The sequence below is a fragment of the Trachurus japonicus genome, chromosome 13 (genome assembly GCF_045865225.1).
Source record: "Trachurus japonicus isolate A0001 chromosome 13, Traja_1.0".
In the NCBI taxonomy this organism is placed as follows: domain Eukaryota; kingdom Metazoa; phylum Chordata; class Actinopteri; order Carangiformes; family Carangidae; genus Trachurus; species Trachurus japonicus.
Window position 1 is genome coordinate 20,870,495 of NC_140919.1, and position 105,590 is coordinate 20,976,084.

The 105,590-nt window shown below is 41.6% G+C and overlaps 1 protein-coding gene across 1 annotated transcript; it reads right to left on the minus strand.

The window, feature by feature from the left end:
- Positions 1 to 12,646: 12,646 nt before the first annotated feature.
- si (sucrase-isomaltase) lies at positions 12,647 to 88,579 on the minus strand. Its single transcript, XM_085795328.1, has 48 exons — positions 88,478 to 88,579; positions 86,857 to 86,980; positions 82,921 to 82,997; positions 82,600 to 82,720; positions 81,239 to 81,348; positions 80,799 to 80,950; positions 76,362 to 76,533; positions 75,000 to 75,099; positions 74,468 to 74,580; positions 74,196 to 74,321; positions 71,344 to 71,475; positions 70,850 to 70,969; positions 67,418 to 67,531; positions 66,849 to 66,933; positions 64,687 to 64,804; positions 61,814 to 61,985; positions 59,887 to 60,003; positions 58,125 to 58,279; positions 54,554 to 54,638; positions 50,871 to 50,927; positions 47,668 to 47,792; positions 47,493 to 47,581; positions 47,167 to 47,216; positions 46,476 to 46,667; positions 44,507 to 44,656; positions 44,199 to 44,405; positions 43,869 to 44,023; positions 43,192 to 43,360; positions 40,535 to 40,631; positions 39,793 to 39,905; positions 39,349 to 39,474; positions 37,666 to 37,794; positions 37,376 to 37,492; positions 37,153 to 37,215; positions 36,195 to 36,311; positions 36,000 to 36,090; positions 35,728 to 35,866; positions 34,772 to 34,905; positions 34,558 to 34,592; positions 33,818 to 33,934; positions 23,073 to 23,221; positions 22,206 to 22,290; positions 21,995 to 22,051; positions 21,034 to 21,158; positions 20,471 to 20,559; positions 18,968 to 19,017; positions 16,402 to 16,572; positions 12,647 to 13,064 (listed from the first exon to the last, which is right to left on the minus strand). The coding sequence occupies exons 2-48, from the start codon at positions 86,978 to 86,980 to the stop codon at positions 12,987 to 12,989; spliced, it is 5,469 nt and encodes a 1,822-aa protein (XP_085651454.1). The 5' UTR covers positions 88,478 to 88,579; the 3' UTR covers positions 12,647 to 12,986.
- Between the last annotated feature and the right edge of the window lie 17,011 nt (positions 88,580 to 105,590).

The following is a 105,590-nucleotide window of genomic DNA, read 5'->3' on the forward strand; positions in this document are numbered from 1 at the left end:
CCTGACATTACTGAACTCCTAAATTACATTTAGGAAGGATTTGGTTACCATATCAAGGTTACCGTGGCCAATATACAGTACATGCATCAGGATCTGACATAGAGAGGGTTTGTGTAATGATGATATTATTAGACTGCCTGTTGGAAGAATATAGAGGTGTAGGACAGCAGATCCTGCAAGGGTTCAATGCCAAGAATAGCAGTGACGGCAAAGCTGTCTTATGTAATGTACACACACAGGCAATAAAGAGAGGAAGGGCCACTACTGGCTAGTGTTGATGATTGGTGTGATGTGAGAGTCCTTGTCGTTGCTAACTCTGCTGTTGGTAAGAGCAATAAAGAGCCATGTAGAGCCTCCATGACTCACATCATGTCACTGTCCTCTAGTCATCCAGAAATGAGCATAACCATGGCTGTTAATGCATATGAGGTTTGGGTCCACCTTTCAGTATTTTCCAGCCTATAGGCTTTATGCACAGCTCCACTACTTACTGAAATAAGCCAGCTCCTTTATTACCTGTCTTACATTATAGGACCATTATTGGACCAACGGATTAATCCAGGTGTGCCTGACCATTGTTGTGAGGTCAGACACACCTGGATTAATCAGTTGGTCCAATAATGTAAGACAGGAAATAAAGGAGCTGGCTTATTTCAGGAAGTAGTGGAGCTGTGCATAAAGCCCATTATCTGTGGTTGAGGGACCTTTATACTTAAGCAGCCATTTTCACCTCCTTTGCTGTCACTGGGTTTTCCCCCTTAAGACTTTCATCCACATTATACCAAAGGAAGCTTTGATTCTAAACTTTCTGTGGTTAAGATGAATGGTAACCTTCCAACACAAAGCTTCAGTCTGTCCTCCTTTATTGACCAAATTGGATATTTTACCTTTGCTTTTTTGGCTTGGATCATATCAAAGAAATTCTTGTTCACTTTAAACACTGAAAAATTGCTCCATTTGGACTTCTTCAGAACACTTTAGACAGCCAAGACAGAATATGTCTCGAAAAATGGAAATTAGTCATGAGTTTGTAATTACTCAATGTTCTTTAAATGCAAATAAATGATCTTTTCAGGTGCTGGGTGTAGCCATGAATGACAGAGCGGAAACTGAGTTCTCAGAGCCCAGAGCTGGAGTTTGTGTTCCAGGACTTTTTAGAACATTATGTTCTCACTCATGTTTTAAACCTGCTCTATTAACACAAATGTTTCCCTGCACATTCTCAAATTATTCGTGAACAACTGCGTGTTTGTGTTTATATATATCTGTGTGTGTGTGTGTGTGTGTGTGTGTGTTTTCTGCTCTTTTATGTTGTCATACATCAGATTGAGCATATGCACTGCTCTTTTCATTCACTATATGTGGCCTTCTGTTAAAGCCCTGTGTGCAATTGTGAATCAAAGCTAGGCAGGTGTCACTATGCTGCAGACAGACGGGGGACCTCGTACAAAAACCAAAATTCTATCTTCTCATCTATTTCCCCCTCCCTGTCTCTGATCTCTCTCTTTCTCCATTTTTATCCTTGCTCCAGTATAGGCTGCCTTTTCACTCTGGGGGCTTTTTCTCCGAGACCAAAGGGGTTTCCCTAAACTTCAAATTCCAAAAAATATAGTATTATAGAATTCATGTATTTTTTCTGAACCAGAAAGCAATCCACAACTGTCCACTTGAATGAAGGAGTACAAGATTTGTTGCAGTTGTACAGCAGTTTATGTGCAATAAGAATACAATCTGCACTTACTGTAAACTTAACAATAACTAAACATCCCTATCCCATGGCCTTAAATTACATATTATCTCAATCATAGTGATGAAATAATAACAAGACCACACAACTACTTTTTGTAGATTCAGCAGCAATGAAGCAATTACACAGGTACATAAAGGATTATTTGAAGTCATGTATGGCTTCCTTGTGTAAACAGATGGATACTTTATTGTCATTGCCACACAACAATGAAATGGTTGCATTATGTGCTGTATAAAGGTTAAAGAAGCAATATGTGCATCCACCATCATTTTAGTTCTGCTTTGGTCTCGAAAATCTACTGAGGAAAATACAGTTTCTGTCTCTTTTATGTTTACCAGCTAGTTGCTAACTGTATCTGTCTGCAATATGGCTTTATCAGAGTTGTTTTGCTGAAAACAGCTGTCTGCTGTAGCTGCAAACAAGGCTGATGAATGTGGTGAAAGTAAACAAAACCAGTAAAGGTGCAGGCATAAAACTCTGAACAACATTACAGAGAAGAAAACTGCAGAGATGGGTGATAATTCTCTATTGGTTTGACACCCCCACTGCTTCCTGCCCTGCAGTAACCCTGGCTTTCCCACTTTGCAGCCACCTGAATCTTTCCCTCCCACCTACTCACCTGTTCCCCACTCCCTTAACACCTCCTAATATGGATACTGGCCCATCTCCACTCATTGCCTGCCAGTGTTTGCCGCCAAGCTTTTCGCTTTCCATCTCTGTACTCCTGCCAGCCTGTCCCCAACCCTCGGACTGAATTGTGGTTTTTGGATTCCCTTCACCTGCCCCTTATCTGATGTGTTTGTGTTCTAGATTGACTACTTGGTTTGACCACTTGCCTGTAATATTTTTGTCTGTCCGTTGTGGTGCGTCCAGATTCAGGTCTGCCTACAGACGTCACAGCACAGCCTGGCTGGTGTATGTGAAGCCATCCGACTCGAACCCTCTCCGGCAGGAGAGGTTGATTTGCTCAGGCTGACACCATTCATCATCACGAACAAAGACTTAGCTCCACAGGGGGTCTGCAGGAGATCTCTGTCAGATCACTTTGAGCACAACCTGCAGTCAATCTGTGAAATAGCTATAGAGGATCAGCAGCTCCAAGCCTGCTGTTTCCACTCCTGCTCCTGCCAGTCACTTATCTCCAGCTACCATGATTGCTGCCCCCAGAACATTATTTGGGATCTAGGAGCCTGCCACCCTCCCCTGGTCCAGTGTTCTCTCATGTTCCAACTCTAGTGGTCTTCTTTTCCCACACAGCAGCGTCACAAGTTGCATATAGATCACTTCAGAGAGAGACAATGCCTTTCCTGTTCCAAGGTTCTCCATCAAGCTTTTTGACCACCACTTGTGTCATTCTGGATTGCATCAAAGGGATTCTACATTTTGCTACTAATGCATAGCCAAAGCTTCACCCATCACTGCATTGACAAGGGGGTAGAATAGGCCCTGTGAGCAGCACTGCTTCCACAGGGCAGCCTGGGTACTGGAACTGAAAGTGATGGAAATGGATGCAAAACAGGAGGGTTGCTTTTCATCACTGGAAACAGCTTTTGACAAGTAAAGTAATGAATCTGATGTTAAACCTGCAACATTTCTTCTGGACTGGTAAATATACAGCTGTTAAAGCTCTAAATGACTGACAAGTAGTGGTGTCCTGAATTTTTACAAGCAAATCTGATTTGTCAAATTTTGCCTGTAGCCGACTTATCGCCGAATCATGTTGTTTTTTCCCCGATTGATTCATGATATCATTTACATCTTTTTCTGCGCAGAGAAAATAAACAAATCTAATTGTTCAGTTGGCTTAAGATAAAAATAACAGGACATTCTCCACCCACCCTTTACCTTATCTCACTCATTAGGCTTGCATGCACAACATGCATCACTGTCTCTCTTTTGGGGACGATGGAGCATTGAGTATATGAATTTGTGGTGTAAATTAATCAGTGTGTATGGCGAATGAGAACCAAACCATGGTCCCATCATTGTGTGGCCATGATATGCACATCAATTCTTGTATAGCTGGGTTTTGTGTGTGTAGTGGGTGTGTGAGCGTATATAGGTGCTGCACGATCGATAGACAGAGAATGCATCACTCAGTTTAATCTTGTAAATAAAATTTTCAGCCTGAATTCAATTTTCCCTCCACTGAAGGGAAACGACATGAGCGACATGAAGGGAGGAGAGAGAGAGCGGCGTCTCCTTCCCGACCTAGGACCTTCTCTCTCCCTCTGGCCCTCTCAGTGTTCCCGGGACCTCCTCGGAAGCTCTAGTCTAGTGTCTCCTTTTGCAAAGATGAGCATTTCTGTGAATGGCAGGAGAAGCTCGCTCCCGTTGGCAAGCCTCACCAATCCACTCAGTTACCACCCTCCTCTGGATCCGGCCTCTAACATCCTTCGAAGGCCCCAGAGTCTCTGCTGCCATGTGGGCAGGCCCCTCAGCTGCATCATGTCAAGAGCTGCCTGCAGGTCAACTGTTGATTCTACTGTGGAGACAGCAGCCATTTTTTTTTGCCCAGTAAAAGCCATTCCTCACCGGCAATCTGTGAACTCCGACATGCCCTTTTCCACCTCTACTCTGTGTGCAGCTAGTCTGCATTAGAACAACCTGATAGAGAGTAGACTCAGCTCACTGACCAGCTTTGGCCTCCACTGGGTACCTCTGAATAAACCCATCAACACCAGCACCCCTGATGGTTGACTCCTTTGCAGGGTTACTCACCAGACGGCTCCTCTTTGCTTCAGTGTGTATCATGGAGCCTTATCATTTTCTGAAACTATTACCTTAAGAGACAATCCTTGTGTAGACTGATCTTACAGTGGAGTAAAAACTGTCATGCTGTTTGCCTTAGATCTGTTTAGATATTCCTCCCCCACATCTAACGTCACTGTATGAAGCTCTAAATAAACTATTGTTACCAGAACTTGATTGTGTTTGTTTCTGTGCTTGTGGTTTCGTGCCAATCTCCAGGCATTACAATCTACAAAGTAATCACAGCTGTCAGATAAATGCAGTGGAGTGAAAAAAAAAAAAAGTAATGATCTTTTTTCTCATATGCACAACTGTTGTGCACAAATGTTATTATTTTGTTTCCCTTGCCCATCTTTTTTTTTCATTCAGTATGAACCCTCACTATTTCTTTTAATTTTGCTGCTGTATTAGTCAGTTATTTAAATAATTTATTCTCCCTTTCTACTCCGTTTCAGATTCTGTGCACTCCTCCTCTTTGTATTGGTCCAACATTGTATCTCATGTGGCATGTTGTTCTTTATCTTGTAGTCCCTCACGTTGTCCTTTGCTTTCCGTGTCTTTCATTGTAAATCTTCCTCCCCTACTCTCTGATTCAGCACATCCTGCATGCATTTTCTATGTGGCTCTGTTCATAATTTTTCTTTCTTGTCGATATGTCTTTCTCCCTCTCTCTAAGCACTGTCTCTCCTCTATCCCTGATGAGGCCAGCCCCTCCATGGTGATGAGACCGACGGAGGGTGATTAAAGTGGAGTCTCATCTGGTGGGAAAACTGACCTCAATCAGAACTATTCTACCAAGAGGACGCTCCCCTCCTTTCTGTTTCCCTCCACCCATCCCTCCTACTCAGTATATTCCTGACTCTCATCCACCATTCTTTATTCTCCCTGACCCGCTCCCTCACCATGTCAGTGCTCCCCATCTCTCATCGTCCCTTTCCCGCTTTCTACTCTCATTTCTCATCTTCCCCCATCCACTCCTAGTGATCACTCTCAATTTGTCATCATAAGCTGTATTGTTCTCTGATGGTAATCTGTCCATCTGAAGAACTCTCAAGTTTGCCATCATCAGCTGTCTGCAAGAAACCTTATTTTTACAGAAGAAGAAGAAGAAGAAAAAAGTCTACTTTTGAAGAAATAGCTCAAAGTTCTGAATTGGCTTAAATTAGTTTTATATTTGTTGTATTTATTTGCAATGCAACACATTTTAATGTGACATCTTTATGGATGTTGATGGTGAACTGAATCCATCAGAAACATATTTACGAGACTAAGACGTGGGATACATAGTAAGTCAACAGGTCTGTTTAGGAGTCACACTGAGTGCTGCTTTACTCTGTAAGGAAAGAAAACGTAGTGTCATCAAGGTCTTTCATTCTGTAGTTGAATACTGCACAGCACTGGAAATCCTCAACAAGCTGTTTTTACACATGGGACTCATTGTAATGCCAAAGAATAGCCACTGAAAGCAGTTTCCCAAACAGTTCAGGGAGCCAACCAATGGTCAGGGCAGAGTGTTGCTGCCAGCGCAGTACAAACATTATTCCTTACAAATGCCTCCATTAGTGCCTTTAGATAACTTAAAAAAAAGAAGAAAAAAACATCCATCAGGACAAGATATGTGCCTGCAATGACACTGTTTCTCTTGTGTAGGATGTAAATGTCTTGATGGGAGAGAAATAACTTGAGCTTGTGGGCTTGACTGCGGGTACGGTACAAGGTCACAGAGTCAAACTGTGTGTTGCACTTTGGGGCTACACAGCCGACTTGCACTAGCTCCTGCAGGCTCTCCTCTGTCCACTTTCAACCATTCAGTCACCACCATTGCCTTCGGAAAATACAATGATGTAGAGTGTTGAAGTGGTTAGTACTTTTTTTATTTCATTTTGTAGAGTATTTTATTAATTTTAAGTTGGTTTAACTACATTACATTGCATTAGTCATGCATTTCTGAGGAGAATCGTGTTGGATGTTCATTCAGACCTTTGGACTAAATGACACCGTAATGCAGTCAGGCATGTTAGAACATTTTTTTAAAAACCTGTTCTGTTTTACTCAATGAGGATAAATGCTAAAATAACAAAATATCCTGTTTTGCATTGATTGTATCCTGTAGAGAAGTGCTGCAGATGATTGTTCACATTTCTCTAATTGCATTGTAAATGCACAGTTGATGTTTACCGGTATGTATTTGGCCGTCCACTGGATGCGTGGATTGACAAATGAGGGAAGCAATCCCACCGTGTCCTTTATAAAATGTCAGTCAGCCAATGTGTGTTGTCATAGCAACATTTATCCACAAACTATATTAAACACTTTCCTATTTTAGCCTTGCAATTACTACCATGCATCATGACTGTCAGCCCTCGAAGCGTTCTCCTCATTTTGTCCTGAAAATGTAACATGTCTTCCCCGCAAACATTCATGAGGCCGAGCCCACACAAGTGTGTGAAGCGTTTGAATGAACCATGTATGTGTCATTTTCTGGGATATAGGGGGGGTAATTGTAATTTACAGCCAAGGTAGAGGCTGGATGGATGCTTTAGTTTCTATTGTGGTGCTTTAACCGAATAGGAAAAAAGGAGGCAAACCCAAAATAAACAGATTTTGCCACCCTCTCTATGTATAATGAGCAGGGATTATTCATTTGTTTATTGGCCCTCTTTTTTTCTCGTCCCCATTTTATCAGCTGACAGCTACAGGGAGCAGCTGTCACATGTGTTCTCTCATTTTCAGATGAGGCAAGCTCAGTAGCAAAATTGTAATTTGGGATTTAAGGGCAGTAAGTTTGACCCCTTTGTACATTTCAAGTGTAATTAGGCTGATATTTTTGTACCGCCTCAGCAATCATCAGCAGAGTGTTGGTATGACTGCATGAGTATACACTCTCCACCATGCTGCTGGGTGTGCTCGATTTGAGTCTCCAGTTAGCTGGTGATCGAGCATGCGGGGTGATCTGTGGCATAATGCATACTATCTGGATCTGGAGTATTGAATTACGTGGCCACCAGAGGCATTTGACTAGCTCTGCTGAACCGGAAGTGATGCAATCACACTGGCCCCATTTCCAGTGATATTTAAATCCTTTTCTGCGTGAATGCTCTGGCCAATTGGCAAATCACTCTTCCTCCATGCGTGCTCTGTTTTTGATTTGATTTGTAAGGAATGTTTGTGCGAGTGTGTAAGTGTGTGGGTGTGCCGCTGTGCCATTTGATGTGATTTGTGAAGATGTGTGCGTGTGGCCATCCTTTGGTGCTTAATCCACAATCTGCCGTCTGCCAGAGAGAAATGCCTTCTTTTTTCTTTTTTTTTTTCCTCAATGCTCTATCTGGAAGAAGAGGGAAAACATTCTCGGTTTGCACTTACTCACAACTATACGTGCAGTTTCGCCCTCTTTGCAGCAAGGCCTAACATGGAAACAGCTGTTCTATCGTTTTGTTTATCTGACTCCACCTAAGGCTTACAGTGCCTTGCGCGTAATTGGTTGGGAAATAATTTCAAAGCAAACAGAAACAGTTGGTCTCATGTTCACCCACCAGCCAGAGTTAAAAGCCGAGCAATATGAGTGTTAATAGCTTGCCATTGCTTGATTTCTTTCTATTAAATCTTGAATAACGTCTTTTTCAGAGTGGGTATTTTTCATATAAACTGGAGAGGGCAAGGTGAAGTCACGGAAAAAAAGGATGTACTGATTTTACACAACACATTACAAAAGGTTCACTCCTGTGTTCAATCTAAACCCTTGTGCTGATGAAAAAATGGAGGAAATGTGGAGAAATGTCCATTTTTTTCTTATTTCCTTTCATTTTCCAGCTTTCCTGTGACTCATTTGAGAGAAGTCATGTTTCTGTTCTCCAGTGACACATTTTTAGAGTGATGACAATGGTGATCATGATGATGATGATGGTGATTGCAGCAGTTATGATTGCCATGCCACCTGAAGAGCAAGCATGAGTGTTGACAGATGTGTTTTAATGGCATTTATTAATTATAGTCATTCAATCTAAAATGTAATGGCTGTCTATGGCTCTCAGCAGATTAATGTTTCTCTTTTTTTTTCTTGCTTGCGCCTTTTAAAGCTGATCTGAATGAAAACTAGCCTCTTGCCAGCTTTGTAATTGTCTTTTGTCTTAAAATGTCCCCTAAGATAGTTCACTGTCACGTTTTTTCAATTAGCTATGTGTGATGCACATTTCCTGCTGCTTGGTTCATCTTGGTTGCTCTCAGTTTATACTGTCAATCATGTTATCAGCGTTGTCCAGGGTTGTTAATGTCAATGATTTATGCATAACGCTGTTGCAGCTCTGCTAGCAGGCCAGCCCATGTGAAGTAAAACATCATTAATATCAAAGCTAGTAGCACCAAGATGTTCAGGTTTTGTTTTGGAGGAAGTAGAGGCAAACATTTTTTACATCTCGTCCTGTACCTGTTTATCTCAAGGACACATAAGGATAAATAAAAGACTGGGATTGTGTGAAGAAATGGCAGATATACCTCAACCCAGGGATGTCCAATTCAAAAGTTTTAAAGAAGAATTCTCTAAAAGGAAGAGGTTCTTAGTTTTTTCTTTTTTTTTTTTGCAAATGTTTTCTGTTGCACCCCCAGCTGTGACTAGATAAACCATTTCTCTTTGAATTGCCTCTCCTGGGGTTTATTCTTATTTATTTTCCTGTAATCATGTGAGGATTTTAAGGGGAAGGTTTTTATTGTATTCTTGGTCTGGGTTAGGAACCACTGATGTTCCTTTAATGCAGTTGCAGAAACACTAATTACCATGGTAGGTTCTCTGCAGGTATCCACTGTATGTTTGACTTTGCTGGCATGCAGTGCCTTGTGTAAGTGGCAGATTAGTGAAGGTGAAATGAAAACTGCGTCAAATGGCCCATGACAAAGGTGATTTTTTTATTTTTTTTATTTTTTTTTGCGTGCATGAGTTAGTGAGAGTGTGGGTTAACATGTCTACTGGTTGTAAGGATCTGGTCAGGTAGGGAGCTATTGGGCTGTCAACACAAAAGCTCTGTTCATGGAAGGAAGGTAGGAAGGCAGGGGAAAGTGTGTGTGTGTTTCCGTGTTAGACACTGTTAGAGTGCACAAACATAGAGGAAAGTAAGACAAGGCCTCTTTGATGCTCCATACCCGTGTGATTTATTTCATTGCTACTGTATATGCAGTAGGTGCACATGATGGAGGAGAGATTTGTGATTATAATATTTTTTTCCCTTTTTAATGATTCATATGTTCATGCTACAACCTGTCTTCTCAAAATAAGAATATTGGATTGTTGAATTTATGCAGCTCATATACACAGATGTTATTACTCTATGGCTGTTATATAATCCTGCAATCTTCCGAGGTATCACCTCCCACAGTACATCCTTTCATCATTTGTAACCACTTACAGTAAAGGTAACTTAAAGTTTGCAAACTTCTAAAAAGTGTTTCAGCAGCATATTAAGCACACATATGCACACGCACACACACACATACACACACTCACGCCTGTCACATCTGACAGTCTTTGATGTTGTCAAAGCGTTTTCCCGCTCTCGTGTTGTTTTATCTCTTTGTTTCCTCCCCTTCATCTGTGACACACTTGTATCTGTCAGTCACCTCGGTAACAAAGACACATTGTTATAGCAACTCATTTAAAAGCATGCTATCTGGTAAGACATGGTCTTGTGTGGGAAGTCAGAGGGGAAGAGCATTGATTTATGGACAATAAGATATAAATGGAACTTTGTGTGGAAAGTTTATTTCATTTCATTGAAGGAGCTGCTGAATAAGTTTGAAATCAGGTGAAGATCACACGTATATCAAGATCCATGTGCTGCAGCAGTCTTGCAACCTAGACATTTCATTAATTCATGCAAAGGAAAAATAAATAAAGTTTCAGCCAAACACATCCAAGCATAACTAGATGGGAGTTTCCCTTGATGTCCAAGCAGACAGTCAGGTTTTGGTGGCCTGTGGTGTTCTCTGTCAAAGTGGTTTACGCAGCCTTTTCTGACAGTAAATGAAACATTAAAAACACAACAACAAATTCTGATGATGATAATGTGATGTCAACGATATGTCAGAGTCATTAGAAGATGTGATTTTATTTTTATAACAACTCAAAAAATATCTGAATCAAACCACTGAATTAAACCAGTGTTGAAATGCAGAGGAACAGATAAAAGCCGGGGTTGTTTTGGTCTTCTTCTCCTTTCTCAGATCCAATTTCCTCCAAAGGCAGCGTTATGACTTCAGTTTCAATCCAGGAAAAAAACAAAAAGAAACTGCCTGGTCAGATCACCAGCTCAATTAGTCCGTTGGCACATGTGGGTGGCAAGCTTTGTTTTGGAAGCCAAAACAAACTTTTCCCTTCAAAATCACATATACCTGAGGACAGGAGCTGGAATGAATCATCACAAGTCTAAACTTCTGTGGGCATGAGCACAGAAACCCCAACCCCCACCCTCCCTCACCCCTCTTACATTCCTTCCTGTGGAGCAGCAATTAGGGTGGAAATCAATTTGAGTTGCCCATGGCTAAATTGATATCATTACATTTACTGCAAGCTGAATAATGAATGACTGTATCATTATATGGGGAAGTAATGGGACGAGACAAAGCACAGGTAGACAGCTCGCCGCAGGTGAGAGCTATAATTAGTGTCTAGTTCCTGGCACACCCACACAGAACCATGCATGTACAGATGCATGCACATAAGCAGCTGGGGAAGCACACAGGTGCCAAATTTACACAGCACACTGTTTAATAGGGGCCCCTAAGCCCCCAGTGCTGTATGTATGAAAATATTAAATCAATGCCAAATAAAACATTTTACATGGCTGTTTTTTTGACTGCAATAAAACCAAATTCTTTGAAAAGTGTTCGGCAGTATTGGTCTTTGGAGGTATTTTTGTAACTTAGGCCATAGTGCTTTAGTAGTAATGTCACATATGTATATGATAATGAATCTGTTGTATACAGTACTGTATGTACATGTATCAAATGTCCCATCATTCCGACAATTCTTGCTTCCTATGGTCGGAATGACGGCATTTTTTAAATTTTTTTTAAACACCCTGCCTTTCCAACAATTCCAGGTAGAGGCTACACAGGCCAGATAGACAGAGAGAGTCCAGAAGTAGAGAGTCCAGATAAGTAGGAGGGAGTCACCTGTTGAGTAACGCACATTCCCTTATAGTGAAAGCCTTGTCGGAATGGTGGGATGATGTCAGAATGGTGGTATGTCTAAATGGTGGTATGTCGGAGTGGTGGGATGTCAAAATGGCAGCATGTGACCCTCCCTGAGAACCCAAACAAAAGTCTAATTTTACTTTACATGAATTAATAGAACTAAATGCAGTGTGCTTAATAACTCCACTTTATCCATTGTCACTGTGTTGTGTGTTGCTGCACTGCTCAATCACAGCACAGTGCACATCTCAAATCAAAGTGTTTCCACTTGTCAGAAGCAGACTTGAAGGTGTTGTGTGTTTCTTTCCACTGGTCATTACTGTTATTTTATAATAAACACCTGTTCGTTCATTTTGCACAGCTGCTGTTTGCCTACTGATGCGTCTGTGTGGGGAAGTAAGGGCCAGAACAATTTCATAAAATGATTCACTCTGCAGGTAAAGTGCTTGTGAGGGATCACGTATGAAATATTTTTATAGAGACAGACTGAAGAATAAGGTAAACAACACTGTGGGGTGACAGGAGCCCCCACCTCCTTTGCCACTTCATTTAAATTGTTGCCACCTGATCAAAAATGAAATCACATTTTAATTTCTTCCAGTTTTTCCAATAAACAATGCATCCGGTCATTAAGGTACCAGAGATGTAAGCATGCCTATGGGACTCTGTATGTGTGTGAGGTTTCCCTAAAAGAAGCATTAAAAATAAAGTTAACATTGGAAGAAAAAGTTTGAGTTTGACTAACGAAATGATCAGTTTAAAAGAAAACACACTTATTAAAACATTATTTTACAAACCAGAAATAGAGAGGAAAAATGAGCTTTGCCCCAAAAAGCTGTGAACTGTAACTAACAATGCCAATTTAGTGCTACAGCTGCTGCAACTAACTTGTTCTCAAAACTACCTTGCGTGAACAACTACTCATACTGACACTGTGTTCACTCTCATCAAAGAAAGATGATGATTTTTCAGTATCAAGCACTTTATTAATTTGTAGTTTTGCACAAAGTGTATTGAAAAAGAAAATGACTCTGCCTTTGTTTAATCCAGTAATGTCACTCGTGGTTTAAAGGCACAATAATGAAAAAATATAGACAAAAAAAAACCCAAAATAAAATAAAAACAGTTTCAGTTACATTTACATTTACATGTGGGCTCAATAGTGTAGCAAGGAGCCTGTTAAGGTGATTTCACATTCAAAAAACAAAAAACAAAAAAACAAGCAAACATTGCATTTCCTTAACAATATCAGTTATGGCCATTTATGTACATATATGACTTCTTTTTGCAAGTGACAAGTCTACTATTCACTGGCCCCCCATGTTATGGTGAATTTCTGATTCACAGGAATAGACTTCGCAGTTGCATCAATAATCAGCTCCTATAGACACAAAAAAGAGAGAGAGAGAGAGCAAGGATTATTAAACTTCATGGTTGTTAGCATTACATTAACCTCTTTATATGCCTGGGGCCCCACAGTCCCAAGTGCTCTGTCTGTAAAAAATAATAATAATAATAATTGGAAAATCAACCTTTTGGCTTTCTTTTTTTGTAACCTTTCCCTATCCCAAAAAATATGTGTGATGACGAGGAAAATATAGAATAAAACAGCTGCGTCAACATTACAGAAAATAAGGAATGCCATTATTATTGCAGAAAACAATATAAACCTATTGGATCATGATTTACAGCTGGACTTCACTGAGAGCCCAAACAAAAGCGTAACTTTACTTCAGATGCCATCCAAGCCAATATTAAAATCTAAAACATGTTCTCAATAAACCAGATGAAAGTATGAGGATGATGAGTAAGTAATGTAGGACAATGTCCAGTGCAGTCCGGCTGCCCACTTCTCCCCACTAAAGTAAAACAAGTTTGGGCTTACTGTACACATCCATTGAGGAACAGTAAATGACAGTACAAACAGGTCTGTATTATGTTCGAAATAAAACATCTTGCCCTGTAACAGAAAGAAATAGCTGTCCCACCTCACTGTATTTAAATGACACTGTGCCAGCTGCTTACTGCCTCTTTCAAGTTGCCACCATATCAGACAATACTTAGGGAGATGAATGGATTGTCTTGTGCTGAAGAATCACTTATTACCATGTGCGTACTGTGTCAGCCCCGTTCCCTCGCTCTCCTTCCTCTCTGCCCTTCTTGCATCCCTCCGCCCATCTTTCATCCTCCCTGTTTATCTCTTTCATCTCTCTCTTCCTCTCCCCACCTGTTTTCGGTGATGCATTCTCTCTCCCTCCGCTACGCTCTGTCCGTCCTTCCTTCCTTCCTCAAAGATGGACTGTCTTTCTCTCTTTTCATTATTCTCAACTCATCCATGCATCTCCAACACACACACACACACACACACACACACACACACACACACACACACACACACACACACAGACATACAGACATACTCACAGCCCAAAAAATCCCTCTGTCATTCTGACTATCCTCATCTGCAATCCTTGCCCTCTCTTCTTGCTTCTCCCTGTCCGTCTTCTCCAAGAACAGTATAAATCTAACACTCCTAGGCTTTTTCACCTACGATTATTTATGGAGCTGCTGCAGCTATCATTTTCATGCTCCTGATAAGTGCACTGAGTACAGTACACAACCTCGAGAGGAATATTTTATCACAGGCCAAATGAGGAGAGAGAACACATGCTCCTTTTAAACCTGTCCTTGTCTTTCCTTATTCCATTTTCACACTCTTATAGTCCTCCATATCAGCCATCCTTCACCTCAAACACATACAGCAGACTATACATTTTGCTGCAGAATAGCAATATATCTCCTCAAATGATCTCATCTCTTCTTCCTTTCTTTTGTTAATTTCTGTTTATACATGTCAGGATTCTGTCTTTTCAAACTTGCTTATAAGAACTTCTGTTCTTCAGCTAGATGACCTCAGCTCAAGCTCTGTTTTGATGGACATTCACCCCCACTCTGATGTGTCTTTAGCTTTAGCTGAGTCTCGCAGTTGACACTGATCTCCCTACAGAGAACATTTAGATGTATATACTGTGAGAAATTTCTTTTATGTAAAGAACTGACAATATGTCAGAGCTCAATTCCCACAGCGACGACTTCAAAATGAAACTAAACTGTATCACTGCGAGGCACTTTGGACAAATGATACATCGTGGAGCAAGGACTTGAACATGGAGCGTATGGTTTGTTTTTGTTTACACAGATCCCCGTAATTTTCCGTCACGTTTCTTTCTACTCAACCAGTGGAGGAGATGATGAAGAGAGCAGGAAGAAGTGACAATCATTTTTACAGGAGCAGTTTTAAAAATTGCTGTCCTGAGCAGAGTCGTCTGCTTTGTATTCATTACAAACAACAGAGTCGGGGGGGAATGCAGAGTTGATTACAGCTATTAGATGACATAGTGCGGCACAGCAGGGGCTGGGTTGTGAACCTGAGCGTTTTTTTTAAGTGACAGTTTTTGACAGGCAGGGAAATCAACTTGAAAACTAGGGTGTGTTCATGAAATGAGTTCAAGTAATGATAAAAGAGTCTCACCGGGCTATGATATTAATGTACAAATATCCACAGTTAAATGCAATGGAATATGTCCTTCTATATGTGTTACCTAATATTGTTCCATTACTGTTGTAGATTTCCATCTTTCTTAGCAGATACCACAGTCTGGTATTCATGTCCATAAATATCAGTGACTTTGTTATTGAATAGCAATGACTAGAGTTGATTTGAAGCAAATTCTGCAACGCGATTCACCATAAATTGGAAACTGTAAATATCTTTCAGTTTTCTTCCAATGATTTTTTTCTACGTCTTTAAAAGCTTCTGAACGGCACAGTTTGTTTAAAGGTAATTTGAATTTGGGTCTGTTTCTGTCTGGAAGTATTTGCTCAAAATACCTTTTATTTCCAACAGACTGGCATTTCATTTTTGCTAAGAGCCTTTGCAGTCATAGACCATTTCCTGTGCTTGATGATGCTGGCCAGCAGTCTGTTGAATTGTGTTGATCACAATGGCAGGAAGCATTAAGAGCATGTAATTCTAAGCCTATTTAAAATTTAGTGAGAGAGCTTAACAGTTTTTTTTTGTTGTTGTCATAATTGATTCAGCTTGTAATATGCTAACTATAACTTGTTATTTTACACAGATTGGAAAACTACACTAACTAGAATAAGCATTTCCATAAGGAAAATGTGTGTGAATGTTGGCTCTCTCCCACCGATGATGTCACCCACTCTGACATTCCGTGCAATACACACCCATTATAATCTCAAAATTTCTCCAAAAATGATCATGGTCATTGAACAGTGATTGATCAAAAACTATATGACCTATCGAAACGTGGAATAATACACCAATACACAAGACTTGTGTCTACAGTTTAAAGTTTAAATGGAGTCTCTAGGTGAAAGTGCCGGAGCAGCAAAAATTCCTATTCTGTAGGGAAAAGTAATAGACACACCGATCCCGATCAAGACGCACATTTTGATATATAATTCGCCTTGGTCGTCTCCGTGCTGTAGGACGAGTTGCGGGACGAAATTTGACACGGAAGAGGAATAAGAAGAAGAAATCCACACAATAACAATATTGCCTCTGCTTCGCCCTGGTCCCTGCAGCTATTTCATAGCTTTCATGCTTTCATGCTTCCAGCATTCACACTAATTATGTCATGAACAAATTTACAGTGATAACTAAATGGCAAATATCTCAATAATCATCTGACCTGAGTGTCAAGGTTGTGCTGTGGGGTCAGCTGATGCTCTGTTCCGCCAACATCTGTTATGGTCGCGGTTGTGATCCTGACACTGCCTGTGCCCCAAACCCTCACCACACCCAGGATCAGCCGGTCAGCTGGGGTCAGGGCATCGTGAGTGATCTGATTCGTTAGGTTTTTCTAGAAGAGAAGGTGCAAAAGTTATCAGAGATGGGATAAGTGTAGCACAAAAATCATATACTTGATTCATAATAAGTAATATCTGGTAAATTATGAGTCGTCCAATGCATTGATTTATCTTACAGTAGTGCAGAGAGAGGTTCTGATTTGTGTGTCAGGCAGGTCATCAATCCTGAATTTACGATGTTGTCTGTAGAATTTGCTGAAAATGTGCTTTCGCCAGCCTCATATTCAGTTTCATTCCATGCTTCATCTCTTTACTGAGTGAGATTTAACATTTGTGTATCTTTCTCCATATCATTAGTTTTATATGCACCAAATTATATTTTTTTCTCTATGCCTTGCTTTTTAGTAGATAATCTTCTGCATGGAGGTTTTGATTGTCTCAAAAGTTACATATCTGTGTTTTTATCATGTTCACATTCTGAGAAACTGTGTGTGTGTGTGTCATGATTTAACCAAGGCACTAACAGCCACTTAAAACTGGGAAAGACTAAAATGTACTGTCTCTCTAACACACACACACACACACACACACACACACACACACACCTCACACTCATGCACATCTACATTCAGATAGCCATCCAAAATGGCATACGATCTGCTAATCTGCCAGGCAGCACTGGCCTCATTGCCCAACTTATCCTCATCTTCTCACATCTGCCTGGTCACACATACACCAACATGCACACATGCGCGCGCGCACGCACACACACTCAAACACAAAAATACACATTTACGCTCTCTCTCCCCCTTTGGCTGTCAGACAGTGTTCCTGTTTTATCGCTGTGTGAAATTGCTTTGGAATGAGCCTGATGGTAGGCAGAGGACAGCCACAGATGTTTGGCCATGGTAGCTCTATGTGTGTATGTGTATACTGTAGATGTGTGCATATAATGTATGTGTGTGTGTGAGTATGTTTGTGATTAAACCCATGCTCATTAATGTGTGTGATTGTGTGCCTTTGCCTGGCTAAGAGGCAAATGGGGCTGGGTTAGTCCCATTAGTCCCAGCGATTAGGGAGTTTCTGTCATGTCTGAGTCAAAGTGTGATCAAACTGTGGCCTGGTAAACACTCACTTCTTGCCAAACTTAGCCGTAAGACTTGTGAATATATGACAAATTCTCAGCCTTATATTAATGCATGGACACTGCTGTATATCTGCCCTTTAAGTTTTTTTTTTTTTAAATGTTATGTCATGGCTCCTCATTAGAGCTCATGTGCCAAGGTTGCTGCAGCGATACAGCTGAGTTTTGGAAACCATTCTGGCCATCAATTGTACCCTTGTTTCTGCTGCACAGACCCCCTCTTTTGCATTAATCTTTGTGGTTTTATCTGAGAGACCACTCCAAAAAAAAATATACAACCCCCTCCTTGTACACACTTTAAACTAATCTATTTTGTTGCCCCACTTTAATTGATTAAATACTGATGAATGAAGGGAAGGTGTACATAGGGTATTCCATCTAATTAGATGTTGAATATGGAGTGCATATCCTTGTTAATGCTGGATGATAGCTACAGATATTCAGTATCCTCCAAGGAAAGCATACGCAGATTTCATTATTTGTAAGAAGGAGTTTAATCATGCTGGCGATTGGTACGGTAGCCTGCACATTTAACTCTGTATTAGGTTAAACGAGCATTTTGTAACATGTGCAGAAGTGTCTTTGCCAACTGAAGCCACAAACTTTCTCCTTGCGCTTGTGTTTCTGATGAGAGATTTTTGTGCAGACAGTAATGTAAGCACCAGAAAGACAGAGTGATCTGCATAAACACAACAGCTTCTCCACTCCGGCAACCTCTGTGTGAGCATAAAAAAGCCTTGCACCTGATGAAAATGACATTGTGACTTCATAAAGGGTGACACCTCGGCAATGGCATGAATGCCTCGGAGTCAGCAACATCTACAGCTGTATCTATTGTTGCATTCTCCCTCCTTGAAAGAAACTAAAATGACACTGCTAAACTGCACATTATCATCAATGAGAGGATGAGGCCAATAAAATCAATGTACAACCATAAAAATGCCTCTGCCATCTGTGTTTGTAACTCATCTCTTCTACCTTACCCTCCAAGTTGTATTGAAGAAATTAGCATTGTTGTGATTACATTGTATGCTGTGATGAAAGTCTAATGAAAATGATTTGACATTAGATTAATATAATAAAGATTAAATAACACGTGTCAAATGTTGTTTTTAATGTCAGGACTTATCTCTGCAGAAAGTTGTAAAGGCTGCATTCAAATTACCAGCCCAGCATTGAACATAAATCCAGAGCTAATGGTTTCCAACATCCACCTACCAAAGCCCTGTTGCAGTCTTGCTACATTAATAACAATAATGACAATGAAAAATTGTAGTAGACATGTAGTTGGCCCTTGGACTCACCGATCCTGCTGTAAAGGAGGTCAGCAGATATTCTTTTCTCTGAACTGTGTCTGGGGAGAGAAAAATAGGACTGAATTACATACGGAGGAAGAAATGGTGGGGCAGAGAAAATAGGTGTGTGACTGCTTGAGTGACTGACGGAGGGACACGGAGAGAGACAGGGGGATAGCAAGTGAATAAACAAGTGACTGTATGGACAAGACTGTTCATGTTGACCACAGGGCTTAATCCATACTCATCTGACAGGATGGACAAATAAGTGATCACCTGATGAGGTGGATCAATGAGTCAGTCATGTAGCTGAGTAGTGAGTGGTTGCAGGAATTTAAAAAAAGAACTGACTAACTGAGTGACTACATGGATGAGTTCACACTGTACAGCACTGACTCATTAATACACTCATCCACGCGTCGTTGCAGTTTATTACTGGTTGATTAAATGAGAAAATAATAGAATTAGGGTAGTAAGTTAAGTAAATAACTGACTAGCTACTCTGCTTAGCTGCTGAATAATTATTAGGTTTCACATATGAGTGAACATACAACTAGTTGAATGAATGGGGGAGGAGCTGGTGAATGAGGGATCGGTAATCCTCTGGAGTGACACTCAAAAAAAAGAAAAAGAAAATCAATTGAACAGCAGGTAACACGTACACAGGTGTGAAGGTAAGAGGCAAAGCAAACAGGAAAGACATAGGGAGGCTGCACCGCAGACAGACGGGGAGATGCAGAAGAGAGGAGCGAGGGAGCAGATAAAAGACGAGTGATGGAGAGGATATCTCCAGGCAGCGACACGGGGAATTACTGTAATAGTTTCTGTCACTCCCCTTCTCTGTCACCCCTCGTTCTCTCTCTATTGCTCCCTCTCTTCTTTGTCCCAACACAAACGCGCCTTTCACGTATTGCATCTTCTCACCAAGCACTTCAGAGGCTGATTCTGTCCGTATATCGTTGTGTGCGTGTATGTGTGAGTGAGTGAGGACAAGTGAGAAAGTGGAGAGAGACTGCGCCGTAGTTGAATGTGTCTATCTGATAAAACTAATGGAAAAATTTATATTCAGTAAAAACAATGCTTTCTTACACTGTATATGATATAGTGGGATATAGGAAGCATTCGTGTTGATCTTCACTTTCCAATTTACAAACCGGATTCTATGCAAATTTTGACGAACAGTATTTAAACACCGTCTCTAGTATTTTCACCAGTTTTGTCTGTCCTTTCTGTCTGTACTCTAGTTTTTTGTAATGCACATACATATATGAAAAAGATGAAAGATAATTATAATTCATTATTACGGGTACATTAATGTGTGTAGTGATTTCATGGCACTCGATCTAAGAGCTGTTGATGTTTTTTTCAGAACTAAAGTGGTGACATTATCATCCATGAATTATTTCCTGGATTATCATGAATAATCAGTCCAAAAGTACACATGTAAAAACATGAGAGACATGCTACTGTGTGTGTGTGGGGCTGGGTGTTCAAGGGTGACCTGTAACTTACCTATTCCTTCTCCATCATCCCAGAAGAGCGATCCTTGAGCAGTTCCATTGTCACTCAGGGCAACGATCAGTCCCAAAGGATTCATCCGGCTGAAACAAAAGGAGGTAGAGAGGGTTAGACCAGACTGCTGTAGGACAGTGTCTATTATTACCTGCTGCCTAGGACTAATACATTAACATTCCTACTGGGGGGATCCACCTGATCTCTCTGCTGCTGGAACACGCACCTCCCTCTTTCTGCCTTTCTTGTTTATATTCTTGCTGCCTCTTTTTTTAACAAACACTAATGATCATAGATGACAGTCATTTTGATGAGATGAGACCTGGTCATACATGGTGACCTACATTTTTTTTTTACAGAGGAACTCTTAAACCCAGCAACGATTCCTACACAAACTAGACCCTTCCACCCTCACTACCACCAGCCATACCCCCACCCCACCCCCCACAGGAACACTATCTCTTCGAGCAGGCAGAAAATAGACAGCCAAAACACACACTTGATGCTAAACACACAGGACGCTGACCTGTAGTTGTGTGCTGCCGTAATGTGTTATCACTGACCTGTAATGTGTGTTGTTCTCTGGTTTCTGCCAGGGTAAGATATATCCCCCTCTGATATGTAGGTTTATATGGTCCAGCGGTGTGGGCATAGTAATCATCTGGCCGCGCACTCCAACGTCTTTGGCCTGATGAAGGAAGCAAACATTGCAGGCTATTAAATAACTAGAAATACTGCAGGTAATTAAACTTTGATTCATTTTCCTCAACTATTCCTTTGTGTGGGGAAATGTTGCCATTTGTGCAACGGTAAATCACACAGCACACAGTAAAAAAAATTGACATCTATAAAGGCTATATCTGAAACATTTCTATAATTTATTACACGCCAGGGGAAGCCTTTAGAAAATTCTTTATTCTTGTGTTTTCGCCTTTGTCCTTGGTCCCTGTCTCTAACAGCCTGCTCCTCTTTGTATGCTGAGGAGACGAGTTAAATTGGAGTAAAAACCATCCTGTGCCCCCATTGAATATATTGTTTCTCGTGTTTTGTTTGGCTTTATGATGTTGTCTAACAGATGGGGAGTCCCCTAGCTAGAATGAGACAGAGTGATTGGATGTTTGCTTTTGTCATCAAGGCGCCTTCTGCAGTTGTTGAGCTGTATCTCTTTAATGATGTTGTCATAGATGTCTTGTCTTATTTGTCTTTTTTTTCCAGTTGTAGTTGTGGTTTTAGTCTCTTTTTTTCTGTCTTAGTCTTTCTAAAGTTGCAGTGCTGTGAACATGTGCTCATCAAAAGAAGAGGTGCACAGACACTGTTTCATATGTTAAGACATCATTGAAGTACATCCACATTATGCAGGCACTAATCCACCAGTCACATGCTGTTACCTCCTTCTGTAATTTTGCTTCAGTGCAATCTATTGTGTTGTTGCACCAGGGGTGTGCCTGAATGCAAGACAAGATAAGGGAAGCTTTGGACTCAGTGAAGTGAATTGTTTTCTGTTTGTTACACACATAGACTCACCGTGTGGTAGTCATACCAGCGTGCATTAGGAACATAGCCATCCACGCTCCTGACTCCCTGTCAATCACAAAGTCAGTTAACCAAAAGAGGAATACATGCCAGGGGAGACAGACTGACAGCTATCACTCAAATGACTCAAGTTGCAATTGTGATATCTTAAATAATGCAGGAAAGAAAAAAAACATGCTGTGTGTATGTGGAGTATTTATACCTGATACAGGGCAGGGGTGATAAGTAGAGCAGGTCCCCAGAGGAACTGTTTGTAGATGTCCCATGTAGTTTTATCATCCACAAACCTGTGACACAGCAACACAGACGCCATTAAACCTGACTGAGCAAAAAAAAAAAAAAAAAAGCATCTCATGCTCTCTCCTGTCTCCTCGGGCCAGACGACTGTTTCGAGCGCTCATTCAGAATTCAATGGTTTGAAGATGCAAGCCAAATAACCCTGCCAGACTCACCCCGCCAGCTCCTTAAATACCATCTGTGACTTTATAAGAGTCTCTTAAAATGAATAAATATGTTTTTTTTTCTGAAGTTTCACACTTTCACATCTGGGAGCTGCCAAGTGCTGTCTATGGCTGGCCTTATACAGTCTCACAGGATTTGAAGTGCCTTGCTCAAGGGCTTCTTAATGGCAGTTTGCTAAAGCAGGAAAGACGCTTCTGATATTCTTACCTTAAGTTATTCAAATGAGCAAAGTGGCTTTTCTAAGATTACTGAAAAAATAAGGATATATAAATAGAGGGTACATTTTCTCCCATTTCATATAAGGAAGGCTGTGAAACAATGAGTCCAACATTAAACCACAGTGGTGCTGAAAAACGTGTTGAAGCACTAAACTGAAAGCTCTACTTAAATTGGTTTTTAGTCTAGCATTCACCACATGTGACATTGTGCATTCTAATAAGAGGCGATGTGGTATAAAATCAGTTTATCTTGCCAGCAATCAGGATGGAAGATTCATGCTGTTTATAACTAAATGATTTGATTAAGTGATTACATGTAACACAGAAGCCATGATGTTAGCAGAAGAGATAAGGCAGATAAGGTGTGTGTGTCGGGTGTCTTTACTTACTCATGCAACAGGGGCCTCACAACTGTACTTCCATTGGCGTGAGCTTCGTACATCAGTGTGTACAGGTAGGGCAGCAGGGTATAACGGATGTTCAGGACGTCCCGGGATGCCTCGGCGAAGGTGGTATTCCAAGCAACAGGGTCTTGTCTCTGAGGGTGAAAAACAACAGCATTTAAAAGTAATAATTACAGACAAGTCAACCAGAAGGAATAGTAAGAAAAGCATTTTTTTTGTTTTGACAAATGTGTGTTGAAGCAGGATTTCTAGCCTTTGGCTTCCTGCTTGCTTGTTGAAAATGTTGCATGTTATTGAATGAGTCCCTTGGCAAGTAAGAGTCGAGAAGACAAGTATTTATTGCGGCATACTGAGTTAAACATTTCAGATATTCCTTAAAAGTGGCATATGTAGGATACTCATTTAATGCAAGTGGTAAACAATCCTAATATTTCCTTTCCTTTACTGATAGCAATTGGATTTGACTCTCCAGTAACAGGTCACACATATTGGAAAAATACTATTCAGTGGATGTGTTAGGTTTTATCTTCAGAATTTGTTAACAGTCGCATCTTAGTTCAGTGCAGATGAACAAGGCTGTTAAATCCACTCCTGACACTTCCAAAAACACCTGTACAATATCCACTGACTGAGGTTGTTTACATGCAGCTCAAGACAAGGGCTCAGTGTTTGAGTAAACCAATTCACTGTTTCAATAGATAGACATTTCAAAAGCTGCTGCGATGGTTCATTTCTCTCAGTTACAAGAAACAGATACACACAGACATGCAGGGCTACACAGACAAAAGCCAGCGGAGTATGAATGTATTACTTTCTAGATTTGTCTGAGAATAAATGTACATTTACACACAGATGCATTTCTCTTATCTTGTCATTGTGTTTGCAGCGTTGACTCTTTCCTGGTTGGATTTCCCTATAATGCTGGAAATTTTCAGACGTGAGGAGAGACTGACGACACCACTGGCTACTTCACAGCCCATGAGAAATACTCAAATGTCCTGTGCACACTCATAAAAGATGTTCTGACTGTTCAGCCACACACTGTGCTGAAATTTACCTCATTTTAATTGGCAACAAGTGTAAAGTCCCTTTAAGAGACAATGACGGGAAAAGAGGACACAGTGTACCGTCATTTAGTAAATATGGTACAGTCTAAATGTAGTAGCTTATTTTCTGGAACTGTAGTGAGACAATAATCAGTCTGCTCAACCACCCACACAAACAGACACACACACACTCACACTGAGGATCATGAAGTTTCAGCTGAAGCGTGTCATCACCATATGTTCCTCCCTATGATACCGTGTGTGCATGTGTCTTAGTGGATATGGAGTGTGCACATGTGCATGTTAAGTGTGTGTGTGTGTGTGTGTGTGTGTGTGTGTGTGTGTGTATGCCGGTACAATCGTGTCATATTACGTGCGCACCTATCAACTGGACGTGTCACACCCGCGTGCTTTGACGCCTGTGCAGCAGACAGCGCCTGACGTGTAATGTAGTTTCCTCATTGACTTATAATGGCCCCCCGTTCACGCGTGATGACTGCTGCACGCCATGCGTTTTTCAGCGAACGCACGCATTAACGCTCGCGTGAAGCTGATTGAACATTTTTGTCAGGCGCTCACGCGTACGCGGAAACGACGTGCGCAAACTGTGTCACGCGTGACAAGAAGCTGCGTTCGTATGAAGCAGATTGTGCACGTCTGTCTTTCACTGTTTGACTAATGTTGTTACGCGTTCACACGCGCGTGCGGTCGCAGAATCTATTGCTGCGCAGCCGGAAGTTGATCTGCCCGGTGTGCACCACTACGCGTAACGTAACGCGTAGTGTACTTGTTCTGTGTTCCATTTTCATCCAGTAGATGGTGCAATCGATCCAATACGAGATACAGATATATAGGCTGTTGCATGACATGATTTATTTGTTCAATGAAGACAGAGAGAATAATCCGTGTCCCAGCTGGCCACAGCGGCCGGCCGGAGCCACTCTCTCCACACCTTGCGTCTGAGCCGCTGTGGACCGTGGTCCATATGCCATCCCCGGGTCACGCTGCTGCTCCGCCCCGCTGACCAGGCAGCTCACAGCGGCAGTGGCGGCTGCGGCGACGTCGCTCCCCGGTCCGGGACGGAGCGATCCGCTGGAGAAGGAGGCCGCTGCAAGCTGCCTGCTCCGCGGGGCGGATCAGCAGCGTGACCCGGGGAACTCTGGTGCAGGGATGGCATATGGACCACGGAGCTCCGGCCGGGGGGTAGGGGGTAGGGGGTAGGGGGTGGGGGGTGGGAGGGGGGGCGGACGCAAGCGGGGGGTGTGGAGAGAGCTGCTCCGGGACCTGGCCGCTGTGGAGCGAAGTTTCCAAATATCATAATAACAAAACAATAAAAAAGTCAAAGACTTAATTTCCCACGTTATTCTGTTTTTGTTTTAAAACAGAATAACAACGTTGTTTTTTTGTTTGGTTTTGAAACGGAAAAACGAAAGAGTTCTGTTTCTGTTTCTTTTACTTTGCTTTTACACATGGCCTGCAGACACAAATGAATACAAACATTTGTAAGTTAACCACGCCCCCCGCACGTAATCAGTTCATTGACAACTGCTGGGAGTCGGAGATGTTGATCATATTTATCCCCAGTTTAATTTCTGCTGGAAAATGTTTTGTTTGGCTACACTGAATATGATAAAAAACTAAATTCTCAGTTTTATATGATTAATTTGTTAATTATTTTATCCAAATTTTATATACATAAGTCTAAATTTTCTGGTAAGAAGCCAAACTTCTTGGAACTGTCTGCATATGTTGGTCAATATATCTCCTCCCTCTGTGATTGTGAGAATAAAAAAGCTGTTAAAACGTATGATCTTTGTAAGCTTTACAAAATATTTATTTAAGTTTATGTTTTTTCTGTCTTGCTGTCATCCCCTGGCGTATTTATGATTGTTTGGTTGTGTATTAATGTTGTATACACTTATTTCATCTAACTGTATTCAGTCCTGTGTATACTCTTGTTGTCAATAAAGTTGTTAAAAAAAAAAAAGACAGCTGGAGATGTGCGTTAGGTTTGTGCACCTGAATAGCTGCACAGAGGCTGCAACACACTCCCGGCCGAGGTTTTTTATTTATTTATTTATTTATTTTTTACACTTTATTAATAATTATATAGATACTGTAACAAAACTGTCGAGCCATCAGGAAGGTTGAAATTGAAATATCAATGCAGAATCAGTGTCAACCATGGAGCATAAAAAGACATGACATCACTGAGCCTCCTCCTGTCTATAATATAATTATCTAATGCATAGATATATATAAGAACTAGATGACTCACCCGCAGCTGTTTCCCAATGACAAAGCGTAGCCAGTACGGCGGCCATCTTGGGATGGGCAACTCTCTCCCTCAGAGCATTAAGCCTCTGCTGCATGTTCTGCTATAATGACCATAACTTGCTCAGTTTTTGTCCGATTTCAAAACGGTTTGATTTTTTGAACGTTTATGCAGTTATGATGCAGCATATTTAGAATCACGGATAATTTTAATAATGTATTTTTTTTTGTAAAAGTAACATTATAGTGACATTATGCAAATAGTTAAAGTAATAGCTACATACTGATTTATTTTTCACAGAGTTATGAATCGTTTTTTTAGTGCAGATGACTGGATCACCTATCTACTGCACTGTAACTGCAGCCAGAGTCAGAGCAAGTTGCCCGTCCTCATATGGCCGACTGTGAGCTACGCCTGCGTGTAGTCCGATCCAGAGCGATAGATATAACAGAGTGGCGACAGCCTTTGATGTCGCCGCCAGCGCGGTCACGTGGTTCATGTAGCTCCCAATAGTTCCAAACGAGGCTGCCGCTGTCATGTTCTTCTATGGGACAGACAGCACTGAGCTTGCTTTTGGACGGTAAATATTAAAAAATAAACCGTACAAAGGTATATTTACAACTGTTACTGAATTACTGTATGTACATCAATGTCAGTTTTCAAACAAAAGGCAAAATCTTCTTGCTTCAAGGTTTTATTTGTCACTCTACAGTGAAGATTAGCCTGCCCTACAGTAAAAATGGCATAAGAAGAGGAGTAAAGCAATAGCCTATATTAAGCGGGATATATATTTAAGCATAAAAGATGTTCAATCAAACCCACACAGTTTGAAACAACGTTCAAAACACACACACAGCCAGTATCACCTAAATATAAAGCCCGCTAGCTTAATGCTAACGTATAATGCAAAACCTCATAGACGGGCTAACAGAAATTAGCATCGATATCGCCATTTTGCGGCAACCGAGCCACAGCAGTAAAGCTGCCAAAACCTGGCTTTAGCGCTGTCAACACGTCACAGTTTTAATGCATACTTGATCTCATGGGTCTTTTCCTCAAAGACGGTTTATAAACCAAGACCTTTCATGACGAGTCAGCTTCCTGTATGCATGTCACGTGGGCTTCTGCACGGCCACGCCCCTTTAGAGAGACCAGAGGCAGCTTGGAGTGTATTGATTCCTATGGGACAATTTAATGTGAACACCGATTATGGTCGGGTCTTTCTCCCCACGGTCACTGAAGCAAATTTTGGACTCATTTTTCACAAGCCACATCTCTTCTGAACAGTTTGACACCAAAATGGTAATTTTCAGACGGAGAGATCCGGAGAAAATCCACTTTGTTCCAGACCTGTCTCTGTCTCTACGACACACTCTCGCGAGATTTGGCACCGATCTCCTAGGCAACGTCAAACAAACGGCCGCGAACTCCCGTGAAAATTATTTAAATTATTTTTGGCATGCTAAATATTACTGTTAGTAGTGTAAATATTTAATGTTATCATAAGAAAATATAAATATCTCACTTTCATCTACCTAAAAATTGTATAAATCCACACACACGTTCACAGACGAGGTGAGTGACGGTTGGCCATGCCCACTTAGAGAGACAGGAAGTGTATACCATTTCATATCATTGGAGCAGCCGCTCATGGAGTATCTTTCCATTTATTGAATATCTTTGTTTTCCATTCTCCTTTTTCCTTCTCCTTTTTCTCCTCCTTCTGCTTCTTCTTCTCCTTCTTCATTTCGTCTGGCAGGCAAAGTCTGGCTCACTGCTGCCTCCCCTGGTTGACTAAAATGAAAAGGCCAACTACACTACACGTTCATGTTACGCGGAGTGGTGCGCACAGTGCAGATCAACTTCCTGCTGCGCAGCAACAAAATCTGCGACCGCAAGTGTGTGTGAACGCGTAACATAATTTGTCAAACAGTGACTGACAGACGTGCACACGCTGCTTCATACGTACGCAGCTTTTGTCACGCGTGAAATACAACCTGCACGTAACAACGCACGCACGCACGCACGCGTAACAAAGTAACCATGCGTGCACACACGTCGCTGTGCGTCTTTCCGGTTGTTTTGACTTTGATTTCACCTCATAGTGTGTGTGTGTGTGTGTGTGTGTGTGTGTGTGTGTGTGTCTCCTGTCTTTCAATTTAAGAAAAAAAAAGAATCAAAAGACGTAATCATAAAACTCATCACAGAGAGTAATAAAATGAAAGACATTTTCTTCCCTGGTGCAGTTTAGCTGGACCAGATTTGATAATAATTATTAACTGTAGCCTGGTGGTTACTAAGTACAGGCCTAACAGCACATGATTGAACACAGGACATTTCTATTATCTTATGACCTAAGGAGTTTACTGGATTATCATTTAATTTTCTGAGCAAATTCACAAGATCACAATTATCTGGAAACTCAGGAGTTCTTCTACCTGCTTCCATTTTCAGTCACCCTCCTTTTGCACCCTCATGCCTCACCATTGGATGTGTTCGCTGCTAAGTAATTATCATGCTAAGTTGTCTGTGTGTGTGTGTGTGTGTGTGTGTGTGTGTAAGAAAGAGACTGATGGAGACTGATCAAATGACTTTGAATGAATGCATATGACCTTGCGTTGCCTTACCAATTAGAAAAGAGTACGCATGCAGTCAAGGCACATGCAGCAGAGTTCTGCCTCCCAGCCTGAACCAGATAAGTCTAGACAAGGTATCGGGTTTCGAGGCCAGCTTCAGGCGGTTTTCGTTACTTTAAGCTTCAGGCTCAAGTCAGGTTCAGTTATTTTAAAAAGTAATTTAATAAGACATTCTTCTATTTTTCCCCCCTTGTTATCTGTTGTTGTGGGTATTAACAGGTCTTATACAGCAGGGGAAAATAGGTATTGAACGTCATGTCAACATTTTTCTCGGTAAATATATTTCTAATTGGGCTGTTGACATTAAATTTTAACCAGGTGTCGGTAACAACCCAACTAATCCAGGCATACAAAGGAACCAAAACATATATGTCCATAAATTAAGTAATGTGTAATAAAGTGAAATGACACAGGGAATAAGTATTGAACACATGAGAAAAAGGAGGTGCAAAAAGGAATGGGAAGATTTTGAGTGGGGGCCTGTTGTGATTCTTCCTAGCATAAGAATATCATCACGATATCAAAGAGGTTGGAGTTCAAAATGTTAGAGATCACATCTGACATGTATGCAGGAGCCTCTACTAATACAGAATGATTGATGATCAGCATGATGTCAGCTACGTGGCCATTATTTCACATTATCTCAGACCAAACCAATGAAACACTATAGAAAGCTTTCACAGAGAGTTACATCAATGGGCTTGATGCAACAGTTGCAGGCTAACTGATCAAGGCTCAAATATTATCACTGCTCCAGCTCCCTACTGGAACCTTGACTTCAAGGAACAGGAGATGTACCACAGGCATACTTTAAACACTGCTCAACTCTATCCCCAAAGTTGCTTGAGACACTTCGTGGGCAGATAACACACTAGTGAAATATGCGAAGGACGCAGGTCTGCTTTGACCTCCAACAAAAGGACAGACACTCAGTTTAACACTATATTTTTCACCTTGTGGTCAATAAAGGCCATCTACAGTACCCAGTTTGGTGAAAAGCCAGGATTTTTCTGTAACTTGAGACATCAATATTAGTCTGTCTATTGCTCTAGTTTTGCTGGGTGCTGGGAAACTGTGACAGACATTTTGCACCTTTATCGTCTGAATAATTAATCAATTAATTGAGAAAAAAAAAGATGTTTAAAACACCTTTTACTATTCAGTGAGTGACAGAAATCTTCCATGACTTGACTATCACTGTCTGCTGTGCCCTGAAGGTAGACCTTTTATCTGCGGAAAACCAGATGGAAGTGATGAAGAGGCGCGAGCGGAGGAGCGCTGAAGACTGAGGAGCAGACGGAGGATCTCTCTTATGAATGCACCTAATTCATGGCCACATTTATTGTGGCAAAAGGCCTTGTGAAGCTCGCTGATTGTAGACAGATATGTATGCGTGTGTGCACATACACGGGCAGCCTCAAGGAAAAATGAGGTTATCTGGCTGTGTCACCCCCTCTCATCTTTTCCCTCCTCTACTTGGTCTTTCTCTTCATTTATCTGTCTGGTAATCTACTCCCTCGGCCTGTCTCATAAACCTTTTTGAGTTTCTGTTTTGCGTTGCAGAGCCCACATCAGTAAAAGAAAATATATTTAGATGAACAATAATATGTCCCTTTGGGTGAATAATAATGTACATGACTCTGACGCTGCTGAAGCAGGCTTGGCGGAGAATATATATCTGGTTTAATTAATTTCGCATTGTTCTGATATGACTGTGGACACTGCAGTATATTGCTGGTGCAGTGAAATTATCTTGAGGTCAACACTGAAAGTTGTCTGAGGGCAAAGAGACACTAGGCGTGACGGAGCTCTGGGAATGACTCTGCAAAAGCTCTCCTCTCTCCCTCTCTCTCTCCACCGTCTCTGACCTTGTGTACCCTCCAGTCTGGTTTGTGGTGTTAATACTTTGTTGTCAAACGCCTTGTTAAGCAGGCTGGGGGTTACAGTCGCTAACTGTCTGGTGATTGGGGATTTTTATGTGGCTGACTGGGAAATTTTTTTTTTTTTTTTTTTTTACAGTAGCACACATGAGTAGATGACACTGATTCCATTTACTCCCATTTCTTTGTCCTGATTTGAGTATTTTTACTCCTTCCGTTAAACTGCCTCCTCTCTCACATTCCCTTTTCTGACTTGATCTCAGGTATACTGTTTATTCAGCTTCATCCCGGATCTCACACCCTTATCACCACCTAGTCTGGCCCTCATTTATCAAACTTGCACAGGATCTGGTGTAGATTCTGGTGTAAATATCAGTGTACGCCAAGTGTCACGTGTGATTTACTAAAAGTGTGTACGCTGCTGATTTCGGCGTAGAACCGGCGTGGTGGTGATAAATCCGGCGGCTGAAAACGAGCTTAATTTAAATGTCACGCCCCGATATATTCCTGCTTTAGAGGCGTCGCCCTGCCCCTTTTACGACATGGAGACACGGAAGACGGCCAAGAAGAGGGACTTTACTGACGTTACCGCGTTGAACAGGGAGAGGGTGGCAACATTAAATATATATATATCTGGACATTGATAGACTGATAGTTTTTGTGATTAAGCGTCATCCCGGTGGATGGAGGCTGCAGACGCACGTCAGGAAACCCAGCAATCTAATGAAATGCTCCTGCAGTTTACTAAACACAAGTGACTGAGGAGAAATCACAGGCATATTACTGCTGCGAACGCTGCTGCGAACGCTACAGGTCCCGGTGACGGGAAAAAAAAAAAAAAAACACTCCGCCGCGGAGATCAGCTGCACCTGGACAGGCAGCGGAGCACCCCCCCCCCCCGGCGGTGTCCGGTAGAGAGAGAGACTGAGGAGCCGTCCGGTCATGCTCTGGTGCTGCAGATGTTGGACGTTTGTGTGTGTGTGATCTACAATAACAGGTCTGTCTGTCATTGACTGTTTCTATTTACACAGCTGATTAACGAGCATCTGTCACGTCGTGGTTTTTAATTCATCTCAGTTGCTCAAAATAAAAGTCGAGTTAAATTTTCAACACGGACTTGGTTTTATCGTTTCTCTTTTTTTGGCTACTTTTTATCTTTTTATCAATATAAACAACAACAACATGTGGTCCACATCGCTGCGTTATTAGACTATGGTTTAATAATCATTCTGACACAGCAGCACTCGTTTCTGCATGTTCTACGCTGGTTCCAAATGTGCGTACACCTGGTCAGAGCTGGCGTGAGATTTGTGCGTACCGTACGCTCACGCTCAGATTAATAAATGCCGATCCTTGCGGTGAATTTGGTGTACACCCATTTTTTTGGTGTACGCAAGTTTCATAAATGAGGGCCAGTGTCACCACCATTTAACTTGCTAAATTATCATCTTGTTTCAAATGTATCCCTCATAATTTTTCCTCTTTCTCTGTCTCATCACTTATGAACTTCTCCCCCTCCTCCTCCCTCCTTTATCTGAAAATCCTTATCAGTATATTTCTTCTCAATACTTATATTCTTTCTCTCCTATTTGGTTTAAATACTTACACTGTTCTCTTACCAATTATCCTCCTCCTTTTTTTTTGTCTCTGACTTTATCTCTTCCTCTCAAACTGTCACTTGCCACCCTCTCCTGATCTGTGTGCGTGTGTGTATGTGTGGGCTTTTCCTGCCAATTTTCCCCATGTTTAAACACCCATTTGCAAGCCGTTATTAAATGATTGGAATCATGGTGTGTGTGTGTGTGTGTGTGTGTGTGTGTGGAGTGGAGTGGAGTTTAGGTGGTGTGCAGTGGTGCCCAGATCACCTTGAGAATTCAATTATATCTCCATTCCATGCCGTTAAAAAGCACAGGCACTGACACACACACACACACGGACAACTGTGTCCTGTCTAGTATTGCCGACTCCAGTACAGAGAAATTTCGCCCGGTGGGATCGATCTCCGGACGGGCGTTATTGGATTTCTCAGATGTGTTCCAACGCTCTTAAAGGTCACCGCTAGAATGAATGCCACGACACTACACCACCAAACAGGTCTATCTTTTGTGTGTGCATGTGTTTGTGTGTGTGTGAGTGTATGTCAGACACAGGTTAAGAGAGAGAGGGTGGGGGGGGGAGGGGGTGGAGAAAGCCACTTGGCTTGTTTTTGCTGCTAAATGTTTTTATTTTTAACTGTTTGGTACTTCCAGAGCACCAGAGCGCGGTGGATAAAGCAGAGTTGTGTTTTCTCAGTGAGACCCAGTCCGACCAGTCAAGGGCAGTGAAATCAGATCTCATGTCCTTTGAAAGCTTTCAGCCTCTGCCAAGTTCAGCTATTTGCTAGTAACATTTTTATGTTGAAGGACTTCCCACGATTCTAAAATTATCACTCTTTTCACAGGACCAACAAATAAATGAATAAAAAAAAAACAATTATTGTTAATTGTAAACCCCACATTGTGAATAATTATTCAGTGAAAATAAGTCTATTTACAATTATCTGGATTTTTCCTTTTATATTCTTCAGATTATGTGGTAGAGGAATAAATAGCCTTAAAAGTGCACACAACCAAAATAACACAACATAATAGCATGTAGTGTACAATCATGGTGTTCTCCTCGTGTGACTGGGCTTAAAAAGGGGGGCAGTGGTTATACAGTATTTACTGTGATGCGAGTTATCTCAGGGAAAACAAATCAGTGTTTTGTTATGTAAGGAGCTGGCCAGCAACATCAAGAAAAATCAAAATAAGAGCAAAAATAAGTATTTCACGGTGTGAAACTGAATTTAAGTGGGTTTTTGGCTCTGCACATCTCTATGGGAGAATTTTCCTCCCGCTCTGAATTCACTCACCGGGCTCCCCTTTCCGTTGTGGTTCCTTGAGTATGGATAGAAGGCACCCAGCTGCATCCAGCGAAGACACATCTCGTACTCAGCTGTATTAAAGAACCCACATATGTCTGCCCCGGTCTGAAAGAGATTGACAGACAAAGAGTCGAAGTTTATGTGTGTGTGAGAAAGGGAGATGGACAGAAATAAAAAACTGTGGGCACCAGGGTGCAGGTGTAACGACAGTGAGCACCCTCCAACCACAGGAATGGAGGTCACACCACTTTTGTTGCAAGCATCATGTTCTCAAAGCGTCCTTGAGTTTTGACACCGCTGAGGTGAGTGATGTTGCTGAGTGTCTGACCCTGTGGCTAAGCTGTGGGCTTGCAAATGATTTCCCATATAGGGATCAATAAAGGTGTCGTATTATAATTATTATTATTAGACACACTAAGGAGACCTAAGGGGACGGAAGGACGAATAGAGACAGAAATAAGACACAAGGAGGCAGAGGGAGCCGGGACAGAGACTACTCTTCTAATAATAAAATTTGTAGAGGTCACAACAGACGAGCACTCGGCTTCTCGTTGGGTTGGAATGGGGCTTGTAATGACATGCTGCACATTGTATCTTAAGATGTCCTTTGATCAAAGGGTCTAGCAAAACAAAATAACATCACTCAGGCTGTAATCTACTTAGAGAAGACAAGGTCACATCAATAAGATTATGCCTTGTCAAAACCAGGATCAGATGATGATACTTACGTAAGGGATGCCAAACAGACTGAACTCCATCATGCCTGCAGAACAAAAGAAAATGGGGAGCTGTGTCAAATTAAAAATGTATTTTTCTTTTCTATGTCTTCCACAGTTTGCAAACCAGAAGCATTGTCAATTTACAGTTCAGACAACTATCACTAAGAAGCAAAATCTAATCCAAAGAGCCTTTTTACAGTAGGTTTATATCGACTGTATTTACCTATAATGGATTTGTAAAGTTGGTCCCAGCTTGCATTGTTGTCTCCCAGCCAATGTCCAGACCATTTCCCACTGGAGGGGTAAGTGGACCTTGTCACCACGATGCCTCTTTTACCTGTGACACTCAGCAGGGCGCTGTACAGACAGAGAGAGAGATTACACATGGCTACACACACACACACACACACACACACACACACACAGAGCAGCAACAAGCAGGCCGTAAAAGTCTCTTACTGCTCTTAAACTACATTAATTTTCAAAGTGAATTAACCAATTCATTATGACTGTTAACCTCAACACAGTGCGAAAATGAAATCAGTCCTAAGATGAAGCACTGTGGTCCAGGGGCCAGTGGTACGTCCCCAAGCTCTACTGTGGCTAACTTTGCAATCTGGCCTCCCTGTGGAAGCAGAGAATTTGACCACGAGGACCAATGAAGTTTCACATTGGCGATTATTATCATAAAGATTTGATGAGACCATATTTCTGTGGATAGCTGCAGCTATCCACAGAAATATATCAGTTATGCACTCCCGTGGCTGCATTTTCCTCCTGAATGTGTTTGCAATGATAGCTCCTGCTTCGCCCTCCTCTCTGTTCTCTGCAGCTACAGTACATCTCTTCTGTGCTCGCAATGTTCAGGATAGTGATTGTTCAGATAATTTGAGTTCTTCCTAATGTTGTCTTGGCAAAACAAACCCATTTACTTAGGATCATGCCAACAAATATAGCCTGTTTTCTGTGTTTACAATATCAGAAAAATACATCAGGTTTGTCATCGGTGTTGGTTCATATGGATATTTATGTTTTTCACAATGCTGAGTAAAAAAAGAAGACATCTGCTCTCTTAGAGGCGAGTTATTTGTTTGTAAAGTACAGAATAATACCAAGCGCTGTAGAAGATTGCTTTCAAGAAAATATGAACCCATACATATTGAATACATATCCACTTACTCATAGGTGGGCTTGGTGTGGGACCAGCCGTAGAGACTGTGGACGTCGTAGTGTCTGACTTTCTTTCCGTCGCTGAGTATCTGCTCGCTGTTCATGCACAGAGTCTTATGGTTCAAGCCAAGATGCTGGGATTCCAAGGCTTTTGGGAGTGCACACAAACACATAAATCACACAGGTAGAATCCTTCACAGGTGCTGCATACGTCAGCGTCACAGCTCAATAACTTCAGTGCAGCATTTGGAAAAGACAAAATAGAGCTGTGTGTGTCTTACGTGGCATATACGGAGGGTTCTCTAGCAGTGGATTACCAAGGCAGTTCCCTCCAACTGTGCCGTGGACAAAACTGGCAGGCTCGTTCATGTCCTGCAGATGAAGACAGATGGTAGAATATGGAAATCAAAGGGAAGTAAGAAAGTGGAACACAAATAAGGTCACTGTATTAGGATGTTCTCTTTCAGGTCACTCACAATCCAGAGGCCGTCAAACTTCATGGTGTTGTTATAGAAATCCTGGATTTCTTGAAGCCACCACCTTGCTGTCGTGTCACGGAAGAAGTCGGGGAATGCGGCGTAAGACCTGTAAAGCTAGAAATGAGACAGTAAAATGATAAGGATTGGGGATGCACATTTTGAAAAATTTTTTTTCAGACCAATATTTAACACTCAGTAACTGATTAATAACCATTTACGGTAAGATTAAACTGGTGTAGCTATTGAGTGACTAGGCTTGTGCCAATGGGCAAACCAATCCCCTGTTGGCGATTGAGAGGAAGATTGACAGTGTTTTTTGTTCTTTCTCTTGCTGGTGATATAAAACACATACACACACGCACACTGCTACAGCTGTGCAGTGCCACATCCATTGTGATCTGGCTCAGCTGATCTGCACCCAGATGGAGGCTAGATTTATACATGCAAAGTGCAGTCAAACACCAGGCTAAAGAGAGAGGAACAGCAGAGCGCTCCTCTAAAAGCTCGTCAGTGCGAGCTGTGGGTGAACCGGCTGGACAGGTGATGCACACGCAGATGTCCGTTTGTCGTCTGACCTTTTTTCACAAGGACTTTTCTGCATAACTGGCACATACACCCAGTAACTTGTTGCTGTGAAATATGGCTGAAGGCACAAGGGGAAGTCTTCATGTGTTGACACGCCCCCATGAGTTGATTGACATAAATTGCTAATTTAAAAAGATTAATTAGTAAATAACTGACAGCATTAATCGGTCAAATTTCTCGGTCAGTTAACAGTCAAACGGTTAATCATGTGTATCCTTAATCAGGATATCAAATGCTGAAAACTGACAGATCTCCTGTATTTCCATTATCTCCCACCACATTTCCTGAATTATAACTTTGGGGGCAATCTCACATACTGTAAATCCAGAAACTAGGGACTATTATTACATGGAAATGAAAGAAAGCACACCTCTACTTGCGTGTCCCAGTCCAGAGATTCATCTACTGTGACGTTAGGGTAATCCGGCCAGACCTGCAAAAATAGAAGAAAAAGATGATTTCACATCATATCCTCACACACTCTACAAAAGTTATCACTGTGTCTGCAAGTTTCAGTCTCTTTTAATCACTGCATGATGATTTGATTGTTTTTTTTGTTCCACTTGTTTGTTTGGACTTCCATTCCTTCTTACCTTCCCCCACACAATTCCATCAGCAAGGTGTTCGGGCCATTTGATGAAGACATCTGCTGCTTCGCCTCTCACAAAGGCAGGGTAATAATCTGTCTCATTGCCTGATATGGCTGGATCCTAGGATTAAAGTGCACATATTTGTGTAATTAATAGTAGAGGATGGTTAGAAATGCAGTAATTTAACATAAATTGATGTCACTATATAATATTTACAGCAGCCCTATGGGTGCTGATGCGTAAGCCCCCAGTGCACATGTCTGTATTGGTAGTTTATGATAAAAAGTCATTACCAGAATGAAGATGAACCTCATGCCTTCTCCTCTCATGTGGTCAACCAGGGCAGGCAGCCCTTTAAACTCTGGGTCCAGGACAAAGTCCAGCTGACGATCCATGTAGTCGATGTCTGCATACTGCACATCCTGCACAAGACACCGGGTAAAAGTGAAGTTCAGATGGTTTTGTTTTGTTACACATATCAGAATGAGACAGGAATTTAAAACAGCCCATTGAATTGATTTCATATTTCCCATATTAAATTGCTGTCTATGTGCTCTGAGCTATAGAGTTACACGAAAAAAGCTTTTCCTCTTTTTTTTTCATTTTAGTCCTTGGATAACAGTTTTCTGCATTTTCAGCCCCCAGAACTTTACAGAGCTGGTACATTATGTGAATATAATACATGTATGGATGAATGAGTGAATGACTTAAAAAAATAAAGTACTTTTTTTTAACTACATAATTTTCTACAAAGATGTCAAATTTCTGCCAATAAATATGCAAATCTGGAAAGTGTGTCTTGACATATGGCATGCTACACATAAGAAGTCAGACTTTCATTTGCTTTTGGCTCTTATCTCTTCCAGTGAGAAAACAAAAACATGACAAAACGTGTGTGTGTCAGTCAGTTTAAGGCTGGTTAGTCTGGACAGTTAACTAATATGTAGGTATTCTGAGTAGCTGCATTTTCTGCCTCTTTCATTCCAGTTAATGATGCAGGATTCATTATGGCTGGCGTCCGCTCCTTGTAGGTTTGGGGCTTTGCGGAAGCATATTCTGGGGATCACTTGGGTATCGATGTAAATTCTTATGTACTGTTCCGCATGAAGAAGAGGATGCGACTCTGGCCTGTTTCCACACAGGACATCTTGCTACTGTTATACACAGTACATCTGCAGATTAATATTACTTTTTGTTTTTGTTACACACTTTGTTATCTATAGTGCATGGCAAAAAATGTTATTTAAATGTGAAACCCATATTTCACTGTCAGGGAGAGTTAGTGGTATTGGTACAAACCCAAAATGTCTATAGGGCCGAGAAACCTACCATGGAAAGTATTTGGAATACAATTAGAGGTCAGATTTCATTAGGTTTAAACTGGATGTTCCCAGTGTAATCCATGAAGCCAATGTCTCCATTTTGCTTCATCCCAATAACATTTATCTAATTTAGCTTTATGCACTTATTGTCCGCATGCTACACTGTATTGTACAAATATGGGCAGATACTGTGTTGCATTTAGCTCAGTCTATTCCAGTGAGTGCTCGTCTCTGCACCGTTCAACATACAAAAGGGAATTTGATTCAGATTGCATTTGTTCAGATGAGAGCAATGGGAATATTCCTTGTGCCATGGCACTGATTGAATGGAATGAGTGTCTTGGCTAAAATTTAATTGTATAAGATGTATGTGGGCAGTATCAGGTTTGTGTGTTACTGTATAGTGAATGATATTCGCAAAATTGTGACACATAGGGTTAGATATTTTCTATCAGGGATACATTTAAACAAATTAATCATTAAAAAACAGCTTTTAAAGCTCAATAGGAACAGACATTTATTTAAAAGCTGTTGTTTCATTCACTGACACCTAAATCTGACCTAAGATATCAACATACCTGCTGGAAATGAAGATTTTCTTGAATTCTTAAAACAATGATGTACAATATACAATAAGATAATAAAAGTACTTACATAGGGTATTCCCGCTGCTTTCATGTCTTTATATAGATCGGCTATCTCTTGGTCATTACTGTAACCATAGCGACAAAGCTGGAACCCAAGAGACCAATAGGCAGGTAGAACAGGTCGTCCAATCAGCTGTTAAGAAGAAAAACAAACAAGGAAGTCAAAACAGTTCATCACAGAAAAAGTTGTTTTGCAGGAAAACGGGACAATGTCCATGAAGTGTTTGTTTGAATTGTGTGTTTGTGTGTGTGTGTGTGTGTGTGTGTTTAGATTGGCTAAATGAGAGAGCGCAATGAAGCGAGGAACTCCCAGCTGCTGCAGTCCATCAACAGCGGCCCAGGGCCAGACACAAAACACACACACACATATAAACAGACACAGGCGCCAGAAACGCACACAAATGCGTTATATACACACACACAAACAAACCAGACTTCCACAAAGACTTACCGCAGTGTACTCTTGCACTACCATCTCAGGTGTAGGTCCCAGGACCATGTAGAAGTCCAAGATGCCTCCCACAGTTCGGTAGGTCAAAGCTGGAGTTGGCTGGAAAGTCACATCTGGACACAAAGCAAATACAACATATTTATGTCCCTTGAAATTTCATATAAAGCAGTACAGTACTGTACTATGAATTGCATACAGTATATACATGTTTCTCTAAAAATGTGCATTGATTTTTATATGAAGACAGTTGAGTAAGAGCAGATTGCAGAATAGATGACATATTGTTATTGTGGTGTAAAGTCGGTTGAGAAGGACATTGTTGGAGCAACTCAACTCTGTCTTGCAAAGGGAGAAATATTCACATTTACCAGTATGTGCACGTTTGTGTGTGTGTGTCATACATGACAATTCCTCTTTGTTTCTAGAGTGTGTATTGCTGTTCAGTATGCAAATATACACAAGTGCAGATGAGTAGAAAGTGCTCATTGCGCTGTGTTGGCCTTATATAAGACTCCCTGTCAAAGGACATGTGCTCAAAACATGGGAAATGGCCTCACTCATTAATACATAAATGTTCGCTGCATATGTAATTGAGTGTGATTATGTCTTTGTGTGTGTGTGTGTGTGTGTGTGTGTGTGTGTGTGTGTGTGTGTGAGGGTGGTTGCTTGCATTTGCATACGGTGTATGCACAAGTATGCGACAAGTATGTGTATGCGTGTCTGTGTGTGTCTCTTCTCTCACCCATGGCATTGCTGTTCAGCAGCAGCACACCATGTGCATCGGAGGTGGTCTCAAGGCCCATGTAGAAGGGATGCACTCCATAGCAATTCATCTTGTACTGTAGCACAGACGGAGTGAGAATCAAAGGGAAAAGGTGAACCGGATGAATGCTGGTTAAAGAATAAGCCTGTTGTGTGCTGTGTTTGTACAAATGTTGGCCTGTACGTCACTTTGTTTATTCATGAGCATTTTTCTTTAGAGGTGGCAATGTACTTCTCATTGTATTTATGAGTATAACACTGCTGCAGTAGGCTTGCTCCCAGCGCTGTAACCATTCAACAGCCTTCCCACAAGGAGGGAAAAATATTCCTATACCTATCCTGTATGCAAATGAATCTGCACAGGCTGAAACATTTATTTAAAAAAAAAAGACTCCCTGTGTCATTTACAGCACCCAGTAGTGCCACAAAACCCCCCAAATTTTAAACTTGGCTGGAAACTGGCCTGATTTTGTCAACAGAGAGCTACAGTAGGTGGTTATTTGGGGATTTGAGTTGCTAAAGGCTGCTATAACAAAATCAGGAAGTCCTAAATGTAGCATGCAGAGCATTAAAATTAATGACAAAACTAGAGCCTAGTGGTTGCCATACTCAACTTGGCAACTTATTAACGTAGCAGTGCTTTTGATGCTTTATAAAAGTTTATGGTTTACATCACCTGCCTAATCAATTTGCTTGTGCTGCCTAAAGGCACCCAGTCAGTGTTTTTTGTTTGTTTCCATTTCCTGTTACAGTTCATCACACGCAAATAAACACCCATCTGTTGATTTTCTGCATGCACATACATCACTGTGCTTCAGTAACTATTAACATGTGTAAGAATATATTGGCTCTAGTGGGAGCGGGTTGAGTTTCACAGTGTGGGCTGCTCCTGCTGTAACTACTGAGAGCGTCCCACTGTTGTCTTTAGCGTTCAGATGAGGATGGGACTAGACAGACGAGGTGATGAGGAACAGATAGAAAGGTGGCGTGGGACAGGAAATCTGCCACTTTCAGATGTCACCGTCCTGCGAGGAAAACTCATGGGCATGTCACACTCCATCAGCCTCCCGCACTTCTGGTGCATAAGAAGTTGTTAAACTGTAATATAATGGCTCTGAGGAGCGGCTCTGTCTCTGTGTCGTTTTGGTTTGGATACGTGCTTTTCTTGCTTGTGTATGTGTGTGTTTGTGCGTGTGTCCTTGTGACGCTGCTACATGTTGTGATGGCCTGACTCAGGGAAGAGAAAGGTCATCAGCTCTTCCAAGCACTTCTAACAGCGAGTGACAGCCAGTGACAGCGCTCTCTTGGTCCCTCCCTGTCGGTCTTTCTTGACTTCCTTGACACATTCTAGGTACATTTGCATGGACTGCAACAGTGTAGGACCTCTAAATAAAACAGGATTTGGATTAAGCAATTTTACTCGCATCCTTATAAATCTTTCTATTTATATTCTCCTTCATGTTGTATAGCCCACAGCGTAGGTAATGGCTGAAGGTCTGATTTTCCCTCAGCTATGAAGGATTCAACCTCAAACTTTATCCGTCTTTCATGTTGCCGCTCAAGTGCATCCTTGTGGCTTTGTCTGCTCAGATTTTGAACAAAAACAACAGCACATCCATGAGAGCTGAACCAGATAGTTTACACTGCACTGCAGATGCACTCTGTAAAGTTTGTTTATCAGTCAGAAATTATTGACTCTTTTTCCGTGTTATTTTTGATGTGAAACACTTGTATCAGTGTTGCGAATATAACTTGAGCAAACCTGTCGTTTTGGATGAAGGTTAGTAGGGTTGTTATGCTGCGAGGCCATATGTGACTCATGTTTGTATGTGGAAGTGGTTGTAAATTGTGAAAAAAATGTGTGTAGAAAAGAGAGGAAGTGTGTCTTTCTTTAGCTATTTTATTCCTGGACTAGATCTGTCAGCCATCCATAATTCATAGAACCATACCTCGCGTTCTTTTTTATCATCTATCAAACTCTTCTTTAAAGTCTTGTTTTATCTGGTTTAATATTAGTGTATAAAAAGTAAATACAGAATCCATGTCATGTCTCCTCATTTTTATCACTCACACTTTTCCCTCTCTCCCCTCCAAACTCTAATTCCATTGCTCTCTAAGGGCCTCTGTAACATTTGTCTGAACCCTGTGGAGCTGTCTTGACAGCTCAGCAATTAGGCTTGATAATGCTGATGCAGGTGGAAACCTCATCCTGTCTGGCCTTGACACCGGTAGGGAAAACATGATGACACTCACTATAAAACGCCGTTCATATCAACAGCGCCACATCAAAGTGCCACGAGCGGTAGAGAGACAAGTTTACATACTGTGCAGGAAAGTTGTTTACAAGTCACCTCTGCGGTCTCTCAGAGGGTATGATGTTAAAGACGCACAAAGTTGCTTTTGATGGAACATGCCAACGCTTTAAAAAAGAGCAAGGGAAAACTCTGCCTGCTGTGAACAATGATTAAGTTCAATGAAATATTTTGATTGTGGTCATCATTACTGTCAAACACTCCTTAGGTAAACAAAATGCTTTAAAGTATGCATCAAAGGTGTGTAAAATCACAACTGAATCTGTGCTTGTTTTTTTAATGCGTGCGCCTGTGCGGGAAGTCAGTGCTTTGGTGTGATACTTACACCAGGAGGCTGGTCCTTGGAGAACATGCCCCAGGTGTGGTAGTTGAGATTGTGCTTAAAGGTTGGATGTTCTGTCTCCCCGAAGCCGTACACAAACTCTGACGAGAGTTTAGTAGACACTTGGATGAACATGTCTGAGAAGGTGAAACCTGGCACAGAGGAGTCCCAACTGAGGGAAGTGACAGAGGATTAAATCAATGAGAGAGAGGAGTGAGAAGGGGGGAGAGGGAATTATTGTCAAAAGGAGTTATTCACAATATGTTTGACACAAATAAGCATAATAACCCGTAGCGACTGCAGGCATCCCTTCAACATACTCCATAAATTTTAATTAGTAACATTTCAACTGTCACTTCTAAAAAACACGGCGGGCTTAACTACAAAATAATGTCACCCTTGCTTAAAGATATGCTTTGAAAAGACTCTGACGTGCAACTGCTTCGTGTGACATCATTATGACTGCTGAACAAGAGGAAACTACTTTAAGTGCTGGCACACAGGGCGATTTTACTAAGCATATCTGATTTTGGTTGCGGTTCCAGAGGAGTTTACTCAGCATTGTTACTTTTTGTCTTATGGGGAAAAAACGTATCACTAGTGGTCACTTTAAGATCTAAAACCTAAAACAACAACCTATGCCCACCTGGACCAGTTGTACCACTCAAGTACATACTCACATCTTGATTCCTGTGCTTTTCCTTATGACCTGGATGCCGAACGGATTGTTGCTAATCTCCACCTTGTAAAGCCTCTTGTTCTCATCAGTCTCAGGAGCATCAGGAACCGACAGCGGCACTGGAACCTCATAACGATCTGTGGTCGGATCCCAGATCTGGACAGGGAAGGTGATGTTAGTGTGCCAGTGAATGTGAAGCAGGCAAGCAGCATGGTTGCAGTGAAGATAAGAAAAGCAGTCAAAGCAGGAGTGTAGGGAAAGATACTGAGAAGCACAAACACTGATATGCAAGAGAGCGCACCTCTACGAGCACAAATAAATAAATACACACCTTGAACTGCAGCATGTCACTGCTGTGATAACGGATCTCAACACGGAGTGTGTCTATGTCCGGTGAGTCTGGCCGCCCGCTGTTCCTGTACTTCTTGTTCCGAGTGATATCAACTGTTAAGCCTGAGGCACTGGGTTTTTCTGCTGTGACTCTATATCCATAGTCTTTTGGATAGAAGCACCAGGGAACACGGTCAATGTTGCTGGGCTGGATCGGGGTAGAAAACGAAAGACACAGAGATTTTTCAGAATAAAGAAGTCGAGTGTGTACAGTAAACGTGAAAGTACATTACCGCAGTCAATCCTCACCTTCCAGATGCAGCCTCTGGCCTTGCACTTTGCCTCATCTGAACCCTCCTCCGGATAGCAGTTGAAGCGCTGGAGATCATCTGCCGCCAGCTCCCACTCCACCAGGTAGGTTTCCCCCAGGGTCAGGGAGAGGCCAGTGAGGAACAGAACCTGTGAATGTGATGGAGCGTATGGAGAGAAACGGTGGGATTAATAAACCCGAGGGTGGCACCGTGGTAATGTTCTCCCCAAGTTGTCTTGTAGAGAGCCACCTCCTTATGCGAGCGAGCACAGACATGCTGGCTTGAGACAGAATGTGTGCTTGACGTTGCGTGTGCTATCAATTAAGACACAGCTGTTAATTTCCCTGGCTGTTTCAACAGCCTCTGCTGGGAATTATGAGTCATTCTCACAACATATCTTGGGGAGCCCCTTTTGCTGTAGCCACTAAAGTCACCATCTGATGCATCCTCTGTTGAGAGGACATCAAGGATATATCTTTTAATGTTGGTCCTTTTATTTTGAAATTGTGCTTCAGAAAATGAAATAAAATACTGGGAGCCAATGTGACTCATGTGTTATAAAGTACTGTTCTATTTGAGTGTCTATCGAACTAATGATGTTTGGCGGCTGTGAGCTATATTCAAGGCCCAGTCTGACTAGGCATATAAAGACTGATGGACGTGACAAGCCAGAGTTTAGGTTTAACAGCACATTTACCCTTCACCCCCAGGAAATGATTACCGCTGAGAGTCATTTGATAAATGTGTGTGTGTGTGTGTGTGTGACCAGAGAGACCTTGAGGATCTACACAAGCACAGTAGAAGCTACATACACATGAAAGACAAGCATGCACGCACACATGTATATTGTATACACACAACCACACAAAGCATACTACTATAGAATCACTTAACTGAACCTTCTGACACTTTATAGACTCTTGCTTTTTGCTCATAACCCTGGGCACCAACTGTAGAATCATTGCCCTTTTCTCACTCTTTTTTTTTCATGTACACACACACACACTTTGAGAGTCCTCGCCTAATGTTAATTATTATCATTCCTTACACTTAGAGTCTAACCTTGGTTGGTACAGTAATAGTTTCATTCCTGGTCTTATTGAAATAAATGGCAGATGCCTAGAAGGGTAGCCATTGCAGATCACACCCACCTTGGATCTGTCCAACAAGGTTTCCCTGACAAAATGGAAAAGCTTACAGTTGAGTCTAAGACTACTTTCCAGAAAGTGATCTCTGACTTTTGCAAACCCCTGTATGTATGAGAGTTTTTTTTTCCTGTGTAATCCATTATTCTAAAGCACCAATATATTCCATGAATAATAGATTCCCTTCACTTATCCGCCTCGTCATATAACCACCTTATACCAGAAGTAAACACAGAAAGCCAAAAAATATAATACATTGAAAGAAATATACTCTTGTTGTTTTTATTTCTGAAGATGTGAATGTTCATACTTTTTTACTAGCATAAAGTTGATAGCATATTTGTTAGCAAACAGTGGCCTCTTTACAGATCCAGCTCACACGGAGCAACATCAGCTTTTCTTTTGAGGCATATTTCTGGACAGCTGATGGATATAAGTTTAACACTGTGTTCACTGTGGAGCTCCGGCCTGATCTCCATCAACTCCTGGGGGAAATATATGAGCTTAATGCACCAGTACCTTTGGTAGCTAGCTGTTAACGATGCCTGTCTACTTTTTGGTGCTGGTAATGAGTGTATGGTATATGGTAATGAGTCTCACCCACTGCTGTAACTGAGAGGAACAGCATAATCAAATCATAGCTAACTGGTAGCTTTTCACAAAAAGCAAGAACCTTCACATTGCATTGCTGACATTAAATTAATGATCAGCACAGCCTAGACCTAGAATATGCCTACATGCCTAAAAATATGGATGCTGGTTTTTTATTTATTTATTTATTTGCATCAATGCACAACAATGTTAATGAGCAGGTGCCCTTACCTGTTTGGCTCCATCATGCTTTATGTTGATGTGTGGAAGCACTGTGGTTGAGTTCCCAGCTCCTCCAGTACCAACATGAGTCACAGAGACGGACAGAGGAGAAAAGGGCACACCGAGAATAGTGATGTTTTCAAACTTCAGGTTGTTTGGGTCCTTGTAGCCAGCATTGGTCACCTGCATTGCCAGTTGTCCCTATATGCCGAAAGACAGACAATTATGTACCTAATTTCAATACATGACCATATCTCTGCTAGTGTTCTGACTGATGCTTTGAATAGGTTTGAGGAAAGATAGATAAACAATCTATTGCAATGTATGTTAGTCACGGCTCATATACTGTTGAAGCACCCAGCTTATAAACTCCCCAAACTCATGACCATCAGTCAAACAGCTGTTCTGATAGATTCCCTGTCTGTAAACCCTGCACCCCAGTGTAATGCTAATATACAGGAAGAACATCACTGGCATACATTAAACATGCAAGGCAATCCTCAGGGCTGTGTGAAGCAGGAACATGGGGTACTTGATCCAACAAAGCTTCTGCGGCATAACATGGATCAATCATGCTCGTGGAGTTCTGGACTGAGGAAGTTGACGGTCTCTGGAGGTTTTGAACTTCGAACTTGAATTCAGATCAGAAGGAATATGTGTGCAGGATTTGAAAGATGGTGCAGATGTGAGGGAAACTTACATTGACAACGGAGAATGTGTAGTGGGTGTAGTTTCCTGTTTTAACTGTTTCTGTAACACAAAAAAAATGAAGGAAGAGCAGATGTTAATGATTGTCACCTCAGTTTAACACCTGAAACACAGTCACACATGTTGAAGCGTGTGAGCTGACTGATGCCGTTTGAACGATCACTGACTCATGTGATTCTTTGTGTTTGACAAGATGAGAGCTTCTGTTTGAAGCTCATAAAAAAGAACGCCTGTAATGAGTGGTAATAACAAGATGCAGCTGATCCCGTCTCACACTTGCTCTCTCACACACACACAAATTGAGAAAAGCAACAATACCTCGGGAATCTCCATCATCCCAGAATAGCTCCCCAGCTGCCTGGTTGTTGTCATCAAGAGCAACGATCAAGCCCATGGGGTTTCGCCGACTAGAATTCAATGGATCAAATGGCTACTAAACATATCTGCACAAACACGTACATGTGAATTACGATAAATAAAACAGAAAAAGTACCTGTATGTTGTGGTGACCTCAGGTCTTTGTGTAGGGAGGACTGCACCACCTCTGATGTGTAAACCAAGCTTGTCAGCTGGTAGGAACATCGTAACTTCTCTTCTGCGGTCTGCCAGGCGTTCCATCTGATTGGTAGAACATCAAAAGATATGAACCTGCATAAAATGCCCCTTCAAGATTACGGCAGTGGTCATGATGTAGCACAAGCTGGAAAATACCAGCTTTGGGCTTGTGTGAAATTACCATGCCTACAATGCAGTTTGGCGCTTTTTTTTTCCTTCTGAGGCCCTGAAGCAGAGAAGCACAGAGAGCTTGTGTTTGCTGATTGTGTGCGAATGGATCTGTAGTCTGAGTCTGCAAACCACCTACTGTACCATGTTGTTTAACAGGTCCCAAGCTACTTTGCAACAGCACAGACTATAGATATTGATGATTATTTTTGTTCCTCTCGACTATAAATTCCAATAACTTAGTTGTTACATAAAATTTGAGTGCATAAGCTTACTTGTACGTTATTGTATATGATATTTCCTATTTATTTTATTTATTCTATATTCTGTTTATATTCTTATCTTATTTATTGACAATATATTTTTTCACTTCTCTTGTACTGCTCTGAAATGAGGATCAACATACATCTTTCCTTTCTTAAAGAATTCTCTCTGTCTTAATCTTGACACATCCTTGAGAAATTATACATTGTCTGAAAGCTCTAAGTCTGTGTGAATCTCATTTTAGGATCCCTATGTCCTTGCAACAACTCCTGAAACAATCTTGTCTAGGCTTATGGTTATGGCTCCAAAGTGTCTTTCACACTACAGACCTTATTTTGCCTTTTGATACAAAAAAAAACAACCATATCTAACATTTCCATTCTGGTGTATTATTTTTGGGCTTGTGTATGGTAACAGGTTGAAATGAGGAGCCTATAAAGGTCAGAGAAAAAAAAACAGTGATTGTGGCCCTTGAGAAGCTAAGAAATGTGTCATTTTATACATTATAATGACATAAAGTGTGACTGTGCTGTTTGAGCTGAGAACCATTTGAAGAGCAGAGAAATGTTCCACGTCTTTCTCTCTCACTCTGTGTGCGTGTCTCTCTCTCTTTCTCTGTGCCCCATTCCACTCATTTCTCTGAGGGCCCAGATAGAGCAGAGTTAATTTCTGATCCCCTGAGGACTGAATCCTCAGACCAGCCTAAAATAATTTAAAACTCTCCTTTCTCCATCTCTCATTCTCCTTCTACCTACTTCCCTCTTTGCGTCCTGTTATTCTCTCTTGTGGTGCTCTAATTCTTTTTTTATCCCATTTTCCTCCATTCCCATTGAGGGTGTGTGTGTGTGTGTGTGTGTGATGTGTGTGTGTCTGCGTGTGCACCATTGTGCACAGTACAGTAGACTATGGGCGTGTGTGGGCTGGAGTTAGTGGAGCGACTATAAGCAATTTCAGATCTTATCACCTCCTCATTGTCTGCCTTAAGGAGGTCTTCTCTTGCCTTGTCTTCTTCTCCTTATTCCTACTGGCCAAACTTCCCATCTTCCTCCTCCTCTACATTGAGTAATTGTCACCCCCCCCCCCCCCTTCTTTTTTTTGTTCTTCTTATCTCCTCTTGTCCCTGTTTTTCTCGTTTCTCGCATCTTATATGCTTTCCTTCTTCCCCTACTTCCTCTTTATCCAACTCTCATTCCATCTGTTTTGACTCTCTCATCCCTCTGTTTCCTCCATTATTTCTTCCCTCTCTGACTTGTTTTTCATGGTCATTTTCACTACATCAATACAACCCCCCCACCCCTCCATCCTCCTACCCAGATAATCACAGGGGACCAACCGGGACAAGGGGCTGGCGGCAAGACAGCCAATCTAATCGTTCATCTGATCAGTGGGCGCTTTACATTGCCACTGTGACGCCCAAATAAGGTCCCAAAGGAACTCAACACCTCTTTTATCTCTCTGTCAGGGAGATAGTCTCTCTCCTCTCTTCCCTGTCCCCTCTTTCACTCTATCTTTGTCCTCTCTCTCACTCTGTCTTATCGCACTCGTTTCTCAGTCTCAAACAAAGAACTCGAGGCAAAGACTTTCATGTGATACATGCTCTTTGTGTACGTGTTAATTCCACTAATGTAACATAATACTGATAAGCCACTGTGCAATCATGGTTATATTGAGTGCAGTACATTTATGTAGCCAGTTAAAGTAACCACACTTGGTGGCTGGACTTACAATTTTCCTTCAGAATTGCACAACTGATAAGCACCCACCCCCTCCATCCAATCAGGATTCACCAAAACCGCTAAATAGACTGTTATTAAGTAAAACCGACCATTAGCACAGCAGAAGAACTATGCAGGATATTTACCTTATTTTTCATTTTTACTGTCATTAAACAGCTTGGGACTAATTGTGATGTTAGACAAATGACTTGTAACTTGTTACAGGGAGAGTGGAGGCTCTCTGCCTTACACACCACTGCTGAAAACCAAACCTGCATGATCAGAGCCTTGGACCCGGTGGTCTCTGTGGCACCGCGAGTCTGTGACACAAACGTGTCCCGTGCACATAGATGGTGGTTGCATGATTTGGCAGTTTGACAAACAGACGGGCCATCCAACCAAAGTTGTCTGAGACTAATTTGATTGGTAGGCCGAATTTTGGCCCCTGCTCCTACAGAGATAACCAAATTGCATCATTGATATGTCAAATCACTTATGTCATCGATTATTGTCTAATACTTACCAGATATACTCAGATTTTTATCATTTTGCCAACATTTTGCCAAAAATGAGCCGCCTGGGATGGTACCTTTAATTCAGGTACGCCAATCAAAATGCATACTAATACCTTAACCTCTGTGTAGGCTGTTATGTTCAGTTTACTACACACTACATAATTCACATTTTAAGGCCATGTGGTTTTAAATCTGACTGCATTATGCTATATTCTTTCTCTATAAGGTCTCTAAATTAAGGCGGGGGGGAGGGATATAAGAAACACCAGTGTATGTTGTGTAATTAAAGTCTAAATTCAGTTATCTGATTAGAATTCCATGATCGTCATGACAAGAATGGAAGCTGTTCATTGATGTTTCCTTTTCATCTTTTATATTTATATGACTTTATCATTAATTATCATGATCAAAGTAGTTCCAAGAATTGCACTGTTTCTCTCTTGTGACAAACATGAGGAGAGCATAGGGAATATTCTTACCATCTCATAGTCGTACCACAGAGCATCTGGTACATATGCCTTCACCTTGTCCACTCCCTGTAGAAAAGAAGAACAACAATTTAAATATTTGTTTTTGCCACTGAATGAGACCAGATTATGCCTCTGATTTGTAGCGCAGACATCAAAAGGTGTCGGCTTTGTGCTCTGTGTGAAGACATGTCTGGTGTTTGATTTGTGGTTGCAGTCAGTAACACCTGCTTTAGCTCACCGTGCCCATCCAGACACTTTAATCTTAGCAGACTGAACATGAGGCGAGAAGCTACAATACCCCATAAAGGGAACATAGATATTTCTTGCTGCTATAAATCACCGTAACTTAATAACAAATAAGAAGAAGATAAAATGTTCTCATCAAAGAAGTGATTTTTAAAACTGCCCATCATCATCTGATATTAAGTTTCCACAAAGCCCTTGTGACATTTCAGTCCACGGTGCTATGATGCAACAGATGATGGAAAAGACAGCATCAAGCGACGACTGATAGGTGACAGGCTTTGATGGCTTAAGGTGGCGGACAGACAGGAGCAATCAATAGAAGAGCGCTAAGCCTTTGATAGCGTTGTCTCTTCCCTGCTCTCTCTGACATGGCAGAACAGAGGGAGAGAGGGAGATAAACACATAGCACAGCAAAAGAAAGGACAGACTACAGGTCCGTCTGAAAAAAATGAGGGAGAAAAAAAACAAATTGTGAAATACACTATGTCAGCTGTGTAGGCCAAGACTGTCTGTCAAAGGCCGCAATGATGGCACCAACATCGTGCCCACTATTTCTCTCTTCAGCTGCCTGTCCTATTTTGTGGCCCTCTGAGGCCTGTCATTAAGAAGAAAAAAGAGGGGTGAGAGGAAGACAAGATAATTAAACAAGAGAAAAATAAGAGCAACCTCAAAAAAGTACATGTGAAAGACCAAAATGAGTAGCATGATGTATAATAGTCTAATGCTAACTAAATTAAATGACTTAATGTCCTCTTTAGGGGCAGCATTTGCAGATCACCTGTCACAGCGGCTGCACAGCCTGTGGGATGACAGCCTGGGGAAATGGATGCACCCCCCCAATCCCTCGTTTTCTGGTGTCTGATTTGCTCGCGGCGCCTATCACTCACCCTGTTGACTAATGAGAAGGGACTGCAGGACTTAGCATGGCTGCTAACTGTGATTGAGAGGGACAAGGCATGAGGCCTGTATCCTCATTTAGAGTACTGAAGCTCAGTTAGCCATAAGGTAAGATTTGATCAGGTGGGCCAAAGATTCATACTGGCAGAATGATCAGATGGTAACCGAGGCAGATGAGAGGGGCAGAGAGAGGCACAGAGACAGAGAGAGGGAGAAGAGGGAGGGTGAAAGAGAGATAGGATGAAATGAAAAGGGATCACAAGGGTGATTTGACAGCAGCTGATTAAGAGAATGCAGATTAGATAAGGGAGCCAATGTGTGATGAAAGGATAAGCTAAAAAGAAAAGGGAGTAATGGGCAAGAGGAGGGAGAGTGGAAGCATGGATGAAGACCAGAGGGGATGACAGAGAAAGAGTGCAGGAGATCTCCCTGGTTTATCACAGAGATCAAGGTTAAAGCGTTGACTGATCTGAATGATAGAGCAAGAACATCATTAGAGAAGGGGAGAGGCAGGCGGACAGAGCGATAAATAGAGAGAGACAGAGAGAGATGAGTATAATGAAAAAGGAAAGAGAAGGTAGAGTGTCAAGGGTTGTTAAAGATCAGCCTGTGACCCTACTCAAGTAACTGACACTATCTCTTCATGTGGCCCTTCACAGCCTGATGCATCTGTAACAGATAGCAGCGCTCTGTTCTCAGTGCCTGCCCTCTCCGCGGCTTAACACGCGACACTGCTGCTCAGCAGCACCCTGCCACCACAAAAAGACCTATATTCAGCCACACATCAGAGCTGTCACTCGGAAAGGTTCCTTTTCAAGTGGGGTAGCAGACGTCCAGAATGCTTCTAAAGCTTACGCCAGTGTCGAACGCGGCGCTGCAATGTTATTTTTCTTCAGCAGATGATGGTTTTGATGTTAGAAGACAGCACGCCACGTTTAATGGCTCAAAAACCACCTTAACACAAGTTGTCGATGGGTGACGGTGCGTCACTCTGGGCTGTATTGGCTTTATTATTCCATTAATGAGACATTTTTATCAGATGCAGTCCTTATCTTGCTAACTTGTACCTATTTAGTATCTTTCTGCCTATGAACTTAAGTATGCAGACATGGGAGGGGAGGTCCAGTATGAGGTCTTGTCAATATTGATGAAGCAGCATGGTGCATCTTTGAAAGTTTAACTTGGGTTTGGTTTAACCCAAAATCTGAGCATGTGAACAAATGTTACTCAAAGGCTTACATGCTTTATTTGTGGATGATGTGTTGGATGACTTGATTTTAAAATTGAAAGCCCTCAAGCAGAGAAAAAAACAACAACTCATGTGTTTGTTTTTCCTTCTTTTTTTTTCTAAATTGCAGCTCTACATGTGAATGACTGGTTGCAAACATGAAGCTGTCAGAGCACACTGTGATGTATTACTTGAGAAATGTTGGTCTAAATGCATCCATGCCTCTCAAGATGCCTGACCAGCACAACATGGTGAGCAAATGTTTGATCCACTGTAAATCATTCATGACATTTCTGCACCATCACTTGCAAGGATGTAATTTTCCTCCTTGGAGATGCTATTCTATTGCAAACATTTCACTCTATTCAATTATGAGGGCACTTTGACATGGGGAACATTGCTTTTAAAGAGAAAGAAAATGAGCAGTTGGTCATAATTGATGCCAGCTTCCTAACGCACCCACTGATAATGGAATTATTTTTATCCTATCTTGTTTCCGACTACTCTACACTTGAACTCTGCCTTTAGCACTGAAAAGGCCAAAAGTAGATACACTTATGTGTTTGTCTTGTTTGTCTCTGTGATTCAGGAAAAACAGCGACCGGCTCAGTCACCTTCAGGCTCTTCCTCCCCTGCCCTCTGGATATGTCAGACCCTGAGGCACTACAAGCATAAACCCTTCACTTCTTGTATTAGAAACTTTTCCATAATCACACTTGGTAAAGTTACTTTATCCTCAGCCCCACTATGAATCCAATTCGCTTTCCACTATTCTGTAATTCACGAGAGGCCATGCTAAATTGCTTATTAATCAGGCCACTTTGACATGACCGCAATCGCTGCACATACACACATACTCACGCATGTACAGGCACGCACAGTTTCACAGACACACACAGGTGCACGCATAATACACACATACTCCGAACAAGATGCACAAACACACATATACACACTTCTATCTGCACTTCTAATCTTCTAGTAATGAGGTCAGTGCTCTCATTAGAGCTGAGAGAAAAGAGGGAGGATATGAAAGAGAGAAGAAAGAGGGATGAGAGGAGGGGAGGGCAACAAAGAAAATCCCATGTCATGTTTTCCCAGTGGAGGTCAGGGTGTGTGCGTGAGTGTGTGTTTGACAGAGTGAAGTTTGTGTGTGAGGAACTTCTGCATCACCTGCAAAATGTACTCCTCTGTGTAACATACAGCTTTCTGCTGTGTGTATGATAATTGGTGTGTTAAACATGATACAGTGCATATGAGTGTGTGTGTTTAAAGGAATAAAGCATATTAAAATATGCTTGTGAGTCATGGGTTTACTGACCGGGTCCAGTACAGGTGTGATGAGCAGGTGTTTCCCCCAGAGGAACTGGCGGTCCACTGTCCAGGTGGCGCTGTCAGAGTAGAACCTTGGGAATAACAGAGGAGAATGTAGAATCAATCAGAAATCTTCACTGTGTCCTTGGTAACCAAAACATAATTTAGATGTACAACCAGCATTTGCTACTTTGTAGGCTACAGTCTGTAAATACATGTTTCTGTGTACTGCAAGCTCTGGGACAATGTGTTAGTATGCATAACTATATTTGATGTTACTTTAAAGATATTTGAAATTTTCCTCTTTATTAGCTACATATTTTGACACTTTCTGACAATTCCCCAAAGCCCTTTTTTCTCTCCATTGCCTACCAACACCAATTTTGTGAGTGACCTTTTATTTTCTGGCCTGCCACCTACAAGTATTTAATGGCTTCATTTGGTTCAGAGTGATGCTGTCGGAGTTTTAACTAAATCCAGAAGATTTGATATTAAACCAAGTTTAGCTACCCTTTATTAGTTCTCTCTGTATGTCAGATCAGACTTAAAAGACACTTTTAATGACATACAAACTTCTAAATGGGCTCGCTCCTTCATGCCCGTCTGATCTCCTTGAATCTTATATTCCATCCCGTGCTCTCAGTTCCCAAATTTATGAATTCCTGTCTGTCCTCAAAGTTAAAAAGACATCTGCTGGCAGCAGAACCCTTTTTGGATCCCCATCCTCTGGAACAACCCCCCCTGCTGACATCAGACTGTCTGAATCAAATCCAAACTTAAAACTCATCTTCACACTTTAACTTTCAGCCCTTTATTCTTTCATAACTTCAGGCCTTGAATTTGTCTGTTCTACCACTGCAAGGTCAGCATCAAATCTATTAGGCTATCTTGTCCAGGCAGCCTATGAGATCACTGTAAACTTTCGGAAAAACACTAGATAATTTAAACTCCCTCAAACACATGGGGGCCCCTGTGTTCCAGTCCCTCTACCTGTCTCTCTCTTTTCTTCCTGTCCCCTCCCTGTTTCATTTTTGTATTTTTTCTCCCCCTTTCCATTCCTGTTGAGTCTGGATCAGCCACCACCAACCACCTCCATGATTTTCCTCAATAGTAGGCTACTTGCTATTAGGCCTACTACTACTACTACTACTACTACTAGGCCTACATTATTGTATATTTGCATTTAATTGGGAAAGTGTTTTTGTGCTGTATATTTATGCTATGTAGCCTAGGCTACATCAAGCTACAATATGTGTAGCCTATAATAAAATGTTTTTATAACTTTTCTAAAATTGTATAGTGTTTTGATTTTTTTAGTGTGGCTTTCCTTTGCATTTTTGTAAGTCACCGCAACAGAAAACAACATCCATCCATTCAATAGCCTACCCCTTTATCAGCTGATTTAGGGTGAGGGCAGGGTGCAGACCACTGCACCATGTGCTGCCCCGGTTAACAGTCTTTTATTTTTATATTTTTTAAAATAAATTATTATAGACATTTTAACAACCACAAAACGCCTCCTTTTCACTTTATTTCCTTCTGCAGTCCCACTTACCTGACTGGCTCTAGTAGCCTAGGTGATTAAAAGGGTGGCCACGTGACCGGCGACGTAATGGCTAAAATAGTGGCGCCAATTTTAAAGAAATACACGCTCCAACAAAATTGGCCTACTTCCCACCCAGCAGTCAGGAGATAGGACGGCGTTTTGGGCCGAATCATCCGGACCGAACCTCGCGGCTAATCCTTGAGATAATTTATGTCGTGACAAAATAGACTTTTCTCGACGCTTCGCGGTAATTTGTTCATTCAAAGCTGCAGCGTCCACTCACATCCATGCAGGTGTAGCTAGGCTACTACTAGAGTGCTAGCTAGCTACTACCAGAGAATAGACTGGCTCTGCTACTACTAGGACAGTATCATGTGAGACTTAACATGGCTGGAGCAAAATGACAGTCGTGAGGAGGAACGTGATCAACTGAACCCAGACTGTGTTTGTCGTGTTGAATGGCTGGCTGGCCGAGGAGTGCCGCGTGTCTTCGGAGGGTTGTCAACTACCTGTCCCCCCTCAGGTGTCATGACATAAGCTGAGTTATCCAGAGCGTCCTGCTGCGTCACAGGCTTTCATCATTTACCTGAGACGCCTCACCATGATGCAAGGTAAGTCCCTGCTTACTGTACTTTGCTGCTGCCTGCTGCTTGTGTTTACATTAATTACTGGCGACAGACGCATGCACACAAACACACACACACACACTGGCCTGATGTGGTTACTGGTCGATGCCAGTGCTTTGTTGTTGGCTGCTTCCTGTTGCTGTTTCTGTTCTACTTTCAATTTGTGATGAGCATGAGACTTATTAGCATTATGGCTTGTTCATGCTTGCTGGTGATGTTGAACTGCTGGGTGCTGCCTTTCTTATGCTGTTGAATTTGAAATCTCTGTTTTTAATTTGCACTCTTTAGATTCATTTGCATTGCAACAAAAAGCTGCTTGCTGACTTCCAAACTGGTAATTTGAATATTACAGTATTGGCTGAATTGGTTTTGGGAACATGCATTTTCTCCATGCAGTTATCAGTTGTTTTTGTTGTCTATTACCTTGCTACCTCATGCATGTTATTTAGTAGCACACTAGAGAAAGCTTTCCTCAGACTTTTTGTTAATGTACGACAATGCAGATTGTAGACTCCTGCTCACTGCTAATATGATAATGTGGAGGCCTGTCTTCCATAAGAGCTGCATGTGTTAGGCTACGTTACCCATTTAATGTGGACTATGTTTGTATCTCTAAATGTGCATCAGAGGTGCACTGGCTTCGCAAGATGAGAAGAGATTTACCAGGGGAGTTCAAGCACTACATGTGTGTATTTGCCTCACATAGGTCAGCTGCATTGGGTTGTGGGATACTTCCCTTGAATCAGGATACTAGTATTCTGCAACGTGTTCATCTGAGGGATGCTTGGATGTTGTATCAGCTCCTCTCAGATGTGAAGGGCTTTGCTCAGGATTCATGATGGTGGATCACAGTGGCTGTGATATTCCAGGAGGTCTAATGCGCTCCTTGTTGAAATGTATTAAAAGCATAATAATTTTGTTTTGTTTGGAAGATGAGCTTTCTCAGCTGAAACTTCGGTTGGATTCATCGAGAGCTCCCTCAAACAGTTGAGCTTTCATTTCCAAATCTGACTGTATATTTGCAATGAATAGTCAGTGCTTTGATGCAAGTTTGTCTGACTGAGATGAAGCACAGCTGTAGTTCAGTCCGAGCACTGAAGCTACACTTGTATTAGCTGATTAGTAACACCTGTTTGCTGTATGCTTTTCAGTGATTGGTTTATTCACAGCTGGGCAGCTAGCAATTTCCAGCCGTACTCATGGTGCATAAGGTGGATTTGTGCGCCTTGTCATATCACTGTTGCCTTGCTATCACCATTGTTATGCAAATGCAACCTCTGCTCATGATGTTTTGTGTTACTGTGCCTTTTCTGCTAAATTGTACTGTACAACCACTTGCTATATAAAGCTCAACTCTCACTGTATTGGGCTGACAGCGTTCTACCAGTACACTTTAAATGACTTACTCGTGCATCACGGGACGTACAACAGTCTCTCCTGTGGTGTGGGCTTTGTAGAAGAGTGTGTAGAGGTAGGGCAGAAGTGTGTATCGTATCCTCAGGTAATGTTTAGAGCTCTGCACCAGCAGTGAATCGGGGCCATACACAGCTGGATCCTGGGGCTGGAAACAGAAAGATGGATTAAGAGATGGCGTTGATGAATGAGAGAGAGAAGGAGGGGGAGAGAAAATAAAGATTTGTCTATTTATTCACAGGGGTGGGGGGGTGAGTTGAGGGATTGAAGGAGTTTGAAAGACAAACTTCAGAGGAAGGACAGGTGTGAAGAATACCAAACTTTTTTTTTCTTTTTTTAACACAACAAATTTATTCATGATTAATAAAGTGGACATTAGCCTTTTATTTATAATGATAAGAATAGAACTAAAACTTTGTGCAGAACTAATCTAGAAGTAAAGAGAATGAGCAAAAGATAACTTGAGACAAAGGGAAAAAATGTGTGAGAAAGAAACAGAAGTATGATTTAATTTCTGTGATAGTGGAGAGTGAGAGGGTGATTAGCTGCTAACAGGCCGTGCTCCTCTCATCTGGCTAATCATTTATGCCCCTGGCACCTCAGAGTGTGATGAGAACTGTGCGTGTATGTGTGTGTGCGTATGTGCGTTTGGACTGGCCTGCATGGTCGTGTGATGAGAGCCATGATTAGGGCAAAGCAAAGGTCACACATTAGCTGTCTCGTTTAGTGGAATTCGTACTTCAAATTCATCATCATCATGTCTGTGTCCTCCAGCAACTACACCCCTCCCATACACATACCCTTGCTTCCTGGAACTGGGACATGGAAATGCACATTACTTGCAGACGTAAGAAAAAAAAAACTCACACTTGCATGCATCCCTGCAAAAAACTCACACTTGCATGCATCCCTGCCTTCTGCTGTATGAGAGTGAAGGCTTATGCATGTGGCTTTTTCCTGCTCTATTTTATTTGTGGAAGTTCACACTCCCAACAGCTCCAGCTGCGTGGCTATTTATTCACCAAATTCATGTTTAGTCCTTTTTATTATTATGGCCTTAAGTCGTGTGGCAGTGAAAGTGAAACATGCTGCTTGAAAATACAAACAAAGGAGATGTCTAACCTTTTTTGTTTTGCCCAGGTATGTAAGCTAAATATGGTTGTCAGTGTGAAATAGAAACTCATCCTCCTGCACGTTCTCAAAAATCAGAATGACACTGGGAAAGACAACAAGTAGGCTAATACACATGCAGAGCCACAGACTGAGTTGAAGAGGCAGTGTGTGGAGAGAGCTAACACTACCCATTCAAAGGTTAGTTAAGGGGTTTTACGCCATATGGTACATCATAATACGGTCATTTAACATAATATCGCATTAACATTATTGTTTACTTAAGTGTAAAGTCTCAAGCTTTTTGATGAGTATCAGTTTGGCACCAGGCTCAAATGCTCCAATATACTGTAGCTATAGCAGCTATAATGACTCCCAGCAGGTAACATTCCCAGTGTTGAACCCAAAATCAGATGTCAGACTGCTCCCGTTTTATGACACAATTGTGCTAGCATGTGTTGGTGTGATGATGATCTCCATGGATACGGAATGAAGTTTCTATTTTTACCCAGTTTATAGCACCGTTACAATGTTATGAAATGAAGGGTATACCCTGCAGCACTTTAGACCAAACAATGTGTGATACATAAATCTAAAACTGACAGTCTAATACACGAATTGTAGAACAAAATGTGTTCACAGTACCTTGAAGCCCTGAGCATTGTGGTTCCGACTGAAGGGGTAGAAAGCTCCCACCTGCATCCAGCGACGACACAACTCTTCAGGGGAGTCGTCAAAGAATCCACATATGTCAGCTCCGATCTGAAACACGAGGGGGTGACAGCTTGAATCTGCAGTGGAATCATACTGTTGACATGCCATTTCACATGTTGAAGATTGCAGTCAGATATTGTGTGTTGAAAATAAAGTAGCTCTCTATTATAAATGTCAAAGTAAGCACCTTCAGAAAGAAAAGCAACCACTGACAGTGAAGTCAACTAATCTTAGTAGTAAGTGGCAGCAATGTGACCATATTTGTCTTTTAAAATGCCTTTCTTGATGTCTTTTCAATGTGGCTGAGATTTATTGGCAGCCAGTTGATATGGGCAGTGATCTTTATTTACATTAATTGCACAGTGGAGTCCAAGAAGGAGACTTAAGTCAAAGGCCAGTTCATGGAGACTGCTTGCTTTCTATTGTTTACTACTTTGGCCACATTTTACAACAGAGTCAATGAGAGGGAATCGATCCAAATCCCATTTCTGCTGCTCTCCTTTTGTGTGTGTGTGTGTGTATTGAAGAGCCTAAAATCTGCTTGACACGGTCCCACCAGGATGGAGGTGACATCTGAGACCACCTGACGTGCACAGCTGGAGGACTGCATGTGTGTGTTTGTGTGTGCATTGGACTCCCTGTTGTTTTCTTACCGCTGTTTGCACTCTGCACACTACACACACACACACACACACAGGCAGCCGGCACAGAGTGCACTTGGGTACTGACAAAAGCAGTGCATTATCCTGACTTCACATGTTTGAGTACAGCTGTGTTCCTGCAAAGGGAACTGGTGTTCTTCCAGACATTTTAATGGATCTTATTCCAGGCGCACTTTCTCTTGACTGCCCCTCTGCCTTTATGCTTCCACCTGAACATAGATCTCAATTAGTATCTCAATTCTCTTTAAAAAAGCAAAAGAGAGACGCTGACAAATGCCAGAAAGATCTTTTTGAATTATCTAAATGTTAAAGCTTCAGATGGTAACATTATTCTGTCATATTTGCTGGAACTGTCACTATATTCTGAGATTAGTACATTAAATTTATGTAATTTAGCCTGTGATCGTATTTGCCAAAATCCACCACTCCTGGTGCTGTTCCACCAGTCAGGTACACACACACCGCTCCAATGTAAAAACTGCTGATGCCATTGTGGAGAACAAGTGTTTACCAGCGGAAACAAGTAGCCTAAGACAAAGACTGTTGTTACAGTTAGCTAACTTTGCCCGTGTGTTTCACTGTGAGAGAGACATGAGATAGTTTTGGAGTCTCCGGTTGCTATGGTTACTTTGTGTGTGTATGTGGTGGGGGGGTTGACTTGGCAGCGGTTCATGGAGGGACCTGACGTGTATCGTCTTGAAATTTCCAACCAGGTCGCGTACTTTACTTTCACTTTCGCCGACTTACCAACTGTAGCTTTAAGATCTTTTTGAATGATCTAAATGTTCGTCATACCTAATAATAACATGTATGCCTCGTTCATTAATACTATCCAAGGGGGAAATGTTAACCTCAGTTGAAATGTACCAAAGTACCAAAGTCAATAGATCTTGGGTGTCTGGAGTTTCTTTTCTGTCAGCTTTAGGTGTGGCATTAGTTGAGAAAGTTACATCAAAAAGCTGCAAATAACATTTTCCTCCTCACATATAAAAGCTCAAAGGGAAGTCTAAATTATACTTTTATTGTTACATTTTATGTTGTGATGCATGTATCTGTGGCTGAGGTGAAAAAACTGAAAAGACTCTTCCTTGCAGTCCTGTTAAACTCCGTCATGGCAGCAAGGTAGAAAATGTCAAACTCTTACTTTAAGTATAATACGAACAGTATTTGCCCTTCTGTGAAGGTTTGCTACTCACATAGGGAACTCCAAAGAGCCCAAACTCTAGCATGCCAGGGATGGCCCATTTTATGTCGTTCCAGTTGGCAGCATTGTCCCCCAGCCAGTGACCCGAATATTTTCCCACACCTGGGAAGGAGGAGCGGGTCAACATCAGGGTACGATTCGTTCCAAACACACGCTGCAGAGCTCTGTGGGGTGGAGAGGAAGGCATCGAGAGAGGACAGCAGGGAGAGAGGGAGAGAAAGAGGTCATTAAGATAAAAAGGACATAAAGGGACAGAAAGAGAGACACTCCAGCGACACAAGGGAGAAATGTATATCAAACACGCATATGCAGACACATACGTGCTCACGGAGTGGAACGAGGGAGAGTGACTTTATGGGGACAAAGCCGCAGCTACTGGTACTTTTCTTTCCCTACTGTACATTATTATTTTGTTTGATGAGGGAAATCGAAGCGGCATCGATTTTCATGACAATACAAATCCCTGATGATGTTTACAAAATGTGTCTCCTGCCAATAACACATTTTAATTAGTGGACGGAGGGAGAAAGTAGACAAAAGATGAGCTCGGTTTAATGCCAAAGGAGTGAGTCAGCAGGTTGACTTCAGAGAGATTGTATTACATGGGCTCCGGTGCGTGTGTGTGACCGACCTTGTCTATGCAAATATAATGTTTTTCTTTCTGCATACATTTTCTGCACAGTATATGTTGCCGTTGCGTGGATGACTCAGGTAATACTGTACCTTAAGGTAAGCACCATTAGTGAAACAGACTTCTTTATACTTTGTATGCCATTTCATCATACCATATGAACTTGGGGAAAAGGGAAACCCCAACGATGATAGAACTGAGTTAATCTCTTCATGCAATGCATGTGTGTATGTAGCTAAACATGACACCTTGTGCCTCCAAGTTTATCAGTGAGTGTTTTGTAGCTAAATGTCATGGCAACCTTTTTCTGCAAGAAAACATAAAAGACAGTCGGAACATTGAGTTATGCTGTTACAGTGAAAGAAGCTTGTTCCCTGCTGACACTGTTCTAGGCAATGTTAAAGCTATAGTCACTTATATATTCAATGTAAATCTGAAAGGTTGCAGTTGTATTTTATTCTTATGCAGTGATATTTTATTGTGTGGTTTTTATCATTGTCATCTGGGGAGCATTTAAAAGCTCAGAGCAGTGAGGAATTTAAATTAAAATAGCTGCAATATGCCAGTAAGTTGGGAAAATGGGGAAATACTGACATAACCTATAGGTGCCCAGGTAGTCTTGGTTTGCATTCATGATGTGTATTGCTTCTTTTTTTTTTTAAGTTTTATGGGGTGTTATTTCGTAACAGCCAAAACCCCATTAGTGCAGCTGTGCACTGCTTTCTAATTGATGCATTTTCCCATACCATCACCATTAGCGTGTATTAGAAACTTGGCAACTGATGCCAACTTCAGCCCCGTGTGAAATATCAAGCCGAGGCTTAGGAAACTAAATAAACTCTGATGCTGAGATGGATATGACTGCAGTTTATACCTCTGTGACATTTAAGTGCTTTGTATTGTGTGCAGCACACAAAAGCAGTCAGACTGCACTGTTGGTGAACCTCCTTTGCTTACTCTTTTCACGTAAAATTGTTTCCTGTCACAAATAGTTCTCTAAGTGGAAAAAATAAGAATTATTTATTAGCAGTGTTAGCGCTTCTTCATATTATGTTGTGTTAGCATCTTGATTGGATGTGGTTGGGGGGGGGTGTAGACTGAGTGATATGACATCACTGCCTGTTGCACATACTGCACACACACGTCTGTACAGTTGACAGTGATGCATCTGGACACGTGTGCTGCTCTCATGTCAAGAGTCGATGTCACACTGGATTTTTATTTTTGTTAGCTCAGTTTGTTATCAACGGTTGTTCTGTCTAGAGATTACATAGTTTAGGCTACTCACCCACAGAAACCTGTTATTACCGGACTGGGCAGCAGCCGAGATAATTATTAGGTTACGTCATAGTTTCAATAATCATTATAAACGAGAGTGAGTATATATGGCGCTTTGTATCCATCACAGGCCAATCATGTTTTAGTCTGTCCTGAGCCCACAAAATAAAGTTGTGAAGTGTAAAATGCGAAATGAATTGTAAAACCGATTCACCGGTCCATAAGGGCATATTGTTCCTGGCAGGGCGTACCAAACAGTTCAGTATTTTACCAAATACTGTTGCATCCCTACTTGCCACCTGTACGCACACTGCTCATGGTTATAGTGATAACAACCGATTGTTTGTAATCAAGCTGTTTAATCAACAGACCTCCATGATCCATGTGTTTGCCCAGATTGATTTTTCCCGTATGTTCTAAACATTAATAAAGCATAAAGCAGGTTAAATATTAAAACAACTGCTTCATTGATTACCATGAGTCAAATTATTATATCCTCTGCTTGCTCTGATGTCCCTCTGTAGGTTTGTGTAAGTAATGGACCCTTAAACTGTTCCAGCGTCAGATCCGGATGAGGAATTCACTCTCTCACCCTCGGAGCGGGGCTCATTAAAACATGTTTCTGCACTTGTCACATAGGACTCAACTTGCAAATGGTCTGCAAGAGTCACAGGCTGTGATTTAGCAGAGGGCATAAGTCACCAAGGCGCTGCACCGAACTGACAGATTTTTTCTCTCATACGCTTAAGCATGTCAGTTCCATAATTCTGCTCCAGGGCCACTTCTCAATAACCTCTGATACTACGACACTTGATTTGAAAGATTTTGTTTTGACATCACATGGTGAATTTTGAGTTTGCCAGTGACCTCATTGCTGTCAAAGGGGTGGCAGCAAGTTGGCTTCTCTACTGCAGCACAAGCTGGCCAAACCCCCCTCTGTCATCGATTGCACTCACTTTTCAGTAGCCAGGACCATAGAGTAGCCATACAGACTGTGGACATCATAGTGGTTCCCCCAGGCCTGCTTGGCATCCATACACAGAGTCTTACTGTACATCACCTCATCCAGGATCTCTGGGGGAGAGAAAAGAAGGAGGAGGTAAAGAGATGGAGTAAGTGAGAGGGGGTACGGAGTGGAATACAAAGTATGGGGTGCATTGAGGAGGAGAGAGATAGAAGGGGTAAAAAAAGAGGAAAAACGGGACAGAAGTAAAGAGAGACAATGATATATACTGCAATAGGAAGAGAGAACAATGAGGAAATGAGAGACAGACAGAGCAATGGAGGGAGAGGATGACTAAGGAGGAGTGCAATAAAAAGGTGGCACCAGGGGAGCATGCCTTTTCCAGTTATGATCATCCTGTCTGGGACACCGTTGGAATAAAAGACGTGGCAGAAGAGTCATTTTCAAAATTCTTCACCAGGGACCCACATTTTTAGATGAGTTTTCCTCTGGACCTGAACTTACTTTATGAGCTATTCTGGCTAATTTATCAACTTGTGCTCAGCATTTGGGCTACAAGCTGCAAACCTGTGACACCCTCTATGTCTTTGTATTGCAGTAACCTTGAAGTCCTATGTTGAGACTCTTAGGAACAGTAGATTTATGGCAATTTTGTACACAAGGACAAACTGACAACGCTACAACAGTACTCAAACATGTATCTAAAGGAACATACCTATTGCAGAAGACCGTATAGAGCAGGGGTGTCAAACATGCGGCCCGTGGGCCAAAACCGGCCCGCGGGATGAATTTACAAAGTGTGAAAGACAGAAGAGGCATAATATCGTAGAAACTGCACGTGTTTTTCTCAGGAAATTTGTTTGTTCATGTTTTTTGTCAAAGCATAAATAATTAACTCTAAGGGCCAGATTTACTAAAGGTTTGCGTGTATTAAAACGTGTGCAAACGTGATTGCACGCGCAAACACATGTGGAACCTGATCTACTAACCGGACGCACCGAGGATTGCGTCCCTCACACGAGCAGAATAGCACGTGCGATCCATTTAGCGTGTTTGCCTTGATGAATATGTAAATATGGGCGTTTCAGCCAGAACGTGCAGAATACTGGGAGGAGTAGATGCAAATAGATTTATTTAGCGCGTGCAATGTGATTTACCAAACCAGGAAGAGATTGCGGCGGCTGTTTTTGCGTCTTTATTCACCACGTCTGAAAACCATGTACTAACTGATACAACTTTGCCAAAACGTATGCGTTTATTGATTTGATACCTGTCAGAGCCCCGTGATCTTACATCTCTGCATTTCCTCACGTCTGGGTAATTCTCTAACAGTTTTTCAGCCGTGTTAAAAGTCTTTTACGCGCCGTTACGCACGGGGCACGTCTGTCCTGCAGTGCGCTCCTCTCCTCTCCTCTCCAGTACCTGGCTGCTCAGCTGCGTCTCTCAGTCCCGGTCCCGGTCCCGGACTGAGAGACGTCACCGCTGCCTTCACCCGTCTTTGATCCATTTGGTCAGTGGTCAGAGCGTTTAGATCCGTGTGTCCCACCTGAGCTCTCTATTAATCCACTCGATCATGGGCGGCACACACACACACACACACACACATATTACAGGTGTGTGATTGTCGCTGCAGCTCCTGCCTGTTCGTCACTATATGACGAGTTGGGCCCTGTAGCGATTTGTGTTTATTTATCTAAACAGAGCGCGAGAGAGATGAACACACATGCTGTCATTGTATGCATCGGATCAAATGTCATTCTGTCCCTTCGTCCGTCCAGCTCTCTGTCCACTCTCTCCATGGCGGAAACGATTACACGCGCAAAACCCTCATTTACATATTGCGGTTTGCACGTGTTTTCATTTAGCGGGTTTCTCTTAGTAGATCACCTGTTTTGCGTGCACTAACCAAACTCGCAATATTGTAGCGGACGCAAACAATATAGCGTCCGCTATCTGGGATCTTAGTAAATCCGGCCCTAAATATCTTAATGTACGTGTTTGCACTAAAACAAAAAGAAATGTTTATAGTTCTTAGAGTTATTTATATATGCTCTTATTTTATTGGTTGCGCTGAATGTGGCCCCTGAACTAAAATGAGTTTGACACCCCTGGATAAAGTATGATTATGCCTCAGAACATACTGTAATGTCTTACTTGGAGTGTAGGGAGGGTAGTTGAGGTTGTTATCGGCGCAGCCCTTATTCGATCCTTTCTTGAAATTAGCCACCTCATTCATGTCCTGCATGTGCATCAAAGGTATAAGTTTAGACTCATGATGTTGTTTTCTCATGATCACAATTATTGTGTGCAGTGAATCGATAATTTCCTACATAAAAGTGTTAAAAAACATTTATTTACATTTCAGCGTTTTTTTCCTGATAAACATTATTAAAATGACCTGGGTTGACTCGGGTGTTTAAAGTTAGATGGGGAATTATATGTATTGCAGTAAACAGACTGAGTAATCAGGCAGTCAAATACAGATTTTCAGTGAAGGAATAATTAGCTGTACAAAATGAATCTCTGCCTGTTTTTGTGTCAGCCTCAGTGTCTAACCCACATTAAAATAATTGCCACTGAAAATTACAAATATAAAAAAAATCATGCTTGCTTGCCCTGGTATAAGTCTGCAACTGACTCCTGAATAATGTGAATTTCAGAATTTTTAGTTAGCAAGCACAGAAAATGCACACTTTCATTTTATTTATCTAAAATTGACTCACAATCCAGAGGGCATCATGTTTGATCTCCCTGGAGAATCTCTCGTACTCATCAACCCACCAGTCGATGCAGCCCTGGCTAGTGTAGTCTGGAAACACTGTCTCTCCTGGCCACACCTGATAGATGAGAATATGAGATGCAGATTGTTTATAAGCACATTAAAAACAGTTTGGGAATAAAACTTTGAGAGAACATTAGTTTTGGCATCAGTGTGTGTTTGTGTGAGCTTCCCTACTGAAGGTGTTCACTTCAGGTTTTGTTTTGACAAAGCATAATGAATTCTCTTCATCCTTTTTTTTTCTTTTTTTTTTGTAGCATCATGTGAGCCTTTATCTTTACCCAACTAAGTACTCTACATGTAAACAACATGATGGTGCATGATCAGCTGGGATGGTGTGGGCGTAGTGAGCTCTACAGAAACAAAAACAACAACAAAAAAGCCCCCCCAAAAAACCCAGGCCTATGGAAATGTCAGAGAAACAGCTTAGAGATGTGGAAATGACAAAGAAAAGAGAACAGCAGGGAGATGAAAAAAGGGAGGGGGCGGGATTGATCAGAGACTGTGAGAGAGAGAGGGAGAGAGGGGATAGAGAGACGAGGAAGAGAACAGAGGAGAGGAGAAATCGATAATGCAATAGAAATCTCTAGACGTGACTGTGTGTTAGAAGTCGTGTTTAATGACATGTATTGAGAAAAATGATTAATCCACAGAGAAAGGGAGAGATTTTGTGTGTTCGTGTGCATGTGAGCGAGTGTGAGAGTGTGAACCCTTCTCTTTAGAGCACAGTAGATATTAAATCTCAAGGTTCCACCACTGTAGCTATCTTTTACCTTTACTTCCACTGCCAATAACTTTACAACCCAGTTTGTAGCACAGACATGAATCACGCTCGTGCACATTCACATGCGCTCACCCACCCACCCACACACACACACTCAGACACTCACACACACACACTCACACATTGATGCGCACGCAGATTTATAGGCAGATGTTTTTGGCAGCTGGTCAGAACTCCAAGGTCACAGCTTATTGATAGTACCTTGCATTTTCCTTTTTTTTTCCTTTTTCCCCCTTCACAATCTATTCTTCCTTTCTTTAACTCCAGATTTTTGTTTCTCTGCTGTTCCAAACTGCTTACTGACATCGACACACCAGTGAACACTTCCTACAAATCTGTCTGCATTTGTAGCTGCATATCTCACTCTATCTTTATGTCTGTTGGTCTGTTTTTATGCTCTTCTCTCCATCAGGCTGCCTATCTATGCCATTACCTGACTTGTCTATAACCCTCTCCTACCTGTCTCTATCTGTCCCTCCGCCCGCCTCCTCTTCAAAGTGTCTTTCTACCTTCCGTCTTGTCTGTCTCTTTTTTGTGTTTACCCGATAATCTGCCTCTGTCTGTCTCTCACCACAGCTGACTCCCTGTGTACCACCCTGTCACTCCACCACTCAGAAAGACAGTCAGTCTGTCTCCCTGTACATTTCCTTCTAATCTATTATTTGTGTCTGTCTGTCTGCCTGCACCTGCCTTTTTCGTAGCCCGTGTTTCTGTCTGTCATCTCTACCTTTAAACCTACATCGACTTGTTTTTTTGTACTCCCATCCATTTTTGCCTATGTGCTGCGAACAAAAATGTTCGTCCGTGTAAGTGAGGGCCTGCTATGATTCTACCAGCACACGGAAACATATGGGCCAGCAGCAGAAAAAGCTTTTATCCTTATCTTTGCAAGCAATTAGCTATCTTAAAAGCAGAATAAATACCGGCCTGTCGCTGCATCTCCTTTATCACTGACACAGCTACCGCAAAGGTCGTTTCGAAAGAGACCCCAATGTTTTCATAACCGGGACACATACATTCATATGGAAATAAACTAGAATCAATTAAAATCACACACATGCGTGCATAGACATAAATCATAAACAACCATAAGAATAGCTTCTCATCAAGAGAAATGGATACACATAGATCCACCCTTTCTCCCTCTAGCTCCATATTTCTCTCTCTCACACACACACACACACGCGCACTTGCATACCTAATCTGTGATGTGGTGATGCAGAACATTTTTTAAGATTAAACACTAATGCAGAATCAATGCATATGTTTGACCTGTTATAAACGGCATGAAGAGGCGATTAGCGGAGGGACTGGACCTAATCGCGTGTGTAATCAAAAGCATCACTATAAAAGCATGGCAGCAACAGACTTTTACCCCCCACCTCCAACCCTCTCAGCAGGGGGGAGCTTTTTTTTTTTTTTTTTAAACTCATCCTCTTTGGGGAGAAGGATAAAAAAATAACATGCTGGAAACTTTGAACCTCCATTAGGGAGTATTACTAGTCATACATAGACATGCAGATACACACAGCAAATGCACATACAGTATTTATGCTTTTGTTGCATGATGAATTGCATAATGCAAAGGTTCAAACACTCAGTGGCCAAGGATGTGGCCGACCCTCGTCGCAGTTTGATTTTTGAGTCTCGGAGGTTCTATGCTGTACATTCCACAGGAGTCTTTGTCTTGAATGTCAATTTCACAGACTAGCTTGCCTTTGACCTTGTACCATTGCAACAGTACAATACTGAATTGGTGCTTGGGGCTAAGCATGCATCAAAAAAAGAACACACACACAAAAGAAAACACTTGCACAGGCATTTACAACTGATATATAGAGTGGAATAGAAACATGGATTTATGAATGTATGTTCTATAGAGTGCCTGCACACTGCTGTTAAAAAAACAGCACTGCACATAGATACACAGACACAGGCGCACGCTAAATGCGCTATATCGCGCCAATTGCTCAGCTGCAGCGCTATATCGCCGCCGCCGCCCCGCCGTCGGACCCCCCCCGTCGGACCACCCCCGTCAGACCAATGTCTCCTGAAATCCTGTGGGAAACACTGTAAGAGTATTACTAAGGGACTGTTATACGACTGAATATGTTTTTTTTTTTACCATTATTCAGAGTAGAATCCATATGCTGTATGGTTTAAAATCCCCATCAATTCATTACCGGTAGTTCCTGCATGAGTGTGTCTGGCCACAGTCATGCCAAAGCTAATTAAAACTGTTTGACGTAAAGTGTTTGACAAAGTGGATCAACAAGCTCTCTGTACACTTTTTTGCGCTTTACAATGTATGAATCTATAGTGATACACTATCACCCTCCTGTTAACACCTGTGGGTGACCTGTGCTTTGCAACATTACACTTGACCCATGTAGGACTGCGACAAGCCATTTTCACACGATACAGAACACTGGACATGCGTAGGATGAAAGCTCGGTGTAAAAGGGGCATTACCATCTGGAGGAGGGAAATCTTTGCTTGAATGGAGATAAGAACCTAATTAAGGGGTGACTAAGTGGATTGCTTCATCTGTATTCACGCCTCAGTTCTCACTTACACCCAAATACAACTCACCTCTCCTAACAACGGAGTTTTCCCATCTGATTCAGTGACCCAGGCATTCTTCGTATTCCCACGGTCATAGGATTCGTATGGTGTGTTCCCTACCCTCTTACTGGTAGCTACTGCAGGATCCTGGGAACAAGGGGATACATATCATAATGTCACAACATCATGCGTTTTATGTCACATGCAAGGCATTATTTGGCATAACTGACTAACATTTGGCCCAGAATACAGGAAAACCACCAGACCCCCAAATCCAACGTATACAGCTGTTTTACAGAAGCCCAGGAGTGTTAAAAGTTGAACTCTACTTTTTAAAGAGTTTTCTTTGAAACTCACTGCTGCTATTGGAAAGTTTTGACCTGGACCAGGGCTAGCTGGCTAACTTGCTAACATGATGGAGATAACATTGACATTGGTTTTGCGTTCCATCCTTTACTTGCTCTTGGAGGAAAGGATCAATGTAATACCTGAATAACTGTTCACAATACGATGGTTCTTACCAGGATCAGGATGTATCTCTGCCCCTTCTCGTGGAGGTAGTCGGCAAACTGAGGCAGCTCACTGAACAGGACTTTGTCATAGGTGAAATCTTTCTTATCCTCCATGTAGTCTATGTCGGTGTACTGAATCTCCTGCATGGAGAGAAGAACATGCTGTCTGCATGGGCACCTCATGTACGTTTACAGTAATACATCCAGTGTTTCCCCCAGAAAAAGTGTTAAGGTGGTGTCTGTCCTGTTGGCCGGGGGGGTTCGGCGCGCCGTATTAAGTTTCGCTTTCACCATGCTCGCTACTGTTATGCATGCGCGCTTCTCTGTGGTGTGTGTGTGAGAGGATGCGGAGATGAATGAAGGCGCTCGTTTGAAGGGGGGGGGGGGGGGGCGGCGGCTACATTTTAATTTTTTCAAGACGTTAGTTTAGGCGGCAGCTCTTTGTTGTTAAGGCGGCCGCCTTAACAGGAAAGCGCTGCGGGAAACCCTGACATCACAAAGTGAACTAAAGAATTTAAATTCTATCAAAAGTTTATTTTTCCCAGTCTTGTTTGGAGATCCTCTTTGGGATTATACTATGTTAACTTATTGAGTTACTTGAAATAGGTTAGATGTCATTAGATATTCAAAGCTTAATTGCAGATGCTAAAATGCTGGCACGGCTTCCATGTATTAAAATCCCATTTGCATCTTGCATGAGGGTAATAAATTCAAAATGACTCTTAATACCTCTTAAATGTACCCACTTATGCTTCTGCTTCTCAGCATAACTTGGACACATCCACTCAAATTTGAGCATCTTCATTATGACTTGAATGCATGCTCCTAACTCTGCATATTCTTCATCTCAGAATGACAAAAAAAAATCCCAATGGTCAGAATTTACATTGTGAGCCTCACAGACAACACATTTTAACTGCTAGCTTTTTCTGCACCCATGCTTTGCTGGACTTTTGGAGACCATAATGTGACTTGGCTAATGTGCTACTAAACCTTGGGAGGACAATGGGAGTGTTAACACATTTTTTTTAATCTCTTTTGCCAGGGTGTGACTTCATGCTTGCTCTCTGCCTGTCTGTTGTCTGCCAAAATCTACTTCATATCGATAGAGCAGATGGTTTGGAAGGCTCTGCCAGATTCTTCCTCTAATGGTAATCAGCTCCAGACATATTAGGGAGAATGTGATAATGCCCTCTGTGGTCTATCTAATGGTTATCAAATATGTCCCTGAGTATAGCAGGAGAGGAAGCAGCTGCATCTTAATGTCTTTGGATATGAAAGAAAGATTGGAGATTATCAGAGTGAAATATTGCGATGCGTTGGAAATTTGTTTGTATTTGATCTTTAGATAAGACAGAGTTCAAACACAGTCCTTAATTGGTGCTGTCATTGCTGGGCTGATACAGTTGAAGTGTTTTATAGGGACATAAAGATTTTGATTATTTTCGATTACCTTACCGTTGTAATTAACGAGTAAAAAGTACATCAACTATCACTGCCCTGCATGGAAGGGAATCTTTACGGTCACTGACGGCACGCCTAACTGAAGATAAGCAGCAAGGTTCATTCCCAAGAAAATGTCAACCACAACTGGTATTTCTCAAGTGTCTCAGAAAGGAAGAAGCGTTGGAGTAGTTTTAGCATTCAGATCAGGATGAATGAGATAATGAAAGGAACTCGGTCGATTGATCTTTGATCAGCGCTAACATTCAGTGACGCTTGAAAAATAGTGGTCCCAGGATTGAACCTATAGTGCCCAGCAGACTCTCCATTATTTGACAGAAAGCTGGATTACCCCGTCTAAGCTAAAGGCCATCCCTATCACTCTGACTGCCTGTCGAACTCCTGCTTCAACCTTCATATCACGTCTCCACCGATAGTGTAGCGGTTAAGGCTCTTGCCTCTGGAACCTAGTGCATGAGTGGTTCAAATTTAACAAGGGCGCGCACAAGGTGAAGCATTGATCCCAACCCCCTCCCAAAAAAGATCAGATCAGATCAGCTTAAGTACACACACACACACACCTTGTGTACTACACAGGCTGTTGGTCTTAAAAATGCATATTTAGCCTGAAGAAAGGACATTCCTGAAACTTCCTCTGTGTTTGATGTCTGAGGTCACATTCACATTCAAAAACCTCCCTCCATTTTTGTCCCCAACTTGCGTACTGCAAAGAAAATCAATGACTTAAATACAAATGGCAAACAGTATTGAGAAAACCATGACTTGTTTTCATTTCCCAGATTGTAATTGATGGATAATGATCTCCTGTTTCTGATACTTGGGTTGGCTGTCACGCGGTCCCGTACTGGTAAGCTTGTATGAGAGGAGATATTGCCTCCCCACCTTAGTTTTATATGGGTTAATTGTGCATTTTTATTGGGATAATAAACACAGTACACAGTACATATATTTTTTTTCTGACCGATAACCGATGCTCTCATTACCCGATTATTTACTGTTAACCGGTAAGATTACAACGCTCGCGGGGGTGTGACTAGTAATAAACACATCTGTGCTGCAACAGCTGATCAGCGCCACATCCATTGTGCCCTGTCTCAGCTGATCGCACTCATATGGAGGTTAGATCGTCCAATGTTATAAACAGTGAGTGTGAAAGAACACGTGATAGCATTTATGCACATAAAATTTTACATATCACGGGTGGTGCTGTAATATAAAGATCTGTGAGTGGTTGTTCTGCATTTCATCACTAGAACATGAGGACCAAATCACACTACAATAGATCAGAAATAGAAGTGATGGGTCCAAATGTCACAAATGGCTGCATGAGGATACAACATAAAAAAGAAATAAACAGTTTTAAGAGAACTCAAGAAAGCACAAAAACAGGAGCTTACATATGGGAGCTCCACAGCACGGTTCCTCTCCACTGTTTTCTTGACCTCACTCAGGCTACCGTAGTCCCACCGAGAGAGCTGGAAACCCAGGGACCAGTAGGGAGGGATGACGGGCCTGCCAATGAGCTGGAAAAGGATGATTGGACATATTGTTAATGCATGGGATATGCCAAGACAACTCATAAGCCACTTTTGCACAGAAAAAACCTCTACGGCATATATATTTTTTTTTTACATTTAAAAAAAAGAAAAACAAAAAAATCACCACTCACCTCAAGGAACTCTTGAACCACTTGTTCTGGTGTGTCTCCAAAGAGAATATAGAAGTCAAGGACTCCTCCAATTGTCCTGTAGGTCACAGCTGGAGCAGGCTGCAGAGTCATCTCTGGACAAGGGATACAAAAGGTTGACATGCCGTCAGCTTAACTCTGACATTATTGTTATTAATAAATAAAATGCCCCCTCATCCAGTTGGCATTCAGTGAAACCTCTTTTTTGAGAATCTTATCACATGCATCCATAAACTTAAACACCAACTTGTCAATATGATCCATTAGAGGCAAAAAAAGCATTTGTTGAAGGATTTAATTTCCCAATGTTTCAGGGGCATGTGTATGAATACGCATATGTATTATATTCCTATGCTTTTTTTTATCATATGCCTAACCCTCTCATATGTAACTGACTGTGACTGCTTCCTTTTTTAAATAAGCTTTCATGTCTTTGTCACGCTTTCCAAAGACAGTGTTGTGTGTGTCCTTGCATGCATGTGTTTAAGTGTGTTTTTCTTTTATTTATCCTCACCCATAGCATTGCTGTTCATGAGGAAGACACCAAATGACTTTCCGCTCTCATCTTCTAAACACAGGAAGAATGGATAGTGTCCGTAGAGGTTATGTGTTCCCTGCAGGGGAGGCAGGAGAGACGAGGGGGATGAAGGAATATGGAGAAGAGGTTTGAGTCACAAGAGGGAAGTGGGAGACTTATTGAAGCTGAGGGGGTGACTTCACAGCCTAATCAGCTTACAAGACATTCAATTATAAGCCCTTTGGGAAAGAAAATACACATGTAGAGACTAGGGAACTCATGTAAACATACCTTACACAACATGTGTACACACACACACACACACACACACACACACACACACACACACACACACACACACACACACACACACACACACACACACACAGTAGGTAGACCTAATTGACCCGATGCTAAGCCTCTCCCGCAAACGGCTACTGTCCGTAACTATGCACAAGAGGCCAGACAAGCTTTCGGCAGAAAACATAATGCTGAAAGAGTGTGTATACAGGACAGGACAAGTCCAACTCCCGATATTCCAAAAGTTTAGAGGGTGACGCTGAATTTTTCTCCTTCTCTAAGCCCAAGACCTGAAGATTTGTGTCATTAGACGTTAATGCAGTGACTAAACCGCACCAATCCCTCGTTCTCCATAGCAACCCAGGCTATCTATTAATGCTGCTCACCTTTGCTTTAATAACATATCCCTAGGTTGTTGTAGGGCTTATGTGGTGTTGGGTTGGGGTGTTTTATCTTAGATTAGTTTATTGTCCTAATGTAGACCGATTCACTAACTGTACGTTTTATGAGCAGCAGCGAGAGCTGTATATGGTTCACAATCGCCCGAAAACGTGCAGTTTGACAACGTATCTTTTATGGTCAGTGAGATGACCTAAGTCTTCGTTGGATGGGAAAATTAACAGATGTTTTACGAGTCCAGTCGTGTCGTTAAATGTCGGATGTTTTATCCTCCTGTGTGAGTCACGTCACTGAAAACTATGAATGATCTTTGTGACTGCTTCTCTCTGATATCTCTGAACAGTTTATCCAGAAATTTGGTGATATTTCATGCCAATATTGCTGAAAACTCTATATTTCTTATGCCAGGAGCATGGCTGGGAGTGAAAGCTTGACCGACATAGCAACAGTAACAGGTGGGTGGGGCTTAGCGAGGGCCAATTGTAAGCCTTTGAGCACACAATCTGCCTGGTACAACATTTCTTTATTTATTGACAATAACCAAGGGGGGAAAGCATTACCGGGACTGACATAATAAACAGTGTACATGACTATATTCATACATGTATGCAATGCATACTGTTGAAATCAGTGGTATTAAAAAGTGTTTGTATTCCTCACCCCGTTAGGGAAGGCGTCTCTGGTGAAGATGGGCCAAGTCCTCCAGTTCATGTCATGACGAAACTTTTGGTGCACATGCTCCCCCAGGCCATAAATGTTATGGGATGGAAGCTTAGCAGACAGCTGTAGGTACTGGTCTGCAAACACCAGCGGAGCCATTGTAGTGTCAAAGCTAAAGGAGGGAGGCGGGGGGGGGGGGGGGGGTGAGAATGTAGCCTGATGTGAGACACAGAGCAAAAAGATGTGCTTGAGAGAGAGCAGGTGAGAGAGACGTGTGAAAGACAAAGAGGAGAGAAAGTGAGAGTGAGCTGGAAGAGAGTGGGAGTGGGAATGAGACAAGGATGTGTGGAGGAGTAGAGTTGTAGAAAGAAAAGCCGGGGAGAAGACAGACCATGCCATCAAGCTCTAATAAGCCCTCTGGGTAGCATTTCTCCAGCCCTCAAAACAAGACATATACTGGTGGTTGAAATACTGAGTCTACTATACCTAGCTGTAAAGAAAGACAGGAGACAACATACACAAGTAAAGGTTTCAGCTGCAATGTATATTAGGGCTGCAACAACGCATCGATAAAATTTGAATAGGGATGTCCGATAATATCGGCCGACCGATAATATCGGCCGATATTAGCATAAAAATGTAATATCTGTCCATATCGTTATCGGTTTTTCTGCCGATAATGAAAACCTGATAACGTGCCTTCATAGTGAATTAAGTAGCGGTGGACCGTTGCTACTTCATTCGCTACTTAACAATTGCTGTCACTGATTCAGACTCACAATAATAGTCCATGTGTTCCTACTACAGCTGTTCTGTTGTAAACAAACATGCATGCACGTTGTAGCAATGCAGCAGCCCCATTCAAGTCAATCAGCGCGCGCTGCCGTACAACGCACAACGTATGCAGTGGTGGTTTGATCCAGCAGTCAGAGGCTTTGTGTCTGTGTGTGTGTCTGTCGGTCTTCCGTGCATTCCGTGGGTGCTCCACTGACCAGGTTGAGCACCCTGGGGGTCACGACACCAGACGTGCACTCTGTGCTGCGCCTCGGCCCCTCAGCTGTGTGTCTGTGGGTATGTGTATCATGTGTAGCCTGTATGTGTGTGTAGCCTGTGTGAATGTGTGTGTTAATCTCTCTTGCGCTCTGTTAAAATGAATAAACACAAATCGAGCGCGAGCCTGGCACAGAGTTGCGCGCTCTGGCGCATCTGGCACAGTCGGTTAACGGCACCGAAAGGAAACTGCTCCGCTCCGCGGCTATTTCGCGTCCGATGTCCATGTTAAGCACATGTTGTTATTGATATTGTAGCGTCCGACCCGACGTAACTACAGCAACATAACACAAACTTATCTGACAGCTCTCACTTCACACACACAGGACTCTGTCTTCCTCACACTCACCCCGGCCCCGCAGTTTCTCATCCAACCATACGCTACCTGCCCGTACACATTCACAGTCAGTCAGAAATCACAGAACTTAAACATCATAACAAGAACATTACTGCGGGGTCGCTACAATATTTTCAGTTGTGCAGTAGCTATTATTAATAATGAGCGATGTGTGATGAGTGTGTGTGTGCGCGCGTGCGTCCGTCCGTGCCTGCCTCCCTGCCCCTCCATCCGTGTGTGTGTGTGTCTGTCTGTCTGTCTGTGTAAATAAGTAAGGTTTATCTATATAGCACTTTTCACAGAAAAAAAACACAAAGGGCTTCACAATAAAATAAAATACAACAGTAAAAACATAAAAATATAATGAATAAAACAATTTAACACATGAACTAAAAGCCTGCTTAAATAAATAAGTGTCTGTAAACAAATAAACAATGTTAATTTGTGGAATGCATCCACTGGGGCATCACAATAGATGTAGTCATACAGTAATGTGTTAATTTCTGACAGGATTAATTCGTTTTTTTGGGGGAAAAGCCTGCATATCGGTATCGGTTATTATCGGAATCGGAAATTCTAATTTTGGAAAAAATCGGTTATCGGATATCGGCAAATTTCCAATATCGGACATCCCTAAATTTGAATGTTAAAAGCATTGGCAAATGAATTTCATTATCGATTTGTTGTGTCGTGCGATTAATGTCGCTCAATATGTCACAGAGCTGTTACTTCACATTGAGTCTGGCCAGCCCGGCCCACTGAGAACTCTATAGAGTGTACGTGTGTGATAGTGCCATGCAAGATAACTTTTACTTTTACTTTAAGGATGTTCAAGCAGAAACCTTGTTATATGTGCACTTTTCTGCACTGTCAATTTTAGATGATGTTCTGTTTTTGAATAAAGAGATGGAAATTAAAATGGATTTTTTTTAAATTCAATTCTTTGATTGAAAAAACAATAGAGAAATTAATCGATCATTAAAATAATCATTGGTTGCAGCCCTGATGGGTACACATTGTTATTGGATAGTTATGGCAAATGCCCAATGAAATAAAAACAGACTGTTTCCATTTGCCTTTAATCACATGGCATTGCTTAACTTCACTGCAACGCAATCACTGTTTTCAGTTATTGTGTCTGTTTACAAGCAGCTTTTTATGGTGATAAACGCCTACACACTCGCCTGACAGGTTAAAGAGCAGAATGATTATGAGTTATGAACGCACTCACTCGCGCTATCAGTGAAAAGTTTGATCTTGGGGACATTGATAACATTTTTAATGATGCCTTAGTGCAATTTTTTTATGGTATGGAAAGTAAATATAATCCTTGTTATTGACCGCTTTGCTCTGTTTTTTATGGTCAGTCATGTGCTGCTTGTGTGATTATCAGAATATTATGAAGTATTTATGTGAACCATAAAACAATAAATGCACTATTGCTAGCCCACATAAATTCAGAGACTATAGAGTATAGGAGGAGTAGAGTATTTTTTTTCACCAAAAAAACGTATTTATAATTTATTTTTCTGTAACTCAAAGATACATTTTATTCCACCTAAATAGGGAACATTTTACAAAAATATAAAAATTTTGCTTTTTAATTTGGTTGAGTGGGTTGTCATTGTATTCTTGCGACTGGGAGACTATGGCATGGCCACAAAAGTGGGATCAGAGGCATTGCCCCGTGGCTGCCCTTTCATTAAGCATTATTGTGAGTATAATGCAGAAAATAAAAAGTCTCCTTTTTAAATGATTGAAGTGTGTTCTTAACAAAAAAGAGGCTCTAAAAAACCTTTTGTTTGACCCATCACCTGAATATGCCACAAATGAGTGATAATAGTGATTCACATATCAAGTGGTGGAAAGCTGGAGCAATTTGATTACTAAATAGCCACTAATCTTCAAGAGCTAATCTTCAGAGTAATTTCACTGCTTCTGCTTGAAGGTCACGTGGCTGTTGAGAAAGACAACAATCCTACTTCGCACACCCCTGAGTGACACATGCCAAAGGTTGTCATGTGATATATCAACCACTGTTGCTCTGCAGTAAGGACACATGCTGAGATAATGGAATTAGAATACATGGAAAAGAAAGACAATGTTTGGCCATGACTGGATGAAACATTTTTAAATAAGCTAAAAGTGTCATCAATGTAACAATAAATCTTGCAGGAAAATTTGCTATACAACATAAATGGTAAACAACTCTAATTCACAACAGGCCATTTATGTGTGAAAACACATCCGTTTTTAAAGTCATCACATCCTGGTAGTAATTGAAACACTGATTTTTGTGCATTAACCTGTCCTATATTTAATATACTATTAATGATAATCATGGCTTAATGCCTAATGGTGTTTAACAGAAAGTGTCTGAGCAACTGTGAGGAGTAATTGATGTCCAGTGTCACCCAGGACTCGTCAAGTGTTCCTAGGATTGATGTTGACATAATTACTTACCTCTGTGGAAAACTATGGAACACGGGAAGGTGTCACACATCAGTACGTGGAAATAATGCATGACACTAGGAATATAAGCTGCACAGACCACATTACTGCATCAAATGAGATGCAAAGAATCAATATTAATCTACTGATGACCATCATTTCTCAATTCAATAAGATGGCGGTGATAACCCTGAGAAGCACACAATGAGAAAACATCTCAAACAGCTGTACTGTAGGCCTACATGATATGGAACTTATATCACTATCAAAATTGCGTTCACATCTACTGTCAACATAATGCCAGCATCAGCTTCACCATAACAACCTACAGCTACAACTAATGTTTCAGCTAAGGGATGTCCCACATCCACTTATAGCCATAGTATATACTATGCATACAGTCTATAGTATATGCAATATATCACAGTATACAGTAAGCATCCATGCCTGAATGCACATAATGCAATTTTGTGTAAATATACACACTATACATAGCCTGCTGTCTTTTGCATTTGCTTTACTGTTCACAAACAAACTCCCCCGCCATCTAACACAACAGATGTGTAATGAGCATGCACACACACACGGTGAGCACTCACAGGACTTTTTTGTTCTCCTTCCTGCGCACAGTGAGGCCAAAGGGTTTCTTTGTGATCTCAAGTGTGTTGCCGATGGGGCTGGATCGGTCACTGCTGCGACTGCTGACATGCTCATGGGGGACCTCGAACCTCTCCTTGTGGGCATCATAGATCTGAGGGTAAGGAAACACAACATACAGGCGCTGTGAGTGTGGCCTCATATCTTACAGCGATATACACAACAAAGTGCGAACACAACTATTTCTGTCCTCTTTTGTTCTGCACAGCATTTGAGTTAAACACGCTTTGATAAAAACTGCTTTTGAAAATAATTTGAGTAGACTGGATTTATCTCACAATTTTCTCTGCCGCTGTCAAAATGTGTGTGTTTGTGTGAATGTAAGCGAAAATGTGTGTGCGAGAGAGAGGACAGAGAGATATGGTGTCATGTTGGTGTGCACCTTAAATCGGAGGCGATTGTTTGACTGCATTTCAGCGTGAAGTGACAGCTCTTGTATATCAGCCCCAAATAAAGATGGAGATGCCATTCTCTTCAGCTTGGCTTTCATTACTGCAAACACATGATGACAAGAGAGGTTAAAACATGGAGAAAAAACAACAACATTTATTTAAAGAAATACATTACATGTACGCAACTTAACCCAATGCAGTTTTATTTTTTGGGTTTTAAGGAATAGTTCAGTATTTTAAAGACTGATATTGAGCACCCTTCAGGCTAACATGCAACATATTAAAACATAAGGCTAATAACCATATAGGTTATATTGTGGATTTACAGGAAATTACCTGAAGGGCTATTTCTTGACTGGGTGCATTTAACTGCCATAACCTGGGCGTACCTCACTTCCTCTGAACTGTTCCATTTATTACTTAAATAGACATCCCTTATACATTTTTGCAACAGGCTTTACATGTGAATTGTCTACTTCATCACAATGCACCTCATTGGTATCCAAAATTGTTGAATGAGCCATGTGCCCACAGAGGTAGTTATTCAACGTGAGTGAAAATGCAATATTTAATATAGTCCCAACAATGATGATTGAACTGCACCGATAAAAAGCAAACTGCAACAGTCCCTAGTTTGAGCGCTCTACATAAAATTCATCAGGTAAACTGAGATGGGAATCCATTCAAACACCGATGTATTCCCAGGTTATCCATTTACCAGTGTGATCAAAGGGTGCAATATGCTTACACAGCTTTGAGTCCTCAGTTGTCTCTGAGGTAATTGTGAGTAATTTGCATAGTAGCCTTGAGCAATACCACGGCAGAATGCATGTAAAAATATTTGAAGACAGTTTAACTGGTATGAGGAGGAGTGCGTTCAATTTTATGTATTGTTTAAAGTATTATTGTATGACATCAAGCAACTCAACTCTAGCAGGCCAAAGAGAAATGCTTGTTTTTCATGTGTCTGGGTGTATTTATGTTTTTTCCCCCCAACAATGTGGATATTGTATTTTAGACCTTAAAAAATGTCCAATGTTTTTGTTGCTTTTATACACTAATTTGAGTTCACATAAGGCAGTGAAATCAAGCAGAAAATAGAACACCCTGCATACTCCAAAGTCAATCATGTTTTCTGATATGCCATCCATGTCATATTTCACAGAAAAACTATGCCTTAGGCAAAGTGAGTGGAAATGGAAAAATGACGTGTAGAAGACAGACAGACCAAAGGAATGTGAGCAGTTAGAATTGGAAAATAAACTAAATAGAGAGCCAAATATTTTCAGCAGTCAGTGATCGCTTGAGTGCAAAAGCAGGGTGGAGAGAGAGAAGGGAAATGGGGATTTACCAAAAGGATCCGACTCCTCTACTGATTCCACTGTGTATCCATGGTTGGTTGAGAAGAAACACCAAGGAACATTTCTCTCATCCAGTGGCCCCCAGCAACATCCACGTTCTTCACATTTTTGCTGTCGAAGAGGGATGGTTAATTATTATTATCAGCTTTTACGTCACCATTATTGTCATTGTGTCATATTATTATTATTTTTTTTTTTAAGTCTTGGTGAATTTCCAGCCCTTTCTGATCACCAATTCTCTTCAAAGACTTTGGAAAAGCACATCTCCACAAACATGACTTTGCATTTTTGGAACTGAAAGTAATTGATACCTTGGAGGCTCCAGCATCGGGGAAACAGTCTACTCTCTCAGCCAGGGCAATGTTGGGACACTGAGGAGCAAAAACCTCTGCCAAAAGATGAAATGTTTACTTCACTCAAGTACCAAAAGAAAAAATCAAAGTGAAAACCCCTGTAATTCAATGATTAAGTATTCAGACCATCATTTGAAGATTCATAACCCTTGAGGGCAGTAAACAGATTAACTTTACCAATTACTCTATCATTAGACATGTTGCCACGTTCAAAATAACACAGTGCCCGTTCTCTTGAACTATGGCTGAAATGTGTTAGTTGTCTGCTAATGAGCAACAGTAAAGTATGTAATAATATGTGGTGTTAGTATCTTTTCATTAGTTTTTTTTTTTCTTTTCCCAGAGAAAAGCTTGATTTTGTGTTTGACCTAGATTCAGGGAGAACAAGTTGGATTATGGCTATTCATGCTTTAAGCTAGGATCAACCCATAAAAGGTGTTTATTTTTTCTAATTTCCCTTATAAATTGGTTTTATTTACTCCAACAACTCTAAAGCCACCACAGACGTAACATCTCTGTATTCAAGTTGGCTGGCAGCTAGCCTTTACACCAGCACTATTCAGTGGCAGCATCACAGAATGCTACTGTAGCACTCTTTTCCTAAAACTTTCTATAACATGTAGTTACTTGTTAAAGCAGAAGTAAGTGATATATTTGTGTTAATATAAGTCTTAAATAGTTATATCTTCCGACAGCAATCACTTACATAGAGTGTTTGGACCGAAACACGGGTCTCTCAGTCCCTCTGCTCTGCTCTGAGCCGAGGAGAAAACATTTATCGTATCCTACAGTTTTTATCCAATGAGGAGAGAGAACGGCATGCAGGACTGTGTGTGCAGCCAAGGAACGCCGTGAATGTGGTGACGTAGGGACGAGGACTGTTATGGTGCGTTCAAGGAAACTCGCCGTTATAGTGACTTTCACCGGTAAAACAGGTCGGAAAAACACGAGTGGGTTGCCTGAAACGCTACAAAGTCGTAAGTTGTGACTTGAAGCTGTAATTTACGATTTCAAAAGCCTGCCTGGAACGCAGCATTAGCGAAAACGACCGGACCACTTACTTCTGCTTTAACCTATGATACTTAGGGTGTATTCACACCTGTTTAGTGCGCACCCTGGTGCGCACCAAATGTTAAAATGATACATTGTTTCATTTTTCAGTTAGTGCGGTTGCGTTCACACCTGCCTTTTGTCACTCGGGACCAAACTTGGAGAACGTCACGTCTCCATGACTACCGGTTGGAATCTGGACGCGCTGATTGACAAAACTTTCATGATGGAGACTCCAGTAGGGCCGGTTGTTAGTAGCTCTGGTCATTTATTTCTATATTGTTTGCATGTATAACTCTGTTTGGTACTTCCGGCTGGTTTCCGGTTGCGTTCACCCAGCTCGGTCCCGTTAGTTCCCAGTTAAACGTTAAACACGGGCGGACCTCTGCTGCTCCGCGGACCCGAGGGACGGAGCCGCCGACCTGTCCGGTGTCTGAGCGGACTCAGCGGGCATGCAGCGACCGGCTGCCCCGCTGCTGCTGCTCCGTTTGTGGGGACAGAGCTGCGTAGGACCGGAGCACCGGGTGGTCTCCCCGCTGCGTTAACCCGTTGTCAGTGACTACGGGAGCCCTTTTAGCTCAAACTTGTTGAGTTCGCCTGGCAGTTGGCTCGCACCAGAGTGCGGTTGCTTTCACACCTAAACTAGTGCGCACCAGAGTTCAGCTGGAGCCGAACCGAGACCACCTCCTCAGGCCGCACTAGTTTTGGTGCGCATTAGAGTGCGATGTGCTTTCACACTGACCCAAACTGGACCAAATTTAGTGCGCACCAGATTTAGTGCGCACTAACACTGCAGGTGTGAATACACCCTTAAACGCTGGGATAGATTTCATTTTTGTGTATAGGTTCAGGTTTGTGTATACTATAGTGGCGACTCTGGCGATTTTGGAAAAAATTGTACTAAGCCCCCTGCAAATCTTATTCATGGTAAGGAGGTAGAAATGGTGGCTTCATACAAATACTTAGGAACTGTTTTTGACTCACAGCTAAGATTTGATGTCAATACAGATGCCATTGTTAAGAAAGGCCAACAGAGGACTTACCTACTCAGGAAGTTAAATTCATTCAATGTCAGTAAGAGGATTCAGTCCTTGTTTTACAAGTCTTTTATTGAAAGTATTCTGACATTTTCTTTTATCTGTTGGCACAACAGCTTGGGTGTTAAAGACAAAAATTGTCTGAATAAGATTGTAAAGGTGTGCTCCAAAATAATAGGGGTGCAGCAGGATGACTTGAGTTCCCTTTGGGATAAACGTGTGGCTAAAAAAGCAAAAGCAATTATTAATCAGCATGACCATATCTTGTCATCTGAATTTGTACTGATGCCCTCAGGGCGCCGTCTTAAAGCGCCACTACGGAAAACTAACCGTTACTCCAGATCATTCATCCCGTCTGCTATCAGACTCTTAAATCTAGACCCAAGCTTGTGGAAATAATAATTTTTTATCTTTACTTTTGATTATTCATTTATTGATCTATTTTTGATTCTGATTTTTAATTTTTGATTTATTTATTTTATTTTTTACACGCTGGAAGGCCAAACGGGAGACAAAGGTCATGTTTTGCTTCCACTGACATTGTAAATACAAACTAGCACCTGTGCATATGTATGAATGTGGATGAGTCTGTATTGTTGAGTTTGTATTGATGTGCTGTTGTGGATGAGCTTGTATTATTATTATTATTGTTCTTGGTGGACTGCCGAACAGAATTGCCCTCTGGGATTAATAAAGTTGATCAAATCAAATCAAATCAAACTCTGATGACTGTTCACTGATTGCTAGACACATTTTGTGAAGTGAAAGGATCCTTAAAATTAATGCCTTAAAAAACATAGTTAAAGGGATAGTTCACCCAAAATTCAAATTTCACTCATTATCTACTCACCCTCATGTCGACTAAGGGCTAGGAGAACTTTCAGAGTCCTCCGTGCCTTCTCTGAGTTACAGTGGGGCTCAGCGCAGCACTGCATGTCCATATGACGGTTGCGAACGGAGCTCACTTTTCTTCGTCCAAAAAGACACACCAAAAAACATCCAAATACCTCCATAGTGCTCGTCTGTAATGTCCCTCTTGTATTGAAGTAAATAAGTAGTATATGTTTTAAGCTTGTTTGTAGCGGAAGCTCCCAGCACTGCTCTTCCTGGTCTGTCCAAATCTCGCGCGACTTGCATTGACCCAGTTCACGGCTCTGCAAATCGCGCGAGATTCCGGCAGAGCACCACTGGGAGCTTCCGCCACAAACAAGCTTAAAACATATACTTATTTAATTTTTTTTCGGAACAGTTTCTCATGTTGGGGCTTCAGTACAAGAGGGACATTACAGACGAGCACTATGGAGGTATTTGGATGTTTTTTGGTGTGTCTTTTTGGACGAAGAAAAGTGAGCTCCGTTCGCAACCGTCATATGGACATGCAGTGCTGCACGGAGCCCCGCTCTAACTCAGAGAAGGCACGGAGGACTCTGAAACTTCTCCCAGCCCTTAGTCGACATGAGGGTGAGTAGATAATGAAATGTAAATAATGAAATTTGAATTTTGGGTGAACTATCCCTTTAACCTTAACATGTGTAATCAAGGCATAAAACAAATGCATGTTGACACTGTCCTATTAAAGGTTTTGTGTAGTTTTTGTAATTTGTATTTAATTCATCATCGAAAACTTGTCCTGTTTTGATTTCATAACTGTTGCCTTCAATCAGCATTCAAGGTTACCAAACTCCACTCAGAAATTTTAAAATTCAAATGTTACTTTTGCCTTGGCATGGCTTATTAAAGAGACTTATTTGTGAACTGATGTCTCAAATTGTGCACTTGCATTAGCCATTTCACTATGTTTACCTACCCTCTTTAATGAGTCCAGGTTCTCCAGTGGCAAACAGGATTATAAAAGCGATGGCTGCCACAGACATCAGCGCGAACATGACCATGAGGGCCACCTCCAAACCCGAGAACCTCCTTTTCCCCATCTAACACACACAAACAAGCGCACACGTACACAGAAACACACAAAGTGATTACAAGGGCCAACATCATTAACACCCATTAATGACACAAAGTTTACTAAAGGCAAGGTCTCAGAGGTCTCAAAACCTTCCCAGCTTAATGAGGCCCATTGGCAGGACACACATACACACTCTCACACGCATGCACAAAAGACTCAAAATGGAGGAAACGCAGATCTGACACACACACACACACAAACTCCTTTTTCCTTGCAGTAACCTTGGACTGCGGAAAGCTTTCTGAAGTTGAGAGAAGGTACTAACCTGAGTAAACAAAGACAAAGGAGGAAGGGAACAAAACTTTGAAAAAGAGAAAACAGAGAGTCTAGAGAACTGTTTGACAAGCCAGATGTAGTATATGCAAAGGCACCCATCATATCATTCAAGCAATTAGGCTTCACTCCAATGTACTCTTGGAGACAAAAACAAGGTGAATGTCTGTATGAGTGTGTGTGTAGGGGGGGGTTGTGTCTATTTGGGTGAATGAGGAGCTTATAGCCATTGTGTTTAATGTGCTGTGAAGAGCAAGCGAGGGCAGAGAAAGAGAGACAGAGAGCCAAACCTGTGCATGCCCCCATGTGTGTTTGCAATCAGCTGCACATCATAGAGAAACGCGGAAAAGCGCCTGTGAACATGCAATACTATAACACCAAGACAATAACACTGAGAAAGACATGCAGCCATTCACACAGCTCAAACCCTTCAGCCTCTCTCTTCTTCCATGTCGCTTATGTGTTAAGTGCCTAAAAATAGCTTTCACTCCTGCCACCGTATCATTTTACTTTGACTGCTCACTTTGAGACGTATCCATAAAAGTTCATGTCAGCCCAAGAGGCGGTTTGTCACCTGTTAATTTTGTTAAGGACTAGCATTAAAAAGTCCAGATCTGTGCAGTGTACAGCTGGGGGAAGAAAAACAAATCTATCTCTGAAACAGTATTCAAAGTCCTCCATAGACATCTGTTCCCCTGGGCTGCATTGCAATTTACAGTAGATTATTTACTCTACTGGCAAAGAGCTACACATAACCAACATTATCATTAACAAACTTGGTCCCAGTCTGTCCACAGTAATGTGGATAGAACTGCATAATTCAAACATCTGCGAGCTACAAAAAGCTGAAAATAGAATAAATAATACAATGGCAGTAAACCCCCATTTCTTGCCAGTCTAACTATAACGAGAGAGGGATTTTTAAAGTGATAGTATTTGTGTATTCATCATTGTCATATGTTGATGTTGTACTTATTAAAAATGAATCCCACCAGCATCTCAGTAATAATCTGTCATCCAGCATTACATTGTAAATCATGGACTAGCATCAACACTTACTATAATCTTTCTTTCTTTTTTTTTTACACAGACAGTGTTTACTCACTACACAGTATAATATGTGCAATATAAGATAAAGATAATTCGTTTTTGGGCTCAACATCTTGACAGCAGGCGGCTGCAATCTTACCTCGGCTCTCTCCAATGTTCAGGGCAAAGTGCTTCCTAGTTCAAGTGAGATAGCACCTTCTAATCCACAGGATGTATTGTGGTCCTCGGAGCTCCCCACTCCTTTACTGTTGAAGTGCGTGCGTGTTTTTTAAAGTCTCACCGCGCAGACCCCAAAGCCATAAAACGTTGGATAATCATACACGCAGTGTGAGAAAACAACTACAGCCTATCAGCTTGTTACAATCAATCCTGCTATCATGTTTTTTTCGACACCACTTATGACTGTGTGCGTGTGCGCACTTGTGTGTTTATAATTTACCAAGAGATTACTGTGTATTTTTGTTTTATGTAAGCTGTGACTCAGCAAGAGCAATCTATATCCCACTGTGACAACATTGCCACTTCTCAGTCATTGACACACGCATGCACACATAGCCTTTGGGATGATCTGCCAAACAATTAATATGCAGCTAATGTGAGCCACTGACTATCTTAGCTTGGCTAAATTGGACAATAGTTCAACTCATTTTGATTTATAAAACACCATATTATTTTGGGATTTTGTATGGATTACAAAAAAACATTTTTCTCACAACCTTTGGATAGACACATTTCCATCTGCCAATTTGTTTCCAGCTACGTATTTACTTTACATGTTTACCACTTATTGAGTGGTATTAATTTTTTTGGGTATGCATATAATGTCTAAACATGTAGGAACAGGAGATCCTCTTTAGTCCACGGCCACTGGCTGTGCATCCTTCCTCCATGTTAGTCTAATAACAAATAGCTGCTGCGTGGCAAAAGCTAATGGGGATCTAAATAAACTAAACTAAACTAAAGTCTGTTGCTTTAGCTCATCAGATTGGGAAGAATGGCAAAGTGAGGGTTAAAATTGTGTGCAGTTTCTATGGCTGGACATGCGTCCAAGCCAATGCTCTCTGTAGGTTGGTGATGGCTTCCATCCATGTCATCCCAATAAACAGAATGGAGAGGATCAACTGAATGAGCTATTCACTAGAGACGCAATCATCTCTTCTTCCAACACAGCGCTTGATTGCCATGGACTATAGTATCGAAGAAGCAGAGATGGGCTCTGGATGAGTGTATGTGAGTGGGTTCGTGTTGGTGAGACGATGAAAGAGAGTGGAGGGGTTTGCGTAACTGTCTCCATAATTCAGCTAAAAGAGCATATGTGCACTAATGACATGAGAACATCTTGGGGTTTGCGTCTCCATGCATGGAGATAGGCATTGCTGCCGTTATTGTTTCTTTTGTTTTTTTCCTGATCATTCTGCTCACTCCTCAGTCTTTCTCTCCTTACAAATCCAATTCCACTCTGCCACTGCCAATTTCAGTTGCTCTCCCTCTAGAATGCAGCGCCAGCCGATTTCAATAGAACAAACTGAAATTGGCAATTCACTCCCCTGTATCGATCCAGTCACTTTAAAACGAGGCACTCCACATTGAGAGCTGCCAACCAACCAAGTTTATATATGTGTGTTCATGCGTGTGCGTTTGGAATGCTGGTCAAGGCCCCTTGTCCATACCCTGATGCACACCGAGGACCAGTATCTGGATTGTCGATCTAAATCCAGATCTGACCAAACCAATAAATTCAACAGCATATGAATACGGTTGTACTTCTAAAAGGCTGCTATCAGACATCTAATATTCCTCTACTTGTTTAAAGTGAGAGCACACGGGTCTTTTTTTTTTCTTTTTAAAATGTGTTTTATCACTTTTGCAATGTTTTATCATCCAAATTTGTCATTTTGTAACTGTGTTCCGGAACCACAATAAAACATTGTCAAGGTCTCAGTATAATAAATGTTTTAGTGCTGATTCTAATCTGACATTGGCTCTCTGACAATGTAGCTCTCTATCTCTCAACATATTATGATGAACTAATCACCGTTGGCTGCCCTGGCTTGTCTGCCAAGTATCAGTGCACTTTTTATAATAATCATTTCTATGCACAAATGAGTAATTCTTAGTCTTGAACTGCAAAATAAATGCGTATAAATCACTTAATACGTTTCTTCAAATGAATACTGTCAAGTTGTTGGAGCGGTAACTGAAGGTAAAGGTTGGTTTGGCTACAATCACACATATAGTTTCCAGTTTGCTGTCAGCCATGTTTTAATCCAGAGGTCCCCTGAAACCACTGATTTCTGTTCCCATAATATTCTCAACATATTGCCTACGATTTTAATTGTATCTCACTCCAGTGCTCCTTGTTTGCTCTGGGCTTGCTAAATGTTGCAGTGTGATACACTGAAAGATGACAAGGTGTGGACGATGTAGCTGTTACCTGCTGGGGTCGATTGTGTTTGCAGCTGTTGTCCAGAACTTCACCTCCTCACCAGAAGGCTTCCACTTGACTGATGTAAATCCATCTGTAGAATACTGTGCCTGAAGAAAGACTGCAAAATGTCCAGCCCATTTTCTCATAGTTCTTGCCAGTCACTGTTTCTTTTATTAAACTCTCCCATGTGCAGGCGCCATTGCTCAAAGACCTTGTGGCAGTGCTGGGCATTATGCATTTCACGATGCCAGGTAACAGCAGTGTGCTCAGTCTATACGGTGGTCTATCTATGTAACCACACTGTGTGCATCTCTGATTTACCACGAGCACATTTGCTCAGCAACACAAAATGTCATTGTGGAACACTAACCACATCCTTCACGTCTGCTCAGTGTATTTACAACTAACTTCACCCCAGTGACAAAGAGTCTCTTTCAAGGAATTTTGCAGTTTAGCAGATTGTTTCTTTTTTTAAACGTAGGTCTGCCTCTCTAACAAGCATCTATGTTCTCTTGTTACCTTAGTGGGGAGATTTAATTACAGTTCACTCAAACATGCTACTCAACACTCAATATGGCACCACCACTAATTAACCCGGTGTCCTGGGCTTTTGTATGTGAAAATGAAAACCTGTTACTGGCGTGTTGTTAGGCTTGTAAAAGAGAGTGTATGTAAAATCTAGCGGAAACCTTTCACAACACAGTTTCTCAATGTTTGTCCCCTTAGTGCTCAAATCAACATGATGAATTAGAATGTGTATTAAAGCAGAAGTAAGCGATCCGGTCGTTTTCGCTAATGCTGCGTTGCAGGCAGGCTTTTGAAATCGTAAATTACAGCTTCAAGTCACAACTTACGACTTTGTAGCGTTCCAGGCAATCCACTCGTGTTTTTCCGACCTGTTTTACCTGTGAAAAGTGCACTATAACGGCCACTCGTAACTTCCGACCCGTGAACTCGTACCAGATCAAACTGGTACAACTTCACAGTTCGGAAAAACAGGAGTTACGAGTTGCCTTGAACGCACCATAATAGTCCTCGTCCCTACGTCTCCACATGCACGGCGTCCCTTGGCTGCACACACAGCCCTGCATGCCGTTCTCTCTCCTCATTGGATAAAAACTGTAGGATACGATAAATGTTTTCTCCTCGGCTCAGAGCAGAGCAGAGTGACAGACAGACCCGTGTTTCGGTCCAAACACTCTATGTAAGTGATTGCTGTCGGAAGATATAACTATTTAAGACTTATATTAACACAAATATATCACTTACTTCTGCTTTAATCATTATCATCATTATTTGGTCTATATTTAGCAAAGTCAGTGTCCTTTGAATCATATCTCTCTATCGGTCACAGTGCTATGTCTCTTTACATCACTTGGTGAATCAGCAATGTAGGTGAATGTTCATAGACACACACACACGCTCTCACGTGACAATGACTAGCAGCTAAAAGTAAATACAGCATACATACAGTTTACAAATATGGCTTCTGCTGATGATGTTGCTTTAGCACCATCTTCTATTTCTGGTAATGTGCAGTAATCCCAATATTGCATAAATTATTGTAGACTGTGTGCAAAGGTCTCCAACAAGCTGTAGTTCACTGTCAAAAAAAAAAGTTATGGACGTTTTGGTCTAAGCAAACTCAGCTGGATTGATCCATGGTGGCAAATGGCCAACACATCTAGTGAAATACAGCATACTGCTCAATTTGGAGAGTATTAATGAAATGTAAAATCTAAAATAGGTCCGAACCATATAGCAGAAATATTTAGAAATAATAAATGATGTGATTAGGGCTGCTAATTTGTGCTTTTATTGGCGTTTGATCAACATTAAAGTGTGTTGGGTCTCTTACTGCATCAACATTTACCCACACTGTGTTGTATTATAGCTTTGGGATGGCAGAGGGATAACCCCTTCCTGGCATAATCAAACTTCTGCCACAGGATTAGTTTAGTGGAGGAAAAATGATTATGTCTGCTCTCTGCCTCACAGAAATCTAGCTCAGGAAATGGCAACATGGCAATGAAGTGTCCATGTTGATACAGTCAGTGACAGAGTCACCCAGCAGTTATCCTGCAGTCTTGCACTTGTTCTGCGTGTGTCTGCAGATGTTACATTACCAATGGGTTGCACAAGTCAAAATACGCAGGTGGCCTATGTAACTGTTCCCATTATGCAGTTTTCCCCATAAGCACAGCGCAGATGTTTCCACTCCTATGGGCCAGAAACTGCATAGTGAATGAAGAAGGGAATGCATATGTACACAGGCGCACCAAGCCTCTGCTGCGTCATTCCTAAGGGGAATTTCTTCCATCCCTGCTGTTCCTCCCTCCTCATTTTGACAGAAATGTGCTCCCACTCAGAGATGTTCACGTGCGTTCTTGCAAACACACTCTCATAAAATAATGAATATACTAACAACTGTCACTGCTTAGTTTTGACAGCTGCTTTAAACGCACTTTGCGCTAGATCTGGTCTAATGATTAACCACTATTTATTTATGTGCGTGTGTTGTTATGCATGTGGAGGGTGCAAAGCTCACAGGTTGATGCTATCTGCCCCACAGAGAGTCAAAGTGTGTATGCTTTCAATAGGTTCTCTTCTCGCTGTTTTATGTCGGCCTTGTTGTTAAACCTGGCATTGACCTTGTGAACTCGAGGAGGCCGAGAGTTCAGTCGAGTTGTACAATATAACACAGGAAGCTGACAAGTAGATGGGGAATTAATAAAGAGAGAGTGAAAAGAAACTTCTCGGTCTTCTTTCATGTGTTGAAGCCTCAAATTTACTTTTACTGCCGAGCAGCTCACAGTCTGTAGAGTATCAGTATTTCATTATTTCATATCTGTGTGCTGAAAAGAAAAGAAAAGCATACTTTGTGTCTCTCTCTCTATGTGTGTATGTGCGCATAAAAGATTCTTTAGTTCTTGGGCTATCCTGCCCAACCCCCCCACTGACTTTCTCTCCAATTGCATAGGAGATTTAAAAGCTAATATAATCTGACAGTTAATTATCTTAAATTGAATGTGCTAACGACAGCAAAATAGTAATGCTATTAAAGCATAAAGGCTGCACAAACAAAATTCATAGTCATCCACTGATAATTATTTCATTATTAGTATATTCACTTTTCCTTCCTCTTTATTAACTCCCTGAAACGTGCCATGAATAAGAGTCATCTAGAAAGATGTCAGCAAAAAGAACCACAACAGTCTACTAAATGTGGAGGTTTTTGAGAGAGTATCTCCCCCTGTGACCTGATAGGATATTCTAGACCTTTGACTTAAACACACCATGTGTTCTTGATTGTGTTTTTTTTATGCAGGGATGTACATATGACACTTTTTGTGTGTGTTTTTGATTTTGACAACCACTCACTCATTATTTCTGCATATCAAGCAAACTCAAAGAAGAAAAGATAAAAGAAGAGTTTGAGAAGAAAGTAGTTGTACCTTTTTTGACAAGTTGCTGAGGCATAATGTTTCTGATTCTCTGCATTTTATGGGTGTTGCATCTGTTTATGTTTTTCCCCTGCAGTGCACTTATCTGTGGAAAGAGGAATATGACCTTGATGTTTTAGACTGTTTGTCAACTTCATTGTGGTTGTTGTTAGTCAGGGTTTTTTGGCTATAATTTCCTCTGTCTATTATAACAGATAATGAATATGTAAAGTAGAAGTTTTTGAAAGCTTTGTGGTTAAACGTGCATGATTTTCTTATTAAAATTCCCAGCAAATACAACTGCTTGTTGTTATTATGTTCTCTTCCTGGCATCAAAGATAAGTGATGCTTTTTTGAACAGCTTCTCTAAAATCCGTGTTTAGTGTAGTGAAAAAGATTAGAACACGTTCATCATTAAACTAATTTAAATTAAAATCAAATTTATGAATATTTGACCAAATTCTAAGTGCATCAATACAAATTAAACTAGAGACACAAACTACACATTTTACATCCCTTTTATCTACTGTTTTTCAATATTGCTTGGTATGTATCTATTATCAATTATAATTCACAGCAGAGCTCAATGAATAATAAATGCTTCTGACCAAAAATTGGGGTAAAAAAAACAAAAACACTGTAGCATTTACTTGATATTGCAAAAAACAACAACATGCTGGTCAAACATTAATTAAAAACCACTTAATAAATAAATATGGAATTTTTGTACCATGAGATTCCAATTTGCTCAGTTTTCTAATCAAATTAACATCTTCATTTAAAGTGCAATTAAGTGTTTTATCCCCATCTTCCCTCCACACCATCCACCTCGTCCTGCCTCTTCTCTCTCCCTCATCAGGCTGGGAGTCAAGCTGTACGTGTAGCAACAACGAATCTCCTCGTTGCCATGGCAACTCTGAGCGGGTGAACTTTTGTCAGGTGCCAAGAGCTCGCCGCAATAGAATGGTGTTGGTTATTTGTGCGCGCGTGTGCATGCACACTTGCACATGGTGCCACCGTGACTGTGAGGTTTCGCGAGGATAGAAAGAAAACAGTGTGCTTATCTTTGAGAGAGGCCGCAAATCCCCCTTCGGTCTGTCACTCTCACTCCTCCTGCAACGTGATTCTCGTTCTGTATTTCCCAGCTCCTCTCGCTGTATCGTCCATTATCTCCCATTCAGACATGTCCTTGTTGCATACATGCTTCTCCCTGTCACAGGCTGAGAGTGAATCCTCACCTTTGTTGTCACCCCGTCTGCCCTCGTCTGCCTTCCCATCTCACACTCCATCCCTCCTGAACACAAGGGGAAGAAAACGTGAAAACTTACTGCGTGTACTTTTCTGTTTTTCTACACCTACACTCCTCCTTCGCCCTGTTCCATGATATGCAGATTCTCAGCTCTCAAAGTACAGTACAGACTCTATTGATCTTTCCAGTCCTCCCTCTCATTCTCTCTCTCTCTGTGCTCCCTCTATCCATTATCCTCCCTTCATTTGACTCTTTTCTCCTCCTTCCTCCCTCCATCTCTAATGACCTTTCTGCTGATTCAGAGGCCATGAAGAGTTATGGCATATCTCTATCTCTATACGAGTGTAATGATAATTAGAAATTCCTATTAGTCTTCAGTGAAAATCAAACTGCATACAGTCCAACACTGCAGCTGCAGGGGGGAAAAAAATCTTTTCAAAACATTGTGTGGTGCAGTTTCTCCATCCAAAGATTTGAGTGAAACATGCCTGCCTCTCTCTCTCTCTCGGTGTGTGTGTGTGTGTGAGGGTGTGAGTGTGTGTGTCCTAAATTAGGTGAATGACTTGTTGTTGCTGTGTGGCTCTGCCTGCCAACACAGAGGCCCTCTCTTCGACTTCACTTAATCAGTATGCAGCTCCTCTCCGCATCACTGTCCTTGTGTTATAAATACGTAGACACACTCACACACACAGGCAAATAAACACACACACTTCATCGGAATTCTGTTCCTGACTTCATCACTGTCCTTGTGGTATAAATATCATGTATAAAAAGAGAAGGAGAGAACAGGACAGGACTTGGACTGAGTCCAGTTCAAGCACTCACGTGCATATGTGCATGTGTGGACACACTCATTCACACTAACTTTCTCCCCCTCTTTCCTCCTCTCTGACATACACACTTAGATCATGACACATACTCAAACGGAAACACTCTTGTGAGAGGCCCAAATATGTGAAGACACGCACGCACGCACACACACACACACACACACACACACACACACAAAACCACTCACTTTGGGGTGATAAATAAAGCAGTGCGAGCTCAGCAGTAGCCCTTTGCCATGTCAGGCTTTACTGATGTCTAGTTCAATCCAGGGGAGTGGTTCAATCAAGTCTCACGAGACCAATTTAATCTGAGACCTACAACATGAGCGAGCGCACACAAATGCACACGCGCACAACTTTTTCATCTTTTTTAACATGCAGTGACTTTCTGTTTCTTCAGCTGAGCCAGCTGTCAAAAAATAAAATAGAATTTATTTGATCAAATCCTTCAAAATAAAATAACAATGCTGTCACAGCTATACCTTTGAATTACTCACAAAGCGAAGACAGCATCTTTTTAAATTGCGATTTATTTGACAGAACATGAATAGGTGTGGCCAGACATGAAAGGGACGGGAAGGGAATAAAATCAGCGATGTTAAACAACTGGAGTGGTGTTGAATGTAAATTTGGAACTTGCGAGATAAGAATCCTGGGGCCTCATTTATCATTGTGGATACACCTTTTTTTACACCCTTTTTCCCCCGTTTTGTGCGTACGCACTTTTCTCCGCCAAATTTGGGATCTATCAAGCCAAAACCTGACGGGAAAAAGTGCGGACATTTACACCCATTTTGACCCTGGCGTACCGTGATTTACGCCTTTTTTGAGGAACAGGAGGAATTGGCGACACCGTTGCTGAGTCAGAGAACTGCAGTGTGAGAGGGAGAGAGGAGCGGAGTACATTTAGAAGAGACAGTAGGATTTTTTTGAAGTAATTGTGGTAGTGGTGGACCGTTGATGCTGGCAATCCAACCCGCTCTATAATAACACTTGGCTTTATGTTAATTGATAAACAGAGCGGATTGAGGATTTTGCTTTTTTGCTTTTACATACTCTAGTGTGACGTCCGACAAGGATCAAACTCGCCAAGTTTAAAAACACACCGGCAGCAGCGCACACTGATCTGCAGCTAGACTGTTAGTATTCTGTCACCTGAGTTAACAAGGTGCACGTGAGTTTGGAGCTGACGAGAGAATAAAGACTGAGACAACGTAACAGTTCAAAGTAATGGTAACTATCATCGAAATCCTGCTTATTGTTTTAACATCTAGGTGTAAAAAAAAAAAAGACTTTCTGGGATAAAGGGGCAGATTACAAGATTATTCTTCTTTCTGCTCCTGTTTGTTGAGATTTGGGAGGTTTTGGTTTTTATTGTAGCTTATTAAAATGCAAGATCATTTTTCTGACTGATTTATTGCCCGTGTATCTGCTTTCGAAGAAGCGGAGAAGTTCCGCTTCTTTCCCCCGCCCTCCGCCCGCTGTCTCCGTTGTCACTTTGTTGTCACTTTGTAGCCGCTCCACAGAGCCACATGGCTAATTAAATATGCACGTGCTGACCATATATAGTTGTATATAGGCGTTCCGGGGGTGGAGTAAGAGGTGTGTTCACGTGTGCACCATTCTTGTGTCAGGTGTGATTTATCAAAGGGAAATTGCGGAGAGTTGTGCGTACGCACAGTTTGATTGATCTGAAAAAGGTGTAAATATTTCGGGTGTACGCCATTTTCGTCTTTTCGCCGTACGCAAAACTTTAGTAGCAGTTTTACACCCTCTTTGATAAATGAGGCCCCTGGAATATGAATGTTTGCTGCCTGTAACGTCTGTGTTTTACATTTATCTGCAATGAAGCCAAATTATTCATGGAGCCCGCAAAATTTGTCAGTCATAGCAGTTAAAGCGCGCTCATACATCAGACACTTAAAAATAGTTCCCAAACAGTTACTTCACTCTCTCTCCACTCGTCCCCTCTTTTCTAGTCTGTCCGTAATTCTCGCTCGTCTGCAGCGTCTACATTGTTTATCTCCCATCCCCTCTCCTCACCTTCTCCTCGGCTCTCCATTTCATCATTTACCCCCTCTTCCCCCCCTTGGTTCCTTATCACATCCTGCCCTCTCCTCTTTAGGCAAGATCAAGATTCAAAATAAAATAACAATGCTGTCACAGCTATACCTTTGAATTACTCACAAAGCGAAGACAGCATCTTTTTAAATTGCGATTTATTTGACAGAACATGAATGGGTGTGGCCAGACATGAAAGGGACAGGAAGGGAATAAAATCAGCGATGTTAAACAACTGGAGCGGTGTTGAATGTAAATTTGGAACTTGCGAGATAAGAATCCTGGAATATGAATGTTTGCTGCCTGTAACGTCTGTGTTTTACATTTATCTGCAATGAAGGTCAGAAGTGGAAAAGAAAATGGAGCCACTTCAATTTCAGATGACAACGCGGGCAAGAATGAAGCTTCTTAAAGTGTGTTCTGAAAACAGAACTCGAGTGTATACACGCACGCACACACACACTGAGGTTGTTGCTGAAAACGGTATATCCAATCGTGTGTGTTATAGTGATGGACAGGAACCCAGAAGAAGATATCTGATATGAGAGAGTATAATGTAAACTGTGTGAAGTAAAACTAGTTTTTATCTTTGATATGTATTCTCTGATCTTTAGGTCATGAATATTGGTTTACGATGACAATAAAGCACAATGAACTGATTGAGAGATGTGAGACTCACTATAGATCTGTAATTTTTCTTTTCATGAATACAGATTCTCCAGATACAAAATAAGTCCTTTTATCTTCTTCAAAAGACTCTATCCCTATGGTCCACTTCAGCACTTCTTCTTTTTTTCTCTTTCCCTTTATCAGTTCCTGCCATAGATGGCCTGCAGCTTGCGACCACAACCTTGGTGTCAGTTCCTTTCAACCTCTTAAAGACCCTGACTGTGTTTACCCATGCACACTTAAGCATTTATTCATCCAGCCATGAGTCCAAAAAATGCTGAAAAAAAAAGAAAAAACATGGAAGAGGCATACGTTTCATCTTGCGATTTCTGTCTTCTGCCCTCTCCTCTTTCATTGAGATGAGCAATGTGTAAACACTTTATGCTGGACGGTTTCACTCCTGTGTGATAGCCCGTGCTCAGATATGATAGGGCAAACCAAAGGTAAAAGCTTGACTGTAGATGTCAAGGGCCAAAGCTGTGAAGTGGAAGGTCTATTTTATCTCCCAGGCACAAAAAAACACTGGTTTAACTATCCCTGGAGGTAATCAATAATTTTCTACTCCGAGTTCAACTCACCGAAGATCAGTGCTGCGTAAATGCTTTATCAAAAAAAGCTCTTCAGTATAGCATGTAAAATTGCACACTGCTGAGACCGCAGCACTTACATCTCATGCATGAGATTATATGTGTCAAAGGGTTAATTGTGTAAAGTAAAGGGAGGTGCTTCAGGATTAAATTAAAGGTGAAATACATTCCTTTTAAAGTAAGGTACCACAATGTGATTAGCTAACTAGCATTTAAAATGAACGTAGAGATGTATCAGATTAGAGATAGAGAGGTTATGGTGGGAGAAAGGGCACTGCACATTGTAAATGGGAGTTACCTATTACACACTGACAGTATAATAGCTAACTCCCTTTAAAACACACCATGGGAGGAAATCAAGGGAGGTAAGTGAATATATTTATTTCGCAAAATTACAACTTATATGTTGAAATAGTATTTCCTATCTGCAAGTGCTAAATACAATATTTATCATTCATGTTCTCTATGTCAGGACTCAGGATTGTATCGACAGTCCTCTGGTGACAGTCCTGTCTATTTGGCCTCTAGGCTGCTGCTGCTGCTTCACCGGTAAAACCCTGACATGACACAGAAAAAGGAAAAGAAGATGGGGAAGAATAAATGGGGTCAAAGCATCAGAAGATGATTTAAGAAGTGCCGAGGTAGAGGGCGCGAAGGAAAGGGAGAGGCATAACGAGAGAGGGTGAAGGAGAGGATGAGGGTAGCCACCTTGCTTTTTTTCTTCCGTTCACAAACACACACATGCCCGTGCAAGCCCTGCATGTTTCTGTCTCTCCGTCTCTTACATCAACCTGCCTGTCAACCCCGCCAACCTGAACGATCCATCAGCTGCTGCTGCTGCTCTGAGAGATGGAGGGAGGGATAAGCATGTGAGGTGAAGGAGAGAAAGAAGAGGGTGAACGAGTGACTTGGGTCAGGAAGAGGGGCACCACCTTCTGTGCTGCTTCCAAGATACAACAAAACAATGGACCGGTGGAGGAAAAGGTGGGGTTCCCTTCCCCCCTACCTCTCCTCTGATAGAGAAACTAGAAGCTCCATCTGTTCCCACTACTTTCACAACTACGTATTTGTCTGTCTCCATTTCCTCCCACTTTTGGAGGACTGATGCTAGCAAAAAATCTAAACACTCCAATTAAATGAGGCTGCAATCTCTCTCTGTGCAAATCCTCTGTGACATCTTTTTTTTTTTAGACTCAAAATAATTTGGTATAATGACCAATGAGAATTATGATAAATTGCCCTGCATTTTGCCTTGAGTGCCAGTGCAAATTACCCCATGAGCCTGCTGTGATAGAAGGTACAGTGTTACAGCTTTACATTTTACAGTTGATCCTCCTCACCCGCCTGTCCATCACCTGCCCTGCTCTTCTCTTCACCGCTCCGTCATTCTCGAAGCCAAATTATTCATGGAGCCCGCAAAATTTGTCAGTCGAAGCAGTTAAAGCGCGCTCATACATCAGACACTTAAAAATAGTTCCCAAACAGTTACTTCGCTCTCTCTCCACTCGTCCCCTCTTTTCTAGTCTGTCCGTAATTCTCGCTCGTCTGCAGCGTCTACATTGTTTATCTCCCATCCCCTCTCCTCACCTTCTCCTCGGCTCTCCATTTCATCATTTGCCCCCTCTTCCCCCCCTTGGTTCCTTATCACATCCTGCCCTCTCCTCTTTAGGCAAGATGGAGAGAAGGGGGGAGAGACAGAGAGAGAGAGAGACCAGGGTGAAAGAGGAGATAGTGGAGAGAAGAGTGACAGCAGCTTACGGGTAAGAGATGGGAGGAAGGAGGGGCTTTTTTCCCCTCTCATTTTTTCTATCTTACAATCCAACTCTCACTCTCTTTCTCTCTCACTCTCTCTCTCTCACACACACACACACTCACACTCTGCAGGGGTCTCAGTTCTCCTCTGTCTAGTTGTGTATCCCTAAGGGTTCTCAGCCTCACTCCGACACAGCTGAGATCTGTCTGGTGCTGCCCTCACTGCCTGACAACACACACACACAGACACGCACGCGCACAATTTGAATGTATGTCTGCCTACATGCAAATACTCTGTTATACCTGCAGGGAAACACAGGAATACACACTGATAGAATATATCTTGAAAAATGCACTATATGCTTACAGGCGAAACAGACATGGAGCACATATGAGGCTGATTTGCAGAACCAGCAACCGTACACCCATGCAGTGTGCTAAAGCAAGCACACTGCTTTTGTCCCGCCTGTGACCGTGAATCAGCATTCTGCCTGAATTATGGGGCTGCATTATGGATTCTTTCCACAACCCACATACTCTCTAGACATTGTTCAGAGAAACATGCACACACGCACACATACACATACACATGGAGGAGCAGCAGCAGCAGCAGCAGCTAGTAGACCAACAGACATCAGTGAAGCCTTTAAATAACAAAAACAAGCACTTAACGTCAATTTTCCCCCGTTGGTGAGACTGGTTTTACACCACCACAGAAATTATACAATTGCTTTGCCGTGACAGGAAGAAACACATGCTCCTCCTACGTTCACACCTGCAGGCAGAGCTCTATAAATTCCAAACATGATAATAGCAAAAATTAGCACATCTACAATTTTAGTTTCCTTTCTCCCTGGGTTCTAAAGACCTGCGCATTTGCGTGGTATCACGGATTATGTAGCGACAGTCATGGTCTTTTCTGTTGTTTTTGGGCTTTGGGGAATGGAGCATGAAGGAGATAATTCATGCACATTCAAAACCATGGCCGAGTGCCTGGTTTGGGCAGTAGGATAGGAAGCAGAAACCACACTAACATTAACTGATATACATCAGATTATTCCAAAGAACAAATCTATTATATTGACCAAGATATACACAACCAAGACCATGAACACAAAGGTTGATGGTGGCAGTTTAGGTAGACACATCGTAGTGTAACAACACTCCTAAGCACTATGGATTGTTTCTTCAATGTTTTATTCATTATAATAGCAATTAGTGGCACATTAGTGTATCAAGAGGGCACTCTTACAAATGTGTAGGAATGTTGTATGTGTCCGTCCAAAGAATGTCACCTTATATATATTTGTTACTTGTTGTATATCTTTGTCAGCCATGTTGTGTAACTACATCTTGAAGGCCTGGAGTCTAGCCAAATTGTATGATTTTGACACAAAAGACAGAAAGGTAAAAGAAAAAAAGAGAAACCTCGCACTCTTTTAATTTGTTGTGGTCTCAATTTTACTCCTGCTGCTGTGTGGGTGAGTGCTGATCCTCTAAAAGCAGTCAAGCCTTAATTAAGATAACTCCTGTATTGTCAAGCTAACGCTAACAACGCAAGTGATCCCTGCTCATTAGGCAAAAAAAAAAAAACTCTCCACAAATCTCTCCCTCTCTGCAGTTGTTGTTGTTGTTGTAGTAATAGTTACAGAGCAATCTCACTAGCACAACAACAGATCCACATCATTACACTCCCTCCAACTTGCATACGCTGTGGCAGCAATACACACACACTGAGAATATGCAGAGACATATTACGCATCATTACGCTCACTAACCAAGCAGAAATGGTTGGTTAACATCAGGTCAGTGGGTGAGAACACGCCAGTGGTCGGTCTTGGTAGGCCAAAAGGCAGCAACTGCCCCCACACACGCACACATGTTTTTTTTTTTTTGTTAAGTAGAATCCTACATGATGGCTAAAGCTTTGTCTGACAGGCACAAAAAAAAAACATACAAACAACACAACCCATTAGTCAGTTATATTTAAAACGCCACTTAAAACTATACAGAAGGCAACAACTAGTATATTCAAGTTGCTATATCTATATCTATAGTTTGGTGTTGTTATAGACTTATTCATATATGATGTTACTCAATACAACAAAATCCCAATATTTGATCTGTAACTCCCCCTGAATGTGCCAGAAATTGAACAAAAGAGAAACACAGGATTGGGCCTTTAAATACTAATGTGACTGACTGTCCTCTATCATTTAGCCATATGTCCTAAATCATTCTTCCCTCCCTCTTTCTCCACAGTTGCTTCCTCGTGCTCCACTTGCCCTCTCTTTGTGCTATTACTGTAGCCTGGGGCTAGTAGAAGTCAGCAAGCTGATCAAACAGCCAGAGCCAGCAATGTGCATGCACACACACACACACACACACACACACACACACACACACACACACACACACACACACACACACACACACACACACACACACACACACACACACACACACAGAGAGAGAGAGGTGATCTGCACTGTTAGCAACACAAATAAATTCTACAAAAAATGTGTAACTCAGCTCTACTTTCCACAATCCCCTTTCTGTGTGTTTGTGTGTGTGCGTGCATGCGTCCGTGCATGTTTGTGTGCAAATACCCATATCTAAATAACCATGTGTAGAGTATTTATATACAGTAGCTCAAGGTACGATATGACATTACACCTCACTTGACCTTAAAAATTCAGCTTTGCATCATGCTGACACTGCTTAAAAATATGAATAATTAATTTCACATGCAAATGTACTTTGCTTGAGTCTGTGCTACATTTTTGACGCATTAGTGTGGGATGTTCCATCCACAAACACATAAGCCTTCTGAGTAGCCAATGAGTGCAGCACAAAGATCAACCCGTCTGTACTAACAATTAGCAGAACTAAAGAGACCCGGCCCTCTCCTTTCATCATCACTTCCCCTCTCTTTCTCTCTTCAAGGTCTCTTCTTCAGTCATCACCTCTGCTTCCTCTCTTATTTCCTCTCCTTTTCATTCATAACTCAAATGTCACTCAAATCTGTAGAGCGTGCTGTCTGCATTACACTAATCAGCCGGCTGGTTTTCTTGCCATGAATTTAACACATGCTTTTATTTTTAAATCAAGAGCAAGATCTTGCTTTAACTGAATATCTGAATACCAAGCATTCCTTACTTGACACCCCCCCCCCCCCACTCACACTTCAAACAAGGAGGTACATCAGCTATACCAGCCACCAGCAGGTGGCCTTGGCCCACTAAACCATTCAGGATCTGAGTAGAGCAGCTGAGGGTCACACCACTACACATCCAAACAAAAGGACTACTAGCCTTTTTATGTGGATCTTAATTTTCTCTTAATAAAATCTATCCAGTAAGAATACGCTCTTCCTGTTTAACACTTTCAAAAGTCCAAATAATGAGCAAATTAGAATGTTCAAAATGGGAAACTAAACCATTCAACCAGCCAATAGGCTGATCTACACTATGATTTTCTGCTCACCAAATGCGACACGAATGTATGGAAAACAAAACACAAGCTCTTGAATAGTAGACACTCAATATGTTGGATGTACAGAACAAAAACATCTGGTATCAGACTCTTATTTCAACCAGTTTGACCCATTATCTTGGTTTGCTTGTAGATGTGACGGAGCACTCTTTAAAAAAAACAAAAAAACAAGACAAAGCACCTGGTAACCAAATGGACACACAGATATCTCTGGAGGCTAGTTGCAAATGCAGTTGTACCATGCCAGCTAAAGCAAAAGCACAGGGCACATGACTGAAGTGAACAAGTGTCAGTGGAAAATCACCTGGTTGAGCTCAGCACAGAGACTAACACCAAGGTCAGGAGGTCAACATTTTGCTGTTTGCTCCTGTACTAAAAAAGAGATGCATGGATGGAAAATACAAATGTGAGTAGAGAGATGAAAGGAAGGAAAAAGAAAAGTGCAACAGAAGGGAAAAATTACAAAAAAGAAAAAAAATATGAAACTAGGAATCAGGGGAGGATACAGATGACTGACTTTGTGCAAATGTTACCTCATTTGTAATAGTTACATGAAAAATTAATTGGCCGAGCTCATTGTATGCAGAAATCAAGAAGAGTCCTCAGGAAATGCACTACAGGCCAACCTAAAGCACAAAGTAAGCCCCACACTGCGGAACAAAGACAGAGATGGGCTATTCAGAACACCAGCCAGGGACACTGTGCTCCATATTTTATTTTATGAAATTATGCCTCATG

Excerpts from the sequence above, each read along its gene's own strand:
- si (XM_085795328.1), bottom strand. The coding sequence starts at position 86,980 with ATGGGGAAAAGGAGGTTCTCGGGTTTGGAGGTGGCCCTCATGGTCATG. Across the intron at positions 47,217-47,492 it reads GGATGATGGAGATTCCCGAG|AAACAGTTAAAACAGGAAAC; the intron begins GTATTGTTGCTT and ends TTTGTGTTACAG. Across the intron at positions 36,312-37,152 it reads ACTGGGACACGCAAGTAGAG|CTTTACAGGTCTTACGCCGC; the intron begins GTGTGCTTTCTT and ends TCTCATTTCTAG.